Source organism: Oreochromis aureus, linkage group 18 (genome assembly GCF_013358895.1).
Source record: "Oreochromis aureus strain Israel breed Guangdong linkage group 18, ZZ_aureus, whole genome shotgun sequence".
Lineage (NCBI taxonomy): Eukaryota > Metazoa > Chordata > Actinopteri > Cichliformes > Cichlidae > Oreochromis > Oreochromis aureus.
The window spans coordinates 12,233,060-12,348,484 of record NC_052959.1 but is presented as its reverse complement, the minus strand read 5'-3'; the positions used below and the strand labels follow the sequence as shown (position 1 = coordinate 12,348,484).

General features: G+C 40.4%; 3 protein-coding genes across 5 annotated transcripts; 1 reads left to right on the top strand and 2 right to left on the bottom strand.

Annotated features, from left to right (window-relative positions):
• Positions 1–36,478: 36,478 nt before the first annotated feature.
• On the top strand, positions 36,479–67,876 carry dnah9l (dynein, axonemal, heavy polypeptide 9 like). 2 transcript variants are annotated; one of them, XM_039602341.1, is made up of 82 exons: positions 36,479–36,596; positions 37,184–37,380; positions 37,953–38,057; positions 38,163–38,354; positions 38,736–38,936; positions 39,064–39,399; positions 39,494–39,571; positions 39,657–39,712; positions 39,797–39,917; positions 40,021–40,190; positions 40,302–40,524; positions 40,613–40,729; positions 40,919–41,005; positions 41,130–41,288; positions 42,851–42,934; positions 43,053–43,211; positions 43,645–43,767; positions 44,036–44,158; positions 44,411–44,635; positions 44,747–44,965; positions 45,247–45,414; positions 45,798–45,923; positions 46,016–46,123; positions 46,214–46,345; positions 46,427–46,587; positions 46,899–47,055; positions 47,172–47,317; positions 47,435–47,551; positions 47,645–47,783; positions 48,184–48,276; positions 48,413–48,607; positions 49,431–49,508; positions 49,653–49,785; positions 50,119–50,246; positions 50,467–50,615; positions 50,724–50,874; positions 50,986–51,117; positions 51,203–51,376; positions 51,492–51,696; positions 52,090–52,255; positions 52,405–52,507; positions 52,835–52,972; positions 53,080–53,181; positions 53,484–53,645; positions 53,800–53,883; positions 54,242–54,351; positions 54,458–54,620; positions 54,735–54,858; positions 55,116–55,258; positions 55,352–55,513; positions 55,749–55,808; positions 55,904–56,077; positions 56,147–56,293; positions 56,522–56,635; positions 56,796–56,939; positions 57,621–57,803; positions 57,946–57,951; positions 58,113–58,214; positions 58,334–58,468; positions 59,580–59,753; positions 59,889–60,021; positions 60,141–60,243; positions 60,383–60,505; positions 61,293–61,497; positions 61,971–62,135; positions 62,252–62,392; positions 62,536–62,706; positions 62,777–62,899; positions 62,991–63,184; positions 63,316–63,464; positions 63,634–63,761; positions 63,926–64,063; positions 64,227–64,316; positions 64,401–64,592; positions 64,752–64,871; positions 65,228–65,287; positions 65,451–65,633; positions 65,884–66,066; positions 66,393–66,508; positions 66,742–66,854; positions 66,946–67,086; positions 67,607–67,876. In XM_039602341.1, exons 2-82 carry the CDS (start codon positions 37,267–37,269, stop codon positions 67,852–67,854), a joined length of 11,499 nt encoding a protein of 3,832 aa, XP_039458275.1. In that variant the 5' UTR covers positions 36,479–36,596; positions 37,184–37,266; the 3' UTR covers positions 67,855–67,876. The 2 variants fall into 2 exon arrangements, with proteins under 2 accessions (XP_039458275.1, XP_039458276.1); XM_039602342.1 differs by lacking the exons at positions 36,479–36,596; positions 37,184–37,380; positions 37,953–38,057; ... (57 more) ...; positions 59,889–60,021; positions 60,141–60,243 and having other exon boundaries at positions 60,458–60,505; positions 61,421–61,497.
• Positions 67,877–67,950: 74 nt separating this feature from the next.
• LOC116316218 (mitogen-activated protein kinase kinase kinase 20) lies at positions 67,951–82,008 on the bottom strand. The gene is made up of 11 exons (XM_031734744.2): positions 81,552–82,008; positions 80,235–80,322; positions 78,025–78,126; positions 77,581–77,646; positions 77,411–77,439; positions 77,178–77,315; positions 74,909–74,995; positions 72,516–72,590; positions 72,292–72,398; positions 69,571–69,751; positions 67,951–69,475 (listed from the first exon to the last, which is right to left on the bottom strand). The coding sequence occupies exons 1-11, from the start codon at positions 81,708–81,710 to the stop codon at positions 69,152–69,154; spliced, it is 1,356 nt and encodes a 451-aa protein (XP_031590604.2). The 5' UTR covers positions 81,711–82,008; the 3' UTR covers positions 67,951–69,151.
• Positions 82,009–83,591: 1,583 nt separating this feature from the next.
• On the bottom strand, positions 83,592–109,470 carry LOC116316203 (rap guanine nucleotide exchange factor 4-like). Of its 2 annotated transcripts, XM_031734720.2 has the most exons (30): positions 109,379–109,470; positions 104,987–105,129; positions 102,626–102,714; positions 101,591–101,737; positions 96,897–96,969; positions 96,494–96,549; positions 94,151–94,257; positions 93,860–93,981; positions 93,203–93,386; positions 92,826–92,910; positions 92,287–92,347; positions 91,197–91,273; positions 90,603–90,749; positions 90,145–90,239; positions 89,954–90,039; positions 89,498–89,576; positions 88,851–89,001; positions 88,678–88,766; positions 88,565–88,592; positions 88,389–88,464; positions 87,703–87,849; positions 87,453–87,550; positions 87,143–87,268; positions 86,803–86,981; positions 86,583–86,673; positions 86,416–86,466; positions 85,256–85,343; positions 85,096–85,160; positions 84,920–84,974; positions 83,592–84,796 (listed from the first exon to the last, which is right to left on the bottom strand). In XM_031734720.2, exons 1-30 carry the CDS (start codon positions 109,444–109,446, stop codon positions 84,669–84,671), a joined length of 2,991 nt encoding a protein of 996 aa, XP_031590580.2. In that variant the 5' UTR covers positions 109,447–109,470; the 3' UTR covers positions 83,592–84,668. The 2 variants fall into 2 exon arrangements, with proteins under 2 accessions (XP_031590580.2, XP_039457720.1); XM_039601786.1 differs by lacking the exons at positions 101,591–101,737; positions 102,626–102,714; positions 104,987–105,129; positions 109,379–109,470 and adding an exon at positions 97,682–97,863.
• Positions 109,471–115,425: the final 5,955 nt, after the last annotated feature.

The window sequence follows — 115,425 nt, the reverse complement described above, 5'->3', positions numbered from 1 at the left end:
AGGAATGAACACAAGTAGTATGAAGACAAAAATGATCTAGACAGTACTTGACAGAGGTGCATGTGAAAATCATGCTGGATATGGTCTGTCTTTTATTTGCCAGCTCTTTATGAGAAAGCTGATACCACATCCAGTTGAGAACTCTGGGCAGGTGAATTCACCTGACAAAGTAAGAAAGAGTTAATTTCTGTTTGTTATATGTTATACTGTCTTATATGAGAGACTATGCACTATGCAATCAGCTGGACAAGCCTATGTTTCTCAACTCAAAAGCATCATCAAGCTCTGCAATCGTCACCAGCTGATAATTAATGCCCTACCAGCCAATTATGTCGTAAGGCTAGCCAAGTAAAAGGTGTATTTTCTGCACATTGCCACCTCCACTGTTTAATTTCTCTTTTGTTCTTTTTCATGAAATAAAGACTTGCAGTGCATTACTGTAAACAACGGCTCATTTTCTGCAGGGGTTTGGCTTAGCTGTACACCGAAAACACAACTGTATAAACACAGTAACTTTGGGGTTTTCATTTATGAATCCAAACAAATGGCTAGGGACATTTTCAGATACAGTTCAGTGGGTTGCTGCTAAGGATAGGAGTCAAGGGGTGAAGTGAATTTGCAAAATCTTTATGGATGTAAGCAAAAGAGCTGTGAAATGTCACGACTTAAACATGAACTAAGAGTGTGATAACAGTGTGTGTGCATTTTGGTCTATGAGAAGCTATTTCAGCGCTTTTCATTTAGAGCTGAGAATGAAAGCCATTACAGCAAACTTTTCCCCTAAGAGATCTATCTCCATATCTCACTTCCTAACTGGGTCAGTAGTAGTAGAGTAGTTGCAGCCTCTATTGCTGGTTCCAAATGTAAACACAGAAGGAACACACGTCTCTCTTGGCCAAAACAACCTGCGTCATTCTCTCTAATTCAGTGGTAACAGCAGGAAAATGCTTCAGGGCTGTGAGTTAACTCTACACTCATCTAACAGGGAACCGTCTGCATTTCACTGAAAAAAAAAAGAGTTGTGTAATTATCTTAAGCTGCGGATAAGAGGAAGCACCTCTCTACCTACTGTGTGCTTTCCTGCCCCTTCACAAGGAGGAGCTTAACAAGGTGAGTGGTATAACTTCACCATTATGCCATAACTGTGCTGCTAAATATATCTTAAGTACCTAAAGACATCAGGTTAAGAACCTCCAGTGGGACTATTATATGTAGTCTGGGGTAGCTAGAGTATAGACCATGGTTATATTACACAAAATACATAATTAATAGCAAGTACAGTTGGGGTGTGATTCCTAATTTAACCCTTTAATGCCTCTCTAGAATAAAAATAATGTGAAACCAGGAAAAACATGGCTTTTCACATCAATGAGGGATCTGATAAAGGGACAGAGCCAGAGTTAGAAATAACAAAGAAGCAGTATCAAAATAAAATGACAGGAACAAACAAATGCACCTACATGTCACACTGACGAGAGGTGAGAGGCCGGTTACTGAGGGCAGGACGGAGAGACAAGATGGCAGCGGAGAGAGGACAGCCAGGTGAGTGGATAAGCCAGGTGTATTAGTCATGAAAAGTGCAGGGTGCGGGGTGAAGTTCTTCTGGGAAGTCAAATACAATTCCACGAATCAGGAGAGAACAGGGTGACTGAAATATCACAGGAAAAAACAAGGTTAGAACTAGAAACAGAGGCGCTAGAGCAAAGACTAGAGTGATTTTATTTATATAGACCAAATGACAACAACAGTTGCTTTAAAGCGCTTTGCATCGTGAGGTACACACCTGACAGTAATACAAAGAAAACAGAGAAAACTCCAACAATCATATGACCCCTTATGAGCAAGCGCTTTGGCAACAGTGGGAAGGAAAAACTTCCTTTTAACAGGAAGAAACCTCTAGCAGAACCAGGCTCAGGAAGGGGCAGCCATCTGCCGCGACTGGTTGGGGGTGAGTGGCTCTGCCTCCCATTCTACTTTGAAATACTCTAGGATAATAAAGAATAACAGTAGTCCAGCCTAAAAGCAATAAACACATGAACTAGTTTTTCAGAATCACTGTGAGAGAGGATGTTTCTAAATTTGAAGATATTGGACTAATGGAAGAAAGCAGTCCTACATATTTGTTCAGTACATGCATTGAAGAACACATCCTGGTCAAAAATGACTCCAAGATTCCTCACAATGTTTCTTGGGATCAGGGTAATGCCATCCAGAGTAAGCATCTGTCAAGATACTGCATTTCTATTTCTAAAAGCACACCACCTCGATGAGGGAGATCAGGCACAGCTGAGTGAAACGTCTCAGCTATGCAGCTCTGGCCCAAGCACACCTGCTCACAGACAAAAAGAAAAGGGAAAAAACAACAGAACCAGCTCCAGTCTGTCCTGACCCTCACACTCTCTATGAATGCCAATCCTTTTTCACTCATCTTCAGTCCAGTCCTTGCACCTGACCATTTTTGGCTAAATGTTTGGTCAGCCACTTCACACTGACCTATGAATCATTCAAGGACAAAAAGATGCCTAACGCAAAATGGTATCTTCAGCACTTTCTTACTAAGACCGGCACAAAAACAGATCATTTGTTTTCATTTTTTTAGTCGAATCTATGAAAAATGCCAACGATAACAGGTTAACAGGCATAAAATTGTGTTTTTGCACCAACAAGGTGATTCCCAAAAAGCTATTAGCCGAGAACTTGTCATTGAAGTTATGTGCATGTCCTTAAAAATTCAAGGAAACTTGACAAAGACAAACAAAAAAACTATCTACAACAACAAGATTTTGAAATTAATTTTCTTAAGAAATAGGCAGGAAGAAAGTTAGTAAAGATCTGACACAGGAGCTGAGAGATGCATCTGGCTCTTTACTTCCATTCATACCGTTTTCTGTAGAACTTTGAATACCCTTCAACAAGTCTGGCACTGCTTTTGCCTCATTTACTTCCACGCATGTTTGCACATGTTTCAATTAATCACTGCATGTATTTCCATTTCCCAGAAAATTATACAGAAGTGAAGGTTGGCTTAAGTCTTTTGCACAGTATTGTATGTATGAAGATATCTTTTTACTTTGCAGGTTGTGTTCTTCTCTGTTTACGGTGATGGCCTCATTTAAAGAAATTTTTACACCATCCTGCACACACAAACAGACACTAATAGTCATCTGCCACCAGAAGTCAGTCACCATGAGCACCATGGGAATTCGTTGCACAGCTGGCTCAAAGGGCAACATGCATCCATATGCCTCTAAAACATGTGCTACACTGTACACATTGCTATCCTTCTAGCCTCTCTTTTCAAGACACATACAGCGCATGAATCTTTCCAACCAAGTGAACACATGAAGTGAGGGTTTAATTTTCTATGTGGGGAGTCATTTGCAAAACCCTTCATCCCGCATGTGCATTTCTAATGCAGTCACATTGCAAGCTGAAAACCTTAGCAGGGCTACTGTCTCCACTGCCTTCATCTTGGCACAATTATCATCTAATGTGACAGGTGACATTTTCTACCACGCTGGGCCGGGCTCTTGTTGAGGATTCAAATGCATGATAATAGATTGTAACTGAAAAAGACCATTTATTTCTGTCTCACTCAAAAACACATTACATGTGGACATCTTTTCACCGCCTCTATGAATGCCGTGTATATTTGTATGGAAAATGAGGGAGCAATGGAAGGCAGGGTTAAGAAGCAGGAATTATTTTACATGGGTTTAAATGAGGTAATTGAAAGAGGAGAAAAATAGGTTTCCTTAAGAGGACAACCTTCAGTTCATTTGAAAAAAAACAAAAACAACAAAAAATGGAAAAGAATTAAAAAAAATAATTTATTTGCTGTAAAGCAAAGTATTATATGCCCATTTTTCCAATACATCACATATAGGCAGATACTTTAATGTAGATGACTGATCAAAAAACTTGTCCATTCATGTGTTTCTCTTGTAATAATGTTTTGTCCAACTGTATTCTGAAAAGTGTCTGTCTAGCCAGGATTTTTCAATTTTTGCATATTAGTTACACTTAAATTTTTCAGATACTCAAAATTTTAATATTAGGCAAAGATAACCTAAATACAAAATGCAGTTTTCCAAGTATGATCTCATTTATTAAAGGAAAGAAAAGGTTATGCAAACCTACCTAACCCTGTGTGAAAAAGTAAATGTAATAACTGATTGTGCCACTCTTGGCACCAACAACTGCAACTGAGCATTTCAAGCATCACTCTGGAGGAATTTTGGCCCACTCATCTTTGCAGAATTGTTTTAATTCAGTCACAGTAGAGGGGTTTCGAATGTGAACAGCCTGTTTAAGGTCATGCCAAAGCTTCTTAATAGACTTAAGTCGACTCCAAAACCTTTTTTTTTTTTTCAAACTCTCAGAGGTGGACTTGCTGGTATGTTTCATATTGTTGTCCTGCTGCATAACCCAAGTGTGCTTGAGCTTTAGGACACAAACTGATGGCCAGACATTCTCCTTCAGGATTTTCTGGTACTGAGCAGAATTCATGTCTACATCAATAACGGCAACCACCACCACACTACCACCACCTTGTTTGACTGTCGGTTTGATGTTCTTTCATGAAATGCTGCATTAGTTTTTCACCACATATAACAGGACAAATGTTCAAATTTGTCTCGCCAGTCCACAGGATATTTTCCCCAAAGTCTTGGAGATCATCAAGATGTTTTTTTTTATGAGCCTCTGTGTTCTTTTTGATCAGCAGTGGTTTCCAACTTGGTACTCTCCCATGGATACCATTTTATCCCAGTCTTACTGTTGGACAATGAACACTGACTTTAAGTGAGGCAAGTGAGGTTGTTCCTGGATGAGCGATGCACTCTTGGAGTAATTTTGGTACTGCAATCCAGGCACTGCTGAGAAGCTTCACCATTGTTCCAGGTTTTCTTCACCTATGGATTATGGCTCTCACTGGAGTCCCTGTTAACTTTGTAACCCTTTAAAGACTGATAGATGTCAATGACTTAGTTTCTCAGCTGCTTCTATAGATTGTGACATGATGTGTTGTTTTTTTGAGATTTGTTTAGCCTAAATCAAGTGATTTCTTGATTCAACAAGTCTGGCCATACTCAGGCCTCGGTGTGGCTGGAGAAAAAGTGTGACAAATATTCAAAAAAGTAGAAAATCAGGAAGATGGCAAATACTTTTTTAAAGCACGGTATGCTTTACAACACACTATATACACAATTATACAAATATAAACAGAGAGTCATCTCTAATAAAATTTGTAATAGGCTCATTTCTTGCCATCCCTCGCATACTCAGTCATGTAAAATTCCACAATGACTTAAAAATACATTTGAGCACAAACCAGTTGAAACAGGCCTTGAGGTCTCTCTGTTCACATTAACACCCAGGTCACACACACAACCACGTACACTTGTAATTAATGAAACAGGAGGAAGGCAGATGGAGAGGACAGAATGAGAGAGTGACGACATGAGAGAGAGAGAGCAAAAGAAGCAGGGTTAGGAAGGCCTTGCTCTACAAACAAGACACCCTCATTACCACATAATCTCTGACACAAAGTGGAAACAGAGAGAGACAGCTAAGACACAAGAGTTTTGGGAAGATTTGGTTTGCGCTGATGAAGGGTAAGCGGTGCTCGAGGCTAGTGTTTGAGTCTGCATGTGCGGTTGGGCAGCGGAGAAGTGGGAGAAAGGAAGAAGTAACAGAAGGATGAGGCACGAGATTAGACGTGGAAAGGGGCAGAGAAGGAAGCGACAGACAAGAGTAGAGAGAAAAAGGGCAAAGGTCTGAAAAACAGTGGTCATTAGCAGGCAGAACAGTAGCCCCGAGAAAAGGCACACATGTTCACACACAGGGGCTTCTCAGTAGGCCAGGCACATAGTCTTGATAGTGCATCATAATTAATATTTCATAGGCTGTCTCCTGCAGGTGAAAGAAAAAGAAGACCCGATGGAGAGATGAAAATAAGAAAAGAAAAAAAGAGACAAACAAACAAAGGAATATTCAAACTGTGTAAGTATGTACATTTCTATGTGCTAACATGTGCTAACATGTGATTCTGTGTACATATCAGAGTGCTTGTGAATAATCTGCAGGATTCACTTCAAGTATTGCTTCTTTTGCTTTTTTAAATAAAGATGCTATTTCCCAAAACAGCCAAAATTAGTCCTCTAAAGGGTTAAATGCATTGTTTGTTGGGTGAAATCTTCTTGAAGCATGAAATCAAATGCTGACTGACATTTCCAGCAGGACAGCAACACAATCACTATTTTTTTTTACTCCATTATTATGCAACATGTTTAGTGCAGGCATTTTGTAGCATTCATTCAGTCAAGTGGAAAACAGCGGTGTAAATAAGCATATAATGAAAAACAAGTTGGCCATGCAGCAACGTAAGGGTCGGGCCTTTGCTTCCGCTGAGTTTTAAGCCTTTGTTTTAAGCGTATTGTCTGCTGCAGTTCCCCAGCAGCCACTTTCCTCCACCTCCATGAAAGACTGACACGGTAGAAACTGCCTGAGTGGCACAAAATCTCTGGGGTTGCTTAGATCAGTGGGTTCCTTTGAGCTTTCCTCCATTTCGAGAAGCACAACACCCAGACAGGGAGGGGATCCCAGATTACCATAGCATTAATAAAACAAACTGTAATCTGAAACAAGAGCAAAAACAAAAGGCTGTATCCTTGTTTTCCCCCAGGAAGACTCTCTGCGACTGTGTGTGCGTCGTTTGTCATGTACACACAAGCTTACCCAACGACACGCGCTTGCTGACACACATACACATGCATAGTGGGATGCACCCATGCTTGTAATGGCATTGTTCCTCAGAAAGGTTAATTCATCACAGTTCAGCATGCTGTGATGGAGAGAGGGATGAAAAGAGGTGAAAGAAAGGGCAGAAAAAATGCCCCAAGGAAGTACAGGAATATATAAGTTGGGAAGGAAATATATAGACAGTGTGCTATTTGGAAATAAGGCGAAAATAAGGGATAAAGAACACGGTAAGGCAAAACAATATATATAATACAACATATAGAATGGGATTAGACACAGTTTTTATAGATGTGTTCAGAATCAAGTTTATGCTTTCTGGTACTCAAATATCCATTATAAAGAATAGATATAGGAATGCATTGCCATGGAGAAACAGCACTGTTTTAGTGAAGACTTTCTAAAGAACTGAAGAGTCGCCCACCTCCACCCCCACGCCAGTGTACCTTGTACAATCATAGATCTGCAAGTACACCCATTTTTAAAGAAAAGAAAATCTCATTTTTAAGTTTTAGTGCATTTTTTCCTTCTAGGTTAATCTTTTTGGGCACTTCTGCAATGGTTCCAGCACAGCTGCTATTTTTAGATCGCTCCCTGGATGTCTCATTCGGACCACTTGTGCTTTTGCGACTGTGACGCCTCCTGGATTTCATACAGAGTCGAAACAGTGACCTTTCAAAAGTCGCTGAGAGAGAAATCTGGTGAGCAGGGCAGAGTGGGGCTGATGAGAGAAAATTGTGTTGGTGTGTCTAAAAAACATGTGCAATGTGGCCACCACCACGGGGTTAGGTGGTGCGTGCCACCTCATCACCAGTGATGATCCTTGACGTATAATAAGGTCACTATGACGCAGTGAAATCAGAGATGACTATGCACTGAGAGGACTTCCAAGGAGCAATCGAAAAAATAGTGCGGGGGGTGCTGGAAGAGGTCAAGAGGGAAATTATCCATATTTGCATCATTAGGAAAGGTTTTTGTTTTTCTATGGGCTATGTAACAGAAATTTATTATCCTACTTTGTGCCTGCCTTCTTTTGAATCATATCATAGTAGGTGGCTTTTTTGTGCATAATGACTCGAAATATAGTGACTTGCAAAAATTGCTTGCTTCATTCTTGGTTGGTTTTAATAAGGTTTATTATCTCTCACAAAATCTGACAACAATAGTTTGAATTAATTTGGTTTCGTAATAAAATTCCTCTCACGTTATACGATCCCACACTTCAGCGATATCTTCCATAAATAAATCGACATATTCATTAAAACACTACTCAACTTCGTGACACAACACGTAACATAATTGCACTTGATCAGCCTTGTTGACCTCCTTGCTGATCAGCACAAGCCCTGATCCACCTTGACAATGACACTGCAGTGAGCCTCTGGCACTCTCTGCAAACAACTTCTTCCAATTTGCTGTTCAACAGTGAGTCACTAAAATATGAAAAGAGCACAAATAAAGGCATGTATTGCCTCGCCTCAGGAAAATACTTACTTTTCTGTCATAAAGCTGCATCTTAAGCTACACGCCAGAACGCAAAGTGCCTACGGAGACAGAAGGCAACAAATCTTGTGTGGTCCTGTGCATCCTCTGTGAGCAGAAGGCAAATGAGTGCGTCTTCATTGTGATTCAGGGCTGTTGTTGTTTTGTGTAGTTTTCTGGGTTCTTCGCTGTGACTGAAGCATATGTCCCAGCTTAATCAAGCTAACTATTTCCCTCTGCCCTTCTCGGTAAACATCACCAGATAGAGTCCTCCCATACATCAACATACTAGACAATACGACCGTATTAACAATCGCCCATCCTTTCTAAACTGAGAACCAGAGGGTCGGTGGCATTTACTTAACCAACTTGGCTGATATTTACTTCGATCACATAGGGGACTGGTGGAAGGCGAGACAGATGGCGTGTCTAATTGTCTGAGCTGGATTCCTTTTCTTAGTTAACTGTGACTTAATTTTATTTAAGATTTGCGTGTGTAACAGTCATAAGTGGGTTTTCCAGAGGAACAGGCATGTGACAGAAATGAAAAAATATTCCAAAGAGACCCTGAAAACATGTAAATTACAGAAGCTCAAACCACTGCGTAGCCACCATCTAAGTCTTTGTCTTCCGCTTTAAAATGGAAATGATGTGCAAATGGGTTTCTGCAAAGTGAATACAACCAATTGGTTTCCAAACAATTGCAGCCTCCCTTCCATTTTTTCTCTCAATTTCTGCTTTTTCTTTTTCTCTTTTTTTCCCTTGCTCTGTTTGTCTCTGTGGGTGAGGCGTATGTCCAGCATACGTTAGATTCTCGATGTAGACACATCTCAGTAAGGCATAGCAAGCTCTTAGGAGGTATAAATGAATAAAATGGCGTGGAAAACCGGCTTTTCCTTGCGTTGTCAGACACAGAGGAAAAGGGAGAACAAAAAAAAAAAAAAGTGGATGAGCGCAAATGCCAGAAAAATGCGTTGGTCAGGGTGGTGATGGCAGACGGAGAGAGATTTGAGCAGGGGGGATGAGCACTTGGAAAGGAGGGGGAAATTAATTTAGTCAGGAGTGGGCTGTCAGAAGTGGTAATAATAGCAGGAGGTGAGATGATGATAGCCTGGATGTGGGAGTGCTCACTGTGGCCTGCTATGGCATGCTCCCATGCACACACACTCCCTGGGACACACACACACACCCCACATACACACGTAGACGAGGTATCTTTGGCTTGAAATATTATAGAACTTACCCAGACAGACTCACACAAGCACACAAATGCACACCTTCAAACGCATTTGCTATATCAGTCCTCACAGATAAGTGAGCCCTGCTGTGATGTCTTTTAGAAAATAGGCTTTTCCACCATTTTACCCATTTCCCAGATGTTATATCTAGTGGCAGATCTAGCAGACAGCCAGCTTACTTCCAGATGCAGAGGAGCTCACAAAGCCACCGTGGAAGGCTACCTGTGTGTGATGTGCTATGATTAGGAAAGAAGAAGGAGACTGTTACATATGGGGTTTGCAAAAATACACCTGAAAGCCTGAAGACAAAAGCAACCCATAAATTATATATGGGTTTTCTTTATTTCCTTCTATTTTCATATGTGCTTTACACACTTTTAAACACACAAATAAAGACATAAACCCAAGACTTACGTCGAAGGCACATCTCTCTCTCTCTTCTGTCTACAGTTTTCCTGCAAGGTTTCCACTTTTTTTTTTTCAAAAGGATTCGGTGAGTGAAGGATGGCAAGTGAAGATATGGTATCTAGTTTTCCACATCATTAGCACCAGGCATGGTGTGGTGTAATGTTGCGTCTCTAATGCCCACAGCCAGTCATGTTCACTAATGATGTTGAATCACCACCTCGGGGTGCCTGCTACTCACTCTGGTGATGGCAGTGTCAGTGGTCTGTCATGATGTTTGTCATGGGCACATTTAAGGAGAAACACTTAGGTGGTAATTATTGCACTGTCATTGAAGAGTTATACCATCCATGGACAACACAACTGTCACCAAGCACTCTGTGAATATTTCTCTCTCATTCAGCTATTTAGTTTCATTTTTTTCTATATATTTTTTACTTTTAGGGCTAGTGGATGTTTTCTTTTCTGCTGTGTATGTTTTTTGTCAGCCTTTGCAATTTTTGCACTTCTTTTTTTCGTGTCTGTCCTGTTCACTGAAGCTTAAGAAGTTTGCTATTATCTTATCTGCCTCTCTCTATGTCTCATTTGACCTCACTCCATTTTCTTTGATGCCTGATGTCTGTATGTTTCTCTGTGTTGTCTGTTTCCTCTATGACTCAGTGCTCTTTAAGAGTTCAGGTGCCTTAAAGCTCTCTGACTAATTCCATTAATTCCTCTATCTATCCTGTCCTGCACTTCAGGTTTCAGGCCATCACCATCCCTGGTTCCAGTCTCATATCACTCTATTTTTATTCCTCTTTTACGAGTAACCATTTCTAAGGCTTGTGAGCACAAGAGGCTTTGAAGTGACAATGGTCCGGGTACTGAGAGTAATCTATATTCCAAAATGCTGCTGTTCAAAGTTGGACTTTCATGCTAGCTGAATAGAGGGCACCTTTTAACTCAGAGCCAGTAAAAGTGTCATAAGTTTTTTACTTAAATCTCTCATTCCCTTTTTAGCACTCTGAAAAAGTGGATATTAAGCTTTGAAGAAACCGTCTTTTAACAACCCGAGGCATTTCAAGGGTTAACTTTTACAAAATGCAGCAACCTCTGCTATTAATAAGAACATTGCACATTACAACGTACAGGAGGAAGACTTTATATGATTGAAATATTTAAGAGCTAAAGGTGAGGGGACAGAGAAATAAATAAAAAAGCTGCAGTTTTCACTTTGATTCCCTTTAAGAGCCATTCCCCAATAACTTGTCCCCTGTTTTTATGGAGAAACATACATTTATTGTTTGGGGTTATTGTTTCCTGTAAAATGGGTTTGCTTCCTTTCAGCCTCACAGAATCTTTATTAGTTTTTAAAAGTGGCAATTACCCTTTAAAGGTCAAACAACCAATCAGGCCACTTCCCTTCACTGGCACTTTTTAATGACCTTGCTGTGGCACACATTAATGCCCCAGGAATCAGTGGAACCCCTGTGAGAGATACTTAATGCTGCATTTACATTCAACCTTTGTACTTCCACGTGAACTACACCCTGCACATTTCTTTTTCATTTCTTTAGTAATAAATCACATATGCGCAGGTGTGGCATAGCTGGTCTACAAGATACTACCTGAGACAGCGTTACTCGACAGTATGGCAAATGCATTTTCTAAATTAGTGTCAAGTGAAAAAAATCCTAACAATCAATTGGTGGTAATCTGTTATTATCTTTAATTAGCTGCACAAAAGAACACATATACCAATTAAACACCAAAAGCACCAATTTTTATCATTTAAACACTGAATACTAATAAGAAAGACCTGGAACATAAAACCTGACCACACTGTGCAAGTTTTCAGTTTGCTTTTAGAACAAAAGATTGACTTCCTCCTCTTTCCCCTTCTCTTGCCAAGCACCACCTCACACTCACACTGCAATCATAATCAGGGTAAGGGATAGTTGCACACATATACCCATCACAGGTGCCCACACAGATGGGTGAAGGCACATGCATAGACTGAGGAAAGTGTGCTCGCACAAAGGGCATTACACACGGGTAGAGGCAAGGCACACGAGTGAGCACACACGCCCACACTCATTCCAATCAGCAAGCTTGTCAGGAATGACAGCTCTGTAATCAGCAGGTAATGATGGGACCCCCATGGTGAGGAGAGAGAGGAGAGGAGAGGAGAGGAGAGGAGAGGAGAGGAGAGGAGGAGAGGAGAGGAGAGGAGAGGAGAGGAAAGGAAATGAGCTGTCACAAGGCCCTTCAAAGCAGCATCGGGGGCTGAACCTGAATCGGATCGCAGAGTCTCAATAGAGCCTGTCAGCACCAGGTGCTTGCTGAATGCCACCCCCACTCCACCTCATACACACTCACGGACGCACGCACAGTTTTGACTCATCTCCCTTAGCACTCACTCACACCACCTGGCCCATGCCATCTAAACACTGTGGGGTCTCTCCCTCTTCATTTCTCTCTTCCTGGGGATGAGGCAGATTTACAGTTCATCAGGCTCTTTTTCACTTACATGTGTTCAAGATCTGTCTACAGTGAAATCTCACACTGATTGGAGCGAGGGCCCACGCTGAGCGCACTCGCAGACCAATATAGATATGCAAAGACATAGTCTACAATTATGGGCAGGAAACACAAAATGTGGTAATCATAAAATCAGAGGGCCGATGCTGCAGCTGCCTCACTGTACACTCACAAACTCAGATGAACAAACACTAGAATCAAATGCTAACTGTGGTGCTCATCAGCGTATGCTGGATCGTAACTGTGTATCTAATCCCATTTCTAACTTTCATGCATACTTTTAAGTATTAAAAAAAAATGGATAAAATAGTCAGATTACAGATTTGCTAAAATGACACTGACACGTAAAATAAATTTAAAGTCTTTGAGACTGACCTGCCAAAGTATTTCATATTTTTCCTGATCGCTATAAAACTTTGGACACATTTTTCAGTTCCACACTACATACTTAGACTACCAAAATTCTTTAAATGCATTAAAGTTGATTTTTTTTCTTTGGGACATCTTCACTTAAAGATCTACTTTCTCACTCACTGTGGACCTTCAGTAATATCACACATTAGTCATCAATAGGAGCCGTACCTGAAAAGTAACTACTTGACAAAAACTATTTTTTTTATCAGACTAGATCAAACAACAGCATTAATGCATTCATGTCAGCATTAAACCAAAATGATTCACTATGAAAAAAGTTAATAATTTGATTCCTTACAGCTCATCCCTACAGGTGTAATTCACATTATGTCCTGATACACTAATGAAGATGCTTCATAAATACATTCATAGAATTGGGGTCGGGGCATAAACTGGGAACGGCAAGGTCACCAACAGACATGTATATTGCATAGTTTTAATGCTGCTGCACTGACAGAATATGTCCACGGAGACATTTAGACACCTGCTCTTTTTGGTAGTTTGTGCTCCAGCAGGTCTTACCAGGACCAAATTCTGCCACGACACACCCACAGAGACATACACACTCATAAGATTTAAACAATCAGCCTCGGTGTTATATCTGGTAATATTGTTATCTGATAGCACTGATCAAATCAGTCAGAGATAGGCCAGTTTGTTACATTTTAACACTGTTTTGTTCCAGTGTTTTATATACTCGTATAAAAATCAAATTTGTCCTTAAAACTGTTTCATTAAAACTGCTCTCTATTTATGTGTGTGTGTGTGTGTGTGTGTGTGTGTGTGTGTGTGTGTGTGTGTGTGTGTGTGTGTGTGTGTGTGTGTGTGTGTGTGTGTATCTTCGAGTGTGCTTGGGATTGTGAAATTGATTGTGGCTGGATAGGAGGCAGGCAGGCAGGCGTGTGGTAGTGCCCAAGGGGCAGGACAGTGCTGAGTGAGCAATACTTTACCTGCACTAGACACGCACACAGACACACACAGACAAAACATCTAAACTTTGTCACATATACCCTGACCGTTAAGATTAACTATAGTCGCTCAGACCATTGATCTGAGGTAGGAACAGTGAGAAAGAGAGAAGAGAAAGACAGACAGCCTGAGAGAAAATTAGAAAAGCAGAGACAGAAAGGTGTTGACATAAAGTCTAACCTTGAAGAAACAATGTAAATGGGAGACAGCGAGGGTGAAGTCACCTCAGGGTTTATATTTCCTGCTAAGAAACTGGGATGATATTTAATGTCCAGTGTAGGTGATAAGGAATTCTTTCATTCAGAACCTGGATGGTCTACTTTAGCCTATGCCAAATGAGATAAGACATGAAGCACTTAAGTCTCCTTCCTTACCATTTAGAGAATTAAACAGCTCTGATACAGTTAGATACAGTTCATTTCACTTAGTAAGAAACATTTCTTGGGAAAATAGCCTGCAACTGCAACTACTGTGTGGGGGACTCAGAGTGTAACTGCTACTATGACTCACAAAAGAGGAAGACAGCCATCTAAAGTACAAAATACTGTAAATGTACTGTAAAGAATTCTCTCTCTAACTGTAGTGACAACACATGAAACAAGAGCTCATCAAATGGAAAGAGGCTTCTTCTGTAAATGATATTGCTGTTTGAATGCATAAACACACTACATTAGTTGTTAATTTTTTAGAAGTTGCTTGCTTCAGAGATAAAAAGCTTTTTTTGTGGTTTTGGATGTGCTTAATCCAAATGTGAAGAAAATTAAGCTGATTTGCTGCCATTTCCACCTATGTGGTTTGTCTGGATGAGTATTAATAATAGATTGCAAGCTTATGGCTTCTCAGCTGTATACTGTATACGGTCACTTCTCCTTTGTGACCATATACAGCTTTTCTTCTTTATGCACTTAAAACTGGAGAACTACAGAAGGCTTACTATGACAGAATACTGTATATTCACCTTGGGGTTTTCCACAGCCAAACATATTTAATTATTTAACAATGTAGACACAGGAAATGCAGTTGTTCATATCACTAGAGCAAGTTCCAGCATGTTCAATGGCACACAGAGAAAGAAAATGTAAAATCTTAATTGTGGTGTATTTTAACATGTTTAAAAACTGTAATTTGTAGTATTAAGGGTCAAATCCAATGTCAGATTTGAGGTCAAGGGGTCAAATAGAAATAAGACTGGCTAACTGCAAAATTAGTGCCTATCCCCATCTGGGCCATTTTGACAAAATTCAGGGTTGAGTTTCAAGTAACAACCTTTGGTTTTCAGTCATGAAAACTAGAGCCAACCAACAATTTAAAGCATCAGTTTCAGTCCCACTGACTGCATTTATTCCAGGAGCATTCTGGCTGTAGACCAGTGCTACTTAAATCTTCAGCCAAAGGTGTGGGTTTTTTCTTCTTGTTCAGTGATTACAGAAATAAGCCTTCCACCTCCGCTTTCCGCTTTTCCTCCTACCTGTGCAATGTTCTCTGCACCAAAACAGCAGACAGATGAGCAAAGCGAATGCCAAGGTCAGGGAAGGACCACTGCTTGTGCAGGTTGTTGAGGTGACATGAAAACAGCATGACTTTGTTTTCCCGAATAGAACAAGTAGGGGATGTGAGCCCGCATTTTCAGACAAGCTTTTCTTGACACAAAAGCAGTTTCATGTGTAGAAAGAAAAACCCTACACATCTAGTCAATCACTGCATGAAGTGAGCACGTCAGATTTTTCTTTTCTGAAAGCTGAAAGAACGAAAAATTGTCATCTGACACAGTGTGGGGTGCAGTTCTGCTGTCAGGAAGGTGTAGCGGGAGGAGGTATCAGCTGCTGTTAGACAATCAAACATGCACCACAACCCTTTCATTTAGGAAGAGTTTTAATATTCTGCAGTTTTTTGGTTAGTTTGAATAGTTACCATACTGGCCAAATCAGAAATCAGATATATTTGGAATCAATAACATACAGATAACATAGTGTTAATGAGTTTAATAAATTTAAAGAGTAAATATACACAAAAGCAACTTGTAGTACCTGAAGCATTATTAGCATTTTTATGGTACTAACAGCTCTTAGTCAAGGTTAGAGAAAGGCTGTGGTTTAATTCAGAAAAACTCCACAGTGTCTGGAGTGATTGAACCCACAAACAGAAATGTGATGCCTGTGCAGCCCTGCTATCCACCGACACCACACTGTTTTGACTCTGATGCAGTTCAAAAATACAACGCCTCACTCGTTTAAATAAAATTTCAAACACCTTTGAGCATAATCCTACCAGGGATTATGCTGCACCTGTGCGTTTGGGAAAATAATTTGGATGTGTAGAAACATGATTTCCGGGAGACAGGGTTACCCAGCACTATTGCAATGTCACACTGAATCATATCTAAAGATGCATGTCCTTCACGTAAAATTTACAAGGAGGAGGAAAATGTGTTTCTATCCCTTTATGTGAATTAAATATGCATTTTCATATTAGGACTTTGCACTTTTTTTCCATCTCAGGAGACAAGGCTGTAAAACAGAGTGACAGATTGCCCCTTTTTGCCTCGTAGATGGGTTTTGGCAAAAGGAGCCCTCTAACGGAAAAGCTCACAGTAATAATAATAACCACAATGAAGAGAAGTATTGATAGTTATTTATGGGACAGCTCTCGCATTAAACACTCTCATAGATTAGGTGTAAATGTATCAGGCCTAAATGGTGTAATACCGCGTTTCCGCTGTATTGCCTTTTCACAGACTCACTTCGGCCTATAAGGGATAGTAACTCACAGGGAGGGAGGGCTTGTGGGTACAGCTCCTTGTTAAGTAGTTGAGCTCTTTATAAATGTCATATGCATCCTCTTTTAATGAACAACAGGGGTTAAATCCAGTGCATGTGCAACAAACAGCGCGATCCATCAATATGTTATACTGTTACAATGAAAATGCATAGAAATAGAGCACCGTGCTGCTTTATGTAACTCTGTGTTGGAAATTTCAATGAGGAAGAGACTCAACAAGTGTTCTATTGTTGCTCTTGTTTGTTCCCGGGAAGGCTTAACAAGAGAGTCTAATACTCGCTTATTGTTCTCTCCAAACGCCACACAGCATGATGAACTTCAAAGCACTTAGCTCCTGACAGTTATGTACAGAGTCACACTGCAGCCCACACACCCACACGCACACACTCACAGTGCCTGACGCAGCCACAAAGGGAACTGCCAACATGTTTAAATCTACTGGTAAAAAAAAAGGGGGCAGACTTTGTGTATAAAAATCCAACTAATGAATCAATATGCTAAGTGAACAGTGGTTCTCCAATACAGCTCAAGGAGAGCCTTTTAATGTGATGCTGCCGGGGCATATTTAAAATAAAGTAATATGTTCCTCTCACAAAAACACGTTACGGGGGCAGAATGAGGAACTGAGTTAATTATGAAGATGAAAGCTTCGGAGGCCTCTGCCACACCTTGTGAATATTGACTGATCCGCAATAACAGTCTCACAAAGGACGAGGGGGGAAAAAAGAACACAAGAAGAAGGCAGGGGAAGAGCGAGAAAGGGAAAAATGATGAAATGAGGTAATAAAGAAGAAAATCCGAGGATTCACGATGCCAACGAACCTGAGAGAGGAGTCACGATGGGAACGAACCTGAGATGCAGAGAAGCATGACATCAAAAGAGACAAATGGGACAAAGGATGAATAATGCTAAATTTATTCCCATCCTTCATCGGATGCAGATGAGATGCAGAGAAGCATGACATCAGAGAAGGCGATGCAATGGGGAGACAAAGGCATCAAAGGATGAATAATGCTAAATTTATTCCCATCCTTCATCTAGTCCATCTTACCTCTACCCATTCTGCCAGAGTGCAAACAGCACTCCATCAGCATGAGATGAGGTTTTTGCATTTTCCCCAGGTCACTTAAAACAGATATACTGTTATAGCTTTGTCAATAGAAAAAGGTGTTTAGATCAAACAAAGCCAAGGCTCGAGTGAGCTTACTCTACCTGAAACTCTCACCAGCTGCTTTATACAAGAACTCTGTCTTTCTTCCTTCCATCCTTAATACCAGAATATCCTTGTTCAGCTCGTAGTAATTGACAAAGATAGGAGTTATTTATTTTACACAAGCCCAAGCCTCCCAGTTAGTCTAACCAGAATAACAGCAATAAAGTCATCCATTCTCCCAGCCCTCCCATACAGATGTAAGGATACAATACAGCAGCTTTATGCGCCTAACGATAATGTGACACAACAGTCTTTTTTGTTCCTTGCCATTACATATCCATTCCTATTGTATAGATCCTGGTGCATACTTTTTTTGCATCCCATATCCAGACATCAGAGTCAGTAACCATTGTAAATCTTTGTGCATGAAAGAGTTTTGCACTACTCTGAGCTCAAGCCTGATCCTTCTCATTAACGGCACAATGACGCATGGGTTTTGCGTCACAGGAGTGTGGTGTCAGACCAGCTCACACTTTGCAAATGAAACTATTACAGTGAAATAAGAGCTTGGTTTGGGGGGGAAAAAAGCTCGAATTGAAATTCCGCCTCTTTCTGCCTCTGCTTTAGACTGTACCAATCATTCTTCCAGTTGAATAACGTGTTGTAAGAAAGAAGACAATGTCCCCGTCTTTTTCCAGAAGAAGATCTGCACATGGAAGAATGGAAGAAAATGTACAAAAGAAAGAACAGGGCTAAATAGCGGGAACAACAAATAACCTACAAGATGAAATGAGCGCGGCACAAAGAAACTTTGAGGAGATGAAGGAAACGAAGAGAAAAAAATAATAGTTCACGGGAAGATCTATCCATATGGTGAAGTATTGGTTTTTTGGATGTCATATAAGTAAATGTTATTTAAAAAAAATGAACATAATGGAAAGTCCCAAAAATGGTGACATGAATGAACAGAGCAAAGCCATGCATGCAGTAATGCAACTTGTTTATTAAATCTGCGCTGCGTTCATGTAATGATTTTTTTTTCTCCTTTTTGTAGGGAGAATGGCTTCTTCACACTTGATTCTAGCATAGTGAATTCACAGAGTATTTACAGGGTGTATACACTGCATATACAGAGATAGACTGATATAAACGGAGGGGGGTAGTAAGTGAGAGAGAAGAAGCGAGAGTACCATGCTTCTACAGTAAATCAAGACTGACGGAGTGACCTTTGATAGCCCTAGACAGAAAAGGTTACATGAGCGGAGGAGAAAATGGGTCTATCTGTCACTTACCTGCTACAGTAGCTATAAATGATTGTGTACGTGTGTGTGTGTATCTCTGTGTGTGTCTCTGGGTGAATGTGTGTGAAAATCAGGTGGTATCTTTCTTTATTTCTTTCATATTAACAAACGGTTCTTAGCAACAAAAAGGGCAGAAAAAGAAGAATTTATTATACCTTTTTAATGCTTTCTGAGTTGGTGCCCATTAGAATAGCTAGCTCTATTACAAAGATTGTTACCGTATATATTAAAACATTTTTATGCCAGGAGCCCTGGCTAGAGGCATTATGCCTGGGAGTGGGGGAGGTAATATCTTAGCAACACCTGGAGGGGATTCCTGTAACATTGGTTTAAATGTTCACTTAGACTCAACAATGAACTGATTTCGATGGTCAAAGTTCAAGGTCGCTGTGACCTCACATCCATTGAAAATCTTGTGAAGAAGCTATAACAGGAACACCTTGAGTGGCTTAAATTACATGAAAAGTTCATAGCATAACAGAAACAAAATTTCACACATCTCTCTAAAAGGATAAAACAATAAATGTGACATTTTGAATCAGGGTCTTTATCTTACAGTATAAAGCACGTTGAGTCGACTTGTTGTGATTTGGCGCTGTACAGATAAAACTGAATTGAACTGAGCTAAAGGTCTAAAGATCAAGGCTGCATTAGGCACAGATCTGAGCTGGGGCTTGACTGCTAGACAGCAACTGTAGTTTCGCAATTTTAAATTGACATATGATCTGCTTTGCCATGGAATCTGTCAGCCTGCGTCATTAAATAAACAAATAAATCGCACTGCTACCCAGACTTTCCTACAATACACATGAGCTACGCAAAAGCAGGATTCATTGTGCCACAATTAGCCTCTCGCCCTTTGACAGCTGGGATAGGCGCGAGCCACCCCACCCACCTCCACCGCCCCGGGGCCTTGAATTTGATAAGCTGCTGCGAAAATGGATGGCTGGATGGCAATTATAGAACACTGCTCACTGGACACAGCATGCATTATGGAGGTGTAACTTTTGGTAAACAATAGACAGTGTTGCAGCAAGTGAGCCAACTTATAAGAAGCATCAGTGCCCTGGAGATATAAATAAATAAAATATAAATAAATATATATAATTAATCATGTCTGGTTGGATGCTTCAGAATAAAATCAGAGTAAAAAACATTATTCAGAGCTGTATTTGTTGTGCCTAGCCTTGAATTACATGTATTACAAAACAAATCATGTGATTTAAAAAATTCATTGTATAACATTTCGGCCACATGTGCCACCAACTGTGTGCAAAAAACATACATTGCATTGTGTAAGCATGTTATATGCTAATTAAATGGCAAGATATAGTGCACTGTATGTTACTTACAAATACATAACCACCCACCTTGCCTTTGTGCCTCTCTAAAACATCACACTGAAAAGAACTACAACCTTTAACCAAATCATCAAAGCCTCTGCAACATTTTCTGTTTAAACATCCAGTGTCAGGTAGGTCTTTTCCTGAGAGCAGTATACCGAGAAGGTGAATAATTCAACACATTAGCAACGGCAGCAACAGCTGTTTGTTTAGAATAAAAGACTGCCATCTGCACAAAGTCTGCCCCCTTAATAGAATAAGTAAGCAAAAAAACTAAAAAATGTCAGCATTGGTGATTCTCTTTGATTGCAGTGTGACCTCTGGGAGGTTCAGCACAACCACAGTAACCACTGACAAGAATTAAAAATAACACAGATTAGCAGCTTTTAAAGCAGTAACAAAAATATGTAGCATTCATAGGGTGGTTCAAGTCCTGGTTACACAATTATATTCACAGTCATCAGCACCTCTCAGGCAGTTTAAAAAGTAAATGCTTATCTGAAGGACAGGATGGCTATGGTCAACTAATTTACATCCCAAGCTATGCCAGTTATTCATGGCCCCGATACTTCCTTAAGTCCCCTATGCCCCTCTAGTGCCAAATGTGCTAAATTAAGCTTACTGTATTTTACAAACCTCAGCGACCCATGCTATCTAATAAACTACTAATGGAGGGAAACATAGGCATCTCATTAGCTGGCTGCCAAAAGGCATGCATGCACACACACACATACACACACGCAACTTGAGGCAACTTTCCTCTGGCACAGAGCCGGACATTAATGATGTTCCAGCTGGTTTTAACAACTATTTATTTATTGAGGGAGTAATTTTGCAGTGTAGGGAACCTAATGAAGGTGTTTGGGGAATTCTTATGTATTAATCAACCTGCAGTGTTTGTCTTTTTCCAGAGAAAGTGAGAGAGAGAAGATGAGGGGAGAGTCTGGGAAAGCAGAGGAGATCACAGCACGGGAGGGAAAGGGGAGTACTATTCACTTTTGTATGCATGCATGCATGTGCGGACACCCCGCACATTTAGTTGAGTAAATAGAGGAGAAAGGGGCTATTTAAATGGTGACTTGGTGACAATATACTGTGACTGACAGAAGAAGGAGGGAGTTGATGGGAGGATGCTGTCAGTGCCTGATAACAGCTGTCTGCTCCACTTACAGGAGGGTAGACAGAAAGTGAGAGACAGAGAGAGGGAGAGCAGGAGAGACCCATACACACATAAACAGATGCACAGTAATGCACTCTTGCATATATTTCCAATTAAAGTTGTTGGTAGCGTCATTCATAAGTTACGTAATGCATATGGGAAAAAGCAGATTACAGAGTCCATCATGTAAATTTCCATCAGCACAAACAATCCACTGGCACTCAACACCCTGGATGTCAACTGAGATGCAAAGTCACAAATCCACAACTCATACACACACACACACACACACACTCTTATTAAACATTCACTGGAGTGAGTTTGGGGTAATGAATGGGAGTCAACAATGAATTATGGATCATATTCTAATGGTTGACTTACCCCTCTCATTACTGACATGCTAATGTGATTGGGAAACAAATGATTATCAGCTTTATTAGAAGGGGGAAAAGAGCAGAAGTGCAGGAACCCCCAATACAACCCCGAGTCTTTCACCTGGAGAAAGGTGATGAGGAGGAAAACTGAGAAAACAAGACAGCAGTGATCATTTCAGTTTGGAAACCGTCCAAGGTCCTGGAATAATTCTTTTAATTATCATTTGCATCATTAACATTATTCTCACATCATTAAATCCAGCTAGGACACAAGGACAACAACACATCAGTTAACAATATCACTCCTAATTACCATATTTTAATCATTTCTTTGTGGATTGAGTTTGCTTTAAAGGAAGACATGTCTTTCTTTGTTGAAAACAAAACTTATCACATAATGAATTTCTCTCTGTACAGAGCTAAAACTTCCAAATGTGATACATTGAAGTGCATGCGTATGCACCTTCGGGCATTTATCATAGCGCTGGTCAAGGTGGAGACATCGCCTACAATTCATCTCTCAGCGTATTGGCACCAAAAGACCTGCTTTTATGCTTTGCCCGGAGATTTATGAGCAACTAAAGGCATGAGTGGGTGCGTGTGTGTGTGTTAGGGTATGAATGCATACATTAGCAGTATATGCACACCTCACAGTCTGAAAGGGATCACGCTGATGTGCTTATTGACACATCACCTCCCGCTCGCTTTTTCCTGTCCGCATGTCCCTTCTCCCCTCCCTCCATCCATCTATCCCTCAATCCATCACCTTCCTTTAAAAGCCTGTTAGGAAACCCAATACCTTTCATTAGCACAAAAAGATTAGCTTTTTAGCAGGAGGTGTGTGTGTGATTGTGTAGGTGGGGGTGTGTGTGAACAGAGGAACAGTGGGTGGGAGAATAAATAAAGATAATCAAAGGATGCCTGTGCCAGACAGCCACTTAGTTTAACCTAGGCTGGGATGGTGCAAGTTCAAACACAAGCACATAGTTACAGGCACAGATACAAGACATTAAAAACTTCACAACAGTGATATTGAAGGGACTGAAACTATCTGAAAAGTTTCATTCAGAAAAGGAGGTATTCATTTAAGAAGCTGAGAGAATACAGACTGCTATGAAAGAGAAGCCCATTATGCAATATAATTAAAGTTATGAGTCACTGTAATCTGTTTGCTAGTCATTTTGATGATACAATCATTTGAAATGTTAACTGATGAAGCTTAAATAGTATGAAATTGTGACGAAGCAGCATGTAAAAGATTTTTAAAGTCAGTGGTTTAGAAAGAAATCATGTTGCAACCCCCCCCCCCAAAAAATGGGATCTTTATAAAATGTAAATGAAAGGAAAATGAAGTGGAAATCACCTGAACATTGTATCTAAACAAAGGCAAGACCTCAAATGCAGAAACTTTTTCATACATAATCTAAATTTTCACATTTCAAAACAGAGGGACAGGGACAACAATAAAAAAAAAAAACACCTCGTGGAACATTTCACAGCTAATAAGTGGCAACTTCACAGTGACAGAAATGGGTTTGTAAAGAGCCTTTTATAAATAAAAATAGGAGGTGTTTACTGGGCCATGACAACTACATCCTTTCATCCATCCTTTAATTTTCTTAAACACCTTTTTAATTCAGGCTCATGGGGGGAACTTGGGCTTATCTCAGCTGTCATAGGGTCAGAGGTGAGCTATACTCTGGACAGGTCTCCAGTCAATCACAGGGCTAACACAGAGAGACAGACAAACATTCACACTCATATTCAGACCTACAGGCAGTTTAGAATAAGTAATTAACCTAATATGAATATGAATGTCATTGGACTACTCTACGGCATTTATGCTGAATAATATGGAGTAACAAGGTGTATACTTGTGCCATTCAGTTGGCATGCTGTCAGGGAATGCCTTGGTTGTTTTACAGTGGGCTAGAAGCAGCCTGTCTATGCGTCAGGAGATCTTGCTTTTTGCTGAATTACTGGTTGTTTAAAGTAAAATTTAATGCATTGTTTTTCCATTTTGTTGTAAGATGCTCTTCAAAGTTATCTGAGTAATCAAAGCTGGCTTTTTGCATGCACAAAAACAGCATATACAGTATGTCAGTATATGATATGTCTGATTCAGTTTGTGTACAAAATGTTTATAAGGCCACTGAAAGAAATTCAATTCTGCTGGAGGCACACATGTTTTTTTTCATGCATAATAAAGTACTAAGCACACAAGAACAAATGCTGTATACACAGATATCCTCTCATTAGGAAGATTTTGAATAATCTTAGAGTCTTGCAATCAGTGAAAAATGTCCATGTATTTCCCATAGGATAAGATAACAGTCCTATTATTCTATAAGACAAACACACACACAGGCAGAAAAAAAAAATCTGTTATTTAGCCAACTGTTCCCTGGAGAGAGGGTCTTTAACAGTAACAAAGCAGCATCCAATCACTTACATGCTTTTCCCTCGTGCCTCCTTTTTCCATACAACACAATCTGAAGAACAAGATTACACACGAGCGAACGTACACACACAAACCTTCAGCTAATACCCATCAGCTTTTGGGACAGGAGAAAATCTATATTTCATCTGAGGAGCTGAAGTGTTTGTGCACACGCTGAGTTTGTTTGTCATTAGGCCTAACCCCTGCAGGTCACCTAATCAGGCTGATGTGTATGTGTGTTTAATTCTGTAAGGGTTGAGAAAAGCAAGAATACGACTGTGTGTGTCTGCGTGCATGCAAATAGTCGTGCTACAGTGAAAGATGTGGGAGACAGAATCATGCAAACACACACTTGAGGCTGAATTAAAGTTATCGATTGGACGTGGCATGCTCTCACACAGAGATCAAAGCTTAACCCTGATCAATGCCTAATCTATTTGTTTGTTTGTGTGCGCACGTGTTTTCATGCATCATCTCAATTTCTATCTTTCTGGAAAGACACGTTCAACACTGTGAGACTTTCAATGTTTTGTAACCAGGCTTCATCATCCCCACTGATGTAAGGCTAAGTCCACTAGAATGGTAATGGAATAATTTAAACATTATGTGGCTGGTAGAACTGTCAGATTTTTCCCATAAACCAGAATAATGGACCTTTTTTACTCGGCACTGTAGAAAAAGTGAAGAAATCACCAAAATTAAGTTCAGGAGACTCATTTAGATACCAAAAAACACTGAATATATCAGATAATACTCAACATATTTTTTCACTGCAAGTCTTCTCACACTTACCAAGCTGCTGGACTGTATAGCCAGTTTCCAGTTCCCCACTCCGAATAAAAGTGAGATACCCAGAAAGGTCTCTTGAGTGGAGAGAGAAACTGCTACTCAGAAGTGATGTTACAAAATCCATCCTGCAGATTTGTCCTTGAGTAAAATTTGCTTTATTGTCAAACAAGTCCCTCTCAGGTAGTTCAACACAAAAAAATCATTTTAAAAATGTATCGGCATCCTAATAATCCGAGCAGCAAACCAAACACACTGCAAGCTAGCTGCTGAAGCCCTGGTCTTCTGGCTCTAAGAATAAATCAGTTTCCCGAAGCATTTCAGCACAATGACATCCACTTTGCATACAATAACACTGGAAGAACAAGGTCTGTTTGATAATAAGGACAATGGATACCACCACAGTTAACTTACATGCAACATTAAACTGGCCACTGCAACAATTATGAATGAATGGCACCAAAATGACAGACAATCAGACTTGATGGCCCACGATTTTGTTCATCAGAGTGAGACCTCACTCTATCATTTCCTCTCCGTCTACCTTCATTAGGACATCTACACATGCGACGGCCAAGCACTGTGGCAGCCAAATCACACAAAGTAGTATGGTCATTTGGAAGGAGGATAGCTGCAGTTAGTGCATCAGTATGTTCAACTCCCTGCTTTGTCCTCAGATATATTTTAATGGAACCATGGAAACGCTCTTCTCCTTTCACCTCATTTGGCTAAACCACTGAGCATGAAAAAGATATAGGCTACATTATGCCATTACTCTTTATCTAATCACACAGCAGGACAGTTTTTTAAATAAAGCACATGTCTTAACGTAGAACAACTGCGCTTAAAAGCTTTACTATTGTCATCCTGGTAAACATTAAAGTAACAGTAAGAAATAGAAATTTTACTTCTCCTTCTTTCATCATCTTTCCAGAATTTGTACTCTTAAATATAATCCCCACTGTCTGGAGTTTTGTCATTTGTACTTGCCGAGAGGTTACCCAGGTGTATTTCATTCTTCTTTTATTGTTTTATGGTCTTAATATCTCTGAGGTGAGCAGATGATGATAAATCAATACAAACAATACTTTTTCTCCAAGGCAAACACCAAGGGAGCAGTCAGTGTGTGTGTCATAGCTTGAATCTGTGCTGGTTACCATCAGCGCAAAAACGTGCAGTAATATAGGCATGCAGTGCACTTGCCAAATCTAAATCAGCTATTGACGTGAAGCATAGGACTTATATGAGTAGCCACAAGCAACAAGAAGATAAGACGTGGTGAATATTTAGCTTAGACAATCCAGGGGAATTTCTGTGGAGCCTCATAGAGAAACAGCCCCATCTGCAGGATTTTAGCATGAGTGGAACCCAACGCCATCCCCTCCCACTCGGCGAAGTTACCATAACTTTAAATTCCAGTGCATCTCTTTGTCTCAGCAAAGCTTAATGAGTCTCCTGAGAGTACCCCCAGGTGAAATCGCTCTAAAATAAAACTCCCCTTCTCGAACACAGAACAATGCTGTTTGGGTTTTTTTGTTTTTTAAACACAGAAAATGCTGTATGTGCAGATTTTGGATTGGACACTGCAGCACTTTGCCAGCAAAATAAGGGTGTTCTCTTTCACAGTGTTGACTTGGTGAACAATATCCTGGAAGTGGTCAGCATGGACTCAGCGTTTCTGGACACAAGGTGCTGGGTTCCCCCAGAACTAAAAGCAAAAAAAACACGAGCATCTGCACACGCTCACACTTGATATACTCAGAGGAGCACAAGCTCAGGGCTTAAACACACACACACACACACATACACTGGGAGATTGGCCATGCTCTCTAACCCCTTCCTGTGTACACGGACCTGCCTCTCAAATATCACTGAGTCCAGACAGAGGAGAAAGACCTTTGCAGAACAAAGAAAGGTTCTGATAAGGAAGCGCTTGCTGGTGACACTCTGCCTTTTCTTCTAACTACAAAGAGACCATCTGCCCCTGCTGGCTCGTCCGAATTGTCCTCTTCTCTTGACTCATTTCAGATATGACGAAAACACCAAAGACATTTGGGGAAAAAAACACAGGCGCGAAAGAGGGGGCAGTTTTTGAAGTGGGTTGGATTGGAGTGATGAAAGGGACAATATTGAAGTTGCAGAGTTGAGCAAGCTTGTAACGTAGGGTTAGGCTGAAGAGCTCAGAAGGAGTAAGCAAAGTAACCTTGACAAGAGCAGCTACATTTCACCCAGACTTACGCTCTTTTTAGGGTGCTTGAGGTGTCAAAAGGCTGCTTAAATTAATAAAAGAAAAGAAAAACAAAACTCTACAGTATAACAGTATACATCATTATAGAGTTTGCTGATTCTCGTAAGTAGTGCTATTGTGTGCCTTCACCTGTGCGTGCATGTGTGTGTGTCGAAAAGAGCTGGAAGCCATGCAGAGGTATGAGACAGATGTGTGTGCCAGTCATTACTGTAATCGCTCCATTTACTTCATCTTCCCTGGGAGGGACATCTGGTCAGCACCATCTGGACACACACAACCCATACATGGCAACCGCCATCCGTGGTGGGGTTTCATGGGTAGCCAGCCAGCAACAGGAGGAAAGCTTCAAAATAGTCATTACATATGTGTGTATGTCTGACAGTGTCCGCATTAGCCATCTCTGTCGCTGTCTCAGTTTCTCTCCCAGTGACTTTCTTCTCACTGAGTTCACGTCTTCCTTTTTTCTCATCTCGAGCCTCCTCTTTCATACATTTCTCAGCCTCCCCTGAGTCCGACTGCTTCTGAAATGAATCCGTCGATTTTGCCCAGAGACTAAAATGCAAAATGAAAAAAGCCACGGTGAGTAGTACCAAAGTGCAGTCGTCTGAGACTCCTACACTGCCCGAGGAGATGATGGTCATCATTTTCTAAGTGTGTGTGTTTGTGTGTATGCGCACCTGTGTGTGTGTGTGTGTGTGTGTGTGTGTGGATGCGCGTGACTGAAAGATACACAAACCTCGAGCTCATCTACATGTAATTTCCTCCTGGGTGAGGACAGGGAAAAGCGTGATGAGGACAGGAGTAGAAGGAGTGGTTGAGAAGTGAGGCAGAGAGTGAGCCCAGCTGAAGCTCAAGAACGGCAGCCTGATTGTCAAGCAACACGTAGCCATGGCAACGACAACTGGGGAGAGCAATGAAAAGAGGTACAGAAACAGTGGAGGGAAAAAAAGAAATGAGGGAGATGCTTCAGGTTAAAACTACATTGCTCAGAGATTTAAAAAGAAAAGAATTTAGCTGCTTTCTTACGCTACACTGGAGACTAATATTACATCCACTCACAGGTGATATTTCAGTTACAGTCAAGAGCACGGAGATTAAATATTGCCTGGGGACACTTCTTCCATGTGGTCTCACCCTTCCTGTTTAGATTGCTCAGCAGTGTTCGGTAGTACACTTTAATATTTATCCCTAAGTGCGTATCTCTTTTCTGCTGTTGTGCTCTTCTACTGCTTCATCACTCCATTCTCGCTTTCATTTGTATTCTGTGTGCTTACTGCCTCTCCTCATTCTCCAGCCCGCCATACACCCTTTTTTCCTCCTTTGTCTCTCCGTTGGTTCCCTCTCCCTTATTGCCCAAAGATCTCTTTTTCTGGCCTCCATCCCTCCAACCCTGCAGAGAAGAGCTGACATTGGGCATGAGGTCAGAGAGATGGGCAGTCATGCTCCTGCTGTCAGCCGGCTCAAATGGGCTTAGATACAGTGTGTGGAGAAACCTAAGGGACACCCTCACTAGCCTTTGGCGCTGGCTTGGCATACACACACACACACACACACAAAACCCCTACACATTCAATCACACATACATACATTAATACCAACAAAAACGTCACCTTCACTTAACAAGGACATTCATTCAAGCTGCACATATAAAATGAGCGTGTGAAAGCCCATACATGAAAGCACACACATGGTTTTACTCACACAAACACAGTGAGACGTGGAATAACAGATTACAGAAAGGACAAATTCCTTTGGAGAGCAGGGGATTATTGGCTGTTAAAAACAGACGTTTGAAAAATAGAGATATAAACCACCATGTGTCATATGCATGGACTGGATATATGGAATAGGTATATACCATGAAAAAATAAAGTAATTAAAGTAAAATATTAATTAAACTTCACTAGATCTTTTCAACCAGCCTTCTGTTCAAAGAACGCTTGTGTCATCTATTGGTGGATATTACATTGCCATAAGTAACTATAAGGTTAGCACCGCACTGAAATGTCAGACTCTGCAGTCAGCTCATTTGAAATTGGGATATGATTACATCTTTGTATTAATGTTAAACTCAGAAATTGCAAGATCTTTAAAAGGGTAATCATTGCTGTGGTATTTTAAGTAACACAGTTAGAGAAATGTCCCATTTTTCCACATTTTTACATAAATGGCATAACATATATAATAGGATGTCATGGCTAGGGTCACTTTGGATTACAGAAAGAAGGATGCTGTCAGAAGCACTGTACCAAACTGCCCCCAGGTGGCAATGATACACATTGCAAAGGTTAGATGAAGAGGACATAAACAAAGCTGGGTACTTTTGATAAATTAGTCGAATGGATATTTTGCTCTGTATTTTGTTTTATTATTAAAATAAGAATCTCTTTAGAGAAACCTGTACAGTATGTTTTGTTTCCCTAAGACACACCTATAATATAAATTACATAATCTGTGTTGTTCAGCACTTTGGACTCCCTGGTGTGTTCTTAAAGTGCTATACAAATAAACGATGATGATGATGATGATGATGAAATTACATCATTTGAGTTTCTTAATAATATTAAGCTCATCACACATCAATATATATGTATATTTAAGGTGAAACATTACCTGCACTGGAGTAGTTGCTGCAGTTGGGCCTCCTCTGAAGGCTCAGGTTACAGGATAGGATTGCAGGGCACACAGGCTATATAAATAGCCACCTCCATTCAGGGTATTGAAGGCAGTCCGTAGTGCTTCGTCACCTGCCCATCAAGAAGTGTATCACTTTTCATACCTGAAGAAGAGCAAAGGAAAAGTTTGGAGAGTAGAAAGAGCTCATCCATGTTATGTGCTGGGAAATACCTGTTTATAGCTTCATAGGTTATTATAGATATTTGACAAAAAGGACTGGTAAGTACATACCTGTTACCTCACTGCAGGTGATACTCTTTTCTTACTTCACATTCCTCTACACATTTTTGTGTCCTTCCTGCTCGCTAAGAGCTTCATGGCTGAAGCCACCAGCATGAGAAGCAGCAGTGGAGGTTTAGGCAGCGGAGGGGCTGGGGGAGTGCGTGCCTCCCAGGAGCCCACTCTCAAAGCCGGGGTGGTTTTGTCAGATGAGAGAGTGGACTTCCTTCGGGAGCAGGCCTTCTATGTGCTGCGAGTGAAGACAGATAAGTGGAACCGCTTCATTGGTGCTGATGAGAACCAGAAGATTATACTGGATTTTCTGGACCACATCTGGACTAACAGGCTGCTGCTCTTCACCGGACCTGGAGGGACACTGCATGCAGGGGATGCTCAAGTAAGATAAATGCACAGAAGGACAATGATAAATGTATATGTACACAGATAAAAGTGATGAAAAATTCAAGCACCTGCTTTTATAAATGTTGTTTTCATCTCCCCACCCAGAGTCAGTTTGGTAGGTACATAAAATTCTAAAAACAGTCTTGAATAAATATTTAATAGGGCAAACTGTCTATACTATCATCTCTGAGGTAAAGATAAGAGGAACAGTGATGATACACAAATTTTCACAATCTTTAGTGAATTTAGTTCCTATATGTGACAAAAAAGCTGGTATACAGGTACACAGGTGTTTAACAGAAACTCCTGGGTTTGTAATCTGCACTCCATCTAATATACACATTTTTCTGAAATAAGTCGCTACTTATTTCTAGTGCTTTCAATGTTCTTGAAAGCATTCCCACTGTTTTTTCATCTGTGAAGACGTCCCCGCCGTGGAAGACCAAGCTGCTGTGTGTCCTGAAGAAGGGCGTGAAGAGAATTTCCCGAGAAGGATTCAGACACCAGTTCAGGCTGGGAGAAGTACCTGGATACCCAATGGAGCACCTGCCTGTTGTCATATCTGAGGTTGGGTAGTGTGTTCAGGTGTAGGATGTCTACAAGTGCACATTTTCATATATGTTGACTGTGGATGCAAAATTTTCTGGTTTACAGTTTTTCTGGTAAGTTCTGTGTATGTGTCCTTGTACAATATGTGTGCGTGTATAGCTACCTTATGAACACCTCTTCATACAGGTGCTGGTGTGTGTGCTATCCAACGGTCTCAACCACGAGGCCTGGCCGAGGGTGGTGTCTGATGACATCCACAGGCACCTGGAGAAGCTGAGGAGCAAGGTGGTCACTCTGAGAGGTCGAGCCGAGGGGCGAACACTGCTGCCCCTACCCCTGTACGTGGAGAGGGCACGACCTCAGGACATTGTGCTCAGGTCGGTGGTGTCAGAATACACAGACAGCCAAACTGTAGCTAAGAATGTTGGGAATTTTTTCAAATAGAGCTAAAGTGTTGCAATGGCTGTGAATGTGTCTCGGAATTAACAGGTTATTTTTAATTATAATTTAATTGTAAAACTTTTCATTTGCCGCCCTTATTTCAGGCTGGAAAGGGGCAGGGCATGGGGAGCATTTACCTGGTAAACAGGTTGTTTTCTGGTCAAGTTCGTCGATGAAAATGTTCCGTTGCCTCACCGTTTGTCAGACATATTACAAGAAAAGTGGGCGCCCTTGTGTTTTACAAGAAACAAGACAAAAGACGGGATTCAGAAAGTGAAAAAGCAGGGTCAGCTGTCATATTTGTTTTCTCCCTGAGTCAAGTTTAGACAAATTGCTGCACAGTGGCGGAATGTTTTTCTTTCATGTTAGCTAAAGTTTACCTTGAGACCTTGAGGAACTTGGAAAATGCCTTCAACACAGCAGCGTCAGTTAAGAAGCTACGTCTGACAAAGTTTAATTAAGCAGTGGAGTTAAGTCATTAGCGCAAAAGTCCTACAGTAACTCGTTTTATTATTGATATTAGCTTAATAGTGAAGAGTGAGGGTTTACATACTTGGCTATTGTCAGACTTTTGAAGAATGTATGGAGTAAGAGGTAATTGAATAATGTAACATAGCATAACCTTTAAAAAGAACTAGTGCGTAAAGGCACTGGTAAACGCTGGTTGACATTTACAATTTCCTAGAGAAATAATATACAATACCTCATTTGTAGCGTTCCTATTGTACATATAGCTTCACTAGCTCACTTCTATTTTTATCCAGACTGATTGCTCTCACTCTGTCCCTCTCAGCCACACTGGATGGCCACTGGACCGTGGCTTGTTATACTCTATAGAAACTCTGATTGTGCAGTGGTCCGGACAGATATGGAGTGTGCTGAAGAAAGACTCTGGTATGATGCTGCTTCAGGGACACCACCCAGGCCCCAGCGTGGAGCTTCAGTTCTGGGCAGCTCAGAGGGAAAACCTGCTGGGCATCCAGTCACAAGTATGACGTTATAAAATAAGTATAAGACTCGTGTTATTCATTAGTTAAAAAAGAACAAAACACATAATGTTCATTAAATGTGTCCAAAGTTAAATTACAGTAGAGGTATATAAAAGTAGTCCCCGTGAGCCAAAGCTCAGCCTCCAGATTGCTCTGAATACTGAGTTTCCACTTGTTATTTTCTATTGCTGCAATGAGCTGACATCAGCTCCTCGTGGATTTCTTTATATAGTCATCTGCTACAGGTACAGCCACCTTTAAAGTACAGACAGCACAGCTCACAAGCAATGGCAGACTTCTGGAGAATGATCATCCAGAAGGGACGTTTAAGGGGAAGGTTAAAGAGTCAGCTTGTTTCAGTCCATTTAAAGAGCTGTGAATCATGCTGGGGTGCTCTCGTGGAATCACAATATACAGTAGAGCAGGAAAACTGACAACTAATGAAATTTTACTTTATAGTCATTGTATGTGATGCTTAATGTTGAGATGTGTTCCTGTGCCCACCAATACAGCTGAACAGAGAGGGCAGCAATGACGAAAGTTCTCAATGTAGTACAAAACCTGTACATTTATTATACTCTTGAAATAATAAATTGGTGGGAGCTGAATGTGCATGTTAATATGAGCTCCTTGGTTCCAGATCCGCAGCTCTAAAGTGGAGCAGATCATGGAGATCCTGAGAAGAGTCAAGAGCAGTTACTACTCCGCCTTCAAGGACGTCTGCGTCAAAGTCAATGAGGGTAGATCAGCATTACTTCTCGTTCATCGGGGCTTATTAATTTGTTTTGTCATCATGTCACGAGTATCTAACAGCTCCAGCTCCCATTTAGTTTAATTTAAGAAACAGATCAAGCATTAATTTTTCTTTATGCTTACTGAACCCAGAATTTTACAGCATCGTTACCCTAACAGTACCTTATTTTTTTCTATATTTAGCCTTTTCATTGCATTTTCTGTCTCATCATGCTCATTTAACAATCATGGGAAGTGCAGCTATCATGTTTACACTGGTGCTAAATAAATGTAATCAGAGATCACACCTTTTAGAGCACCATAAATGCCCCATTATGTTCACGTTATCGACTGATACTTGTGGATGTAATTATCACAGCCGTGCTGGAAGCAGAAGACATAGATCTGTATCTACGCCCTCTAAGGAGACTGATTACAAACTTGGAGGAGAAGAGTTTTCCACAGGTGGATGCACTATTACCTCCTCTTTTTCACACGCTCTGCCTCATCTGGAGTCATTCCCAGTACTACTGCACTCCACAGCGAATGGTGGTGCTCCTGCAGGAGTTCTGCAACCTGATCATTGAAAAGGTACAGGTGATGCATGTCTGTGCACATGTGATGAAAAGGAGACGAAGGAAGAGGAATTAAAAATTTATCTCTGTAACAACTTTGTGTCTGAATACAGGCCTTTGCCTATTTAATCCCTGAAGAATTGTTTAAGATGGAGCTTGAGGAAGGGATGGAGAGAGTACGGATAAGCATCTCAGTTCTGCGCACCTTCAAGAAATTGTTTCACACTTACCGCGAGCAGATCCCGAAGTATTACAAACACTCACAGAGCATCAAGCTCTGGGACTTTCCAGCGAAACTTGTGTTTAAACGCTCAGATTGCATCATGGAAAGGCTTCTTATGATCGAGGTCTGTACCTTGGTTATCCAGGAAAATTGAAAAATCGACTTCTCTCACTCCTATAAAGGATTGAGCATTTTTTAATCAAGTAAATCTGCATGAAAATGTATATTTTTGAACTTTAGCTCCATGATATTATGCTGATCCATCACTGTCTTTTCTCATTTCACTCGTAGGAACTTTTTGCAACAGCACTGGACTTTCTGAAGCTGGAGAAAATTGAATTAGGTGGATCCAGAGGGAAAATCTTAAGTGAGATGGTCTTCAGCATGAGTGAGGAGTTTCATGACCGCTGGCGGACCCTTAGAGAGAGCAAATATGACCCCTTGGACTGCACTAATGACGTGAGAGCTACTGAGAGAGTTGCCGTTGTTTTTAATATCACGCTGCTCTTTAATTGTGGCATTGGCTGGCACAGGCAAATAATAAAAAATAACAATTATATTTTATTTTTCTGCCCAGCAGTACAATAATTGAAAGGTAGAAAAGCAGAGTAGTTGCTAAGCAACACACAAGAACGAGTGGCAGGAGTCATTATTAGTCAGCGCATCAATATTTAATTTACTGGATATTTTACAACAGTTTCCAGCGTGGCTCAGAACAGGAACTCGATCAGAAATTGATCTGTGTTATAATATATTTCTCTCAAGTATGTGTTAATCCAGTCAATACTGATTAAATGAGCTAAGGAGGAATTTTATGGAATGAAATTGTCTAATAATTTAAATTGAATCAAAGCTTTTTAATCACAAAAGCCTCTCAAAATACCCATCATTTCCTATCTAATACCTTCTCAGGATTTTGTGAACCACTACAGGCGTTTCTTGGAGCAGAACAAAGATTTTGACCAAAGGCTGGGAACTGTCCTCAATTTGGCCTTTCAGCACTCCAAAAACCTGAAGTCAGCCTTTAAGGTAGGCCTCTTACTCCTTTAAAGGTCATTTAGTAGTTTACTTAAAGGAGCAAGTGTAAGACATTTAGCAAGTTAACATAATAGCATCATTTGGTCGTTTTGGGGGATTTCAACTAGTGCTGTTTAGATGTTTTGTGCCTTGAATGTACAAAATGTCACAAAGCTGCTGTTGTGTTCCATCTAGCTGTTGAAGATTTTTGGCACCCTGCTTGAGAGACCCAGAATCCACCAGCTGTTTTCACCTAATTACAGTGTGCTGTTGGACATGTTTAGCCAGGAAGTAGGCCACTGCCAGTTTATACTTGATCAACACAAATATGGGGTGAGACAGATTGAAATTATGTTCCTAATTACTTACACACATTTGCTTCACAATACGCCACGATTCAGCTGCCGTATTTTATGCGTGTCTGTGTGTGTTATGTGTGTATTAATTGACTGTTTGATCAAGTTTAGCAATTTAAAACACTTCATTTTTGTCTTAGCAGTGAGTTTTATAATGTTTCTGGGTACCTGGGTTTTTCCTGCATACATAATTTGATTTTCAGTTGCCCCAAAGAGATTTTAGATTGGATTTTTTTTTTTTAAATTACAAGGGTTGTAATTAAGATTACAATGCTTGGTTATTACTTTTAATAACCATCCTACTCAAGCACATTAGGCATTTTTTTAATCAAATAACCAGACATCTTTGTTTAAGCACATGTGCTGCTTATTACATGTTTTCGTTTACAGTTATTATATGTTTATATGTTTACAATGTAGGATTGTCTGACACACAGGAAAACCAAAATGATGAGCTTTCATTTGGGATTGTTCTGTATCTTCAGTTTTTGGACCCAGCACAGTGCTGTTAAACACAGGACACTGTGAAAGAAATAAAGTTAACACCAGCTGGTATTCACGAAATAAATGGCACTGCTAATAAATACATTTCCTGTATACTGGGAGCTTAATTTAAATAATATGAATATTATTACAAATATGTAAACAGAGCCTTTGCACACTTGCATATAAATGTAAACATCCACAGCTCACTGCTCTTACACCCAGCGAGAACAGTGTCGTTAATTACAGTGGAAACATAGTGCTGTAACAGCTGCTTCATAAATAGTTTGCATGGATTACATGTTAATTGTAGCCACAGCAGAAGATTTGAGATGACACAAATGGCACTGGGGTCCACATACGTCGTGTGAGAGTGTTAACTCAAAGTGATTTGAAAGATTAAGTTGTCAGCCAAATGGAATGAAACCTTGTGTTTCAGCTGCAGTCAGGTTTTGCGATCCTGGGAAAGAATATGCCTCAAGTGGCCGGTAACCTCAAATGGTCGCAGGAGCTCCGGAGCCGGATCCTGACTCACAGGAGTAACCTCTGCCAGCTGCCCCACATGTAAGAACCTACCTAATAAACACAATAAGGATGATTTTAGGGTATTTTTTTGTTCCAACGCACTTGGTTATTAATCACTAAGGGTATTAAATCAATAAAATTTTACCTTTCTCAGTTGACATACATGGGTTTTGAAACCCTGCAGATCCATTGATGTTATTATTATAATTTGCAGTAACCAAAAAAAGTAAAAAAAAAAATCTTGTGTCCATTGATTATTTAAAGATTTAAAAGGATGTCAAACATTCAAGGCTTTAAGCAGTCAGCTGTAACTAATATTTCAGATTCTTGTACCCTGTATTTAATCATCCGAATAACAGTGTGTACCTAAAATATGTATTTTGGTTGTCCCTGTGTGTTAGCCCCATGCGACACTTTTTTTTCCAGCGCCCCCTCGACCCTGAAAAGGATAAGCGAGGCTTTTTTTTCTTTTTTTTTTTTGCTTTTTTTTTGCTTTTGGCATATTCATTACAAGAATTTATTTATTTTACTGTTTCTGTCACATGTTTACAGGATACAAATGACTTATACTTCACTTGCTGTATAATTCTTTTCCTGCATTATCTCTCTCTCTCTCTCTCTTCCAGGCCCCTGGATTGTGCAGAGGCAGAAGATGTCCTCCAGAGGTGTGAACGCGTTCTTGAGGTTTTAGGACCAGCGTGATGAGGAGATGTTCTTAGAGTGGACCGAGGGGCTTGAAGAAATCTGTGAAACACACCTCAAGGAGCCACTGTTGGCACTGGACAGTGAAACGGGCTTCTTCCAGGTCAACTTCAGTCCTGCTGTAAGCCCAAAGACGATTAATTTTTGAACAGACTTTAAAAATATTATCCTACTAACACAACACAGATAAAAGATATTACATAGAGGCAAGTAAAGGTGAAAATGTAAAAGTCACAGTCATTTTGACTGTATGAGTTCAGAAGTGAAATGACTTGTCAGACTGCTTCTTTAAGCTCTGCAGGAGGGAGATCGAGAGAAATTCAAGGTTTTGTGAAGAAAACCTGCTAGTATCAAATTGAGCACATAGAGTGTTTTTCTCTGCTAAATCATTATTTAAACTAGTGTCTCTTTCTGCATTCCCTTCAACTCAAGGTTAATAAACTCACATTTCTGTCCACTAAACACACTTTGTGAAAGATTCCCCAGAAGTAGCAACAGCAGTTTGATAAACAGATGAAGTATATTTTACTAGTATAATTAATCACCATGGGAGGAAACAATGGATACACATAAATATAAAATATGAGAAGGTGTTTGGTGCAGAGTTTAAAAGTAACTGATATCACTTGCAAAATCGTGCACAAAAATCTAAGGAAATCAGATTGTACTTTCTTTTGTTGTCACTCTCCACAGTTAGCATCTGTGCTAAGAGAAGTTAAATATCTGGGCATGCTGAAGACCCAAAACATTCCCCAAGCAGCTCTTCATCTCTATTCTAAACGAGAGAGACTACACATGGTAGGTCATTAACCCTCAAGCAGTTTACTGGACTTGACAACTTTCTTTAGAAAGCATGTTTTTTAGAAATATGCTGGGGTTTTAATGCTGCATTTTATTATGCAGTACACACAAACACTGGCTTTGGTGACCCAGTGGTACAACCAGCTCCACAGCACCATCCTAGCTGTAGAGCTGGGACTGGTCAAAGATGAGATGGATGGGATGAGACGACAGCTGAATCCGGCCCTCCGGGAACTGACGTGGGCTCAGGATGACCTATGGGACTACATTCAGAGTACACGAGACCTGGCACAGGTACTGAAAATATGCGGGAAATGTTGTATTGAACTTCTAGCAAACAAAAAGATGCAAGGCAGTGCCTGCATTAATGGGTGAGTTTTTCAGTACATGTGTTGACACTATTTTGCAGCATATTTAAATGATTTTCCTTTTTTAAGTAGAATAAGCACTGTCTCTGTCAACATTTGGGCTGATTTATTTAAAAAAAAGCCAGTGGTTGCCTGTCTGCATGAAACCCAGAATCCTCTGTGTGTGGGCCAAGTTAGTTTTCTTAATTATAGCCCTATCTCAGAGCGCTTCAGCTCTACAGCAAGCACTTGAAAAACAAAAAGCAACATGATGCCGGAAACATAATTATTGCCTGTAATTGTTGCTCCTTGTTTTTGCCATCGCCAGAGCATTTCTAGTCGTGTCCAGAAGAGCAAAGCTAATGTGGAAGCCATCCAAGCCTTGATGGGTAAATTCAGCAACCGGGCTTTCATTACCAGAAAGAGTCGTGACTCTACTCTCCTCGTTTTTGCTGACATTGAAGAGAGTGTTTCCAAACAGCATGCTCTCATTACTGGTACAGGGGAGCAGATACACAAACTACTGCAGGTATATTCATCGTATTAATCTCTATGCTGGAGAGATGATGCGCACACATTGCAAATGTTAATACAACCCATATTCATGTGTATGTTTATTTGGTGTTTAAACTTTTCATTCAACACATAATTTTCAGGAGAACCAGTCTCTCCTCAGTGTGACGGATCTCGACAGCAGTGAGTGGCATGCCTATACTGAGTATGTTGACAGGATGATCCTGGCAGGCTTCACCAGCGCAGTACGCTGCTCTCTGCAGTACCTCATGGACAACACAGATGCAGCTCAGCGTATTACACCTCTGTTTGAAGTCCAGTTGGTTCTCAACAGCAATGAGATGACCTTTGACCCTTCATTAGACTTGAGCCACACTAGTAACTTCTATGATATTGTGGATAAGATGGTGTGCAACATTACAAGCATGGCTTCCCTCATTCCTAGAGTGGCAAGTCACAAACAGCTGAGTAACTACCAGGTACCGCACAGATTAGATTCATATACATATACATACATATATTTCCATGTAAACAGACCCTTATTATAAGCAATCTTGATTTTCCATCTTGCAGTGTGACATAAATGAAATGGAGGATTTGTCAGACATGTGCCACATAATCCGCTCACGGGCACGCGCATCTGTCGCTAAGGTTAGTGACATTTTTTTCTGGTCACATATGGAAGATTATTTTATGAAGTTTACAGGCAAATAGTTGTGAAAGTGTTTATTTACAGGTCAGGGAGTACCAGGCATCATTTTCTAGCTACCGCTACCTCTGGACTGATGACAGGTCAGCTGTGTGTGGCTGTTACTGATTTGTTTTTATTGTTAGCAAGTACAGAAATAATTTTTAAATTGTCTCATAAATTCACAGGTCTGAATTTATGAGACAGTTCCTACTTTATGGACATGCATTAAGTACAGAGGAAGCTGAGCTGTATGCCGACTACGAACTAAAAAAGAACCCACCCACCCTGGACAACTTTAAAGAACAAGTGTGTTCAACATTTGCGATCCATTTATGCTTTAACCTTGGTTTATTTCACTCACATTTGGAAAGCATTACAACAATAATAACTGAATTATTCATTATTTCAGATCAATCTGTTTGAGTCTCTGTATGTGCGAGTGAGCAAAATGGAGGACCGAAGGGTGTTTTGTGGTTGGCTACAGCTAGATATCAGACCCTTCAAGCACACACTGATGAATGTCATTAAAAAGTGGAGCTGGATGTTCAAAGAGCACCTTCTTAACCACGTGAACCAGAGGTGAGACACATAAAAGTCAAAATAAATAAAACTTTTTTATTATTTAAAAGACGTTTTTTAAAACCAGTCCTCTGAAACCTCACTTCATCTCCCTTCTTCTCTATTTAACAGTGTGAGGGAATTGTCCCAGTTTGTCCAGGACACAGCATGTGGCCTTTCTACCAAGGTGTCAGATGGCGATTATGCAGGCCTTGTGAAAATCATGGGACACCTCATGGCCATACGAGACAGACAGATCAGCGATGAACAGCACTTTAAACCGCTCAAGTCTACCACTGAACTTCTAAAGACCTACGGACAGCAGCTTCCAGAGAGTGTCTGCACACAGCTAGAAGTGTGAACCAATTCAAAAACACACATTTTTTTTCATTTATCATAGGCGATATGTACAGTTATCAGTGCTTCTTTCCCACACAACACAGGAGCTGCCGGAAAAGTGGAAAAGTGTCAGAAAAATTGCCTTCACGGTCAAACATGAGGTGGCACCGCTACAGTCAAATGAAGTTTCAGTTATCCGCAGGAAATGTGTTCGGTTTGAGGTGAGGCTTTGTGTGATTGGGGTAGGATGTCAGTCTGGCAACCCCTTACAAAGAGCTCAATATCTGACACATAAAACTTCTTTCCTGCATTATATATGAAACCCACACTCCAGTGTCTGTAAGGTGATAGACGGAGAGGTGGAGGCAGATATGCATTAATCCTTAATTTGCTATGGTTTCATACTTTAGGTCAAACAGCATGAGTTCAGAGAACAATTTCGTTCAGAGTCAATCTTTAAAATCAGTGTGGAGGAGCCATATAAGCTTATTGATAAGGTGAGCAGGCAGCACATTTCTTTTAGTGTCTGTTAAAGGAGAAATCTTAACAGTACTTCTTTCAAATGTAGAACACAGTGTGTGATTAAAGAAAATTTAAATAACATATCAAAATCGCCTGCAGTGTAATCGAGGCGTAGCTACGATGGAGATGGAAATGAAGAAGTTGCAGGACACAGCTGATCTGTTTGAGGTCAGCTTCCCAGAATACAAGCAGCTGCGGCAGTGTCGCTCTGACATCATACTTGTCAAAGCAGTATGGGATATGGTCGTCTTTGTAAAGGTACAGTTGAACCACAGTTCCAGAAAGTTGGGATGGTGTGTAATATGTAAATCAGGGGTCCCCAATCTCAGTCCACGAGGGCCGATGTCCCTGCAGGTTTTAGATGTGTCCTTGATCCATCACAGCTGATTTAAATGGATAAATTACCTTCTCAACATGTCTTGAAGGTCTCCAGAGGCCTGGTAATGAGCTAATCATGTGATTCAGGTGTGTTGACCCAGGGTGAGATCTAAAACCTGCAGGGACACCGGCCCTCGTGGACTGAGATTGCCCACCCCTGATGTAAATAAAAACAGGCAGTGATTTACAAATATCACAAATCCATATTTTATTCACTATCAGACACAGAAACATATCATGTCATGAACTGAGGCGTGTGGCAGGCAGAGAGTGGACAGCTTTTTTTTAATATCACAGCTTTTGTTGTGCTGGCAAAAAAACAGAAATCAAAAGCAAAATGATGTGGACAGTGGTGGGGTTTGACTAAACAGACTGACAGAGACTACAAACACCATGAGGGAAGACACGACAAAGAACAGAGAGAGATGCAGACAATATATAGACAGAAGGGAATTAAGGCAGATTGAACACACCTGGAAACACAGCTGAACAGAATCTAAATAAAGAGACACACTACCTACCTAGTTAGATAGTTAGTTTTAGTTAGATAGTTAGTTTTTGTTAATTTATGTTGTAATTTATGTTAGGTCAGTCTGAGACTAGAGACATTTATGTTGCATGTAGCACCTTGAGCGTGGTTTCGATGCAGGGACCAGAGCTAAACATAGAGGCACAAGAAGCAAAACTGGAAACATAACTGACTGGGGAGACAAAAGGATGAAACAGAAGATTATGGGCACAGGAAAGCATAAACATGAGGACTAGGAATGAAAACATAGTTACTTGGTACGGAGGTTGGGAAACCAGGTAGAACCCAGGAAGACCAGAGAGACACAGAAACATGACCGGGGAGACAGAAAGCGTTGAAAACACTGAGATACTGATGACAGGACATGTAGATGAGACTAGGGCAGACCAGACACAGAAAAGGTACTCACATAATCAAGAACCACAAAGTAGAAATGTAAACAAAGAAATATAAATAACGACAACTCATAGGCACTAGGAAATACTGAGGACTCAGGAATAACTAATACAGAACTAAAACCTGAAAATCTTTTAATTCAAAAAGAATGAATCACAAATCCAAAACAAACTCAAAATAGAACACAGCAGCATTTCTGGATCATGCTCACATGTGGCCTCTTCTTTGCATGATAGAGCTTTAACCTGTATTGGTAGATGGCACAGTGAACTTGACTCACAGAAAGAGATTTCAATGTAATAAACATTCTTTCAAGTTGAGGAACATTATTCTGAAAGTGTTGCATAATTTCTAAACACTTTATTATATTTACATTTTACACAGCATCCTGACTTCTTGGAATTGGGGTTGTAAATACAAATATGCTAGTTTTTTTTTAATACAAGGCAGGGTCTCCATAGTGAGTCACTGCATGCAAAATAATCAAATGATGCACTTAATCTCCTGCAAATCCTAGACCAGTATAGAGGATTGGACAAAGACTCCATGGAAAGAGATCAACGTTGAGCAGATGGACATGGAACTCCGGCGGTTTGCTAAAGTACAGTATAGCACTCTTCTGTGGATAAATACTTGAACTTTGATTCAGTTTAACTGTTTCATGTTTGAAAAAAGAGTACCTTTTCAATAACTGTGAGTATGTCTGTTGTCTGTTGAAGGAGATGAAAATGCTGGATAAGGAGGTGCGAGTGTGGGATGTCTATATGGGTCTGGAATCAACAGTGAAAAACCTGTTGACCTCTCTGAGAGCTGTCAACGAGCTGCAAAACTCAGCTGTCAGGGAGAGACACTGGCAACAGCTTATGAACACCACTGGGGTAGGAGAATATCTTTGCTGCTGCTGCTACAGTCTCTCATACCATCTGCTTGGCCATTTTTCATTTTGTTTGTTTGTCTGTGTGTCAATGAGATTACCCAAAAGTTACAAGTCCAAGTTTCATTAAACTTGGTGGCGGAGTGGAGAATGTGTAAGAGAACAGCCCATTAAATTTTGGTCCTCATACAGTTTTTTTCTTTAAATTTGTTAGCACTTTGGTCTTTGCCCCGAGTGCTCTTCTTGTTCAGTAACTTTTCATCAGTTTTACTCATGGTATATTATACTTGCCACTCTGTGGGGTTTAATCCATTCTTTGGCTTTAGCTTTCATACAGTGTACTCTCATTGTTCTGCAAACACTTCTCTAGATTTGATGAACCCAGTTATGTGAAATCTGATCACACCCATAGTCTGCTTTTGTTTTTAAATCTTCAGGTTATGTTTGTGATGGGTGAGGGCACCACCTTGGGGGACCTGCTGGAATTGCAACTTCATCGTGTGGAGGATGAGGTTAAAAACATAGTAGACAAGGCTGTGAAAGAAATGGCCATTGAGAAGGTAAGACGCCAGACCAACCAATTACTGTGTGATATATCTTGTAGTAATGGATTATTGATGGATGGATTATTTAATTATTTAAGCACTCACTAGACTTTCATCATATTCTCAGAACAGATATTTATGAGCAGATTCAGAAAGCTGAACTCACAAATAATGATACACAAATAGGAATGAGCAGATGTTAACGAACGCTTTTGCTTGTTTTTTCGTTGTCTTTAAATGACAGGTGCCTTTATGAAGTCACTTATTTGTCTTTGGTTTTTAGGTTTTGGCAGAGATAACCCTGACATGGAGCATTATGTCGCTGTCCTATGAGACTCATGCCAGCACAGGAACCCCTCTGCTCAAAGCAGATGAGAATCTGATAGAGACACTGGAGGACAACCAGGTGTGCCTGCCTACTGCAGAATGTGATATGCAGTTTGCTTTATTCTTTCAAAATGCAATATTAACACCCCAGTGATCCATAATATAGTTTTAGTATGAACGGCTTGGGTTTATTACTGACTCCTCAAAGACTGATTATATAAATGCATAGGCAATGGGGAATATAAAAAATGTTCATGCAATTTCAAGAGCAGCTCATCAAGGCTTCTTTGTACAAATTGCCATTTAAAGTTACTGCTTCATTTCTTTTCAGGTGCAGCTGCAGAATGTCCTGATGAGTAAGTACATAGAGTATTTCCAGGCAGAAGTAAGTGGATGGCAGAGGAAGCTGATGGTGGCAGACCTTGTCATCTCATCTTGGATGTCTGTCCAGAGGACCTGGGCCCATCTTAACAGCATCTTCACCAACAGCCATGACATCCGCTGCCAGCTGGCCAATGATGCTGAACGCTTTCAGGGAATACACACTGACTTTCAGGTAAATCGTACCTCTGCCTACATATAGTGCCGTGCTTGGCTACATACTTTCCGCATGTCTTCTTGCATTTCTCCCTTTATTTCATTTGATTTATTTGTATGTTTTAATCAGAGTTTGATGACTGAGGTGGTCCAGAACAGTAATGTGGTAGATGTGACCAACAAGCCTGGCTTCCTGGAGAGCCTTGAAACCTTACAGCAGAGGCTGTCTGTGTGTGAGAAGGCCCTTGCTGAATACCTGGAGACCAAGAGACTGACATTCCCCAGATTTTATTTTGTCTCTGCCTCCGATCTACTGGAGATTGTGTCTAAGGGAACACAGCCCAGACAGGTGAGAGATTACATTTTAATCATGTTTTTCTAGAAAGAATCTATAAAGAGATTTTTAGCACGTTGTGGTTATCTGTACATTATATACCAACCATATTTCAGTGTTATGGAGTGGAAAAAGGAAAAACACTATAATGAAAGGCAAAAGAAATCTTGTTTTCTTTTTGATTTTTTATCAGAGATCAGGGTCTGTTAACATCAGAGCTTTGTTAACATTATAGCCTATAAAACCAAACTCAAAAATAGTCTGTCTTTTGAGTACACATGTATATTTTTTTCCAGGTGACCCGACACTTGCTGAAGCTGTTTGACAATATAGCAGATCTTCGCTTCAAGGACTCAGACCGGGCTGAAGGAGGGGAGGAGGAGGGAGAGGCAGTTGCGATAGGGATGTACAGTCGAGAGGGAGAATATGTTTCGTTCTCTGAGCCCTGTGTCTGTGAAGGACAGGTACTGTGAAAACAAAATGCGGTTTCTGTTTGTGGAAGTACATCAGCACCGTTACACTCAGCTATGAACTATGATTTACGGGGTTGCAAAACTTGCTTTTTGATGAAACGCAAAGGGACTACAATCATAATAACACAATACTACTATTTCCTGTTTTTATAGGCATATACCACAGAGCTTTTGTTGCCTGGTTTCTGACTTATAACTATCTATGGTTTTGTAGTAATAAACAACTCACTGTCTCTTTTTTTTATAGTGTAGTATAAATAGAAATAAGTGAACAGAGTTGTTGTATTATAATTTCCCCATTTTAAAAAATATATGATATTGCATGCAATTCATTTTAGAGTTTTTTTGAAACATTTTTATCTTTTTTTATTCAGGCAGAGTGTTGGTTAAGTGCTTTAGAAACCACCATGCGCTGTACAGTTCGAAAGGAGATACAGGAAGCTGTAGCTGCCTATGAGGACAAACCCCGAGACCAGTGGCTGTTTGACTACCCAGCCCAGGTCTGTTCATGCAAAGTCTGTAGATTTACCATTTTAACTTTATAAACATGCAAGCTATCTGTTGTACATGTCTGTTTCCCTTCCATCAACAGGTGGGGCTGACTGGCAGTCAGGTGTGGTGGGCGACAGATGTGGGCATTGCTTTTGAGAGGGTGGAGGAAGGATTTGAGACAGCTCTCAAGGACTACAACAAGAAACAGGTATTTCCATAATGTAAGATTTTATTAGGCTGGTAAGTGAACATAGCGATCGTGTTTGTCAGTGATGTCTGCTGAATTCTGGTTTTCTAGATCACACAGCTCAACTCGCTAATCCACATGCTGCTTGGCGATTTAACCCCTGGAGACAGACAGAAAATTATGACTGTCTGCACTATTGATGTCCATGCTCGAGATGTGGTCGCCAGTCTCATTACTCAAAAGGTACTGCGACTATTAGATATTATTTCAAATGAGTTTTGCATTGGTTAGCAGACCATCCTGATGCTGTTGTATGTCTCTAAGGTGACATCAGGACAGGCATTTGCGTGGCTGTCCCAGTTACGGCATCGCTGGGATGAAGAAATGAGACACTGTTACATTAATATCTGTGACGCTCAGTTCCAGTTTAGCTATGAATACCTGGGGAATACAAACAGACTGGTTATCACTCCACTCACTGACAGGTATGTGCACATACATGTTCTCCTGTAAGCCAAACCTTTGCAAAAGTATACAGAATGCATACATTAGTAATGATTTGTATTCTGAAGGGAGACTTTCAGATATGAGTAAGGGTATGCATAATTACTAGACTTGACTAGCTTTGCATCTACAAACAAGGCCGCTTTACTTTAGCCCTACCATCTTAATGCTACAGTCAAGCTGTGCAGAACGTGATAGTAGGCACCCACGCAAAATGTAAGTGCAAAGATTTAATCCAAATTATCTATTACTTTCTTCTCCTGTGATTTAAATCTCAACCGTACCATGACAGGTGTTACATAACCCTGACCCAGTCCCTCCATCTGACTATGAGTGGTGCTCCGTCAGGCCCAGCTGGCACTGGTAAAACAGAGACTACTAAGGACCTTGGACGCTCCCTGGGTATCATGGTATATGTGTTCAACTGCTCTGAACAGATGGACTACAAGGTAACCTGGACTGCACAGATGTTTCTTCTAGTGCCCGTTTATGTCACATTTATTCTTTTTTTATGTTGTTTATTGATATTTATTCCACCATTCAGCCATAGCGTCTCATCCTCCAGTCTATAGGTAACATCTATAAGGGCCTGGCTCAGACAGGAGTGTGGGGTTGCTTTGATGAATTCAACAGGATCTCAGTGGACGTTCTGTCTGTGGTAGCTGTGCAAGTCAAGACTATACAGGATGCTGTACGCAACAAAAAACAGAGGTATTATGTGGAAATAATGACATGTATGTTGTACCATCTATACATTTGTCTACTAATCCATTCTGTATATTTTCTAAGCATCCATTTAGCAGCATGCATTTGTTGCTGTGTATGTAGGTTTCATTTTCTGGGGGAGGAGATTGAGCTGAAGCCAACAGTAGGAATCTTCATCACTTTGAACCCAGGTTATGCTGGAAGAGCAGAGCTCCCAGAGAACCTCAAGGCTCTATTCAGGTCTGATATGAGACAAAGAGGAGACTTTAGGGTGCAATAAATAAATGTCAGATATTATGTGATTATTTATTGATTAATTTTCTAAATGCTCAGGCCCTGTGCGATGGTGATCCCAGATTTTGAACTGATCTGTGAGATCATGTTGGTGGCTGAAGGATTCATAGATGCACGGCTACTGGCACGCAAATTCATCAGTCTCTACACTCTTTGTAAAGAGCTGCTATCCAAACAAGTGCGTACATGCAAACAATTTGTCAATAAACTGAACGAACTCTGACTATTTCTTCAGGGATTTTTTCTGATGAGTGGAGGGAAGAAGAGGAATTTAATTTCGCTGTCAACATTCTTATAGGCATCAGAAGTGTGATCCAGCTTTTATTAAAATGCAAAGTAGTGGTAGTGCCATTCATCAGATTCTGGTTTTGTGTTTAGGTGTGAAGATTAATCACCATAACCTTCCTATTTATATTCCAGTTCCTTTGTGTGTGATGTAGTGAATATAGTAAATTAATAAAAATACTAAAATACTATTTTTGCTTATACTGTGTGGACTACTATCTCTAAGCTTAAACCTGCTGTTTGTGTCCTTCTATTATAACATCCACAAGCACTTAAATTGCTTATTTTGTCAGGATCATTATGATTGGGGTTTGCGGGCTATCAAATCAGTGCTGGTTGTGGCTGGATCTCTGAAGAGAGAGGAGCGTAGCAGACCTGAAGAACAGGTGTGTATCTCTTCGCGATCACTAATGAGAGCTGTTCTTTACACTGAAGTGTTTCAGCTCTCATGGTTGTTTCCAGAAATTTGAGGTTATCAGAAATTGCCTCATCAAAACTGTGCGCCCAATATTGTCTCACCAGGTGTTGATGCGGGCTCTTAGAGACTTCAACCTTCCTAAGATCGTGACGAGTGATGTTCCCATCTTCCTTGGGTTGATCAGTGACCTCTTTCCACAGCTGGATGTGCCCAGGAAGAGAGACCCAAAGCTAGAAAATGCTGTTCGCCAGTCAGTCAGTGAGCTGCGTCTGCAGCCTGAGGAAAATTTCATACTTAAGGTTCATCTGTGTTTTTATTATATACTATAGTTGGTTTTAATTCCTCATTTATTTGGCAACACCTTTCGTTAGTGGTGGTAACGGTGAATAAAGTTTAATTCTAGATTTCTCAGAATTGTGGGAAAAAGAAAAACAGTTGTTATAATTAAAATGTCAAGTGATTATTTACCTTTTTCCATCATTCTGTGAGCACCGTGATGAGGTTTTCATACCGTGGATGGCCTGAGTCTGCAGACAGCAGAGCACAGTGAAAGGATCTGTTACCTCGCTGTGAACCTGGAGGTGGAGTCTGTCACCTGCAGCTCTTCATCTGACAGTTCACTGTGGCTGCTCCTCGTTCCATTTTTCCCTGCAGTATTTCTGTTTTTTTTTTTTTTGCAGGGAATAAGGAAATACAGACACGCAGTTCATAAAGCTTCCAATATATAAACACTAATCAGTTGCCTCCTATTGTGTTCATTCAATTAGTGACTTAATAGACAAAATCTTTAAAATCTAATAGAAGTATTAAATTAAGTGTTAAACTGCTTCTTTTTCAGTGACATATGAGCAATGATAGTTAAGGATGATCTGAAATCAACGTGCCAGATACTTATCACTTTACTAACACATTCATAAAGTTCTGAGCTAATTTTAAATTGGGGAAAATGCATAATTCCCACGGGTCAATAGAGGAACAATATATAAAGCTTTGTGGTTTGTAACATAAACTAGCTGTTAATAATTTTGGTTGTATTTTTTTTATTGTAAGATGAGTGAACTTGCAGTATTTTAGAGTATTTTTTTCAGAAATCCCACCATTAATGTGATTCCATGTTTGCAGGTGACCCAGCTGGAGGAGCTGCTGGCTGTTAGACATTCTGTATTTGTAGTTGGTGGACCGGGTACTGGAAAAAGTCAGGTTAACTCAACTAATGAACATTTTTAAAACTGTTTATGTGGGTTTTTTTTTTAAATATCTGTGTGATCCAACTTCTTGTACCCAAAATATGTCCAAACATATTAACTAAAACCACTTATATAAATGATCTTGTTTACTTATCAGATCTTAAAGACTCTTCATAGGACTTATGCAAACATGAAGATGAAGCCCTTATGGAATGATATTAACCCTAAAGCTGTCACCACAGATGAGCTGTTTGGATACCTGCACCCTGCTACCAGAGAGTGGAAGGATGGTGAGAAGCAGGAGGATTATACAAAGGATTTCATGTGCAATAAATGATGATCAAGAGAACCAGTTTTTCCTCCAGAATTTGGGTCGCTGTCAAGTCTGATTTATTTTGGTGCCAAGACCATAATTTATTCCAAAGCCTCCTCTCAGAAATAATTAGAAAGTTAATACACTTTTTCTATTTCACAGCCCACTCCTGTTTAAATAGGTTTCGTGTGCAATAATTTCATTACCAGTTCATTTCACAATTTTGCATTCAATACCTTTTTTGCTGCAGTGATGGTTTAGTATGTAAAAATGGATTTACTATTGTATGTGTCACTGTTTCCTTTTACAGGCCTGTTCTCCTCTACCATGAGAGAGCTGACCTCGGTGGGCCATGATGGACCCAAATGGATTGTTCTGGATGGGGATATTGACCCTATGTGGATCGAGTCACTCAACACAGTTATGGATGACAATAAGGTGAGAGATCATCTCCATGTTTGCATTCTGCTAATGTTACATTTTTGTCTTTCATCCAGGAGTTTGAATATGTCTCGTTCTTTTTGTATTAACTTAACCAAATTCCAAATAAGTAATTAATATTTATATACATTTCTGCCAATGCCAGTCATTAAGTTAGTGCATACTTTATATTTTTGAACCAGCGCTTGAGCTCCACTCCTTCTGCTTTTCCCTCCAGGTTCTGACACTTGCCAGTAACGAGAGGATCGGCTTGTCCTCGTCCATGCGTCTTCTCTTTGAGATCTCTCATCTAAAGGCTGCTACTCCAGCTACAGTGTCAAGGGCAGGAATACTCTATGTCAACCCACAGGACTTGGGTTGGAGCTCGTAAGACAAACACAATGCTTAAATGCACGCATGAAATCACAGTCTTCCGTTTCTTTGATTTTCTTAAGGTTATCTTGGTTAGCAGAGCTGCCTTTACTGTGTTTTCAGTTATGTGACAAGTTGGATCGACACACGGCAAGCCCAGTCAGAGCGAGCCAACCTCACTATTTTGTTTGATAAGTACGTGCCATACTGTCTGGAACAAGTTCGCTGCAACCTGAAAACCATCACACCCATTCCAGAAAACAGCATGGTGCAGGTACATGTAGGGTTTTATGGATATCAAATGCAGCCTACGGAGCTATAATATTATATTTTTCTGTTGTTATTGTTCAGTCACATGCAGCATGTCTGTGTTTTGCTCAATCAGACGTTGTGCTCGTTGTTGGACTGCTTGCTGATTGAGGACAACACTCCAGCCGATTCTCCCAGAGAACTCTATGAGATCTACTTTGTCTTTGCCTGTGTCTGGGCTTTTGGAGGCGCTCTCTTTCAAGATCATGTGTGTAGTGACTAACTGTTTCTTCTAATCGTATCAGATAATTCACATTATTATACCATATAATGACAGTGTTTTACCTTTATAGCTCAATGACTACCGTGCTGAATTTAGCCGCTGGTGGTCCAAAGAGATGAGAGCCGTAAAGTTTCCCTCACAAGGGACCGTCTTTGACTATTTCATTGACCCTGAGACTAAAAAGTTTACTCCGTGGAGTGAGAAGATGGTGCCATTTGAGCTGGAGCCTGATATTCCGTTACAGGTATGTTATTAGACTAATGAATGCGTGTGGTTGTCTACAGCAGGCCAGAGTGTCCTGTATAATCATTACATGTTGATTTAGATCTCTCAGTGCGCTCATCCACTGTCTGTTTCAGACGGTGCTTGTCCACACTCCAGAGACCATCTGTCTCACCTACTTCATGGACCTTCTGCTTCAGAGAGGCAAACCTATCATGTTAGTGGGCAATGCAGGAGTGGGAAAAACTATTCTGGTGTCTGATAAAGTCGCTAAGCTGAAGGAGGATTACATAGTAGCAAAAGTTCCCTTCAACTACTACACCACATCTGCCATGCTGCAGCGTAAGGATCTCTGAAATGAGCATACACAAACAGATTTTTTTCACGTGTGTATTTTTTTATTAATATAGCAAATTGTATAATACATATTATAATATAATATGAAATATAATAGGACAAATCTAATAATCTGAAAAAAAGGCTTCTAATGAGATATGTGTGCTTCCTGTCTTTACATTATGTTGCTGTGGTAATATCTAATTGCGTTTGCCTATTCATACTGATTGAATGGCACAGGCTTCATCAATTTTCTTTCTGAATTTTGAAACTGAGTTTCCCTGTATCTTCAATTCTTTTTTCTTCAAATTGTTTAGATTTTCAGTCAGTGAGTTTTTGTGAAGACTGTTGTCACTTTGTCATTTTCCTAAACTGTCTTGTGTATTAAATGTACTTCAGGCGTCTTGGAGAAACCTCTAGAGAAGAAAGCTGGTCGTAAATTTGGTCCTCCCACCGCCAAGAGACTTATCTACTTCATAGATGACCTCAACATGCCTGAGGTGGATGTTTATGGGACTGTCCAGCCACACACGCTCATCCGCCAGCACCTTGATTACAGCCACTGGTAGGATAAGATGCACGTGATGGACTCGCATATTTATACTGCTTTCATACTGCCAAAGTGTACAATTACACATCTTTACTCTGTACACAACTGTTACACAGAGTTTAGTGCTTAGTGTGAATTTTAACCAACAGATCTTTGTACTGTAGGTATGACAGACAGCGGCTGATTTTGAAAGAAATCCATAACTGCCAATATATCACCTGTATGAACCCAACAGCTGGAAGCTTCTCTATCAATCCCAGACTGCAGGTACTGCCACACATTTGCAAGTTTTTATGCGTAAATTGTATTTGTTCGTAAATATTATTATCAATATTCTCATATCTACTGAAACTATACTTGATCACTATGGCTTTATACATAATTTCATTGAATACGTATTTAGAAAAATTTGTTTCAAAGGGAACCATGTTTATGTTTTCCTTTGCCTGTTTTTCTTTTGTGTTTCAAAGACATGCAGAAACCATTTTTAGCTAATAAGAAAATTTTAAAGGTAGTTCAGAATGCAACTTTCTCAGTTTAAGTGGGTCCAGCCACAGATTCCTGTTGGTAAAATCTTTACTGCCTCCATTTCAGAGGCATTTCTCAGTGTTTGCAGTGCATTTCCCCAGTGCTGATGCATTAGCTACCATCTTCTCCAGCATCTTGTCAGCTCACTTTCTTCAGGGAGGATTTAGCTACGGGGTCTCTCGCTCAGTTGGAACTCTCATTCAGGTACTGTACACTTACAGTGCTAGTGCAGCATTCATTTGTATTAAAACCTGACTTGAGACAACATTCATCTGTTTCTGTGTCACTATCTTTTGATTCTCCTCAAACAGGCAGCTATCTGCCTGCACCAGAAAATGAGCCAGAACTTTCTTCCTACAGCCATACGCTTCCACTATATCTTCAATCTGCGAGACCTTTCCAACATATTTCAGGTAACACACTTTGCTCAGTCATCCAGAAAAAAATGAAAACATAAAAATATAACTGAAACAATACTTACTTCTGTTAAAGATCATTTCCTTGAACTGGTTAAAAGCATGCTGTTGACTCCTTTTTTCACTCATGGCAGCAAATACGAAAACGTCATGTGAATGCATTTGCAAAACTGTCATTGGTGGCGGCTTGCCTTATATTTTACTTTTGTAGGAATGTTAATGCTGAAAAACTGAAAAATCTGGTGTCAAAAGTTCTCTCGTGGCATAGTTATGTGTTTATTAATACGATTTCTGTATAGGGCATCCTGTTTGCCTTGCCAGAAAGCATCCGTTACCCCATGGACCTGGTGCACCTGTGGCTTCATGAGAGCTCCAGGGTCTACTCAGACAAACTGATGGAAGAAAAAGATGTGGAACTCTTTAATAAAATCCTGTTGGACACTGGCAAGAGATATTTCGAAGTAAGACATGGGCGATTTAAAATGCAACCTTAATCTTAAAAATGTTTCAAAATGTAAGAGGTATCGCAGAAGTGATGCTTTTGGTATTTAGTATTAAAGTCAGCTATGGCATGTTCAGTATTTTCTTGTTTGTTTGTCCTGCCAACCTCTCCAGGGAATAGATGAGTCCATCTTTATCCACCAGCCTTTGGTGTACTGCCACTTTGCCCAGGGAGTGGGAGAGCCTCGCTATCACCAGGTTTGACACATTCAGACACACACAAGCTAGTCTGCACTCCAAGTTCTTTATAGAGTTTAAAATATAAGAGTGTAGTCAAATACTTTATGGGAGTTTAATTGCTTACACTTGAATCAGTACTGTAGCATACTTATTTAGTGGCCTCCTGGCACAGATGTGGCAGATGTGTCATATCTGCTTTGACAGAAACCAGAAATGAGGATGACTGTATTGTCGCTAGCAAAAAGATTGCCTGTCTTTGATATGTGTGTGGCATCTTAGTTTCATTGTATATGGAATGTACCACGTAGACACGGAGCAGTGCTGGCTTTCCTCAAGAGAGACAAGTTTATTTGTTTTATTTTTCCTTTCTTGTCAGGCTTCAGACTGGGAGAAGCTCCAGAAGACACTGGCTGATGCTCTAGAGCACTATAATGAGTTGCACGCTGTCATGGACTTGGTACTGTTTGAAGAAGCGATCCAGCATGTGTAAGAGACACACACAGACACAAACTAACATGCACAAAAAAGAATTTACAAAGCAAATGTAAACCACAGGCAAGAAACACACCATCAATTCTGTGTTTGTGCCCAGGTGTCGCATCAGTCGTATACTGGAGGCCCCCTATGGTAATGCCCTGCTGGTTGGGGTTGGTGGGAGTGGGAAGCAGAGCCTGTGTCGACTGGCTGCTTTCCTCAGCATGCTGGAGGTTTTCCAGATCACGCTGCGTAAAGGTTATGGAATCAGTGACCTCAAAGTAAATATGCACTTCCACATGCAAAACACGGTTGTATATCATAACACATCTGTTTTGAGTGATTTGGGATGTTTTTTTTCCCTGCTTTGTGTTTGCTGCAACCCTTGTCTGCAGAGTGACATAGCTGCATTGTATATAAAGGTGGGGGTGAAGAATATTGGGACAGTGTTTCTTCACACAGATGCCCAGATTCCAGATGAGCGCTTCCTGGTGCTGATCAACGACATGCTGGCCTCAGGTTTGGCTACACAGACCTGAACTGAGATAACTGAGATTTCTGCTTTAATAGCTGTCTTTTGCTGTCAGATCTAAGAAATGAATGTCATTTCTGCAAAAAATATTTTTGGATGATGTCAGTGGCTTTGAGAGCACAGAGTTGTGCATTTGAATAGATAGCAGAGAAGGCTCATTTGGTCACATAGACCTGCTCCAAGTAAGACTGACTATATAAGAAAGAACAAATATACAGTGAGCTCGCATTCTTTGCATTTTTAGGGGATATTCCTGACCTTTTTAGTGATGAAGAAGCAGATATGATTGTTTCATCAATCCGTATGGAGCTGAGGGGATTAGGACTCATAGATACCAGAGACAACTGCTGGAGCTTTTTCATCGAAAGGATACGAAGACAGCTCAAGGTCTATAATGTAAACCACGTAGAAACTGTGATGTAATGACCAGTGTTGATAGTCATCTCACCAAATCCTTCTGTCACCCTTTCTGCCCTCCAGGTCGTCTTATGTTTCTCTCCAGTTGGATTCACGTTAAGGACACGTGCACGGAAGTTTCCAGCCCTAGTAAATTGTACAGCCATAAACTGGTTCCACTCTTGGCCTCAGCTTGCTCTGCAGTCCGTCAGCTCTACTTTCATAGAGAAAATACCTGGACTGGAGGTGCTTCGCGTTTAAATTCTGTCATGCATTTTAAAGCTGCTTTTAAAAGTACTAACTCTGATACTGATTATGCAAGTGTTTCAAATAATAGATACCTAATAAGCATAAATAGGAACTAAAATAGCTATTAACTTAGACACATGTCTATAGCTACTTTTATGTGAATAAATCAAATAAGAAGGTTCTTCTTACTCTCTCAGTGAAGTGAATCAATGTGTGTGTTCATACTGTGCAGCCAAATGTGAGGGCATCTATCAGTGAGTTCATCTCCTACGCTCACACGAGTGTCAATGAGGTAAGAGCTGCTGCACAGCACTGCGAGCGATGACCCCACTTGATGTCTTCTTTGATATGATTTCTTGGTTTTCTTGTTGTGAATTCATCTCACAGGTGAGTGTCAAATACCAGCAGAGTGAGAAGCACTTCAACTATACCACACCAAAGAGTTTCCTAGAGTTTATGAAGTTGTACGACAACCTGTTGAGGAAGAAACGCACAGAGCTGACTCAGAAGATGGAAAGATTAGAGAATGGACTTCAAAAACTGCAGACTACGGCGTCACAGGTCAGGGGGAAAATAACACCACATTGCACCAGTGCAATGTTTCTTGTTCTTACTTTTTTTTTTCTTTAGGTGGAGGACCTCAAAGCGAAGTTAGCAGTGCAGGAGGTAGAGCTGTGGCAGAGAAACACGGACATCGAAGCCCTCATTGCTAAAATAGGACAACAGACAGACAAGCTGAACCAAGAGAGAGCTGTAGCTGATGCTGAGGAGCAGAGGGTAAGATTGTGATTCTAGGACCTCTCGAGCAGCAAAATGACACACTTAAAGCCATGTATTTTCAGAATTACTGCACATTTTGAGGTTCATTTTAAACCACTTTGTCAATGAGAGGGCCATTAGAGAAGAGAGGGCAGAGAAGTAATAACATAGGTCAGAAACAAGCCAAACTTTCAGCAATCCATTCACAGCATACACACACGCGCGTGTTGTATTTTTGTGATTCAGGTGGCAGCAATCCAAGCTAAAGTGACCAAACAGCAACAGGAGACTGAAGAGGACTTGGCGAAGGCTGAACCTGCCCTACAGGCAGCCAACACAGCTCTCAATACACTCAACAGAGTAAAACACTTGCACACACATAAAGTTTTACTTCATTTCATTCAATTTATTTTATGAGTCCATTGCAAGCATAAAAGAAATCTAATAAAGTTGTCCTGAGCTCAGGCCCCTGATTAAAAATGTGGGCGTTTGTGCATTCGTGTGCATCTGTTTGATTTAGTTAAACCTGACAGAGCTGAGGACGTTTCCCAACCCTCCAGCCATCGTCACCAACGTCTCAGCAGCTGTTCTAGTGCTACTGGCTCCTCAAGGCCGAATCCCCAAAGATCGCAGCTGGAAAGCTTCCAAGGTGGTCATGAGCAAGGTGATAGGATTTTTAGGTTTTAGTTTTCCTTCATTTAATGGCTTGATACCGCCAAAGTAAATCCATTTTAGGTTAGTGTTATGGTAGATCTGGTGACCTGTCTGTGTACCAACCTTTCATTTGAAAGCTAGGATAGGCTCCAGTCCCCCTGCAAACCTGAACTGGATACACTATTAGAAAAATTAATGGATGAATGAAAACTATAAAACGAATACAAAAAAAAAAAAAATCTCTAATCATCTGAGATAAAAATATTTAACATTTAAAGCACGACCTTCTCTTTTAGTCTTCATCCTTGCACAACTCCAATTTAATATTGATTGCAACTGCAGTTATTTTGTTGTGTGACTGTTTGCACTTTTCAATCTGATATGCTTTGATGAACACATTCATATTTAATTTTTGTATTATAGGGTTCTTTCATATTTTTAATATCTCCTGTATCCTGTGTTGTTGATACCACCTTGGCTCAAACACTCTTTTTTTAAAGAGAGGTTTAACCTCTGTGAGGCACTATGCTGGTTGAAAAAAGTAACAACTAAAGCAATGTTCACACTCTTTTTTTTAGTTAATTCTACTTTTTGACTCAGGATTTAGAATTCAAAAATGTTGAAAAATATTTTGTTAATTTGAAACCATTTGATGTAACGCACACCTGTTTGCACACAAATGCCTGTGCAGGTGGATGACTTCCTGCAGGCTCTGGTAAACTTTGACAAAGAGAACATCCCTGAGGCCATGGTGAGATGTGTGAGAGATGAATACCTCAGTGACCCAGAGTTCAACCCTGACTTTGTAAAACAGAAATCCTCTGCCGCTGCGGGCCTTTGTGCATGGGTGATCAACATCATCCGCTTCCACGAGGTAAACATCTAAACCATCTGCCACATATAGTTAGTGTCATCCAAGCTAATCCATTTGCTATATTTTTTTTCTGTGTAAAACACTTTGTTTGTTTGATTTGTTTTTTTGCCTTTTTCCCCAAAACTTGTGCTGCCTTGGATAGATTTTTGTAAGTACATCTCGTCTCTTATTTCTTTATTATAGGATTATATGAAGAATATTTGATGAATATGTTGATTAGACAAGCTGTTTGTTATTTTGGATGATGTTCCTTATAACAAAGGTTATACTGTATTTTAGTTTCAGCTGTAAGGATGTGCTTGTTTCCAGGTGCTCTGCGAGGTAGAGATGAAGAGAATGTGTCTGACTCAGGCTAACGCTGATTTGGCTGAGGCTGCTGAGAAGCTAGACGCCCTGCGGAAAAAACTAGCTGTACGTCTGTTTAAATTGGACAGATTGGATTATTTGGTGCTTGACAACAAAATTAATTAGTTATTTGCAAATGCCAGCATTCATAATATTTTCATCTGTTCCCTTTTCTCCTTTCTCAGGAGCTGGATAGTAGTCTGGAAACTCTGAAAATAGCTTTTGAGAAGGCAACATCAGAGAAACTTCGCTTTCAGGAAGAGGTCAACCGCACAAACAAGACAATAGAGCTTGCTAATCGGCTGGTCAAAGGACTAGAGGTAAGTTTACAGTGCTGTGCAAAAGTCATAAGCCACCTCTCATTTCTTTATATTCTGCTGGGAAAAAGGGAAATAGATTCTGTGATTTACTTAAAAATGTGCTTACCTACATGTAAATACAGTATAGGCAAAAACAGACTTTGTACAGTTGTTATATGCTATGACCACCTTTATTATCTGCAATACAGCCCGAACTCCCGTAGGAAGGCTTTCTTGTAATCTCTCAAAAAAATCCAGTATTTTTCAGGAATAGCTCTCCAGGCATCTTGAAGGACATTGAAAGCTCTTCTTGAAATGTTGGCTGACTCTTGTTCTGTTCTGTCCAGATGATCCCACACTGCTTCAATAATGTTGAGGTCCGGGCTCTGATAGTGTTAATTGTGCGTTTTTCTATCCATTTATGCTTTTACTGCATTGAGGATCATTGTCACGCTGAAGAATTAAGTAATCATTTGAACCACAAATGTGACATTTGTATTCATCACTCCATCAGACCTGTTGTCACTGATTTTCAGCGCAGTTCTTGTGTATTTGGCATACCTCAGTCTTTTCCCCCAGTTTCCCCTCTTTAAGAAGGGAAACCTCTTAGTCTCAGCGACCCCTCCACTCAGACTATTTCTGAATACGCTTCAAGGAGCAGTTCATTTAGGGGCTAGATGATCCTGTGTCATTGTTTTTGTGTTTTGTGTCTTTGTTAAATTTTTTCCTATTTCTTGAGGACACTGTTCTGATACTGTTCATTTGCTTTAGATTTTTTTTAATGCCTGCAACTTCTTTTGCCCTCCACTTGCCAGGTTTCCCTCAAATTTTTTAGGGACACACTACACACCATGCTGCTGCCAGTTTTTTGGGCTAATAGCTCTAATACTATTTTATTCCTGTCAAACTGTGTTATCTTTGCATTTTTGGTAGATTCAGCTGAAGACATGAAAACAAATCATGTGTTTTTGCAGGCTGCTAGTAACAACAAGCCTAAAGATTCAGAAGCAGCCAATGTCCAAAGAAAAAAATTGAAAGACCTTCAGAAATCCTGGGGAACTATTGCTCAAGACCATTTTAAAAAGCTGTCTGAGTGTTACCCAGAGCAACTGTATCTGTGTGTGTTTTTCAGAGTGAGAACGTGCGCTGGGCTCACTCAGTGGCTCAGTACCATGAGCAGGAGGAAACGCTCTGTGGGGACGTCCTTCTAACCGCAGCCTTCATCTCTTATGCCGGATCCTTCTCAAAGAAGTACAGGAAAGAGCTGCTGGACAACCTCTGGATGCCGTTCCTACACAGCCAGAAGGTTAAAATCTTAAAACACTGAGATATGTCCTTTAATTTTCTTCTGCAAATGCAGTTATTCCCTCCGGTATCTTTGCCGTTCCACAACAGCTTGTGTCTTATTTCTGTAATGAACACACACCATTGTTTCTATCAGATCCCCATTCCCATGACAGAGGGCTTAGATCCAGTGTCGATGTTGACTGATGATGCAATGGTTGCCCAGTGGAACAATGAAGGCTTACCAGGAGACAAAATGTCTACCCAGAATGCCACCATACTTACTAACTGTGAGTGGAGTTTTTCACTTAGTGTAACTGGCTTTTTATAACAAACATTACAAATGCTACGGTACTAGGTTTTCTTCTTAGCACATCTCCATGTATAAATAAGGAGTTTATTGTTGCAGGTGAGCGCTGGCCTCTCCTTATCGACCCTCAGCTGCAGGGCATCAAATGGATTAAGAGTCGCTATGGTAACAGCCTCAAGGTTGTCAGTCTGGGGCAGAGAGGGTGAGTGTTTCCTTTGTTGATGCTTGCTTGAGACCTCCACAGCTCGAGGAAGTGTAAATTTGTTTAGTAGCAATTCAGAAATAATAACAGTGCTACAGTTTCTACAGTTTTTATCAATTACTCTTAAATGTTGTTACAGATATGTAGATGTTATTGAACAGGCTGTAGTGGCAGGGGACACTGTCCTCATCGAGAACCTCGAGGAGACGATTGACCCTGTTATTGACCCCCTTCTGGGTCGACACACAATCAAGAAGGGCAGGTAACACACAGAAATGCTGTCATTGAGTTTTTTTCCTTTATGCAGATGCTTTAAGAACTGGACTAAATTTGCACACAGATATTTGTGAATGAAGCCCAATTTAAGGGAAAGCTTTTTCCTTGAAGAAGTACTGCATTACTTGGTTAAGTACTCACCTAGTCATCAGGGCAGATAGTAGCAGATAAGGACACTGAAAAATAAAAGCCTCGTAAAAATAAAATCTGCCAGTAAAGTTACAAAAAAAGATGTTGTCATAGATTAAACATGATGTAGAAAAAAAACTGTAAGACTCCAGAAGAATTCAATCAATTTTCACATATTATTATTAAAAAATGAACACATGAACAGAGCTGATTTGTTCCATCAGAAATGTATTGGTCTATGTTCAGTCCTATCTGTAGGGTTTTGTAAACCTTTCGATACATGTTTATGCGTTGAAAGCAAAGGAGGTGGGTTGAGGGTTATGGCTCAGAAGGAAGAAGAAGTGGGTAAATTCAGAAGGAGAAAATGGTTAGGAGGCTAGAGAGGAGAAAGAGAGAGGATAATTGGAAGGGGGGGTCTAAGGAGGTATGGGGAGAAGGTAGATTGGAGAGAGAGTGGGAGTGGGTAAGGTAGAAAGGAGAGAAGGGAGCGGGGGTGGGGTGTAAGGAAGTAAGGATCTCGTCACTTATCCACAACTTGCTCACCAATGCCACTTTTCCATGTATAGCAGATCATTCATATGACACTGGGTTCATTCATTTTATCACGCTCCACCCTCTTCTTCTTACTTGTCCCGCTGCTACAGTTGTATAAAGGTTGGAGACAAAGAGTGTTTCTTCCATCCAGCCTTCAGACTGATTCTCCACACTAAGCTGGCTAATCCTCACTATAAGCCAGAGATTCAAGCCCAGACCACCCTCATTAATTTCACAGTGACCAGAGATGGATTGGAGGACCAGCTCCTGGCCCAGGTGGTGAATCAAGAGAGGCCAGATCTTGAGCAGCTTAAGGTAGAGTGGAACAGTTGATGGATTTCTCTGTTGATGCGTGTGTCCATTTTGTACTGCCTATCTGGGTCCGAGACCAGCAGTCTAAGTGTTTAAGACACGTTAAGGCCTCCCTCTCCCCAAACCACTGCCTTTTGCTTCTCAAGGGGGCAGTATGCAATCTCCCACTTGATTCCTTTCTCCCTTGTGTACAAGACCTAAGTTACCTGAACTTTTCCACTTCAGGCAGCAACTAATTCCCTACCTGGAGTGGACAATCTACCTTTTCTGACTGGAAATAGTGTGCTCAGTCTCGATTTGCTGTTTGGTATTTAGCTGTCCCAGCTCATGTTGGAGTTCATTGTTTAATGAGGCCAGCTGGCGTTATTTCATCTCTGTTGCAGGTTTTGGTTTTCTTGGTAAAGTCTAGTATATGTAATTCATCATTCTGGTTCCATTTATGCTTCTTTTTATATATTTGCATTGTCTTCCTACAGAGTGAACTGACAAAGCAGCAGAACATGTTTAAGATTGAGCTGAAGCTTCTGGAGGACGAGCTGCTAACCCGGCTGTCTGCTGCAGAGAGTAACTTCCTTGGTGACAATGTGCTGGTGGAGAAGCTTGAGACCACAAAGCACACTGCTGCTGAGATTGAGATGAAGGTATCAGGTTACATATCTGCGTCGTTGCAGTAACATGAATGGAATATTACAGCAAGTTAACCTACTTTTTACTCCCTTTCGTATTTTCTCTTTTTTCTGTCATCTCTCATTCGCAGGTTCTGGAAGCAAAAGTTAATGAAGTAAAGATAAATGAAGCCAGAGAACACTATCGCCCTGTTGCTGTCAGAGCTTCTCTGCTCTACTTTATCATGAATGATCTTAACAAGATCAACCCCATGTACCAGTTCAGCCTCAAGGTAACCAGAAGTAAATATAGGGCCTGAACACAACCTAGGAACCAACAACTGAATATAACATAAGATGTAAAATATCCAAATTTATGTGAAATTATGCAGCAAACAAATACATCATACAAACTGATTTGTCGTTTTGTTCTCAGGCCTTTAACGTTGTTTTCCACAAAGCAGTGGAGCTGGCAGAAGCCTGTGACGACGTAAAGAGCAGAGTAAACACACTCATAGACTGTGTTACATACTCCACCTTCAACTACATCAGCAGGGGACTATTTGAGAGAGACAAGCTCACCTTTACGGCACAGCTGGCCTTCCAGGTGTGTATGTGTTTGTGGAAGGGTTAGAGAAAGACTGTGTTTGTCCCTGACTGTGTTCTCCCTGTTTCAGTTGCTCCTGATGAGTAAGGAGATAGTTGTGAGAGAGTTGGACTTCTTGCTGCGTTTTAACATTGACCACAGCTACATCAGCCCACTTGACTTTCTTTCCAACTCGGCATGGAGCGCCATCAAGGTTCACAGGCACATACACGCAGCATTTATTTTTGCTGGCATTTGAGTTGCAGTGCAAATCAAAAACTGCTCTCTCTCTTGTATCGGTCCAGGTTATGAGTTTCACTGATGAGTTTCGTGGTCTGGATCGGGATATTGAAGGTTCACCCAAGCGCTGGAAGAAGCTGGTGGAGTCAGAGTGTCCCGAGAAGGAGAAGTTTCCTCAGGAGTGGAAGGGAAAAAGCTCGCTGCAGAAACTGATCATGATGAGAGCCCTGAGGCCCGACCGTATGACCTATGCTCTAAGGTGATGAGGATTTGTTTTCCTGCTTGTTTAACTGTGTTTTTGTCTTTTCTAATTTTTAGGTGTATTTCCATATAAGGACTATTAAAAGCTGTGTTTGTTCATTCGTTTATGTCAATATAACCCGACCCTAGGAACTTTGTTGAAGAGAAGCTCGGTGTGAAGTATACAGAGGGACGAAAGACTGAATTTGCAAAGTCCTTTAGAGAAAGTGGTCCTTCCTCCCCTATTTTCTTCATCCTCTCCCCAGGAGTGGACCCACTTAAAGATGTCGAATCACTGGGTACTGTTCAGAAAGCTGCATGCATCCAAACACAATTGCCTGATCGTATACTGCAATGTGTTGATCTATTAATAATTTAAGTGTCTAGCCATTGCTTTACAGTTCAGTGACAGTTGTATAACAGAGTGTTTAGGTTAGCACATAAAAAATCAGTCCTTTGTTTTCCCAGGAAGGAAGATGGGTTTCACTATTGACCTTGGGAAGCTTCACAATGTCTCCCTGGGTCAAGGACAGGAGACTGTGGCTGAAATCGCCATGGAAAAGGCCGCTAAGGAGGGTCACTGGGTTATATTGCAGGTCCAGTTAAAAGAAAGATGTTCTTATTTGAACTACTTTAATAGACAAAACACATTTTCTCATGTTAGAATGGGGAGAATCTGAAAAAGAAATCAGCATGACAGTGCCTGTGGAGTATGCTACAGTATATTGAGCTTTGATTATGTGTTTCCATTTCCCTGCAGAACATCCATCTGGTTGCTCGCTGGCTGGGTGCGCTTGAGAAGCTCCTGGAGCACTGCTGTGAAGACAGCCATCCAGACTACAGAGTGTTTATGAGCGCTGAGCCGGCATCTACACCCCAAGAACACATTATCCCACAGGTATAGATTCAGCAAGCATGCAAGAAAAGTCACACTTTGTCTCACTTTAACACTTTAATGCAACATCTACATAATGAATTTATTCTCACAGCTGTCTTAACCTATACCAGCATTTGCACACTTTAATAGTGACATCAAAGTCTGATTTATTTTTTTTACTCAGGGAATTCTGGAAAATGCTATAAAGATCACCAATGAACCTCCTACAGGCATGCATGCTAATCTACATGCTGCTCTGGATAACTTCGACCAGGTGATTTTTTTTCTTTCCTTGTGTTCTTTGTGCATTTGTTTTGATTTATTTATCAATTCACTTATTGTTTTGACTTCTTTCCAGGATATCCTGGATCAGTGCAGCCGTGAGCAGGAGTTTAAGACCATCCTGTTCTCTCTCTGTTACTTTCATGCCTGTGTGGCGGAGAGGAGGAAGTTTGGGCCCCAGGGTTGGAACAGAAAGTATCCATTCAGCACTGGAGATCTGACTATATCAGTTAATGTCCTTTACAATTACCTGGAGGCTAATGCACAGGTGGGTTTTGTTGTTGTTGTGGATAGGAAGCATGGTTTATAACTGGATGACCGAAACACTGATGTATGAGGTTGTCATTGGCGCTGCGAGTGACGGTGCCACAGGACAATTAGGGTTGTGATTGCCTTGGCAGTGATTTTTATAATTATGATGACACAGGTGCCATGGGAGGACCTGAGGTATTTGTTTGGGGAAATCATGTATGGAGGACACATCACTGATGACTGGGACAGACGCCTCTGCAGAACTTATTTGGAAGAATACATGCAGCCCAACCAGGTTTGTGTGTGTGACAGTAAAAGAAAACACGGACGTAGTGTGCCAGCAAACCTGGCTGTGTTCTGCAGAAAAAGAACAGGCTTCTCCGCAGGCATTATATGGTAGCCAAATTTAACTGCTCTTCTTGTGCAGACTTGGGCCATTTTGGGATGAAAATCAGCTCCAGTCAGAGCAGATTGACTACTTTTTTTTTACTATAGACTGTCCATAAAAGCTAAAAAATACTGGCATGAGTTCCTGGCAACCAGTTGCACCAGACTGAGGGAATTTTGCCGTCTGGGTTTGGAATAATTTTATGTTTTGTACAGTATGTGAGTCCTACAGCTAACAATACTTCTCTGTTTTGTGTCTCCTAGTTTGACCGGAAGCTTGCATTGGCACCGGGGTTTGTCATTCCCTCCAACCTGGATTATCAGGTAAGTTAAATCCAGTAGTTTTTTATTAAAGTTTACTTTGCACTATTGTACCTCAAACCCTGAAAAAATATTGTCATGTAAATGAATATTAAAGGCCAGTTTGTGTACTAAATATTTCTGACTGTACAGCTCATTAAATGAATGTGTTACTCTGCATCTCTAGGGCTACCATGATTTCATAGATGAGATGCTGCCCCATGAGAGCCCAGTGCACTATGGGTTGCATCCCAATGCAGAAATTGAGTTCCTGACAGTGACATCAGATAACCTTTTTCACACTCTGCTGGAGCTGCAGTCCCCTGATGTTGTGATTGGAGAGGGAGCCTCACAAACACTAGAAGAGAAGGTAGATGTACAGGGTTTTTTTTTTTCTTGGAAGGTATAAAAAGACAATTATAGATCAAAACCAGTGACCAGTGAAGTCATAAAACAGATAAAAAGTACAGAAACAGATACATTCACTCATCTAATGTTTAAATTATTCACAGTAGGAACACAGTTAACTTCTCTAATTCTAGGAGAACCAAGATACAAATGAGCAAACTAGTAAATCCAACATCTTGGACTGACTATATATTTGCTCCACACACATCCAGGTGAAATCAATTTTAGATGAAGTTCTGGAAAAGCTGCCAGAGGAGTACAACATGTCCGACATCACTTCCAAGACAGCTGAACGATCGCCATACATCCTGGTGTGCTTCCAGGAATGTGAGCGCATGAACACACTCATTTATGAGATACGCCGCTCACTGAAGGAGCTTGACCTTGGACTCAAGGTATGCTTGACACCTTTGTGTGTTTGAATGGGTATTTACAGTAGAAGTAGAAAACTAGTCTGGATAATATATAAACACAGAAGGCATCACAGCACAGACTGTCAGCACAGCAGAGTGTGTGTCAAACAAATGATGTAAGGATGAAAAGAAGCCTGCATCAGGAGAAATCAAAGAAGCTTTTACTCTTCATGCAAAAATGTGTTCAGATGGGTTTCTGACAGTATTTACACTGCTGCTTTAGAGGTCACATGTTAATGTCTCACTGATGTTAAATTACTACATGCATAAATTCTGACCAGTGCAGTTATACTGTTGCTCTCTCAAAGGGTGAACTGGCCATGTCCTCTGAGATGGAGAAGCTACAGGCAGCCTTGTTCTTTGACAACGTCCCAGATACCTGGACCAAGCTTGCCTACCCCTCAACTTACAGCCTGGCAATATGGTGTGTTTTTCTTTCTCCAGGGGATGGATTTCCCAAATCTTATATAAGACTCTGCATTTAATTTCAGCTGATGCAATTTTGCATAGTGTACAAGGGAATTAAATAAGCCAAGGTATTGTACTGTTATACATTTCGTATAGTGAAGAGTCCAGTTACAGTGCCCTATATAGTTTCCACATGACTGACATCATCCAAACAGCTGTCTCTGTATATTTCTTTTCATTTGATGTCAGGTATAACGACGTGATGCAGCGTTGCAAAGAACTTGACAGCTGGACTCAGGACCTGTCTCTGCCCAGTGTTGTCTGGCTATCTGGGCTGTTCAACCCACAGTCCTTCCTCACTGGTAAAATTCATTTACAGCATATAGAAAAATTGTACTAATACATTGACTTCTAACTAATTCTTAGTTATTTCATCGTGTCCTTGCATTCCAGCTGTGATGCAGTCTCTGGCACGTAAGAATGAGTGGCCTCTTGATAAAGTGAATCTGACCGTGGATGTGACCAAGAAGTTTAAAGAAGAGTTCAACCAACCGGCCAGGGAGGGTGCATATGTGTATGGACTTTATATGGAAGGTAGAAACACTGCCACTTATTTTCTGTTTATTGTGGTGCAGCTTGGAGAGCCACAGGCCACTTCTTTGTGCATAATTCTCCTTGTCTGTGTTTTAGTTCAAATAAAATCATACATTTAACTGTGTGTATGTGCCTTTGCACTGGGGACAGTTTTCCAGTTTTCTGTCTGCTGTTGTCACAATATCTCAAAGTAGCTTGAGGGAATTTCATTAAGTTTAGCATAAACCGTTCACTTGGGCTCAAGGATTAATGATTGGAATTTGATGATCAGAGATCACCGGGACTCTATAAAGCATTTTTTTGCTTATAACTTCTAGATAGAATAAGCATATAATGATTAGTTGACATATTTAAGTGAAAATTTCACTGCAACATCATGATACTCTGCAAAAAACAGACTTACTTCTCAGGAGGAGCAGCAGATATGGCCTTGAACAGCAGCTAGGAGAGTTAATGGGGCCATAAAAATCCCCAAAAGTGTTTCAAGTCTTCTCTTTTCTTCACCTACGCCCGACTACAGGTGCAAGATGGGACACTCAGACCGGAGTGATAACTGAGGCTCGTTTAAAGGAACTGACCCCAGCCATGCCTGTTATCTCAGTTCGAGCTGTACCCAATGACCGTCAGGAAACCAGGAATATCTACGAGTGTCCCCTCTACAAGACCAAGATCAGAGGACCCACGTATGTTTGGACTTTCAGTCTAAAAACCAGGGAGCGACCTGCCAAATGGGTCCTGGCTGGATTGGCTCTTCTACTCAGTGTGTGAAAAAGTGTAAGAGTTCTCAGTGAAGATGCAGTGTGTCCTCAGTGCTCCTGATGTCCCTTTTGAACTTATTAGTAGCACAAAATGACTGGAATGTAATAAGATTTCTTTTCTTTTTATTGAAAAATGATAAAATGTACAGAGAAAAATGCCAATACTTCACACACTAGATCACAGTTAGAACTGAAAGTCAAAGCATGTTTGGGACAAATCATATCTATGAACTACAAGATACTCTATAAGCAGGAGAAGAAGAAAAAAAGAAAACAAAGACAGTGCTGCCTCATTAGAGCGGCGTTCAAGTGTCTTATTTTGTTACACTTGTACCTCTTACAGTATGTTATGCATCAGTTTTAATAGCACATTAAATTACACAGGTGAAGCCAATCTGACAACATGACAGTACAACCTCAAACTGCCTTTTCCTTCCTTCCCACTTCACAGTACACATGGGTGTAGTATTTGTCCATTTAATTAAAAAACAAATTAACAAAAAATGTGTGTATACCAGCTCTTTTTTAACAGGAGATCACACATACTGTAGCTCAGATGCTGCATGTGCTTACAAGTCAAAATCTTTCTAGTTTGGCCTCGGTGTGTATTTCTGTGTGTGTTTTCTGTGCGTGTTTCTGCTAAGGTGTCATCTAATCACTGTCAGACCAGTCGAGCTCCATCATGTCCATGGCTGCAGTAGCCATGTTGATCTTGGTTCCGTGCCGCACGCTGCAGCTCTTAACAGAGTTCTGATTAGACGATGCCCGCATGCTCACCTGCACCCCAGAGTGACCGACAACACCCACTTCACCCCTGATCTTTTGGCTGATGGCCTCGCTGACGTCTCCTCTCACTCCCTGGACTACAACTCCCATGTCACTCCTGCGACCCCTGACCCCCAGCTCACTTCTGACGCCGTGACCAATGACTTTCATCACTCCCAGGTCGCCCATGTTCATGTCCATGTCCATGTCACCCAGTCTCTCCATCTCCCCCATCTCATCCATATCTAAAGACAGCATGTCCCCAAAGCCCCCCATGCTCCCATGGAGACCTTTGAACATGGTTGGGAGCCTCCCTCCTTCAAGACCACCCTCCATCCCTCTCTCTTCTAGCGTGTCGCCGAGTTTTTCTATCTCCCACCCTCCCTCTCTATCCCTCTCTCCTTCCGCCTCCCCAAATCCCCCCGAGTACCCTCGGACAATAGTAGTCACCCTGCTTCTTTGCATTCCTCCCCTCTCCCTGTCCCCTTCCTCCCATGTCCTCTCCTCCCTCTCCACTACACCACCGGGGAAGCTCCTGAGTGTCACCTGCACCCTTCCTCCCTCCAGACTGTCATGTCATCTCTGTCTCTCTGTCCCCAGCTTTTCTCCTCTAGGGTACCCTCCTCTTCCTCTTCCTCCTCCCCTAACCTCCCCTGCAACCCTCGGAACATGGCGTGCAGCCTCGTGCTGTCAAGTGAGCTCATCCCTCTCTCCAGCACCGCACTGCTCCCCCTCTCTGTGTCTCCGTTGCTGAGTGTGCGAAGGAGAGAGCTGACACCAGCACTGCTGACCCCAGCGCTATTGGAGTCCTGAGAGTGTGAGCGGAAGAACGAGCCCGAGGAGCTGATGGACATCGGTGTGAAGAACTGATAGAGACAAGGCCAAGATTATGAAAAAGGTATCAGTTAATTTTTGTTTATGGCAGTTTGAGATAAATGATATACAGGCAAGTTTTGCGTACCGGTGAGATGTTTGAGCGCTCCATGAGTAGGGAGGTGGGGCTAGGAGTCATGTTGGACCTCTCCATTAGCCTCTCTTCCCACAGTCTGAGCCTCCTCTCTCTCTCCTCTAGCTCCTTCTCCTTGGAGTAAAGTTCCCTCTCTAGCTTCCGGAGGCGCTCTAATGTTGACTCAATTTCACACCTAAAGTATTTGTACATATTAAAACATTAGTGGTCAGTGATTAACTCCAGATTTTAAAGGAGAAATGACTATATTCAGAATGAGAATATAATAATTAATATGTAGTCTGCTAAAAACAGCTACTAGTGCATCTAAATAAACTATATATAATGAAAAAGTTCATTTTATTTTTAATTTGTGTCATATATATTCAACACACATAAAGTGAATTATTTTAAATCTTTTTGTTTTAATATTGATGTTCATGACTTATAGCTCATGAAAATCAGAAATCCAGTACCGCAGATTATTTGAATGCTTTCATTTTAAGTAAATTGCTATACCAACTATCGATCTAGTTCAGTACACACAACTACAATCATGGAGATGACTGCTGACTTGGCAGTTGTTCGTATGACGGTCACTGACACTTTCCACAAAGAGGATAAGAAGGCCTTTGCTGAAAAGGCTGGCCTTTCAGAGTGTTGTATCAAAGCTTATTGATGGGATGCTGACTGGAAGGGAACATTGTAGTAGGAAAAGGTGCAAATGCAGCACAAATGATCGCACCCTTTAAAAAATTATCAAAAAGTTAAGAAAGATTCAGAGTGAGTGGACTGATCCTGGTTTCTGTGCATCCAAAGCCACCATGCACAGAGGTCTGCAGGAAAGCAGAGACAACACCAAAAGAGTCTTAACTGAGCTAAGGACAAAAAGAACTCGGTGAAAGTCCTCTTTTCAGATGAAATTCAATTTTGCATTTTAGTTGGACATCATGTTCCTAGAGTCTGTCAGAAGAGCAGAGAGGAGCCAAGAATCCGAGGTGTTTGAAGTAGTCTGATTTGGGGCGCCATGTCATCTGCTGGTGTCGGTGACGTTGTTTGGTTTCCTGTCACCATGTTATATTACATCCAAAGTCAACATGAGACAGACAGAAAGAGATTTTAGAGCAGTTCATGCGTCCACCTGCTGGCAAACTTTATGGAGACAGAGGTTGGTTTGCAGAAGGACCTCTAGCAGCACCCAGCCATAGTGCCAAAACTACGACTGAATGGTTTGCTGAGCGTGTTATTACGGTGTTATTATTACTGTTATTGTTTGTGACCAGCCAACTTGTCTGGCCTGAACCTCATCAAGCACCTGGAATATTGAAAAAAGGAAGGCAAGAAACACCAGACCCAAAAATACAAACAGCAACCTGGGCCTCAATAACACCACAGTAGAGCCAACACTTGAGTGAATCTGTGCTAAGCCACACTGATGCAAAATACTGAGGGCATAAATAAGCATATTATTCAAAAGCTGGTAATTTCTGTATCGTAAACTTCATTATAATTAATATTTTAATAATTCAGATACCAGATTTGTGATTTTCATAAGCTACAAGACATTTTTCACTTTATGTATATTGAATATACAAAATTTGAAAGTTTACCTTTGAATTAAATTCAACATTTTTTGAATTTTGCAATGACCTCTGAGGCATACTCACTGGAAACTACAATTAATTTTCATTTCTTTCATGAATTTTATTTTACATTCACTTGATACTTTCATTTTTTATAACATTAAAATATTTTTATGTTCTCGAGGAAGTAGTTTGCAGTTGTGAGTAGTTAACTTTTTACAGCAGAAGACAACATTGTTTTATAGTCGTCTTTTGATGCAGTACTCTCCACTGCCACAAGAGGTCACTATTGGATTGGCTGTCGATGAGCCTGCATTCACAAACACAATCATCTCTCACGGCAACTAAATATAGACATGTGCAGAGTCATACCTCCTCCTGTATTCCTTCCATACTTCCCCTTTCATTCATCCCACCCCTTCACCTCCTTCACTCGCTCTCTCCTCCCTGCTTGTCCAAGTTTTTCCACCCATACCTAAAACTTCACTCAGAATTGATTGCCTTCCTGTACTCATGTTAAATATGCACAGAATTTTGCACCTTCTCTCCTCCTGCTGTTCCATTGGCCACCTCTCTCTCCCTTTCCCCTGCACCCCCCAACCTCCCCTCATCTGTCCACTCTTGTTTTCCTCTATCCTTGCTGTTTGTGTCTCGCTCAGTGTTTTAGATTTCACACTCACACAATACATTTCTGTTCCTCCCTGAACCTCTGCTCCTCCTCCTCCTCTTCAACTCTTCAGTTTGATTTCTCCTCAACACCCCACACCACCTCCAACCCCACCCCTTGTCTCTTTCTCCCCATGTTGGAGTGAGGGCAGAGTGGAGGAGTAGAGGAATCTCTTCCATGGCTACTTTCCAGTGAGCTTAATATAGACTGAAGTAGAGTACAGGGTCACACATTCAGCTTCTCCCTTGAGCTTCAGAGTCCACAGAGTTGTGTATGTATACATGTATGTGAGCGAGCGTACATGCTGGTACGTGTGTGGATTTGGGATCTACCGTGTGCACACGCATTCAAGAGAGTGGATTTGTCAGCCTCATAAGAGAACAACACTTTATAGCATACACTTAAAAACGTCAGGAGATCCCTCTGACACAGTGCAGTTACACTCTTCTTTTGGATGTCTACAAGACTGTGTTTTTGTGTGTGTACCTCCACTGGTCCTTGTTGTGTAGGAAGGAGTTACACTGGTCCGGTAGCCTGCTATCGTTAGCCATGGTCTCCAGGGTTGCCAGCACCTGCTTAAACTGTGGACGCTCCTGTAAATACATTTGTACACACAGGATATGATCATGTATCTTTGAAAGCATTCAGTGCGCTATATGAAACTTTTTTTCCGCACATTAATCACTGTGCCCTGAGTCAGTTTAGCTTACCTTTGGGTCTGCTTGCCAACATTTTCTCATCAGCTCTGCAAAACTTGCTGGACAGCTGGTGGGAATGGTCAGCCTCTGGATAGCCAGACACAATAACACAGGCACATATAAAAATAATTACTATACAAATGAAACCACCCCTTTTTTTTCTTAACTCACCAGAGTGTTTTCATTTAGTCAACCATCCATTCATGCAAATATCTATCTGGTGATCAGGTCAAAGTGACCGCAAAACACACACTTTGGGTCCAAACTCAAGATTTTATCATGAAACTTTACACAGTTGTATAATAGAGGAAAATAATGAAGTGATCACATTTTTTATCATTATGTTGTGCAAAAACACTTTTTGGATATAAACTACACCTTGAATTTTTAAAAACTAGACAAACACAATTTAATGTGTTTCCCAAGCAGCCAACCCGTTTGACTACTTCAACAACTTCAGAATGAGAGTCTGCAGCCTTATATTTGGCTCTGTGAGCATGTACAAAAGGATGGAGCTTTGCAATTTGATGCCTTCCCCGTAATGACAATGCATGGTAATAGCAGCATGTGAGGATGCTTCTATTTGCTAAGTAGAAATGCACAGCATTTAACCAAAAGCTGATCTGATCTGTGTGATCTGAGGTGATATCAGCATTGGCATTACATTTCATTCTAAATCAAGTCAGAAAAATAGCTTTCAAACACCAGAGACTTTGCGGATCTTGCCTCGGTTCCTGATTCTTTTTACTCCAACACTCTGCCAAAACTTTACTGTATTATTCCTCTTTAAAGACCTCCACCTGCTCCTTTGACATAATAAAGTAAACTCTGGGGACCATTAGCCCCCAACCTTTACTAACTCCATGGTAACCAGCATTGTTCACCCTTCCTTCAAATGTGCAATAGTCCTGACTCTTCTGAAAACCAGAAAACGGCATTTTAGAAAAATCCCACTAGGTAACAGACTAAAGTGTAACCTCAATCTCTTATATACTTTTACTGCTCCAGTTTTCTGCACAGTTTCCTGTCGAGTAGCATTATTCAGAAAACGCAGAAAATATTTCCTTTAACATTTATGTGGATGACACAGATTTGGAGTAACTTTAACAAACTTCACCAGCTCTGGTGGCTATAGAATTTAATATAGAATCCTGTCATTTGGTTACTATGTGTTAAATGGTGTCGCTCGTTTCTCCATATTATACGCTGAGAGATTAGAAATCGTTTAAGTAAAGAATATATCAAGATCCAGAACTAAGTGCTCGGGGGAAGAGACTGTGCCAAACCTTTCACCCTTATACTGAAATTTTCAACAGAACTGAAATGAGTAATGAGTGAACAGAGATGTCTTAACTTTAGCAGAAAACTGTGTGCATTATATTGAAATAGCCGAAAAGCTGACCAAGGAAAAACATGTTCATGTCCTTTGAAATTAAGACTAATCTCAGAAGAAACTAGTTTATAGGTTCACAATATTAGGTTTATAATTCCAAGTTTCAGCAAATTACAATCCATCACAGTGTTTATGAGCTAAATGGTGGGGGAGGGGGGTCCATGTATATCTTTCTTTTGTACTGTGTAAACTGCAGTTACAAAACCAATCCCTTTGAACATCATAGGCCCAGACATCTCCATAGTACAATGCGGTAAATGGAAACAGTTTCCCTGGGGATTAATCCTAAAATATCACCAACTCAGAGTGGAGAGAGGGCGAACTGAAGGGTCAGGAAGAGAGGTGTAGCAATGGAAAGGGAAAATCAGACGGAGACTGGGAAAGAGGAAGAGAGAGAGTTATTTAGGGAGAGTATTTGGAGACGAGCCAGCAGCTACGAAGGAATCATGTTCTCTGTGTTGTTTTGTTGAGTCTGTGTGTGTGTGTGTGTGTGTGTGTGTGTGTGTGTGTGTGTGTGTGTGTGTGTGTGTGTGTGTGTGTGTGTGTGTGTGTGTGTGTGTTTGTGTGGGTGTGTGTGCGTGTGTGTGCATGTGTGTGGGGGTGTGTGTTTCTCTTACAGGAGATTCGGTCACTTTAGTAACTGAAACACAGATGCAGCGTAGCCATCATCCCCTACCACTCATAAACCCAAAGAATCGACCCTCCTATCACTGCAAACTTCTCTTCTTTCCCCCCCCTCTCTCTCTCTTTTACTCTGTCTGCCTCTCTCGCTCGTAAAGGCTTTAACCAGGGGGAGTCTGGCCAAGCTCCACTGCTGTGTATCCAGGCCTTACAAGAGCAGAGAACTGACATCAGGCCTAAAAATACTCTGCCTTAGCCTCACCAGCTCACAGTGGAAACCATGAGAGCATCACATTGTGCCTCCAGTTGCTTCAAACTCTGGTGGGTCTAAATGCTTTCAGTATGTTCAAAAAAAGTGCGCATGTATGTACGAAGTCTATGTGCAGGTTACCTCTTGCTTTTCCACCACCAGCCATGCGACCTGCAGCCCTTCGAAACCTTTGAATGGAACCTCCCGAGTCAGCATCTCCCATAGCACCTGGCCACAGAACAGACTGTGTTGGTTCGCTTAATGCAAAGAAACAGCATACAGTCACTAGCGACAACAACATGGCCTCAGTACTGTTGATACGTGAGGTGAGAAACTATTGGAAAGAGTATAAAAACTGTTAGTGTTCAGGCCAGTGTGCTCTACTTAAGTTTTACAGTTTTTTCTGCATTATTTTAATCTGACCTTTGCATTTGCCAGAAATTTTTATGTTATCACCAGATTATTTGCAACTTTATCATGTTACCATTCACCCAAACGTCTTAGCTACTACTCAATTTAACCGTGACTCATTGTTTAAGAGGACATCCCAATCTTTTATCCATACTACTAGCTAACAGCTGCAAATGTTATAACTTTATAACCATGCTTTAAGTTAGTACTGTGCAAAAGTCTCGAGCCACCCATAAAGTCAGGCTTTCATGTAATTTTGGAGCAATAGTTCTTCAGGCTGTCTAAAGTTCTTTCAGAGTTTTTCTTTGGCAACTTTTCCCTTTTCATTAATTTTCAGTCCATTCCTTGTACCTGATCGTTCTCAGATACATTTTTTTGGTTGGTTGGTTAAGCCTCTTAATGCTGACCTATGAATCACTCGTAAAAAAGGTATCAAACTCAAGGGATGAACCAGTACACATAACAACAGGGCAAAGAACCAATTTTAAATAGTATCTTCAGTGTCTTTGTTACTAGCACCCTGTCACAAAAAAACACATAACTAAAGAAATTAGAACAAATTGAGACTATCAAAAATAGCAAAGAAAATACAATTTGACAGACATGAAATATTTGACTCCCAAAGAGCTATTAGCCAGAAACTTGCCATATCTCGGTATAGTGTACATCTATCCTTTGTTGCAAAAAACATGTTGCAATACTGGACAAGTACTACTGTATACTATCTACAGCAGATGAATAGTATCTAAAAGTCATGTCCTTAAAGTTAAATCCAGCAAAGCACTGAAAGAGGATTTGAAAGGTATATCTGGCCCCTTCAGTTGATCCATCTGCTGTTCCTCCTCAGAAATGGACTCTGTGGAAGAGTGGCTGTCAAAAAGACATTGTAAAGGAAAGGAAGCAGTGAAAAAAGGCCAAGGTATGCCAAATTACACAAGAACTGGGATAAAAAACATGGGAATTGGGTCTTATGGAGTGATTAATCCACATTTGATATTTTGGGTTCCAATTGTATGTAGAGATTCAGTCAGCATAGAGGTACAACAGTGAGTATAAACATGTTTAACACACAGTGAAGTCTCTGTCATGGTTTGGGCATTTTAGCCAGTGGGACCTTGTAAAAACTGATGGAATTATAACTGCAGAAAAGCACAGTCAGATTTTCACCCACCACACAACACCATCTGGAAAGTGTCTGCTTAGCAACGGTCTCATTTTTCAGTATGACAATGATCCCAAATATACTGCCAATGCAATAAAAGCATACCTGGTGGATAGAAAAACACACAGTGAAACACTATCAGTCATGGATTGTCCTCCCAAGAGCCCGGACCTCAACATTATTCAAGCTTTGTGGGATCATGTTGACAGGCAACAGAACAAAAGGCAGAAACAACCAAAGAAGAACTTTGAATGTCCTTGAAGAAGCCTGGAGAACTATTCCTGAAGACTACTTAAAGAAATGACAAAAGAGCTGCCTAACAGAGTTCAGGCTGTGTTGAAGAATAAATGTGGCCATACCAAACATTGACTTTTTTATAACTCAGTTTCTGCCTGTACACACTGTATCAATAAATCACTGCACCCATTTCTCATTTTCCAAGTAAAAACAAAGAAAGAAAGAAATGAACTGGTTTGAGGCTTTTGCATAGTACTGCATTTCAGTTATTTATTCTCTTATTTATACTTATTTAACCACTTATCTAGTTTAATCATTCATGAGTCCCTCTCGGTGGTTTATTACTATCACTTAACTATTAACTTTACTGCTTAAACCTGCTCTGGTCTGCACATTTCTTTAATTAAATTGTAATTTCTGTTTCTTAGGATTAGTAGCGCTCATCCGTCAGTATGCCCCATGACTACCGCAAAAGTACCCCCTGTGGTACTTCTACTCCTACTTGTAATTCACTAAATTACAGCACTAGCACTGACTGCTACTTCTTAGACTTATTCCTGATCTTAAAATACTGATATTCCTACAGTACTGCCAACTCACCACACCATAGGAGTAGGTGTCACAGGTCTCAGAGACAGGCAGGCTCTGAATGACCTCTGGAGCCATCCAGGGAAAAGTGCCCACTACTGTCATATGGGTGGTATGGGAAAGAAACTTAGACGCTCCAAAGTCACAAATCTGAAATATCAACAGAAAGACGCTATTAAAAAGATGCACAAAATTCCACAAGATGTGTCATTTTTTTTGTTTATAAATACACTATAGGTACAAACCTTAAGCACTTTATCTGCTGTCATTACCACTGAAAAACAGACCACATTATACAGTCCAGTTAATGGTGCACAACACTGAAAATACCTGACATTCAGGACTGTGATTGGGCACATGCTACCAAAAGCAAGTTAGAAAAACTAATCAGAATGGGGTTTAAATTATGTGTTACCATTTCGGGACTTGAGGTCTCTGTGAATCACTTTGACTGGAGCTTCTGCATGCAGGTAATGCATCCCTACGAGGAAACCAATCATTATTAATGTTGTATCTTCTTAAAAAAAACAAAAAAAAAACTACAGCACTTTGATTTAGTTTTTGTGGAATTATCTAACAATACTCAATGTTTGGGTTTCAATTTCATTTGTTTTTGATCAGTTTCAGTTAATGCAGAAATCTATTAAATGAACTGACCTTAAAACATATGTGTGAGACAAGATCTTCAGCAAAAAATCAGCTAAAATAATGGCAAAATACTAAAATGGTTTATAAAATTATATAAAAATAAATGTTTAAAATTACATCATTGGGTGTGTTAGAGACTGTAGATCTTCTCTCGTATATAACCTGTTATATCCATATTCAGTTTTGAATCATCTTTATTTTTCCTTATTACCCTTGGCTATCTGTATGGCCCATGTCATGATCTGGTTCATGTTCATCTCTTCACTCTGCTCACTGGCGAGGTACTCATACAGAGACCCTGCGCTAGCATATTCTGCAAGTACAGCACAGACAGACACAAACAATTTTCATTATGACAAACAACAAGAAAAATCATGCGTACCAATGCATCATGTAAAATGAGTCAACAAGTATACTGATTAAAAGGGAAAAAATTTATTAAAAAAAGGAGAGTTTTTATATTAGTATGTCACTCTGAGTTTGACCTTTGACCTGAGAAACAATTATATGACACACACACGTATACTTTTTTTTTCATAAAGCAATAAAAAATCCTATTTTATTATTGGATGAATTAGTTTCTCTTTTTGTCACCCTAATTAGCCAAACATTCAGTTTAATAGTTACATTGCGAGTACCACATTGGATCTCCTTTTGCCTTCAGAGCTGCCTTAATTCTTCAGCATAAAACATATAAAAATTCCTTAGAGCTTCTGGGCCATATTGACATGATGGCTTCATGCAGCTGCTAGAGAGCCACAGAGTTATTCTGTGTTAAATCTATGCCGTAGGTACTTTGTAACTACAAATCCCTCTGAAACCCAACAACGTAACCTATGCCATAAACTGATGTGCGCCTCTGTAGAAATGTAGCTACACATCACATCGAGACAGCCCGCAACCTTCCGCCTCTTAAGTCAGACGTCATTAACTATTTCCAGATCCAAACACTTCTTCACTTCCCAAACTCAAACAAACACTGTGGTATCACTGAGAGTTAAAAATGACCCAGATTCTCTCATCTTCAATAAAATGAAACTTCAGATCAAACATAACACAAAAGCATGAATGCTGGTAACGGCATCAGTCATTTATCTGCGTTACATTGTAGACTGGACAAAGATTCCAGTTCATCCTAAAACCGTGTGCCTCATTCACAGTGTGTCGTGGGGTTTAACTCAGAAATGGCTGCCTAGACCTTCCTCACTCAAATGTCTAATATATAAATGTATTTAAAAATGAATTAATACCTAAATACCTGCCACACACTGTGCTTGGCTTATTTATTTACTGATTTCTTTGTTTGTTAAATAATCAATTATTTCCTTTTTTTTGTTAAAGTATCTTGAAAAGAGCCAGCCATTCAAATGACAGATCTTCTTCACAGCAGCCATTTTTGACACAAAATCGTAGGGAAGCACAGGAGTTATTAGTAAGAAAAATTATAGCTCTGCACCAGTAAAACAGAGCCTCCATTAATCTCATCAGCAACAACCACTATTTTAAATAATAAAGTCTAGAGTAGTGTATATTACAGCATCTTCAAAACCATTCATTGCTATTTAAACAAGTGAAATAAACTTGGTACTTGAAGTTGTATGTTACAATGTGTGAGAACTACAGCCCACTGTTAAGCAGGGCACAAATCATACACAGTGAGAAGCTGCCTCAAATCATCGGAAACGCCTTCAACCTTCACATCCTGCCCTGACTGTTAAATCCAAAATATGTGAGAATTTTTCCATTTTGCTACTTAATGTCAGATCAAAGACAGAAAGTAGAGCACACGCCTTTGTAACTTTGTGAAAATAGAAATAAATGCCTGAATGTTACCATCTGCACACAGAGATCAAAATGTGCTGATACCTACTTTACTTTTGATATATTAGTAAGCATTAGGCATCAAGAAACATTGCTGGTGGTGTTTCAGTGCTTTATCTATACCATATAAACCCAACCGGGATTACAACCACATCCAAACATGCTGGTCTCAGTTACAAATGTCCCGCCAGGAATCAACGCAAGAACCAGTGTTCAAAGTATGTTCTGATATTTCAACATACACACATAAACACTTGCCGGCCATCAGAGCATGTGTTAATGCGTGTGTAACTTTCTCCGCCTCGGATCAAATACACACCAATTAAACCAATATACACACACACACGCATACACGTGCAGTTTTAGATGGCAGCACAGTGTGCCCTGACTGTATTCTGTAGCTTTTATGACTTACCTCAGACCTTGACCTGATAATGACTTCATACTTATATTACACCTGAACCCCAAGGATAGTCACACACATTTCATTTTGTGCATCTCGTCTAAATTTAAGCATTAAACTACACTGACAAAAACATCTGAAAGTGTATATGAATTTCAAAAACACACTCATACACATACACACAATCCAAGTCTGACCTGTGACAATGCCATAGTTGGGAGATTCCAGCACGGCTCCATAAAACTGAATGATGTTCTTATGACTCAGTACACTGAGAATCTCAGCCTGGATGAGGGGTCAAGAAAAAGAGAAGCAGAGAAGTATGATCACCTTCATTAACTTAAGTTTTACAGTACTGACAAAGGAGCACAGCTTTTAATAATCATTAATCACAGAGTGTTAGGCTAACCCTAAATGTTAAAACCAATTTTAAAGTTAATCCTGATTGCTTCTCCGGGATTCCTGAGCTTAGGTCGGAACTTATTCCATTCCACAAGCTATCCAAACAAAAACCCTCCACCCTGCAGCAGTAAACAGGCCATAAATCTGAAATAACATCTAGATCATCACCTTTGCATGTGTGGAATATGTAACTTTTGCCAAGCAACATAACAAACTAACAGTGAAATGGATTTACACATAAACTCCAATCGAGCATTGAGCGAAATATTTTCTCTCTAAATATTTTTTTTTTTCCAAAGAGAAATTCATCATTCTGTGTTTATTCTCATCTATTGCTGCAAGGCTATCAGTTTGTGCAAAGTCTTGCAGGAAAACGATGCATGAAGGCTCCACATGAAGCTGCAGTTCTCACATTATCCATCAACTTGTATTTACACATGAACTATGCAGACAGTTTTATGCATGCCTGCCCACCCTCTGTGTATTTTTGTGTGTCAGAGAAGTCGCTCAACCGACAAAATTTCTTCCCTGTGTAATCTTATGAAGTTGGCCCACTTGTGACACCACCTTTTATTTCTCTATAATGTATGTGTGCACTTGCTTTTATATTATATAAAATCTGACACTGTGAATTAATACACCCACAGGCCCCAACTTCAGTTTCCTGACGCAGACCCATTAGCCTCTACCAGCCCGGGATCATTAACATGGAAGGAAATCATGCAGCCCGCCTCATACTTGTGGAGACTCACACCCAGGCCTGAACTGAAGTGAATTAAGCTTCGAGGTACTACTCACCTCACCCTAACATACAATGGGAGGAACAGGGGAGTCCAGGCATAAATAAAACTGCTATATCTACAAAGAGTGGGAGGAGGAGGAGGGGGCATGAGAAGCGGTATGTTTAAGATAAACACATGTACAATGGCAGACAACAAGGGAGGGGGAGGTGGGGGAATGGGGGGGCTTTGGCTCCAAATCTGGGTATTGAGTGGAAAGTAACCGTTTTTGAAGTTTTGAGCAGTAACGTCCCACGAAGGAGAGGAAATACCTAATGACTACTGTAAATTATGTGTGTGATTGGTCTACGTGTGTGCGTGTCTCCACTTTACCTCTTTGTCGATCTTCAGAAGCTTCTTCACAGCCACTTCCTTGTCCTGGGATATCCAGAGAGCTCTGTAGACGCTCCCAAAGCTGCCTCCACCACAGTTCTCGTAGAAGAGCAAGTCCTCATGCTTTATCTGCACAAACGACGAGCCAGGGGACGACATGGCATACTGACTGACTCCCGCGCACTCAAACACACACACACATACACGCGTGCAGCAATAAAGTGTGACTGCCCAACTACCTAACCGCTATCCCGAAAGTATACAAGTCACGGATGAGCTGAGAGCAAGTGAAGGAGAACAACACAAAAGAGAAGTGAAGTAGTTTCCTCCACAGGGCCAGAGTGGATGTTGTCAGTCAGCAGAGCAGATTGTCAGGGAGAAGAAACCAGAAAGTGCTGGAAAGAGAGAGCGAGAGAGAGAGAAGTTTGCTCCCTGTGAGTGAGGAAAAGTCAACTGTCACTAACAGACAAGGTATTACATTGCCTGATAGTGGTGATCCAGTGTAACTACAACACAGAGCACACACACCAAACACACACAAGCTTGAAGATGAGGGAGAAGTGAGTGTTGACTGTGTGCAAGTTACGGTTTGCAGTCAGTGTGTGCAGTCTGTCTGCAGCAGACACACAGTTCAAATATGGTCATTGGCATCCCGGGCATTCCTTCTTCCTGGATAACTGTGGCTATATAAAGCTCTGCATGCACACACACATACAGCTCTGGCTTATAGCGCGTCTGACATAGTGTAAATCATTTAGCAACAAGGTTGTTGCTGCCACTTATGCGCCTAAATCTATCCGTTCACACTCTCTGTAGCTAAAAACACACACACTCACCAGAGAAGCCAGGCAAGGCCGGCGTGTTACTCAACCAGACAGGAATGACCCACTGACATCAACAAGCAGGATAGCTGTGCTGACATCACCGTGCAGGGACAGGTGAGATCAGCCATGGGAAGTTAGGGACACTTGTCACTTGTTGACTGTAATCGAGTACAAATGTGGACTTCGTGGTGATTCACTGAATAAATAAAACACGACAAACCCTGCCAGCAGCTCTTAGAAGCCGTAGTGAATCATGACAACACGTAGTACAAATGCACTGTATAAAATAAACAACATCCTGAGAGACCGGCTGCTTGAAGAGATAAAAATTTACAGCTAAAAATTAGTTTAAAAATACAGATGGCGAATGGAAATTGTGATGCAAACGTTATTCGCCGCCATGCAATTTCAGTGTAGAAACTTAAAGACAAAGTATTTCATTGCAGTTCAGTTTTTGGATGAAAGGTTGGTGAATATAAAAAGTCTGGGATCCATAAGAATCCCCGTCACTGCTCATTCAATACTGTGCTCAGCGCTGCTTGTTTTCTGTTTCTAATATTCAGAAATGATCCATTCAAGTGGAAATATTTAAAGCTATAACCCACTGTACACAGGCCTCAATAGAATTTACAGCAATGACATGCAAAAAGACAAAGTCCTGCAACATCCCGGTGGCAAAGTACCCTCCTGTCTGGCAAACTCCACAACTCAGTTTGCAGTTGTAGTGTAGAGAACAAGTCAGTGGCACAAATCAAAATGCACTGGCCTGGCAATAACATTGTCCTCTATCCTACAAGTGTTGCAACTGTTTTGACCTCTTCACTTATTCCTCTCCTCTATCATTCCTAGGAAGGGATGAAATCTCTACTCTTTACACTACAGTTTATCTCATTTGTAGTATTCCTGGGATCAGCTCTTTTCAAGTCCAGATGACACTGAGCAGTTCCCACTCTAGTGCCTCCCTGTTCCTGTATTTCACAGAGGTCACATGTAAGCAAATGCCAGTCTCTCTCACATTTTAGTTTTTAAGGCCTCGTGTGTTGGCGTACCTGTCTTCAGACGTCAAGTGAAGTCAAAAAGCTCGGCGGCGGGCTTCTCCAGTGGTGGCTGAAATATTTTGGATTTTTGCTGGATATTCTTTCCAACAACATCATCCCTTCAGCTCCACCACACGCACTGAAATATCACAGTCTCAAGAAGGTTACCAAACCATTAGAACTGTTAAATTAGCTATTTTTATTTACAAGGCAGACTACACAGAGTACAGTTAGAGGCTGCTTTGGGAAAAGGCAGCCTCGCTGCAGTTCTCAACACACACCAGCACAGCAAAAGCTCCTGAGATCAAAGCAAAATGAATGACACTTGTAAAGAACGCACTCAAAATCTACACGCACATATACAAAAATAAAATTACATGGATTGAACACAACTGGTAGAGATGACAAGATTTTCCCCTCAAAGTGTAAGTTAGACTCAGTAGCTGCAGTCGGTCCAAATCTAAGACATTGCAACTGACAGCAGAACATATCCGGGATGGTTTATACGCTTGGCTGCACCCTAATTCCAAATAAAACTCACAATAAATACTACAGTGACCCATTTGAACACTGCCGGTAATACCATTAAGGATTTAATCCGACTAATACTCTGTTAAGTAGGTTTAAAGTGTCTAACTAATTAATGGACACTGATATTTACCTAAAGGACATCAAATCCTACAGATTTTCAAAGGTCCTTATAGACTTTTTTAGATTATAAAGTAAGTATGCTCTTTGAGATTTAATATTGACCAGGGTAAACAAAGAGTCTCGATCACTACAGTTTGTGGGGTTTCCTGTGTTTTGCGTCTATGAGTGGGATCATCAGGAGAGAACGGTTTGCTCTACAGGCAGGTACAGTACTTTATTGTAAACTAGGGCTCATCTGGGGTAGCACGACATTACAGGACACTCTGATAGAAATCCACTGTATAGAACACAAGGTCTATGAAGTTCAGTCATGCAGGATATTGATTCAAGTTCTATACATTACAGTTCTATCTAACAGGTCCCAAACAGTAATAATTAGTACGATATGAACCCTCAGTCTGTTGACTGAGACACGGCGACAAGAGAGCAGCTGAACGGCTTCTGTTTGTTCAGGGAGAAGAGGCTTTTCACGGCACAGTCCTTAATAGTCCATAATAACACTAAAGTCACTGAATGCTGCGATTTGCTACTGTTGTGTTGATTTATTTTATATAGTTTTTTATGCTAACGTCACAGAGAAGGCGTTGTGGTGGAGGATCTGGAGCTCATGTCCGCCGAGGCTCCAGCCGGTAGGAGAGCTGCGTCAGCGCCCTCTGGTTGTCAATCACGCAGAGCTTCCTAACGTAACCCCGGACCTCCGCTTGATTCTTGTTTGGCTGGCAAATGTCAGGATCTAACATTAGGCAGAGATAAAGCAGACAAAAAAGACATTGACTGGAAAGATTGTTTACAGTCTGTCTACAAGGCCAGCAGATTAGAGGATAAAAGTGTGCTCATGAATAATAAGCAGACTTACTGAATGGCTGGCTTCTACAGTGTCTCACTTGTCGAATTGTGTTTGCTATAATACGCTGATGGAACAAACAGAAAACGGCTTTAGATACTCTGCAAACATGAATGAAGAACAACACGGCACTAAGAAAACTGCATGCATAAAACTACTCTCTCTTCTTTCTGTGAAAAGGAACTCACCATTTTCTCAAAATTGACCATGTTGTCAATGAATGTCTTGTTGCCCTCATGTGTAAATGTCATATCTGTAAAGAAATAGGTTAAAATGAAGCACAACCAAAATCTTCCATCTTCAATAAGTACTTCCTAAAGCCCTGTAAAGCCCTGTGCTGAGTCATACCTTTTAGAAGAAGTGGCACAAAGGGGATAATCGGTGGTTCCAGTTTGGTAACAGTAAGTCGGTAGGACCGGTGGTTCCTTGATGGGTCCTATTGCCAAACAAGTTTCTGGTGTTAGATACATTTATAGATCACTTTCTTTCTTTAAAACTCATACTGTTATGCCACCAGCCACTTTATTAGGTATGCCTTTCAACTGCCCATTGAAGCAAATATCTGATTGGTCAGTCACATGGCAGCAACTTCATGCATTTAGGCATGATAACATGGTCAAGACAACTTGCTGAAATTGAAACCAAGAATCAGAATGAAGAAGGGTTATTTAAGTGATATAGTAGTATAGTTGATGGTGCCATACAGGCTCATCTGAGTATTTCACAAACTGCACAAACTTCCTTCTAGGACTTCTAGGATGCTAGTCAGAATTCAGCATAAAAACATAAAATCATGGATCCTTCCTACTTTATATCAGAGGTTCGGGCTGTTGGTGGTGATGTAAGGTGTGCAGGATATTTACTTTGGGCTCCTTAACACCAACTGAGCATCATTTAAATGTCACAGCATACATGAATACTGTTTCTGACAATGTCTATCCTTTTATGACCACTTAAAGGGACGGCTGCTTCCAGCAGGGATGCCAAATCACATCAGAAAGCTCAAATGATGAAACTGGAAAAATGATTTCCAGATTCCCCAGATCTCAGTGCAATGGAGCACCTTTGGGATGTGGTGGAAGGGAGATTCACATCATAGATGTGAAGCGTACAAATCTTCTGTGTGATGCTGTCATATCAATATGGACCAAAATCTCTGAGGAATATTTTCAGCACCTTGTTGAATCTGCGGCAAAAAGAATTTAAGCTTTTCTGAAGGCAAAAGGTAGTCCAACCTGGTATTAGTAAGGTTTTTTCTAATGAAGGTGCTGGTGAGTGAACAGCCATGCAGTTGATTTTCCCTCAATTATTTTGTGCATCTGTCACCAAGACAACAGGTTTGAACCTAATTTTGTTTGTAATACTCATCACTGAAAACCAGAGACATTTAAAAAGAAAAAAAATATTTCCAGGAGACTTCTAAGACCAAAGCAGCAGTATTAGCATTGCTGAACACAACTAAAAGTTTATGCATAATGAATTTCAATAGACTTGAAAATGAAACTCACCATCATGTTCTCAAACTCAGCATAGAACTTCTTAAACTTGGTGGGAAGTTTCTGTCAGGAAAAGCAGATGGCATCTCAGTGAATCAAGGATTTAAGCAACAGCAGCATGCAGATCTGGTTCACAGCATAACCGTTCACGGATTATTCAGTTTTTCAATAAAGTTTACCTCCCACGTCTGGCTCAGTCTGCTCACAGCAGGGTTGCTCATCCCCATGATGATGGCAAAGAATGAATTGAGGTTCTTAAATTCTCGACAGCTGCAGACAGACGCACGCAAGCAGAAACCAAAGTGAAAACCAACAACATCGAGCTCATCTTCCTCTACTGTTTGCTAGAAATGCTTCACATAGTGATGTGCGTCACATTAACGGTCACATCCTACTCACTGTGCCGCTATCTTGATGAACTTCTTGAGGAGCTGGACTCTCTTGCTGAGCTGTCCGCAGAGGCAGACTTCAGTGACGACCCACAGCTGGACCTGGTTGAACCTCCTCAGGAACAAGTCTAGATTAGCCGTGGTTCGTTTAAAACTTTGGCGGCCAAACGTGTGGTAGAGCAGCTCATGCTGCGGAAGAAGACAGAGGAAACAAGAAGAGGAGCAGGTTGAGAGATCCTGCCAGTTTAACAACAGTTTGTGAAAAAGCAAAACTGCTGAAAAAGAATTGACTCTGACTATAAAACAAGAGTCTTTGCAGCACTTAATGTACACAAAGGTGAGCAGGGTACCTCATGAACACAGCTGAAGAGCTCCCAGTCAAACATTGTCATTTGATAAGCCAAGTCCTTGGAGCTCATCAGCTCAAAAGTTGACATGGAGCCTGCAGTGGGCCCTTCCTGGTCTGGAAGAGGAGTCTTGAAGCGCACAGAAACAAACACTAACCTCAGCATATAAAACCAATATCTTCTTGCTTAGAGGCCACTTTTTACTAAATACTAAGTGTATTTCTTGTATCTTCTATATATGTTTGCAAAAAGATTTAATTCTAGGTGGTAATGCAGTTTAATAACAGCATAGTTCATAACATTACTCTCTTACCAGACTGTTGAGCTGCTCTCGAGGACAGGCAAATAATCTCCCATTGATGCTCAAAGTAGAAAACACCGATACATCATTTGGCTTCAAGATTTGTTTTTCTGTAACAAAAATGGGGATAGATTCGCTTTCACAGCCACATAAGACACCATCACGTGCAAATTATTAAAAAGGTACACAAAAGTGATCATCTACGAGTAGATGATGCTGCAAGTTAACGCCTGTCCACGTTTAAGATGATCTGTTTTCTTACCACCCGCAGAGCTGAGGTGGACCAGCAGGAGCTCATCGGTGGTGCTGAGCTTGTCCGTCACAGCACTGATCAGTTCTCGTCCCGTCGCTGCCACGGGAATCCTGATTGTAGTGTAGGTGTGATCGCTGCAGTACACCTTCAACAGGACTGCACACGCACACGTGAAATTAATACAATGATATGGTATGTGACAGCTCCTGATCTGTGATGACAAAGAGCTGCTTCCAAGATGAAGAAGCAGGAAGCTCACAAAGCCACTGAAGGTTTTGCCTTTTTGTAGTCACAGACTGAATTATTCAAATATGAAAGCCGGCTCATTTCAATCAAATCAAAAGTTTATTTTTTTTTTTTTTTTAAGTTAGCCCTTCCATCTCTGTTAGAGTGATGACTGGGGTCTTTCTCTGCCTCAGCCAGCTGTCACACACATGAATGACAGGAAAATAATCGTGTTGCTGTCAACCTGTCCATAAGATTTTGTCACACCTTTTGTGCAAACACAAGTGGCAGCATGACAGGCAGGGTAAGGGAATATTCTTATCTAATCTGTCTTATGAAAATGGGAAAATCCACTTTAAATAGCACATTCCAAGGCAACTTGGCAAACTGCTGTCAAAATGTCTTTTTCCTTCAGGTTCAACATGAGGAGGAAAAAAAATACATAAATCACACATGTGCACAGAACTTACTGTCATCTTGATTTCTAATTGGCTGTTTCTTCTGCAGCCTTTCCTCTCCGTTGCTGAACTGTCGTATTAGGGTCTTCTGTTGAATAAATTATATGACAGCATCCAGATAACTACAGATGAAGCCGACATGTGAAGTGGACTGTAAAATCTTATCAAAAGTTATATAACAGATATACCTTTTTTGTTGCTTTGGCCTCTTCGGAGCTAAAGAAAAAAATTAAAAGCGATACAGTGAATTTGGCGTGTGCATAAAGCAATGACAATAAATGTTCAGCCCACAGAAACATACTGCAATTTGACGACTTTCTCCAGGTCAGGTACCAAATCTTTCAAAGCTCTCAGCATCCGGGAGTCATTGGATAGACTTCCATACAACTCCTACGGAGACAGAGAGGAAGAACCACTCAGACTATGCAGAGGATCTGTGTGATTTACTACATTTGAAAGGCTCCTCGTGCTCACCTCCAGGAAAAAGATGGCAGCAGGTTCCTCTTGTATTAGGTAGGTATGTGTGTTTGCCCAGCGCAGGGTCATAATCAGGGCTCTCCTTTTACTGTTAAGTGCATACTCCAACCTCTCTTGTTCAGAGCCAGGTGGAGATGTCACATGGTATGTGCGCGTAAGGTTAAAGGTAAATAGAAAAGCGCTGAACCATTAAAGTAAATAGACACAGAGGTATATGCATATCTATATCTTCATTTCTGCTCAATTAAAAAACTATCTTTCAACCAGCTTTAATTAAAATAAAGTGAGTTTTGAGATCATTCATTATGTTAAAAAAAATGAATAAAGCATGGGATGTAGTGAGTTAACTGAACAGTGCTAAACTTATTACAACAGCTTAGGCAAGAAATACCTGTGCAACTGGGATTACAACTTGTTACTAAGGTGTGAAGGGAACAGCTGCTCAACTGCTGCTTCAGCACTTCCAGGAGCAGAAACTGATGCTTCACAATCTAAAAATGGCGCCGGAAGTGTTGTTACATTACGCAGCAAACCGTGAAGAAAACCAGGGTTATGCACCCGACACAAGACCTGTTTATTTATTTTAAACACACAGTTTAGATACAGCAGGAAGGAAATAAAGACTTTAAAGACAAAAAGGATATTGTGACAGGAGTAGAGGGCACAGCTGGCTGTTGGGCATGAAGACACAGTGCATGAGGACAAAATCATCCACTGCTGGGTCTGACACACAAGAAGAAGCAGAGTCAGTGGCAAGAAACGAACAGATATTTAATCTTTAATGCATTCATCCTGTCAGTAGATAGTACTAATCCAGAGTCTAACCCAGATTCATGTAAACCCCTGAAACTTGTTTTAATCCTGTTTTTAACAGCAAACCGTTTCAAACCACAGCAGAATATCCTATTTAATATTGTGTTTTATAGTAAAGAAAATACTGAATTATCAATTTGTTGTTTTAAAGTTCACATTAGAAACATTTTTTAATAAAAGACACTCTTCAGTAATTCATAATTTATGCTATAGTTTATGAGTATCCTGCAATATACTATCCTGACAGCATATGATCCCAAATTAATCTGTGCATTCAGCTCTGCTACCTGGGTCACTGTGATGTATGTCCATCCTCATCGTCTCCAAGAAGTGCTCAAGAATCTTCTCTGGAGTTCCTGATATCACAGTGTACCTGCCAAGGTCACCAAGGATAATAAAATCGAGAGAAATACACATATACTGCGAACACAGTTTTAAAGTACTTTTAGGTACAGTGTGTATACACCCAAACACATACTTTATGTTTCCCAGTGTGGAGGCTCGAGGACTCTTTTCTAACACCAGCACAGGGTGATCGTGCTCTTTCAAACGCACCGTGTTAGCTTCCACATCCTGCGAAACAGAATATTTCAAAATGAGTGCAGTACCACTCATCTGTCAAAGGAGGGAGACAAACATCACAGGGCGCCGGCGTCATGAGCGATTAAAGCATTATGAGACATTATTGCTTTACACAGCTTCAGAGGATGATGCATATTTTCCCTCCCCTATTTTCAGATCCTGATAATACAGACACATTTTTCAAGAAAGGGTTGCTACGTGAAACAAATACACATGTGTACCACTGCCTTGCATCAGTTCTTTATTTATAGTCATTGGGAAGGATGAAAGCAGATCCTGGCTTTAATAACTAAATGTTTCCACCATTTTTTCTTCACGGATCTTCGATCAGATCAGGGATAACTGTCTGCCTACCCTGAGTATCCTGTTGAAGTCTTCCTTATCCACACGCAGGAAGTGACAGTTGTCCTCTCTCAGGACGATGGATGCAGCCCGAGGTGAATCTGTAACCAGGGCCAACTTTCCAAAGTCATCACCCTCGTGAAGTGTACACACCACACCCTGACACACACACAGATGAATACACAACTAGCTCAGGCACATGTTCAGTTTACAAGCTTAAGATCTGAAGAAAAATATCGGAAAGGACGAGTAACTTTCTGAATCATCTTTGCATTTCTGTACATGTGTGATCAATCCGCACGCAGCGTATTTGTCTGTACACTGGTTGTGTGGTGTATGAGTACAATCCCCTAAGCCAGTTAATCACAGTGATGAGTCACGATGAGCTATGCAGAGTTTGCCAAACTCACTGCTGGTGTTTCCCAGCCCTACAGGGTGCACAAAACGGCTCGGCTCTTTGCAGATCTGATGAGCTGCATGTTTTGCTCCATTACATTCAGATTGAATATCATCAAATGAAGCAGAAAACTAGAACGACATTAAAGTATCAAACTGAAGAACATAAGCAGGTAGATGGATGGAAGCCTTTCAAGCGCACCCACATACCTTTCCATAGATAACCACATTAACGGAGCCCTTCAGGATGATGTACCATGATGTGCCTTCTTCTCCTTGGTTAAACACTGAAAGGTAACAAAAACAAACAAATATTAGTCCTAGCACACACATTCTGTACACCTGAGGTTTTTCAAATTGTGAGGCATGTTTCCCCTCTTAGAGTCAGAACTCAAGTCACAAACACAATTTTTAAATTTAGACGTCCCTTTTAGAATATATAATTTTCTCTACATGGAAAGGATAAGCGGAAGCGAATGGATGGATGGATGGATGGATGGGTGTCATACAGGAGGAGGCTAATGGGTTAGCTATAATGAAGGTAGCTCTCTCTTTTAACCTGGTTAGATCACCGTGGTAACGTCTGCTGAACACATAACCTGGTCAGGAGTTGGTTATATTTAGAGTTTCAGTTTAAAATTGGCTGCAAGCACCACATTATCACTGACTCTTTATTCACAGTAAAAAGAAAAGAAAAAATCTCTGTGTTCTCTACATATGCAAACTGTCGAGCAGTACCTTATTAACACCGCAGAACAAAACTGCAATATAGCTGTAAATTACTGTAAGTAATATTTAACACAATTTTAAGAACATTTTAAAACTACTCATGCACTACATAAAATTACTTATACATGATCCATTAAGTATCTGTAAGTAAATATAATTATATTGTGATTTCAAATAAAATGCATCGAAATTCCATTTAGTTACAGGACAATTAGTCACAGGTCGAATTATAAAGTGTTACTGAGTAATCCACTGATGGCTGTTTCTATAAGCATGCTCCAGCTGCTAAAAGATTAGATACACATTAAGACTGCACTGCAATCAATAGCACTAATGGAAATTTAAAAACTGATCTATGCAACTTTTGCTGCATCGATCAGTGCTGTTCTATAGATGTGCTGTTCTATAAATACTTTGTCTGGAGTAGTCTTAGATACCCTTTTTTAAATGGATGGTTCAGTTCAGTTGCCTCAACTTGTCCTCACAGGGGACCAGCACTGTCTGACAGACTGAAAAACCATCCACCTTTTAACAGAAGAAAAAACGTATTCTGTGACATAAGAAGACTCACACACAGTTCCAGCTTTTGCATGTGACTCAAAGATCACCACGCTCGCCAGTTCCCTCTTCACCTGCAAACCAAAACAAACTGCTTCAAAACTCTTGGATTTTGCTGACCTGCAGACAAAAATGGAAACTAAACACGAAGACGCCCAGATCAGGGTTTTTAAAGGTTATAAAAAGTGACCTAAAAGTAGGTAAATTACTGTTGCCAAATAAAAATACACCTTCATAATCTCTGTAGTTATTACAGACCTATTAATGGTGTAATATACATTTCCAAATGGCAGTAATGTGATTGCATAAAAGAAAAAAAAGAACAACAAAAGTACTTCTGGTTCCAGTACACATTTAATTAATTCTGCACATGGAAAATGCCTGCGAGCACAGGACAGACTGAGCACCACACTGTCGAGATAAATAGTGTAGCAGCTTCTTCTTCTTCCATTTTTAAACATGAAAAGATTGTGTTGTGGGGTTCTGATGTACTACAATGTTCTTGGCATCTTGTACAGTGTATGTAAAAGAGTGGCACACCAGCTAACTCACAGTGTTGGAGAGGTGAGCTAAGGCCTTGATGTGAAGCAGCTCGTCATAGATGATCTCTAGGTCATCGCCTGTTCTCTGACCAGGCCTGCAGACACAAAGGAGCGAGTCACAATGCAGTCACCATAAAGACTTCATGCATGCACATCAATAAAGTTACTTATGACAGATGATCTCTGCCTTCTTTCACATGCTTAGTACTTTATATGAAGAATGTTGGTATGATTGGATATGACTGGGTTCAATTAGCAAACACTTCAGCACTCTGGTATCGGAAGGGAATGTTAATTATTGCATAAAAAGCAACAATATATTGCCAGATATTGTTGCTTTTAATGTATTTTGAATCTGTATTTCAAGAGTGGATCTGTAATACTGACGATTTCCTGAGGATCATGCGCAGCAGTGCATCAGGGCCAATCTGGGCAAGAAAGAGGATGGTCTCCGGCAGCTCTTCCTCACTTTCCCTCTTCTCCTCCTCACTAGGTAACGGTGTGTCCTCTTCCTCATCGTCAAGAAAACGGTAGAAGAGGTATTTGTCATAGAAACCGAGCTCCTGGTCCACTGGAGAGCAGAGAAGCACACAGTCAAAGCATCAGTATAAACGAGTGTGCATACAGATGAACTGTTTTCTCATCTCAGAACATTTCAGCCATGTTCTTTGAAGTGAAGGACTTTGAGATTGGATTCAATTTATATTTTATATCCATGCTTGGAAACTCATTAATTCTTACTCTAGCATTCAAAGAGAAACCCTCCCTGATGATTGATGCTTAGATTCAAAACTCACATTCCAGCGCAGAGTCAAATGGAGACACACTGGCTCTAGTCTAAAACTAATTTGCAATTCAAAGTTTCAATAACACTTTATTCTAATTTACGCTCTAAACGATAAGTTACGCGTGGAGTGTGAAGAACGTCTCCCAGCTTTTCAGCTGCTTTGAGGTTTGGGAATTGACTTAGTATGTTAAGATGACTCACGGAAAGAAATGAACCCAACGATATGCATGATGAGAAACATCAGACTTAAGTATTACCATGATTTAGCACCCCTTCTTCTAGTAGTGCCTGCCACATCCCGACAGCATGGGAGCGAGTGAGCACACAGGCGCTCTGCAGCACCAGCCAGTCCACCAGCTCTGTGCCTACACAGCACTGTCTGCAATACACATGTAAACACACTGTTTACTGTATATTTACTGTGGGGAGGTTTAAAAATACTTAATGTAATTTTCTGTAAATCAACACCACATCCACAGAAAGCTTCCCCAAGCACTTGCAAGCACATAGTTTTACAGAAATACAAACAGAACTGCAGACCCACATACCTGTATGTCTTCAGGTGATACTTCCTGTCTCGAATCATGTGAGGGGCTCTGGACAGGATGGCGTTGCGGAGAACCTTTCCAGCTCTCTGCAGCTTCTCTGAGGGGATCTGCAGAACACAGGGACATCGGCTTAGGTGACTTCATCTAGTCCATCTAAAGCTCTGACTGACTAGATTGATATTTTTTTGTAAAATAAGGCTGTGATAAAATCCATCATGTTGATTGTTAATTTTGTTGGTCAAGCTTCAAGTGGTGTGTGTTGGCAAGAAGAATTTTGGGAACCATTATTTATCCAGGATTGTGGTCCGATCGCAATCTGACTCAAGTAAGAATGCACATTTGTGTCTTTATTGGATACACTGAGTAGTCACTCACAGTGCAGGCCAGGAAATGAAATGAATTTAGTAACTTGTTTAGCAGCAACAATAACCATCAGATGTTTCCTGTAGCTTCTGCACAGTGATGAAGAGTCATTTTGGAGCCTCGCGCCCATAAAACTGCTCTTGCTCATCGATATTTATGGGACATTTTGGTTAAACAGCCACAAAATCTCAGTTTGCTTAAGATCACAACACAGGTATTCCAAAAGATAAATTCTCCTCTTATTGTTATTGTTGCAGTACTCAACCTTAAAGTTAGAGTGTTTAAAATATCACCGCTAGATGTCAATAGATTGCAGATTGCTGTTAACTGAGTTCTGGTTTCTTATCCCTCCCTATTTAAGTGCATAATCATAAACAACTCTATGACACAACATCTACCACTTCTCTTTTCCTCTACCTTTGGTGTGCTACATATGTATATGTATATGTATATGTGTATTAAATGCAATTATTCAGAACGGCGATGTCCATCTTGGCCACTTTATTCAGGATAGCTGGGCAACAAGGCGGCTTCCACAAACTATTGCCCACCTTTATGTACTTTTAATGATTTAATTCTAATTTTATGACAATGCATCCGTTTTTTGGGCATAATCACACACTGATCAAATATATTTATGAGTACAACATTCTTTTTTCTATTAAATAACCTCAAAAAATGGCTGACTGCACATTTTAGTGTCATGTCATGGCCTACCGCCCTCACATGCTCGTGTAAAACTTTTATTAATAAAATGTTTAATTCCTTCTTGTTCCCCTCAATGACGGCAAGCCGGCTAAGTATTCAGCTGGCAAATTAGGCCCTAACATAATGCTCCCTCCGCCATGCTTCACAGTTAAAATCTCATTAATTGAGAATCTGATTTTGAGTAGCACAGAACAAGTAGCACTTAGAATTCAGTAGCCTGAATTGTGTGTGCAAAAAATGTCTGACATCAGTTTGCTTATATTGCGTGTGTCTATAATCATGATTTAGATAAAGATCAGCTCAGGTTTTATATTTAATCAACGCAAAAAATTCTGAATGCTGCTCACATATACTATGGATCACTCAAACAGTAAAACTGTATCAAAACACACAGCACATACAAGCAGACACATCCTTTATAGACCGCACCTGCATAGACAGCAGGGAAAATGACAGATGTGTGTACACACACACACACATACACATCTGCTTCTGAAAACAACAAAGGAAGGCATTTTAATTGGGCAGATGGGATCTTTCTTCTGTGTGCATGCATTATCTAACATTAGCATAACTACAGAGCATCACAGCTGTGAGTCATCATCGGTCTCTCCTCAGAAAATACACGCACTTCCAAAATTCATTCTGGCACTCTGGTTCATTCACAAACATGAAAGTATGCAGCGTTAAAAACAGCTCGATTTTATGACCCCCGTGGACCGGTTTACGACATGTTTCCGAGAAATATTCAAGTTACTTTCAGTTTCGGATGTTAACAAAAACAAAACATTGAGCTGATGTAATGACTACTTATTTTTACTTATTTTACTTACGTATTTGAATTAACTGCATCTTTTTAATTTCAATTATGATCACTATCAGGTTTTCATGTATCTACCATTCAAGTTGCAAACAGTGTAGATATGGCTCGAAAAAAGGGGAAAATGGAAAAACAGGAGTCTTAACTGCACATGTAAATGTATAAAGGTTTAACCTGGAAAATATTTAAGTTCAAAATACATTAATAGCATTGTTTCAAACATTAAAAACTACTGCTCAGCTGATTTTTGCACAGTTCTAAATTTGTCTAGAAACTTCTGTCTAGAGATATTTTGACAAGCAGTGACAAAAGTGGGTTTTTTTAGTCAGGTTATGATGGTCTAGAGTTTTGTTAAGTCATGCTTTCTGTAACTTAAGGCTGGGCCTGTTTCTCAGTAAACTAATCTAAGAACTTCATTTAGGTTGAAAACCTAATCAGGAGGAAACGTTTACCTTGTTGTGAGCTTTGTTTGCAGAGTCTGAATTCATGTTGTCTTTGTCTGTGAGTCCTGAGGAGAAAAAAAAAGATTAATGCTAAAGCACAACAGGATGTTGCTTCACAAAAGCAAAAAAGCACTGTATAGCAACTTGAAAAAAAGAAACATAACCATTTTATATTTACATATACACAATATAGACTCATCCATCATTTTAACAGGCTGGGAAGGAAAGCTCCTGCTTCCTGTTTTTAGTCATCATAGAGAAGTCTCCATCTTTTTTCGTGCATCTGCTGCACATTTCCAATTTATTACTTGCAATATGTTTGTATGCATAAAAACGTTCATTGAATAAACATTTAAGCAACACCCAGAGTGTCTTTTTCTATTCCCGTGTGTCCACTTGTGCATCTACTCACTGTCATTGTTGGATCCACTCTCCATGGCTCCATAAGGAGGGGCCAACAGTGCAGCCAGGCTCTGACGATACTTCTAAAGAGCAACACACATCAGAGGCCACATCAGTCTTGAAAACACCTCTAGCAGGGTATCATCTATAAAGCACCAACATCTTTTAAACATCAAAACCCATTCCTGTTCCAGCTCTCTCTCTCTAAAGCGCACAATGTTGCTTGAACACAAAAGTGCCCCTCAAAACAAAGCCCTTTGTACAACCAAGATCATTTACATGCAGAACAACATTATATAACACACACACACACACACACACACACACACACTGCATTTAAACAAGGGTTAGACTGCTTGATGTGTACAGATGCTGTTCTTACAGTTGTACATTTCTGTAGCAAAGACTATGAAACACACAGAGCCAGAGCTTTTGTGTCTGAATGTGCCACTGCTCTTCTGCAAGGTCATTATCAAGCAACCCATGCTTTCTGACAACTGCCAGGAATACACACACACACACACTGGAAGAGAAACAGAGAGAGCATCTGTTTGACCTAAAGACACAAACGCTTCCCCATCCGTGTTTTTCTTGCACACACTCGATCCAGAAGCTAGTGAAGCTAAAACATTTCATGTCAGTAGTAAAAAATGCACAAAGGTGATTCCAGGGAGTTTCATTCTGTAAAAAAACAACAACAAAAAAAACATACAAGCAAAGATTACAGTGACACAGTGCATGGCCCCTTTGCACACTACATACTAGACACAGTTAAAGTCAAGGAGTCCAACTCACCTGAGTTAACACACTCAGCTGCTTAATACTGAAGGGACTGAAACCCCAGAGAGCTGCCCTCTGCTCCTTTACAACTCACACACACGCCACCGGATAGCATCCTGCTCAAAACAAGCTGCTCTCTTCCTTTTTTTTCTCCCCTCTCTTCCTCCCTTCCACTCACACAGTCGCCCCACTGTCTGCCTCCCTCTCACTCACCCTCTCTCACTGCGATCACGCCAGGAACCAAGCCACTTTCTCTCACAGGTTACCAGGGTGATTTGAGTCTCTGTATTACTGAGCTACTCTAGTGTAGGAAAAGGGGGTAGTAGTCAGAGGAGGGAAAGGCAGAAGTAGTGTTGGAGAGGAGGAGGAAAGGAAGGAGGCTAACAAAAGAAACGTGGCCAATAGAAGAGAGGGGAAGCTGGCATTAGAAATGTAGAGCAGGTGAAAAGGGGCACAGGAATAAATCAGAAAAGAGAAATGAAGTAACCACAGTCCAGACCAACTAATTATTAGCAGTAATTGTTACATATAAAAACATGTCTGTAGGCTATTTCCCATTCAAACACTTTTTTTGATCTCAATTTTACTAGAATTATGGAGCAGCGCTTTTTTTCTTTCATCCTTTCATCAAACACATGACTGCATTCATCCTGCAGCTTTTTGGTCTCCACCACAAGCACACAAATTAGTCCTTGCACACGGGCACACACATAAAACACAGAGAGCCATATTTTGGAGATAAGATTGGGGGAAAAAAACGAACAAAAGACAACAACCTCAGGCCATGTTTTCTGTTTTATGTCCACTGTCCTTAAAATAGACAGCCGAGAGGCAGACAGAGTGCACTTAGTCAAAAACACATGCACACACACTCTACGAGCGGAATAATACGATGGCACACACGCTTTAATAACCAATTATTGTCTTATCTAGGTCTCATGTGTTCCTGTAGCACAAAATGGAGGAATCACATTTGAGTAAATTTAATTTCAATTCATCCACGGTCACACGGGAAAAAGTCTTTTTTTTTTAGACCAGATAAATCAAAACAATGTGATCGATAAAATTGTTTGCGAGAGGGGTCCTAAAATCTGATTTAAAGGCCCAAAAAATTAAGAAAGAAAAAACACCAGACAGAAATTAGTCATTTTTTATAACCAAACTGTCAATTACCTGCAGTTTCATTAAAAATAAGAACCTCTGACCATCAAAAAATCAACTGTTTTCTCACAATCACTGGATGGAGATGAGAACCATAGTCTGGGTCGGAAAGAGAAAAACTAAAAAAGTGGGCTTTTTGGATTGTGCGATACAAAATAACCACCTGTCAGACCAAATAGCAGCTCAGACCACACAGTCTTTCATTGTGACGTTACAGTGAAGTGCTGCCCAGCTCTGCCACGACTTCCTCTCTGAGAGAGAAACAGTGAATGGAGCTTGTAACTCCAACAAGGAGGCCCACAGAGAGGCATCCACTACAAAGCCAAATCTCTCGGGGCAAGGCTGTGTGAGTGTTCATACTAGTAGCTTGTGCGATATAGTAACTCTTTGCAACACGCGGTATATCAGCTGACTGTGAGCTTTTACATCTTCAAAATGACATATGTTGTCAAATCCAATTTTTATTTTATTTATAAAGCACACAAAGCTGACCAAGGAGGGTCACACAATAAAATACCACATGCACACACACATCAAACAACAAACAAACAACAAACCATCACTTTCAGTACTTTTTGTTCATCTTTACGCTGAAGATACTTGATATTGACTTAGGCTGTCTGTTTGGGGTCGTTGTTCTGCTGCAGAATACATTTGGGGCCAATAAACAATCATCTATATTTCTGAAAGCATTTTTTGTTTACAGCTTTTTTTCACACCTATCTAAAACTTTTGCACAGTACTATAATGAGATCGAAAGTCAATATCTGGTATTACCAAATCTATTACTTGCTATTGCTGTTGCATTGAAATCTGATGATTCTTTTCAGCTTTAATAATTCCATCAATGTTGACAAGATCCCAACACCACTGGCTGAAATGCAGCCCCAACACAATGCCAGAGCCTCCACCATGTTCTTCTGTGAGTTGGCATACTTCAGCTTAACTTTCCTGTTTCCCTTCCTGAAGAATAACTTCTTGACTTACCTTCTCCTTCACTTAGATCATTTCTGATGGAGCTTCAGATAACTCAGCTGAAGGGTCTGAGGCAGCTCTCTGGTACTGTTTTTGACATATTTGTTCTTAAGGACATGACCTTCCTGTAATATAGTATATCTGTAGTTTTTAAGCCTTCCACTTCTTCTTTAGTTCTCCACTTGTCCCGTTTCCTCAAAATTTCTTTAGGACAATTTTCACACCAGGCTAAGATCTACCAAGATTTCAGCTAATAGCTCATAGGAATCACTTTATTGGTGCAAAAATGCTGTTTTATGCCTGTTTGACTATGTAATTTTTGGTATTTTTTTTAATAAATGTATATAAAGGAAATTATCTATTTTTTGTGGCAGGCTGCTAGTACCAAAGTGAGTTGTCTGTTGACACAACACTGATTCATTCATTGAGTTAGCTACTTTTTTAATGTTTAACTTCATGAACTTGATTCTTATTGTTAACAAACAAAGAAAATAAAAACATGGAAATAGTACAGTAAAAAGACTGGACTGAGAGTGAGTTAAAAAAAAAAAAAAAAAGCAGCCAATAGCCAAAGAAAAAAACTTTGAAAGAACTTCAGAAAGTCTGGAGAACTAGACCAACTTAACATTAGAAAGAAATCTGGCTCCTTACGTAACCAAATGAGGGGTGGCTCAAGATTTTTGCACAGTAATGTAAATTTCAATGTTATTTCTCTTACCATGTTTAAACATTTTCATGTTTAAACATGTTAATGAATGCTCAGCTTAGATAAGAGTGTGAAATAAGATTGTATATATTATCACACTATCACGCATTATTTAGTTACTGAATATAGAGTATATAGTATTATGGCTACAGCCTATCCTAGCTGTCACTTTGCAAAAGAAGGAGGAACACCCTGGACCAAGACACAAAGACAGACAACCACACTTACATTCACATCTCCTGACCTCATGTGCATGTCATGTGCTGTGGTAGGAAGCCAGCAGAGAATCCACGCAGTACACAAGGAGAGCATGCAAACTCCCTTAAAAAGTGCGTAAATCTCTTTTTAAGGGAAAACATACTCTGAAAACTTAGTGAGCATCTTCTGGTTTCTTAAAAGAATTGTCCTTGGGCTTTTTGTTTTGATGGCTGCCTCACTGGAGAAATGTGACAGTTCATCCGAGGCAGAAAACTTTACTTCAGACATGCAGATACAGATCACTGAATTACAGTAGATCCTTTTGTTTGCAGCGTTGTTATTGCAGGAATGTGTGTAACCTGCCTAAACATAAAATGTAATAGCAATTTTAGGATTGTATATAGCATTTTAGTTTGAGAAACCGAAACTATTAAGCATATCCATTAAAAAATTGTACCTATTCAAACAGATCAACCTCTCTACAGCAGCTTAACAACATTTAGATTGCATTTAAAATGTTATTAATCATCCTTTTAATATTTCTCAGAATTAAAATATTTTGTTATCAACTCATAGGCTAAAGGAAGTCTAAGAATACCCGTATTTTTCCAAGCAGGAAATGTGAATCCAATTAAAAGACATAAAAAAGGAATCATTTAACTAATCGTGTTTAGATTTTTCTCACTATTGTCACTGTGTGTATACTTTAAATAAATCACTGTGCAGTTACCCAAAGTGTACAACTAATAGGTTTGCAAAAGGCACCGTAATGGTGGACAGCCCTCTTGTGGTTAAAAGCACAATTACAATAAAAAGTCTCAAAAGCAAAGCTCTTTCTACAATGGAGTTCATGCAGAATCATGAAGTTCCATCTCATGTCACACCTCCCAGAGAGTCTTGAACTCCCTCTGTTCGATCCGGAGCAGCTCGCTGGTCTCTCTGCTGACAATGGTAGCGTGGCGCGGCGTGTTGTCCAGGATCGACTCCCCAAAGGCTGTCCCAATCCCCAGCGTGCAAATTGTGACTGCATCCTGCACACAGACATGACAACTTTTAGTTACAGTGTTTCTATAACAGATGAGTATTTGTTATTGAGCAAATGTGCTCTGTAGCAGCATAGTGCATCCCCGCGCAGTGAAATTATACAGCAGTAGCTACAAGCAATGTGTATTAGGTTATTTTAATGAACTCGGACAGACATGGAAAGCAGACAGATTAATATGTGCAAATGAATGCAAATAAATCCAAATATGAGCAACTGCTGTTTACTGTAAGACAAACATCTCTTGGTGCTGTATATAATTGGGCAGGCTAGAGGGAAGCAAGGCGCGCATATTCACTGCTTAGTGGTTCAAACAAATACACTGCTTGCTATGGAAACCTTTTCAGCTGTCCAAACTGACATTTCAAATATAGCCACAGAAAGTAGGCCACCAATTTCACTTTAGGGCTACATACATGAAAAGGACGTCTCACAATAGAGGAGCTTCTTATCGCTGTCTTTCATTCGAAGCAAATCCTCTCTCCTTCTCCTCCCACTTGTCATTCTTCCCCACTACATGTATAGTATAACTCTATTTCCACGCTCTCACAGTGAGGGTTTAAAGTAAGGAGGAAGCCAAAATTCTCAGTGGTAGTTTTGCTCTGGTATATTTAGGAAGGGAGGCACAAATGGAGGCTAAAGAGTCGAACAAAGTCAGCTCGCCAACATACGAGACAGAGTAGAAGCCCCTTACAAAGGATCTTGTTTGATAGAAAATATATGAGAGCACTAGGAAATATCGACCATGAATGTCACATTACATTCATGGTTGATATTTTTACAAAAATAGGAAGGAAACTAAAGAATCCAAAAGCATCCAAGTCATTATTCATGTGTGTTTCTCAGTGTGACTTGAACTTTATCACATGACTCTCACCTGGTGGTTGGCGGTTTCTGACACTTTGACATCCAGGGAGCCAGAAAGGACTGCATACCAGCTGGTGCCAATGTCTCCCTGACGAAACACTGCGTACAGTAAAATACATTAAACCACATTGAGAGCTGATGAAAAACGTCACTAAGACAAAGGCACTCAGAAAAACATGCCCTGCCATCTGATGATAAACCACAATCACTGCTGAAAGAGACATAAGCCAAAAATCTATTGATATCATGATAAACGGATAATAAATATATTTGCAACAAACAGAAATGTGTGTGAAAAAGTTATAAATGCACCTATAAAGGAAAGCCTATTAAATATTTTTATCTTTAACTGAAAATAAATTGACTTGAGTTCAAATAAGCAAAACGCTGACACTTGTAGCAAAGGTTTGGTGTTAAACTAGCTGAATTAAATATTGTCTTGAGTTTGTGATCATTAAATTACACCAGTAAAAGTATTTATTGGATATACAATTAGGTCCATAATTTGTTGGACAAAGACACCATTTTTGTAGTTTTGCTTCTCTACATCACTGCAGTGAATCTTAAATCAAACAATTGTGGTGTGACTGAAATGCAGACTTTCAGCTTTAATTTGCATTAACGGTTTAGGAATTAAAGCCATTTTTATTTATAATCCCCCGTTTTCATAGGCTCAAAATTAATTGGACAAACTAACAGATTTTAAACACAAGGACTGTTTGTAACACTTGGATGAAAATCCTTTCAGTCAGTGACTGTGTGAAATCTACCAAATGCTGTATTTCCTCCCTTAAATGCTCTATTTAGGTTTTTACTGCAACCACCTTCTGTTGCCGCTTGTTTGTGCCTCTCTCTCTATGACTTAAAAGTCTCCAGCAATTGTAAAGCATGCTCTGTTGTGTTGAGATCATGTGACTAACCTGGCCAGTGAAGAATATCCAGTTTCTTTGCCTTGAGAAACTCTCGGGTTGCTTCTGCAGTATACTTTGTTTCGTTAACTATTTGCACTGTGAAACACTGTTGGATCAGTTTTGCAGCATTTTTCTAAATCTGAGCAGAGAGTACAGCCATGTACACTTCACAGTTCATCCTGCTGCTTCTATCATCTATCAGCATTCTCACCATCAATAAACACTATAGTGACCCAGTTCCACTGTCAGCCTTATGTACCCATGCCCTAATACACCTATTCCTCAGGAGTGTCCTTGACTTGGCTAGACGTTGTTTTTCATAAGCCTTGATTATAATCCGTTATGTGTACAGACACATGCGCTCATCTTCTGATGATGAAATTTACTTAAATCACTTGGACTCTCTCAGACTCATGGATGCAGAAAGTATAATTGAGGCTTTAACCACAGAAATACTTCTATCATAATCCATTTTAATTGCCTTCTGTTGTCTTTCAGGCCTTTTGGTATCCTGAGCTGGTCAATGCAGTCCTCCTTTACACCACATTAATACTTTGGCCACCCCTAACGTTTTTGCTATCACTCTGATAGACTGAAAGCAAAACAAAATAAACCTAATGATGGCCTCCCTCACTGGCACTGACACTCTTTGGGCTTCATATTTAAAATGAATGTGAAAAGCTATAAAATGCAAATTCAAGACTTTTAATCAAATCCAGATATTATGTCTGTTTAATTTGTCATGAAATTACATGAACAGGCCCCTACTGGCCATGAAACTGCTTTTCGGTGGACTGTCCAATTAATTTTGAGCCTCTGAAAACGGGGGCTGTGAATAAAAAACGGCTGTAATTCCTAAACAGCTGACACAATATTTTTGTTAAACCCATTGAATTAAAGCTGCGCTTCAATCACATATTGGCTGATTGATTTAAAATCCTCTGTTTGCAGAAAATTCAAAAAGACAAAGCATGAAGTCCAAATGGAAAACATATAAAACACACTGGATCTAGGAAACAATAGGAACAGAGTAATGGGAGGATACCACTGTATATACTTACTCCTGTAAGTATATTGTATACTTATAGTATACTTATACTTATATAGTGGTATCAGGGAAGTGGAGAGAGCTGGGGAAAATGACACACAGTGGAACTAAATCACAGAGGATGAAGCAACATAATCAAAAGTAAAAGCAAATACAAGGAACAATTAATAATAATAATATTAGTATTGTACAATTTAGTTAAAAACAGGCATTGAAGAAGGTTAGGCACATTTTTGCATTCCAGTGCATCATAAGTCTTACTGTGCTCTCTCCTTAGGAGACAAAGAGGTATATTATATACTGTATGATGATTTCCTCCAATCCTTTAGAGCCTGACTAAACTCAACAGCATCAAAGACATCATTTTACATTCCTGTCAGTATTGTGTGTTTGTGAGTGTGCGTGTACGTACACGTGATGCCTTTCTCCAGGCATTCATAAAAGGCACAGGCACAGATCTGCAGTAGGAGCGGAGGTGGGAACCTCTGGAAGGCTTTGACCTCTCTTAGTCGGGTCAGAATAATATCCACGTCCTCTCCCGAGCGCTCCGAAGGCCTGCGCAGAGGAAGAGCCACCATTAAACCCACACGAGGCGTTAAAAAGGTGTATAAGTGGTTATGCAAAAAACAATTGGCATGATGTAACTTGTTCAGCGTGATGGATTATCTATCTTATTCAGGTCTATTTCAGCCTGAACGATAGCAAATCAATCAAAATCCTGCAGTATGCTTTCACTAGCAGTCATGTTAGACAGTTGCAATTATCAGTCAATGGACTAAACCGTGAGAAAGCAGCGATATTGCCCTTTAAGTATGAAGGCTGCTCTATTGTTATAATATTATCTATGAATATTTGTGCGAGAGCACGCTGTCTTCATTGTTCTGCCTGGTGTCTTAGTGATAACAGTGAAGAGCTGCAGGCACCGTTTCTCTCAGCTCAGGCCCCCCACAGGCTGTTGATGTAAGATCTCATTTGTACTGCTGCTTTTTCTAATGCGCTTAAATCTGAGCAGACACACACACAACTAAGTCATTGTTGGACATCTAAGCAGGCACACACACAGAAGTTTGATCTGCGAGCTTAAACAGTCTGTTCTGAGACGTGGTGGTGCAAAAATACCAAGCCAAAATGTCTCAGAGTAACACACTGCACTTAGCACCATTCATTCACTTATTTTCCCTTTTTTCCCGATAGTGACTCATCTTTCCACGTGTGTGTGAGTGTCTGTGTGTGCATATATGTGTGTGTTCATACAGAATAGCTAATGCACTGTGGGCTCTTCCTTCACAGATGAGAGGCTCTCAGTCCCCTCTTCTGCTTCATCTCCTTCCTCTTCCCTCGCTCCCAGCTCTCGCTCCTTTCTGTCTGCTTCTTCTAAACCTTTCTCTAATCTCCATCTACTTTTCTCTTCCTCCCTTTCAAGACTTGCCCGTTTTTAGAACATGATAGGCAAGACTGAAAGGGACAAATGCAACCCATTTTTCTCCCTTTCACTAGAGGCACAGATTCCTGGTGCATTTAGTGCCACCACTTACACATACCAAACGCCCTATTTATCCCTTTTCGTCTGCTCTGCAAGCTCAAAGGCAAGATTGACTCCCACTTTACTCACATGTAGGTACGTGTGGTAATAAACACCGAGCACGTATGTCACGAAGCAATGAAATGTACCTGTACCTGGAAGGGTTTGCCACAGCCCATCTTCCATTCACATATCAGCCACGAGCTCACAGCTTTTAAAGGTGGGTCTTTTTTTTCCTCTTACTTCTTTTTTTTTTTGGTCTCTGACTCATCCACCTACAGCTCGTGTATTGGCCCTTGGTGCTTCAACAGGGTGTCATATCCCAGAGTAGGTTGGGTTAATGGTTGAGACAGGTGGGCTCCCACACTACGACAGGGAGAGACAGGGAGGTGAACTCTGCAGGGTTGAATGGGTAATACAAACACCACCCTTCACATATGCGTCTACAGTAAAACTGTTCGGCTCTGTCAGTTATCGTCCCCTGGTTAAGTCTTCGCCCTATCCCTTTTTACCACTAACCTGTGCTTGCTCACTCGCTTCCTGTCGGGAGGAATCTGCCTCCCCCGCTGGTGAGAGAAGAATGTGACCTGAGAGTTGTTCACCTTCTATCACTCTCCCTTCACGTCTCCTCTCTTCCTCGACCTCTTCCTTTTGTCAGCCTTCCCCTCTCCCTCCCCCACTCTTCGTGTCAGCAGAGATCTCAGCTTTCAAGCACAAATTATGGCGTGTGCGAATACACACACACAAACAAAGGATTAACAAATCGACCAGCGTGACACACTGAAGACAAAAACCAAGAGACAGCAGAAGGTTCTGCAGATTGTTTCAGGAAACATCCATCTGGAAAAATTCACTGTTCACAGACAAATAAATCAGAGGTTGTTTTGTGGCAGCCTGTCAAAGTGTCACACAGATTCAAAACAAACAGATTTATTCGCCTGGTGGATTAATACATTACTGCAACACCGATTATGTGATTGTATGCAAGAACCTCTTCTGACACTCATCTGCATCACCACTAACAACCAGAGATGGTGGTAAATCACTGAGTAGCATAAACCCTGCTCACTTCGCATTCAAATGACCAATTAGAGTTAGAAATGACTCATCAAGCTTTGCAAGATTTGCAAATTAGCCTACATAATACGCGCACTTATACCTTTCACCTATGAGGAATTGCTTTTGCTAAGACTTACTACTTTGATATGTCACCCTAGTGCTAGACAAAAATATTTTCCTGCAATAAAAAAGGCATTAAATATAAACTTGGATCTGGCTTGGTGCTGTGTGTGCGTTGAGTGCACCATCTATTTAACTCCTGGGTCAACAGAAAACAAAGCAAATAATATCTTATCCCACATACTTCACAGCCACCGGCAATAAATGTCTTCGGACAGATATATTACAGACAGTCGTAGCTTAACCTCTGTCTTTCTTTCACCTTCCTCCCCTCTCTGCCTCTCACTCCTCACTTGCTCACATCAACAGTTAGCATAGATGAAAGCTCCCAAACACGCATACACACACACACACACACACACTCCTGGATATTGATTGAATAAGAGGTGGATAGCTTAAAAGCACTGAGTGCTCTACAGTAAGATCCTGCAGAGTTCCCAGTGTCTTTATGAACATCCAGCTAATACTGCATACTGGTGACTTTATGTTTCCAACATAATTATTCTAGCCTTAATTTCGGTAGATGTTTTCAGCACAATGACTTAAACAGAAAAAAAACACAAAACATTTTGCACATTTATTTTATGAGATATATGAGCAGGAGATGGACACACTCAATCAAAGCTGCAAACAGAACTTGGAAAACCACATTTATTTGCAGTGTTTCTGTGATAGACCACCAAGCTACTGGCTTATGCCAAAGAGAAGCCCTCTTAAATAGGGAGTGGCTGTAAGTCTGCAACCAATCATATTCCCCATTTGCTCACCAGACCACAACAAAGATCACACCACCCTTTGAATTTTTACAAAAGCATACGCTACTTTGAGCAAATTGTTCAAAATATTTGCAACTAAAACTGCAGCAATCTGGAACTTAAACCATTTCTAAATTATTACAGATTGTAAAACATATTTAAGCAAGAATGTTCAGAGATTTTAAAGGCGCCAGCATCTCGAGTTGACTATTGGTGGTAATGTGTCTTTTATGGTAACAACTCATTGATTTTTACACTGTAAATCTGAAGATGCCAACTGGGCTTCTGGACAGCTACGAGGCCTTTCTCACTAATTTCTGACAATTTATATTCCGATCAATTACTTGCCAAAATAACCCAAGGACTAATTAATAGTTAAACTGGTTAAAAAGTATAATGCCGTGTTGTCAATACCCTTATCAGTGACAAATAGTTGCATTTATCCACTCAGTTTTATTCCAGGTGAGGATTAGGAGACAAGATGGTTGCTTCAGGTTGCCATTGGTAATGTGAGGATGTGTCAGATAGGTGTGTGGGTGTGTGTGTGTGTGTGAGCTGTGCTGTGCATGTCATATATGTCACTACCTATGATCTAGAGTAATTACTGTAGTGCTGCTCTTCATCGTGTTTATTTATTCGAGCCCTCTCCCTGAGCTTTTTCAGCACAGTAAGGGAGCTTTACTGTTAATTGGGCAGGCACAGTGTGGACTAAACGATTTTCTAATCGCTGCAGCTTTTGGATTGTTGAGCTGTTGATAGACAAACTGTGAATTGGATGTTCGGTTATTCTAATCTGTTCAGTCAGCCCAGACTAACGTAGCCTGATGCAGCACCGTGAGATAAACGGGAGGAGGAGAGAAAAAAATACACTGCCTGCGCTGGCTGGCCTCTAGTATTTTATTCAAATCACTAGCATACACGCCACAGTTGTATTTTAAAAATGTATGGCTATTTGATTCAAGCAGGCAGAGATAAACCATGTGCGTCTCATCATCAGCCATGCAGTGCAGAGACACCACAGTGAACCTCGAAGCCACCAACGCCTTTTTGACCGGAGATACAAAAACAGGAATTTAAAAAAAAAAAAATCGGTGTGTATTGTTATGCACTGCAGTCTGTACAACTGGGCGACAAGTGGTGTCTATTTAGTGAAATGACACCGATAATATACTAAAACAAAATGAGACGTATCACGTTATTATTGCACAGTCACACACTGCACACGCAGCGATCACCGGTTCCGATTAATCACGTTGACGCGAATGAATGAAAGAGGGCAGAGACAACACAATCGTTGCTGTGTGGGGATGCGCGGCGTGGCACTGGGTCATGTAGTGCTTTCACCCACCTTTTATCCAGGCAGCAGATCCACTCCGCCGATGGGGACGAATTAGGGGACGTCTGCACCGCGACCATCTTCCCCGGCTGTGTGTGTGCGTGTGTGTGTGTCACCAGACGCTGTGATGCTTACCGGAGGAGGGTTCCCGGTTGTCGGTGGTCGTTAATGGTTGTGAGCTCCGACTGCGCCCCCTCCCCGCCCCTCTGCCTCACACAACTACAGGATGTGTGTTCATATATCTAGATAGATAGATAGATAGATAGATAGATAGATAGATATTGTACACATTTTTGCATATTTTGTGTGAGATAATATTATACAAGCAAGAATGTGTTTAAAGGGCAACCAAGATGGCCCTTAACTATCCCTGTTTTCAGTCTTTAATTAGCTCAGGTCTCTTCAAATGTCACCATAGGGCAGCATGGGGTGGACCCCAATTTATTAGTCTGTTAGTCTCCTGCAGATACCTGTGTGTGAAGACAGAAAGGAAATATTGATAAGATAAGATATGATAAGGTGAGTTAGCCTTTATTAGTACCAGAAATGGAAATTTCAAGTTGTTACAGCAGCAAAGTATACAGGGCAGGAATAAATAAAAAGATGCAGCATGTATAACAACAATAATACTATGCAAAAAGTTTATTTCACAGTGCAGTGGTTGTGTACAGATTAAAACTATCTTTATTCTATACTTTTTAATTGGGTTGGGGGCTTGAACTTTTCATTTTTTCAGGGTAGTGCATGTCTACAGACTATATACATACTACATTGTAGAGCTTTGTTTGTCTCCAAAGCCATTCATAGTGTGGTTCCTTCTCACATCACTGACCTCCTGCATGCTCCCATACAGGTCCAAGTGTTTCTGACTGTCCCCTGCTCCAGATTCAAATTTAGAGAAGATTGAGTGTGTTTGTCCCCAAACTGTGGAGCAGCAATACCCCCACAGTCAGATCTGCACCTTCTTCTAAGTCTTTTAAAACTACACTTAAAACTTATTTGTATTCATTGGAATTTGTGATTTATGAATACATTCATGTAGTGCTTAGATTTTAAATTAAACATCCAGTAGTGTTAACAGTTGTTCTCAGACATCACAGCTATTTTCTTATAACACAGGATAATGCTAGAACAAATATCAAGCATATTAATCAGTTAGATTATGATTATGAGCAATGATTTAAGAGCAGAGGCTGGCATTGTTATTGGGGATTCTTCAGACTCATCATACTCACACAGTGCATCATTTTCCATCTTCTTCTCTGATCCCTATTGTGAAAATCCACCCAGGATCATGTATGATTTCATACAAGGAATTCTATGTATTTAGTTTCAAGGGAGTTTGTCATCAGGCAAAGATTTGTGAGACAGCAGGCAGACAGCAGGCAGAAATCCACCAGTGATATGAGAAAACATGTGATCTTAAAAAAGTTACGTTAATTTAAAGATTGAAAGCATTGCATTTAATTATATTCTTGACAATGACGATTAACATGACGATGGGAGACAACCCAAATCATAGTCAGGAATAACCTTGGTAAGGCAGGATGATGTAAACCTGCTACGCTGTGAACACTGCTTCTGTATTTAATTTATCTGGCTAAATAAAGATCAGCGCAAGATGCAAATCCAGAGGCCTTGAATGCAGCCCCATGTGAAATGGTGTCTAAACAGCAAGGAAGCAGCATTAGTTTTACTTGTTTTGTTTCAACCAAGTGATGATTAAGCAGCAGAGATGCAGCATGTCACCAGGCTGACCACAGCTACCACAGCAAAGGCGGGATGGGAGGGAGGAATGAAGGGAGTGCATATGATATAAAGTGGAGAGATTTGGAACATTCAAAACCACAAAATAAATCCAATGCATGTCCGAAAACAGGCAGAGGATGAAGGGGGGGGTGCAAGAGGAATTTAGGGAATTTCTCCATTTTCACTGACTGCACTGAAAAACCACAGCAGGTCAGACAGAAGGAGGAAGACGAGAGAGTTACTATCCCATGATGGGCCCTCTTTTCTCCCCTCATTCTGGCAACTGATAATATTAACTCTACTGCATCAGGTTAATTACAATGTGTGAATGTGTGCACCTGTTGAAAGTGTGTGTGTGTATGTGTGTGCGCGCAATTGTTTACGCTTGCCTTAATGCATCTGTTTAAAATGGCACTTCAACACGCATGAGAGCAATACTGTAGGGTGAAGGAAATTTTCACCAGACTATCTGCGTGTGTGTGTGTGTGTGTGTGTGTGTGTGTGTGTGTGTGTGTGCCAGCTGTCTCACAAAAGGTAGTGCTCTTTTTTTAAATATTTCTCTTTTCAAAAATGCCTGGAAATTAAAGTTAAATTACAGCTACATAGAGTACATGGAGACCTATTAAGTATTAAATTATTATAGTAGTAGTATTAGTATTATAACACCTATCACAACCCTATTAAGCATAAGGTATTTTATGGACAGAGATGTACAGTATAACACATTTTATCGTAATATCATCTTCATAGAGATTGATACTTTTAAAATAACACACTGTTGGCAACCACACAGCTGACAGTTTTGTACTGTAAAGCTTATACTCTGTGAAGGATTTATTGTAACACTGTTATTGTAGCTTACAATAAATTGCTGGTACATTGAAGGTATCTTTTATCATCTTTCATGTTTGATCTAATGACATCTAAAGGCTTAACTCTGCCATTTATGCTCTTCATATTCATCAGCACAGGATTAGATCTCTATTGCTTATGTTTTTAAAATGAGACATCTGCAGTGTGCACATGCAATACAACAGTATCACTGTGCATATTTATACACTCACAAGCTGATCTATAAAAACTGCCACCTGAGGGACACGTGAGACTATGTCCCAGCACGGTATAAAGGGATTCTGCAGTGCAGCGGCACTGCTACATCGTGCTTTGTTCATTTAAACTGCCAACTTGTGCGTTCATCCCAGATATGAGTTGAGAGGAGAGAATGTGTGTATGTGTGAGTCTGCATTTAAATGCTCAGAGGATAGAAGGCAATTCCCTCACGAAACTGGGAATCTTTAAATATGGCTGACTGAACAGACAACCATATGGGGCAAGGCTGTGTGCCAAATGCAGCCTACACAACAACACACTCAATCACATGCACACAAACACACAGTCGATACAGTCAACTATTATAGTAAAACCATCTGCCAGTCACTTCTAATTTGTTTAAATAACGATGATGTTGCTGTTTATTAAAGCAGTACTCGATGCTAGGTGTTTCAGAGATAACTGGGGTTTATAAATGTGCAACCCCAATTCCAAAAGAGCTGGAATGTTGTCTAAAACTTAAATAAAACCTCAATGCAAATATTTGCAAATCTAGATCTCGATAAACACATATTTTATTCACAATATACCACAGAAAACATCCATCTTCTTATCCACATCAGGGTCATGGCTGGGCTGGAGTCTATCCCAGTAGTCATAAGGGAAAGAGCGGACTACACCCTGGAGAGGTTGCCAGTCTATTGCAGGCCTAACACAGAGAGACAGACCACCATTCATGCTCCCATTCACAGCTACAAATTTATCACCACGTATGTCTTTGGACCATGGCAGGAAGCCAAAGTACCTGCAGTAAGTAACCCACACAGACACAGTGAAAACATGCAAACTCATCTACATCGACATCTGCCTACCTCACTTGTCTTCACTTACTTATTTTTATTTATTTGTCTTTCATTAATTTTTATCCTCATTTTTCTAAATATCTTGTCTTATTTTTATCCTTATTTACCTTGTTCCTTTAACCCTTACCTAACTTGGCATTTGTGTATGGACAGCAAAGGAAGAATTTCATTGCATAGAGAAATGCTATTTCTTCTGTACACATGACAACAAACACTTTGAATCTTGAATCTGTACAAAGAAAGGCCCTCACTGATGGATTTGAATCCAGGACCTTTTTACTGCGAGGGAATGTTGCTAACCATCCCACCGCCATGCTGCCCCATTGAAAACATATCAAATGCTTAAACTAAGGGAAAAACATTTTAAGAAAAAAATGATATCAGATTTTAGCTGCTCAATGGTCCTGGGTCTTCTTTGTATTTTTTGTTTTATGATGTTTTGAACTGGGGAAAAGTCTGGACCGCTGGCAGGTCAGTTCGGACTCTTCAACTATGAAACAACGTTGTTGTAATAGATGCAGCGCACATAGGCGCATGTGATGTTTTCAACTTGCGTACACCTTTCAGCGTTGATAGCGCCTTTCCAGATGTGCAAGCGTCCCATTCTACACACACTAATGTACCTCCAAACCATCAGAGAAGTAGGCTTAGGAACTGAGTGCTGATAACAAGCTGGATAGTCCCGCTTTTCTTTGGTCCCGAGAATGTGGAATCCAGTGTTTTCAAAAAAGAATTAAAAATTTTGATTTGTCTGACCTCAGAACAGTTACCCACTTTGTCTCAGTCCATTTTCAATGAGCTTTGGCTCAGAGAAGATTGCAGCATTTCTGGATCCTGCTTACATATGGCTTCTTCTAACATCTTCACAAGTTTACATTACAGAACAATATTCTGAAATTGTTCAACAATTTATATATACATTTGTTTTGCAGATTGGTAAACCTCTGCCAAAATTTACTTCTGAGAAACTCTGAGAAACTCAATGCTCTTTTCATACCCAGTCATGTTACTGACCTGCTCCCAGTTAACCTCCTTAGCTGTAAAATATTCCTCCACCTGTTGTTTTTTTTTTAGTACCACTTGCTTTTCTAGTATTTTTCCCCATCACAACTTGTTTGTGACATGTTAGTGCCATCATTATGATGTAGTGAAATTTGTCAGTTTAAATATTTAACATGTTTTCTATGTTCTACTGTGAATACAATATGGGAGCATGAGACCTATAAATGATTGCATTTTGTTTTTGTTTACATTTTACACAACGTACCAACTTTTCTGGATTTGTGGTTTTATATTCAGAGTAAGTTTAGACTTTTAAAAATGGATGAATGGATATATAGTTAAAATATGTACAATAATCCCTACATGATTTTGAAAGGACTGTATTCACTGAGGTCATGAAATAAAGCCGTCAGTGCTCTCTGGTGGACTAACAACAGAACAGCTTTATTAATGGTAAATATATGTCCACATCCAATTTCTGTGCTGCAGTTTCATGCTGCATATCAGCTGAAATGTTGGGATACATACTGAAACATACAATCTGTGATAAAGCAACAAAACAGGTGAAATTGAAATAAAAGCTCAATAAGAACAACAAAGAAAATGTGCTGGTGTGTGACAAATCTGTTCTCCAGAGACACTGACAGCAATTGTTTAGCTCCATTTTCCACACTAGCAGCACACTAGCCGTACAGTAGTACTGTCCACAAACCCACAAACACAATAGCACTGCTGCAAAGAGAACCTATGTGTTGGCACAAGTACTGATGGGTCTATTATTGTGTCTAAATTGTAACCGTCTTTTTTTTTTATGTCAATCTGAGGAGAGAAAGACAGAAACTCCTGTACAAGTCAAGGTGACCTGAGCGCTATCAGCACAAACAGGGCTCTGTATTTCTCATCTTACTTGCGATCAATCCGAAATACTGCTGAGTAAAACAGAGGGGGCTTGCTGTCACTTCACAGCATTTATCATACCTACAATTTGCTGTTTTCTCTACTCTTCAGTCTTTTACATTTCTACTGCTTCTCACATTCCAGGTTAAATTTTCTGCCTCCATTCTTTGTCTTCATTTACTCTGCCTTGCTCACTTTTCTACCTCTCAAAATTGACTTTGTCGCCCACCGCGACATCACTCCCTCAATTTCCATCTTCCCTTCATTTTCCCTCCCTCTCTTGGTTAGCCTCATTCAGAAGAAGGCTTTTGTGATTGGCCAGTATTTATATCAAGTAGGTCCCAGTGCCACCTGGGACAATAGTCTCCTGTCAGATCCAGGTCATAGCAAGCAGAACCACTCTCCGGCTCTGCACGGTTCAGTCCAGTCCATTGAAATCCAGTCCAGCCCATCTGCCACACAAGCCAGCCTCTCAGACAGACATAGGTACTGCACCTA

What these genes read in the sequence shown, in the direction of transcription:
- LOC116316203 (XM_031734720.2), bottom strand. Translation starts at nt 109,446, where the DNA reads ATGGTCGCGGTGCAGACGTCCCCTAATTCGTCCCCATCGGCGGAGTGG. An exon ending in ATCTGCTGCCTGGATAAAAG is followed by an intron (nt 105,130 to 109,378) that starts GTGGGTGAAAGC and finishes TCCTCTGCGCAG; the next exon opens with GCCTTCGGAGCGCTCGGGAG. An exon ending in CCTGGAGAAAGGCATCACGT is followed by an intron (nt 102,715 to 104,986) that starts GTACGTACACGC and finishes TACTGTACGCAG; the next exon opens with TGTTTCGTCAGGGAGACATT.
- LOC116316218 (XM_031734744.2), bottom strand. Translation starts at nt 81,710, where the DNA reads ATGTCGTCCCCTGGCTCGTCGTTTGTGCAGATAAAGCATGAGGACTTG. An exon ending in AGACCTCAAGTCCCGAAATG is followed by an intron (nt 77,440 to 77,580) that starts GTAACACATAAT and finishes TCTGTTTTTCAG; the next exon opens with TGGTAATGACAGCAGATAAA. An exon ending in AGCGCTCAAACATCTCACCG is followed by an intron (nt 69,476 to 69,570) that starts GTACGCAAAACT and finishes TGTCTCTATCAG; the next exon opens with TTCTTCACACCGATGTCCAT.
- dnah9l (XM_039602341.1), top strand. Translation starts at nt 37,267, where the DNA reads ATGTTCTTAGAGTGGACCGAGGGGCTTGAAGAAATCTGTGAAACACAC. An exon ending in GTGTCTGCACACAGCTAGAA is followed by an intron (nt 40,525 to 40,612) that starts GTGTGAACCAAT and finishes CACACAACACAG; the next exon opens with GAGCTGCCGGAAAAGTGGAA. An exon ending in TACCAGAGAGTGGAAGGATG is followed by an intron (nt 49,786 to 50,118) that starts GTGAGAAGCAGG and finishes TTCCTTTTACAG; the next exon opens with GCCTGTTCTCCTCTACCATG.